This window comes from Nomascus leucogenys, chromosome 25 (assembly GCF_006542625.1).
Source record: "Nomascus leucogenys isolate Asia chromosome 25, Asia_NLE_v1, whole genome shotgun sequence".
Classification (NCBI taxonomy): Eukaryota; Metazoa; Chordata; class Mammalia; order Primates; family Hylobatidae; genus Nomascus; species Nomascus leucogenys.
Window position 1 is genome coordinate 19890669 of NC_044405.1, and position 144179 is coordinate 20034847.

The following is a 144179-nucleotide window of genomic DNA, read 5'->3' on the forward strand; positions in this document are numbered from 1 at the left end:
AAATAATCTCTTGATTACTTCTAACACCTAATACTATGTAAATGCTTTGTAAGTAGTTGCTATGCTACCTGGCATTTTTTATTTGTTTTATTTTTGTTGTTGTTTCACTAATTTTATTTAAGTTTTGGAATATTTTCAGTCCATGGTTGGTTGAATCCACAGATGCAGAAGCCTTAGACACAGAGGGCTGACCACACCTATGTATGCTGTTCTTAAAGTAGCAACATATTGGTTCTGAACATAGAAGGAATTAGTCATCTATTAGACTTTAAGGGAGTAAATATGGTCCAAGTTGATTTTTAAATTTAGCAAATGGTCATAGACATATCAGCATCTTACAGAAAATATTTATTGGAATGCTCACTCTCTCATTTGGGATACTGCTTTGCCTTCCTGTGTCTTAAGAATGTCATCAGAGCATTACACACTTGAAAAATGTTTTTAAAAGGATATGATAATTAAGACCTTCTCCCCAACTCCTGCCCATTATCCAAGATAGATGTTTTTTTCGTTTATCCTGATTTTAAAATAAAATACACTTTATTGAGGCATGCTTTACATGAAGCAAAATGTAACCTCTCTAAATATTATAAGTTTGATGAGTTTTCAACAGATGTATACAGCTGTTACCATGACTGTGTCTTTACCCAGGTTCCTGCATTGCTCAATCCAGATACAGAATGTCTCCATCACCCTGACAAGTTCCTTTGTGCTGCACCCTCTAGCCAATCATGTTTTAAGGAGAGTTTTAAAACAAAGGTTTTTGTTCTTTCTCACTGATGACCATAACCTGCCACAGGGTCTCTCTCTCTCTCTCTCTTTCACTGTTCTTGCACCAGCTGCCTGACAATTTGTGGGATTAAAGCTCTAAGCTGCTTACTGGCTCTTCTGACTAGGGAGAGGGAACAAGCCTCATTATTTTTCTATTCTTTTCAGTGACTGCTCACTCCTCTTCCTCCAAAATCCCAATCCATCCATCCATCCATCCATCCATCCATCCATCCATCCATCCATCCAACCATCCATCCATCTTTCCATCTATCCATCTATCTTTCTGTCTATCCAATCCACTTGCATGTTGAATGTCTACTATGAGCCACTGGCTACCAGGAATCCCACTTCCACCCAAATTATGTTTCAACAGGGAAGACAAACAATTTAACAATTACGATAAAAAAGAAAATATGCCATACAACGGAAAAGAAGGGGGCATGATGGGAGACCCAGTGGGAGTAGCTGGCAACGATTCTCAGGGGGAAGAGACATTCCTAATGAACACCTGCCAGGAGAAATATTAAAGAGTCAATCATTTCAGTAATGCTTATTGTGAAACCAATAATGCATGAAGTTTCTGGGTTCCCAGGCTGATGGGTTAGAAAGTCACTGCATCATGAATGTGTCCAGGACTCACACATTGTTTTGTAGGAGAGGGGTTCAGTAAAATGTGAAATGACCGACATTCAACAGGCAGAATTGTGCAGAATGCACACTTTGCCACTGATTGAAAGTGTTTCTTCAGTAGGTTTTGATAGAATATATTACTAATCTGATAAGAAACAGCTTAGGGCCATTCAAGAAAAGAAAATCAGCCCCTAGAAACGTGTTCTGTGGCTGGGCACAGAGGTAGCTGCTGGAATTTGAACAGGGTTGAGCAGGACCTCGTGGACCTCATTGTGGGGTTAGCAGGGCCGGGCTGGGACAATGAGATCATTTTCTAGGCAGAGAAAAAAGATAACAAGTTAAAAACACTGAAAATTCTGCGCTGCCAGAGTACAAATGTCGGCCAGGAGGGCCCTGACACTCTTGAAAGAGGGATTTGAGCAGTGGCCACTGCAACTACTTGGCACTCGTTCGCTGTGTAGAGGGTCACCAAGTCCCTCATCAGAATCCTGAAAGAAGGAGAAACAGTGGGCGCAGGCAGCGCACCTCAATCACTTGTGAATAATTTCCTTCTGTTTTTCATAAACATAGCTATGATTGAAATGACCTTTCATGAACAGCAGGGAAGGATTGTGGAAGAAAATGAGGTATGTGAGAAGCAAATCCATCTACCTGATTGCCATGTAACTTTCGGTGAGTCACGGAGTGAGAATTTCAGATGTGAATTAAGGATTGCCAAGAGTGGTGATATACTTGAAAAGTTTCCTCCATGTTCTGCTCCATGTTCTACTTTAGAATCAGGAGGCCAGAGAGGCAGGAGGGAAGAGTACTTGTTACTCATAGTGGACCTTCTTCCTGAATAATTTTTAGGGTAATTATGTATGCAGCTTCCACCTGAGCCACTGACCTTCGGGTGAATGTTACTGGATATGTACCTATGATACCCAGGCAAACTTACCGCGGGTTCTGCGGGCACTGTGAAGTGTGACAGACTTCGGCTGCGCGTTCACTTTTGATCATAACACGCCCACAGAGTGCTTTTAATCTCCTGCAATTTAACATATGAGAAAATCGATTTACTTTGTAGTGAGTTCTGCACATTTCACATAAAATTAAAGCTCTCTAAAAACCCAAATCTCCTGTGGGCAGTAATTCACACACAATATTCTGGAAATGTAAAATCCTAAATGCCTGCTGACTTCAAATCAATGTTTATAGCCTGCGTCTGAATAGCTCCGTGAATTGCTCGGCTCCCCTCCTTCTACTGCCCTTCGCTTTGATTTAGCCACTCATTTCCAGGGGCTGATTTTCTTTTTTTGCATGGCCCTAAGCTGTTTCCCATCAGATTAGTAACACATTCTATCAAGGCCTATTGAAGAAACACTTTCAATCAATGGCAAAGTGTGCATCCTGCATGACTCTGCCTGTTGAATGTCGGTTGTTTCACATTTTACTGAACCCCTCTCCTACAAAGCAATGCATGGGTCCTGGGCACATTCATGATTCAGTGACTTTCAGGTCCATCAGCCTGGGAACCAGAAACTTTGTGCATTATTGGTTTTACAATTTCAGCTGAGGCTGCCACAGAACAACTCAAAAGAAATAGGCTGTCCTGAGTGAGCCTTTTCCTTGACTTGTACTTTCTATTCTAAGGTCTATTGGCTTCACTGGCAGTGGGACCACTGGCTTTTTCCATCCTTTATTTAAGGGGACCTGCTGAGAGTCTCTATTTGGAAATATTTCCTGCCTGTCCTTAGGGGGGTCAATGCCTGAATCTGTCCAATAATCAGATTTGACCAACTTGGTTGAAGTGTGGATTTTCCAGCACGATTAAACTTTGAACATATATGGCTTGAAAATGTGCGAATACTCTTGGAAATGACAGGATCATGGTTCTCAAGAAAGGGAAAAAAAAGTAGCCTAATGCTAATGTTGATCAGGATTAATGTCATTTCCTAGATTTCAGCAAATAAACACTGGGTTACTTAGGCCTTTGTGGGCTTCCCAGGAAGGTCACCACCATTTGAAATGAGAGTTTCAGGGGAAAAGCTGCCAGAGATTAAACAGAAGGCTTATAGATGCATCTTCTGAAGATAACTTAGTATCTTCCATGGACATGTTTTCTAATAGAAAAGAAAGCTCTTCAAATGACCAAAACCATTGCTGTTTTGTGGAGGTGCTGGTGAACAGGGGTTTCATCATAGTAGCATCTACCTGTATAAACGAAATATTCGAAGTTCTGATTTCAGTTTTATCCACTTTCTTCTTTTGCAAGTGATGCATTCTTAGTGTGGTGGACCCTCCGTGAACCACAGCACAGAATTAGGAGTTTCTAAGCTTAAACTGACAAAATCCTCCTGAATTTAAAATGTTTAAAAAGGTTTAAAAGCCTTTTAAACTGCAGAATTTAGAAGGTTCACAGATTTATTCTAGAAATAAAATGACAACTTTTCTGTAAGGAGCATACTGTGCCCATTTATTATAGAATGCAGTTAAAAAAAATATTTTGAGGTTAGCCTCTCCAGTTTAAAAGCACTTAACGAGAAACACTTGGACAGCGATGCAATGGTCTCTCCCAAACCGGCTCCTTCTTACCAAGTACTGTAAACAGGGTTTGAGAATGCTCAATCAGTTTCTTGATATGAACAATCAAAGCATTTAATGCAAACATATTTGCTTCTCAAAGAATAAAACCATCTTCCAAGTTTCCAAAGCATGCATTGTTACTTGGCATTAGGTATTTCAAAATGGCAAACTTTGTTATGGTATTGTAAGGCCAAAATATAATACCTATTTACCAGACATACACATTACAACTAGAAAAAAATTACAAATGTTAACCTAGTATAACAATTCCATCAGGAATTAATGGGGAAAGGCACTGCATCCCTCTCATATCGCCACAGATCTACTATCCACTTGACATGCTTTGAATTCAAGTCCTGTTAGACATGGGAACAGCTTTTTCTACAACATACGATTCACAGGTAGGTTAATACATCTTAGTCTCCCACTGCCATACTTTTCACCCAAGTGTACAACAGGTATGAATATATGCTATCAGCTTTATTTACAAGTGTATCTTGATGTCTTAGTGGGGTAAAAGAACCAACTATCCCAACCAACAGTTTCCAAAAAAGTTTTTGGCTATGATTCATGTATAGAAACCACCACATAAAAGAAACAACAGAAACTGAGGTCCGACCCCAAACACCTAAACTAAAATTTCTCACCCACTAAAAGTTGGCAGTGAAACTGCTATTCTCTGAATTGTATAAGCTAAATTCTACAGAGGAATTTCAGATCAACTTCTTTTGCAAAAGCACAAGTTACACGTTGCACGGTTGAGGATGCCGAGTGAATGTATTCCAGGAAGAGTTCCGCAAGCGAGTGCTGTTGCAAAGAGTCGAGAATCCGAGAATCTGGGAAAGGTGATATGATACGTTTTCCAAACGCTTTCCGGGCTTCCCAAATGATGTAAAACAACAATGGTGTAACTTTATATACGAACAAAGGTTAGTCTCGAAAATCAGTAATATACATGCACACACATGAGAACATGAGGGAAGAAAGGAAACGCTACAATTTCCACATTGAATTGCTGCTGTTTTCACAACCTCTCTGCACTAGGCAGCTTCCTGTGGTACCTCTTCCTACCAATAGAGAGTGGCCCCTGCAGGCCGCTTAGAGACAGGAAGCTCTCTCCTGAGCTCACTGATCAACCTGCCCTTGGCATAGACAGAACCTACCAGAAAAGAACAAGTACAAAACACTATCATTATCGGTTTCCCAAATGTCCTTGTGCGATGACCACAAACTCAGTGATTGGCCCAAGTCATTCCTGGGTGCCATGAACAGTAACTGGTGTGCAGCATTAGAACAAGGGGACACGGCCTTGTTTCTCTTCTGAGCAACATGAACTGGGATTTCTGCCACACCGATCTCGGCTGCCACCTCCGAAGAAGTCGTGACCAGCCACCTCCACAGTAAAAGATTCCTCCCGTGAGTAGATTTGGAATGCGTCCTCGTCGTGTGCCAGTTCAGCTGAGGTGGATCGGCGTGTACTCTGGCCTCCTGGTCTGGATAATTTTTGGCTTGGGTCTCTTCATTCTTTCCATTTCCTCTTCTTCCTCCTTCTCTTGATCACTCTCACATACGTGGACCACCACGCTGGGAGTGGTGTCAGTCGCTGCGTGCAATTCATACTTTTCCCCTAAGGAGAGAAAATAATTGCAGGGTCACTCAGAGAAGTCCTTGGGAGACAAAAGGCAAACATCAAAGAGCATTCAGGGCTCTGCTGGGCCAGCTGCTCGTGTCCATCCGATTGGGCTGAGAGACACAGCCAGACATATTTTGGGTTTGTATTTCTTTGCTAGCTCATTCAGAAAAAGAGATATTTCCATTGTGCATGTCTCTGTTTTTAGTCAAACATTCTGGGAGTCCAGGCACATGAAAAGTATAGAAGGAATGCTTTTTTCTAGTTTTACTTCGCATGTCCACCAGACGTCTAAACTACCCAGAGAACTCCTTTTCTTTCAGCATTTCCTCAAGTGTGAATGTGGGAAACTTCAGTTCAGGAAAAAGATGGATGAAGAAATGCATTTGGAAACAGAACCCCGGGCCTCCCTCATGCAGCTCCTATTTGAGGGTCACAGTGCATGCCTGGGAAGGGCGCCACGGGAAGCCCCGCAGCAGACGCAGGGGTGGATGCACGGAGCCAGGTGCTCTGGAAACGTTTTTGACCTCGGCATCTTTTCCTTAGAACAACTTCTAATCCCCGGGACCAGGAGTGCCCCGCTGTTCTATGTCAGCCTGAGTTCTACCAGGCTGGCCAAGTTCAGGCCACTCTGGTCCAGCAAGGGTGGGGTGAGCTTTCTGCAACTGAAAAACCCAGCAGTGTAGAATGAAGGGGCTGGGGCCTCCCGCTGGGGTGCCGCTCTGGCCACAGGAAGAGTGTGCATCTCTGGTGCTCATGAACGCAGCTCTGAGCCTGGCTCCTTAGTACCCAGGGCTCATGGGCACTTTATTCTGCTTCCCTGTGCACCTCAGTTCCCTCCTCAGTAAAGGAGACGTTAAAGGTATTGACTTCATGGAGCAAACAGCATGAGTGAGTGCCCGAGGCAATGAGAACCCGGCTCACCACATGCTTGTCCAGCCCATGTCACCTAGAAAGATGTTTAAGAATGGAGGCTGCATTGTTATTGGTGCCATGCTGGGCAGGGATCTGAAATAGGGCAGGAGGTTTGCTTCAACCTGCTCCCCCCACAGGGCGTGGCCTCATGGCGAGTTTTCCTCTGGGGCTTTGTGCTGGGGATTTCTTTTCTTTTCTTTTCTTTTTCTTTCTTTCTTTCTTTTTTTTTTTCTTTTTTGAGACAGAGCCTCGCTCTCTTGCCCAGGCTGGAATGCAGTGACAAGATCTCGGCTCAGTGCAACCTCCGCCTCCCGGGTTCAAGTGATTCTCCTGCCTCAGCCTCCCAAGTAGCCGGGACTACAGGCGCATGCTGTCATACTCAGCTAATTTTTGTATTTTTAGTAGAGACGAGGTTTCACCATGTTGGCCAGGATGGTCTTGATCTCCTGACCTCGTGATCCGCCTGCCTCAGCCTTCCAAAGTGCTGGGATTACAGGCGTGAGCCGCCACACCCAGCCTGTGCTTGGGGTTTCTTTGCAGTTCGGGTAAGTGAGGAGGCACCTCACCAACCACTGTGTGCCCATCACATGACTGATTTCCATCAGGCAAGAGCAGCCCAGCAGAGCTTCCTACCTCCAGCCACACTGGTTACTCCTCTAAACCTGGAAGGTACTTTTACTTATAAGGAAGGTGGTGATCTTTTCTCTATCACACGTGGGACTGAAATGTTATTATAACTGCACTGAAAAAGGCAAAGGAGCTTCAGCTCTCAGAGAGAGAATTCAGGCATGGGAGGTCAGACGGATTGCTAGAAATGCTGGTTAAGAGTCCCTTACAAATCTACCTCTTTGCAAGTCTCTTATCTACCTACTAATCAGCGAAAATCCAGAAAGCTCAGGGTTTAGGACCATAATTTGCAAAATCTCCGCAATCCTGTTGATTGGAAAGCACAGGTGAAATATGAAATCTCACTCAAGCTCACTGTTAGGTGAACCAAGGACAAACTGATTTTATTACATCTATTTCCTAAAAAGCCTTCTCCAATAAGCCCTCGGTGAAGGAAGTGCTAGATTCTGGAGTATGCAGAATTTTTATTAACAGCATTTGCTTCTGGAACTGTTGACATCTCTTTGCAAGTGGATAACCTGTTTCCTCCCATCCCTAACCTAGGGGAAGACTCCACACCCTCAGCCATGCTCATGCCCCTGGGCCAGGAGCTGCTGTAGGGGGAGCACACACTTCCTCAAAATGGCCATTTCTGATCTTGACCTTCACGCCACAATTAGCAGTAAGTAATGTGACTCTTGCTTTATCCCACAGAGGGAATTTCCGTTTGGGCAATGTTTTCGGAAATGTAATCTGTTCAATATGAAACTGCTGATGGTCCAAGAAAACAAAACCCTCAACCCAAGGGAACATCAGATCGCTGGTCAAGGAGAAACAAGGAGCTGACGGTCTCAGCATTTACTCGACTTGCTCCATGGACAGAGCAGGACAAGGCTCAAACCTCTTCACCCGAAGACTCTCTCTCACACCTGCCTCCTCACCCAAACCCTAGAGGACAGGACAGGAACCACCAACATTTTATGGTTTTCAAAAAACCTGCATTGAACACTGACTGTGAGCCAGGCGCTGATTGAAGCGCCTTTCACTGGATGATCTCATCCACTGCTCACAATTCCACCAGTTAAGGCCCATATTTTGGACAAAGAGCCTGAGGAACCTACCCCCTCCCTGCAGTGCTCACACTTTTGTCCCTCCAGAAGACAGGAACTTCCTCTTTCTTTGGCAAGCTCTGTAGGGGACCAGCCCACGGGCCCTGGGGTAGGGCAGCCCGACTGTGGCCCTTCCCTCACCATGGCCTATGGTTCTCCTTCCCTTTTCCTTTAAGAAGGCCAGGTGAGAATCACAGGAAAGGGTGAATTTACCTTGATTAAAAATAACATTACTTAAAGTGGGGCATTGATTTTCCCTTTCCAAAGTCCAATCGCTCATCCCTATCCGGAGCAACAGAACCTGGGGCTGGGACTCAGGCCTCCCATGCAGGCTGTGCTCAGTGGACACAGGAACGGATTCCTGGGACACTGCAGGGGGTGGAGGGGCGTGATGCAGGGTCCCCACGATCAGCCGCAGTCTCTCTAACACTGCAGGTGGTGCCAAGAGGCAGGCATGCTCCCAGCACAAGGGACGGTGGTGCAGAAGAATACAGAGAAGCTCACAAAACACGCCGGCATGGGCTCACGAGAGCTACGGGGGTAGTGGGGTACTGCTTCCTGGTGCAGGGCAGCAGCTGTGTCTCCCCCTGCCTCCCTCCCACCCGAGGGCCCTGCTCACCTGGCCCCAGCTTGGAGATGGCATATAAGAGATCATAGTTTATGACTGGGGTCGCATCTTCCACTTGTTTCCACCCCACCGGCGGAGAGGCAGGAGGGGAGATCAGAAACTGCTTGTCTGGATTTGGCGGAGCCAGGTGTGAGCTTCCTATGTGTAAGGTCTGAGGAGAGAAAATAAGCACAGGTCAGTTGTTGCCAGGGAAGAACTGCAGTGAGGCAACAGCACCTAACGCCAGCTTCCGGAAGATGGGCGGGTCAATGTCCAGGCATCAGGACAGGTGTGATTCCAGGACCAACTGTAAGATGGTCGGTAACGCGGAGGGCAAAAGGATGTCTGAACTCTGGTTATGGCGCAGATAGGATGACAGCCCCCTCCCAGGGCTATGGGAGTCACAGGCACAGGGACTGCAAATAATTACGCTTGATCTAGATGGACAGAAAATCAGCAGAGGTGACTTTAGTATATATGGAAAATTAAAGTCACTGTCGTTGAGGTTAGGAGGGCTCTTGGAATCAATTTCTCCCCGCTCCCCACACCACAGAGGCATGCTCTGAAAGTCCAAAGCCTAGGCCACAGTTCTGAGAGGACACAGCTTCTCAGGGACAGGGAGCCAGGACTCCACTTGCCCCTAGGGTTCCCCACCCAGCAGCGGTCCTGCGCCTCCCTCCCCGGGACTCTGGATCAGATGCCAGAAAAAATAAAAAATAAAAAAAAAGCCACTTCCCAGGAGACTTTAAAAAATAACAATAAGGAACAATAACCTATGATCCTAGTTTGGTTTTAGAAATGCTGACCAGTGATGAAAGGGCTGTCCAGAGAGCTCTTACATCACAAGCTGCGCGGTGTAGGTTATCTCTGCACTTCCAGATTGCCCTCCTCAAGTTTTCACAACGAATATGCATTGTTTTACAAACAGAAAAGGTCAGAGGAGTACTAAGTAATTATTTGCATAAAATCTCATCCCGTGCAGAAAGGAGTGTACTCACAGAGGAAGGCCTGGGCACCCAAGGTCAAAGCTCAGCCTGTGCCTCCCAGGGCAGAAAGGCTGGGGGTGGGGCGGGGATCCCAAATGCTTTATTTATACTTGAAGGGCCCAGCAAGTTCGCTGTTCTCACTTTGGGGAAGAAAAGACACTTCGGCTCTCTGGCGTGGAGTCAGATGAGCTTCCTCCCACTGTGGGAGGCCTTCAGACAGGGTCCTCTCCCATCCCAGCAAGGTATGTGTGTGGGGGGGGTGGGGGCGGGTTGTGGGGGTGCTCAGAGCCTGAGGGGGACTTGCTTTACTGAGGAGCTGCATTCTAGAAGCTCCTTTCTTCTTCCCTGACAATCTGCCAGCCCCTAAGGACATCAAATGGAACTCTGGGAGCTGCCTTGAAGGTGGGTCACCTGTCCTAAGTTCCCCAGAGGAGGGTAGTGGGCAGGAGAAGAGGCAAGCCCAACCCCAGCTACCTCCGTCTCTGCCGTGGGTGCCCTGGGGCTGGGAACCCTGCCAAACGGAGGGTTTCTTAGCATCTGCGCCCAGCTTCGTTATCCCCTATTTTTCTTTCAAGCCGGACCTAGCAGTCCTGGGGTGATTTGCAGGCATCTTCTGCAAACTCCTCTTTCTCTGCTGAGTGCCCCCAGCACCACATGAACTGGGAACCACTCTGGTCTGCTCAGTCTAGAGTGGGTCGTTAGCTCCAACCCTCAAGCAAATTCATGGAAACCTGCTGTGCAAATCTTAGGGTGTTTGCGTAGCCACGCCCACCCCACTGCACCCTGCAAGCTCCCCAGTGAACAGGGAAGGCTTTCTTTCCCCCATCATTATCAACCCAGGAAGGTCAGGGGCGATGTCTGAGGTTGCTTTCAAATGCACCTTGATATCTTCTTAAAACAAGTGGGACGCTGAACATTCAGAGTAGGAATTTTGCCTTTCTCAAGATGAAGTCTTAGAGTTTCTGGTCAGCATATAACATAAGCAACGTATAAGCTGCTTTACAAAAGGGAAGGAGGGAGGAGGGAGAAGCATGCACAGCAATGAACCCAACTCACCTGAGCAAAATATAACTTCATTTCCTTTCCCAGAAACTCAGTCTTATGCAGCTGGAGCCTGGCATCTGCTGCGGAGAAGGGGTTGCTAAAGTTTATTCTGACTCGTTTGAAGCTCTTAAAATACTGAAAGGTGATATCCTTGTCATACGTCCTAAAGAGGGACTCAAATTTGGCCTGAAAAATAACAATAAAAATAAAAGGAGTTGAAATTTACCTGCATATGACCCTTGACTAGATGATGTCATTACTTTTTTTTTTGAGACAGAGTCTTGCTCTGTCACCCAGGCTGGAGTGCAGTGGCGCAGTTTTGGCTCACTGCAACCTCCGCCTCCCAGGTTCAAGTGATTCTCCTGCCTCAGCCTCCCGAGTAGCTGGGGTTACAGGTGCCTGCCAGCACACCTGGCTAATTTTTGTATTTTTAGTAGAGACGGGGTTTTGCCATGTTGGCCAGGCTGGTCTCAAACTCCTGTCCTCAGGTGATCCGCCCACCTCGGCCTCCCAAAGTGCTGGGATTACAGGCATGAGCCACCGTGCCTGGCTTCCTCAATACATTTTTTACTGAGGAAGTGGATCATCATTCCTTTCAAGAACTCCTAACTTCTTTCTTAGAGAAAAGCCTTTCCCCTCTTAGGGGACTATGGCCTTTAGTCCTAATGCAGGTGATTTTACAAGAAGGTAAGAAGGTATGATTTATTACATTCATCTAATCAGCAGAACAATTGCCAATACACAGACACTACTTATGGTAACAAACTTTTTTAAAAAGTAGAATGAGCATTTTCCAGGGAGGTACAGTTATGTAATTTGTTCTCCATGTTTCTCTGTCCTATGACCTTCCCCCGCTCACCCCCGCCCCCATATTTCTCTGTCCTATAGCCTTCCCCGGCTAGTCAACTCCAACCCCGCCATTCAGCTCAGGGCAATGTTGTATATATCAAATATTTCTTTAAGGCTTAAAAGCACTGCAGCTAATTTGAAAAAAAAAAAGAAATACTGACTTGAAAAATAACAAAGTTGATAGAAAGTTTTGCATTTCTTAAAATAAGTAGTTTTTAAAAATTTCCACGATCACTTTTATCTCAGTCTGTTACTTTCTAACTCTCTAAAATGATACTGGTTTAAAAATTAATGTTCTGCATATGGACCGTATTCTGCATCCTGGCTTTCATGTCTGTGCACACCTCGCTCTGGTGCCGTAGGGCTAGTGAGAATTAGGAGATGTCCTTGAGCTCTTAGAATGCAAAGCCCGAGGTGGGGGATTACAAGCTTAGGTTGCTCAGGGGACAGCCCCCTAGGCTGGGTCCTGGAGTGTGTATGTCGGTGGGGGCAGCTGGGGGCCACTGCAACTCCTCGGAGAGGGAGTTTAACTGGTGGACAGTCAAAGCTCCAAGGAAGACTGCATGGGCTTCTAGTCGTCAGGTCTTGTGAATCTTTTTACCAGGCAAAATCACTTAGGACAGTTTGTGGGAGCCCGTGTGAAAGGCAGAAGGGGCTGGCCAGGAAGAAGGGGATGGCGCAGGGTGTGGATGGTAGGCAGTGCGGGCAGAGCTCACTGAGGACCTTGGAGAACCTATGGAAGGCGCAGTGTCTCTGCAGTGGGAACGAGGATTCAGGATAAGAGAGGAGAGTGTCTTCGAGAACGTTCACTGCTAGCAAGCACGGGGAGGCACGGGTGGATGGTGCCTGCTTCACATGGGGCTGCGGGTAGGAGCAGGGTAGCCGGTCCCTGCCAGGCAGGTCGTTAAGGAGCAGTCGGAACAACCTACGACCTTGCTCTCCTTGCATTCTCCGGCTTTCCTTCCGTTTATGGACATTTGTGAGACTTTCCCATGAGGGATCCTGCAGAGGCACGTGCGAAGGAACGCGGAGCTGGCGGACGGTAGAGTTCATTTGGCTGCCTCTCACTCTTTTTCCCCACCTGTCTTGAGCACGGGCAAGTTTCTGGCAAAAGTGTGTCTTCGTACATTTGGAATTTTGTATGACCTCATCAATAGGCACTGTGACCCACTGTTTAGTTTTGAAGTTATGATTCAGAATTTGGGAAAGATGACTTTGAAGAATATTTTTAGAATACAGGTTCAGGGCTCAGGACCAGAACAAAAGAGAACTCACATTATCTTTAAAATCTAGATTACTATGATGCCATTCTCTTATAAAAGAATCTTATTTGTTCTAATAACTGATATCTAGTTATTATAGCTTTTGGATGGCATCTCTACTTCATTTAAAAAGCAGTGATTTTACTCGCATAAGGCTCATGTTAAGTGAACTCACTTTGTAGTACTTTAAAAACACAGAATGTGCTCTGCAATCTAGTCCAAACACTATGGTGCCAGCCCATAAGCATTACATACAATTATGGAGTTACATTTGATTTTTTTTTTTAAAAAGAAATCTTCGCATGTCCCAATATGGCTTTGGGTATAAAGCATATAACACCACCAAGCACAAATACCACCCCTCAAATAGAGCACACAGGATTCATTCCTATATGATATTATTAAAGCTCAATTAGATAGCCGGATAGCTGCTGATGAAAAAACTTACATTTTAATCAAATGAAGAAGAAAAGTGTAGTGATTAAAATGATTATATTAATCACCATCAAAGAGAGCTGCTGCCCAGGAGGCACACTGATCTCACACTTAATTTCTCCAGTTTTATTATTTGCTCTGGCTGCATTTTCTCTTGTTAGAGAAATGTGGGAGCTTGAGGCCAGGCCCTTGTAATTACTACAAACATACAAATATCTTTATAACATTTATTTCCTAAGACGAAATGAAATTACTCACAATGCTGGCTGTAAAAGTAAAACACTATTCACTGTCAGAAGAGGCCTCTTTCTGAAAAGTTCACTTACAACATACACAGAATGAAAAACATACGATGCCCCAACTCTCACCTTCCTAGTTAGTTGGTTCAGGGACCTGGATGTTGTCAAATATTGAGATCTTTAGAAATTCCTTCCTCAGTTAATTCCTCAGGCAACAGCTTTTGATTTTCAAGGCTCGAAAGACTTTGGATTTCTTTCAAAACCCCCAAACCCACAAGAGAGCCACACTCCCCCAAGTATTTCAGTTAATAGTCCCAATTAGCATAATGCTTTGAAAACTAAAGAAAATCACGTTATATTAGAAGCCTTACCCTGGTTTCACTTTCGCTGAAGATATCACTGTTTGCCACACAGGCAATCAGGGAGCTAAAACTGTAGTTAAAGTTTCTAAAATGCATCTTGCTTTCTTACAGTGAAAGCGCTAGAGACCCACGCAGTCAAGCCCCTAGTGAGATTCCTTTCCAAGAGGCTGTAGGTTCCTTCTTGAGCCGGTGCTTATAAAGCAGTAAGGGCCAGCCCCCACTCCCTGGGAAAAAAAAAAAAAAAGTGCAGCTTCCACAGCATCCTGTTTGGACAGCAAATTCCTGAGTCAAGTCCTGCATGCTTGCAGGCAGACAGGGACAAAGTGTAAGTTTCTACTGGAAAGAGGTGACGTCAACACCTTAGTCATTTTCCCTATGCTAATTAACTTTGCTTGGGGAGAATGGAAAAAACAGCTGAGGTTTGCTTCGCAGCTGCTTTATCAACCCCTCTTGCAGCATAGTTTCCACTGGTAGTAATTCCATTCAGCTACTCAGACAACACGCTTCTCGGCCGAATGGGACGACCCTTCTTAAGATGGAAAATGTTACAAAAGAAAAAGGATGAAGGTCTGTGGCAATAAACAGCAATTAGACTGTAAGGAAATTTCAAGGCTTTGGGAAACCTGGAAACCAAAGTCCGGGTGACATACTTGATCCCTGGAACTTCCTGAAAACCTCAATCAAAGTTTCACTTTGGGGTATTAGACAAAACATTTTGAAATCTGTCTTGGTCAATAAAAATTTTAAAGGACAAAAAGAGGAATCATTTTGAAATGTAGTTAAAATTTTTTTTTCCCAATGACATTTTATTGGATGAATGTCCCAATTTCTACTTGTATCCCACAGTGGAATGGAGCAAAGAGAACCTAAAACAATCCTAGTATTTTCATTTGAAAACTTCATTATTATAATTTGAGAACTAGGAATATGCAACACTTTGATCATTTTCAAAGCACTACTGAATTCAGGCAAAGGATACAAAAACACTAGCCTTTGAAACTGAGCAATCTAGCCTTTGAAACTGAGCAAAGAAGCATTAACCCATTTATGCCAGAGGTTGCAATTTTTTGAATTTTTGCCATCAGACCTTGGCGATGACCTTGAGCAGTAGGATATAAATAACTCCCACATGCTTAGCGTTCCAATAATGGAACACTAGGCATAAATGGGTTAAGAGGTCCTGCTTAAAGACTCATAAACTAAATGTTAAAAAACAAAGGAAAGGAAGAAGAAATGGAAAGAATGTACACTATAATTGAAAGGGAAGATGCAGGGAAGATGCCTGGTTTGGAGAAGTGCACTGGGATGCAAGACTGACTCTAGTTCTTTCAAAAGGTTGCAACTCTTGAACCTTCTAAGTATTTTACCAGTTTAGATCCCTATGGCTGCCTGGGTCCTATGTTCTTCTCACTCTCTCCAATTTTATTATCACCTAAAAGCACTCAAGTCATTTAAGCACTCTCTGATTTAGGGGCACACAGGGACAGCTCTCAAGCTTCCAGAAGTTAAATGGAATCCTGCCATTCACATTTAAAAATTAACTTCAAAGAATCATTAAAGTCAGCCAATAATTTAAAATACATGCAAGAGGAAGAAACAAAGCAGGGCATTTAGCCTTCCAAAAAAGGAAAAGCAAAGTCCTCTTGGATGAGTGAGTGTTGCTTAATTTCAACGCACTGTGCCTTGCTGCCAACTGTAGAGTTTATGTAAGAAACCAGTTACGGTGTTTGCTTTGCCAAATTATCCATAACTCCTAACCTGAAAAGATATAAATGCATGTATTCCAAAAAAGTGTAGAATACTGAACAATGCAACATGCGTCAAACACCAAGGGGAAGTGGTCATCCTGGATGATGCTTCAAGAGGGAATGTGTATGCCTGCAGTGCTGCATTTTCAGTACAGGGAACCTTTGTCTGTCCAGCGGGCAAATGAAGATTGTGGTGGTGGGCAGGAGAGGCTAAGGGGAAACAGAGGGGGGGGCAGCAGACACAGTCCTGCATTCCACTTTTCCAGAGGGGCTTGGAACTTCTCTGATGTTCCCTCCCCCTCTCCAACTCTTTCTCTCCCCCTTTTCTCTTCTCCTGGCATGCACCTGGGCAAATTCCATTAAAAGGTGATCAGAAGAGACAGAAGAGGCTAGTTTAGACACAACAGGCTAATTTCACTGTCTTCTTCTCTCTTTTAAAATCATGACACAAAGTTCCAGCTCAATTTTGTGGGCAAATCTCAAACATCTCTGTTCATCTGAAACAACAGTATGGGCTCACCCGAATTTACAATTTTGATTTCGTTATATGGATGGAAAAAAAAAAAAAGAACAGTGAGGTATTTGAAGATTGTTCAACTGTCTTTGCTCATAGAAATGATAAATCTTTCACTAGATTGCCCCAAAACATGTAATTCTGTATCTGCCTTTGAATTGGTCAGTTCTATCTATCTGAATTGAATTTAGTAAACTTGAGCACTTCCATTTTTAGATCAGGAGTAAGAGCCGGTCAAAATGGTGGCTGCCATTTTGTAGGGAGACTGGAATGCATGTTCTCTGGCAAAAAAATCACTGGTTCCCAAATTGTACTAGAGCCCTGGACTGGGGGAGGGCACTTAGGATCTGCCACCTTGGTTTTCCTTGGCTAAAATGTGAGAGGTATGGAGCAGATCTGAGTTTCCAAAGTGTGTCTTGCTGAGTAGCAGGAATCCTTAGTGATACTTGGACACTCTGGTTGGCCAACAGGGCAAAGCACAGGGTTTCCTGGAACACCTGTCCCTGTACCCATAGGGTAAGACTGCCTTATGCTCATGTCAATGCCTCCTCATCTGCTCATCTGACAATTCTTGCTAAGAAAGTCTGTCTTTGACTGCATGTCTATTATACGTGAACTTGCATTTCTAAAGGTCCTATGCAAATGAATTTACTTTATAAATAGTGAATCTCCCCACTGAGAATAAAAATGGATCCAAAGCAAGTATTTAAAAAGTTGACTTTTCTACTTGTATATTCCTTGTGGTTTTGGAGGCAAGTATATTCCTGATTCTTGCTTGCTGGTTGGATGTGAGTGATCTGAAGAAAGCAGTGCCCACAGCAAGACCTCTGATATGGTTTGGCTGTGTCCCCACCAAAATCTCAACTTGAATTGTATCTCCCAGAATTCCCACATATTGTGGGAGGGACCCAGGGGGAGGTAATTGAATCATGGGGGGCCAGTCTTTCCTGTGCTATTCTCGTGATAGTGAATAAGTCTCACGAGATCTGATGGGTTTATCAGGGGTTTTCACTTTTGCTTTCTCATCATTTTCCCTTGCTGCCGCCATGTAAGAAGTGCCTTTCACCTCCCGCCGTGATTCTGAGGCCTCCTCAGCCATGTGGAACTATAAGTCCAATTAAGCCTCTTTTTCTTCCCAGTCTTGGGTATGTCTTTATCAGCAGTGCGAAAACGGACTAATATAGTCTCATTAGAGCTCTTGAGAAGCATTCTAAAATCTGCACTCAACATGATAAAACTGAACCCAGAAGTTAAAGTAAATGAATGTTTTAGTCAACTCAGAGCTTTAGATGTTTTGCATTTCTTCCACGCACACCATGAAAATCATAAATGAGTCTTTTTAACCTGCATTTGCCTCCTCTGGCTCCAAACAGTTTCCATTAGGAAGTTTCTATTTTTGGTGAGGAAAAATTAAGGTTTATGATGGATTCCATCATTCCCATTACAGCATTCTGAAAGCATCATTAGGATGACTTCAGCACATCCATTATGAACTCTAAGGAGTTGACAACTGCACCAAGAATGTGCCCCCTGTGAAGCTGTCTACAACGTGAACTGACCAAAGACAGACACTGAGTTTTGACTTCCAACACTGAGCAAAAAATGGGGCAACTTGCAAAGGCTCTCTTGTGAATGAAAATGACAAGTTACATTTTATTTCAGTTTTTTGCTTCTAAGATAGTGAAATACTGTTTCTTTTTTTTTTTTTTTTGAGACAGTTTTGCTTTTGTCGCCCAGGCCGGAGTGCAGTGGCGTGATCTCGGCTCACTGCAACCTCTGCCTGCTGGATTCAAGCAATTCTCCTGCCTCACCCTCCCAAGTAGTTGGGATTACAGGCGCCTGCTACCACGCCCAGCTAACTTTTGTATTTTTAGTAGAGATGGGGTTTCACCATGTTGGTCAGGCTGGTCTCAAACTCCTGACCTCGTGATCCACCCGCCTTGGCCTCCCAAAGTGGTAAAGTAGTTTTACTGTTACTTCATATGTGTAACCGTTCCCTATAGAATGTGGAGCATTGTTCCGCAGCCTAAGTTACTATACAAAAACAAAACAAAACGAAACAGAAACCCCACAAGGGTTTGCTCTCTTCCTCGTCTTTATCACTTTGTGGTCGTTACTAACTAAGGAGACGGTTCTTATTCTCAACTTGTAAGAAGGATTAATATCAAATTCAGAGTTGTGGAGAGGATTGATCTAGTGATGGAGGCAAAGTGCCGAGCACAATGCCTGAAACACAGGTGGCGGCTAAAGCACGTCAGTTGCCTTTCTATTTCTCATTTCATCGATAAAGATATTGAGGTTCAGAGTGGCCCACACTATGTTTAGGAGAGCCAGAACTCACTCTGGGCTTTTCATTGCAGATTCCACGCTTGTTCCAAGGAACTATGCACGCCTTAGGCCAGTGCCCTGTGGTACTGTAGCTCATTTCCCCATCTCTCTGGATGGTCCAGGGCACCTTGGATGTCCTCCTATGTGCCCTGCAGGTCCACAGAAAGTCCTGTAGGTTCTCTATCCCATCCTTCACCTTGCATAGTGCTGCAGGCAGGCAGCCCTCAGCAACTGTAATATCTTCCCAACTGGCCTCGCTTGGCCAGTGTCTTACCGCCCCAACATAATGTGCAAGTCTGACACATAAAAATCCCTGATGCTGACCAAGCTCGGTCATGTTCCTCTCCTGCTGTATAAACTTCAGTGATAAGCACCGTTCCTGCTGTAGCCCAGGCAGACTGTTCAAGGTCGTCTTGTGTCTTTCTTGTCACATATCCTGCCAGTGCTGCTCTCACCTTTATGTTCCTCTAAGACAAATGGCTTATGTGCCTCAAAACACACTCCCCTCTTCTCTTCCCCGAGTCTCTGCTCGTGCTCTCCCTCTCCCTGGATTATTCCTCCTTTCTCCCTTTTCCTTTCCTTCCTATTTTAAGATTGAGCACAGGCATGTTGTTCTCCAGGAAGCCAACCATGACCCCCCGTGTTAAAAAAAATATTATTCAATGATGCCTGCTGAAGCCCGACAAGGCAGACTTTATTCAGAACCACCACGATGGGTACAGGGACCACCACAACCAGGTCTTGCAGTGGGGCCTGGGGGCAGGGGTAGATTGAGCTTAACTCCGAATACAGCATGGCCAAGGAGCAGTGTCAGGGTCAGTGGTGGAAAATTACTAAGAGGAGGCATCGGGGTAAAGAGGACTTTGGCTAAGCTGACATAATAGGATTCTTGCTGAAGACAGGCCCGGGTGATCAGACATCACCTGGGGGATGGTAGCAGATGAAGAACCCAGTCAGATATTAAGGGGGGGGGGCTCCTGTTAAACTGACTTTGCGGGGTTCTTTGCTAAAACTGAGTTTTATAAGGAAGTCCACAGGTGAGCCTAGGAAAAGGTTAAAAAACCTGACCCAAGTTTGGCCAAGCAAAAAATTTTTGTCACCCCAAACCCACTCACATACCCTTGTCCAAGGTTTGTTCAGCACTCTCCAAACTTCCTATGTCTGTCCCTAGCACCGTGCTCACTTCAGTAGGTGACCACCTATGTGATGACACCCTGGTTCTAAACTGTGAACCTCCTGATGGCTTGAGCCACATCTTATTCCACTTGATAGTCCTGGTGCTAGTACAAAATAGTCTCTCAAAAATGCCAGCTAAAGAAACAAACTGATGTCTTTCTTCCTGTCACTGTCACCCACTGGTTCTATTTTGATCACATAGAACTAAAAACTAGTTCCTCTCTGACACAAGAGTCATTCATACATTTGACAACAGATGTCATCTCATTCACATATTCATTCATTTGAGCAGCAAATACTGAATAGCATTTTACATGACAGGTATGATTGCAGACACTCCAGAAAAGAATAGATAAATGAAGTGTAAACCCTGACACTAAGATGAGTAGAACTTTGGATAGTTTTCCTAGATCTTATCTTCTCCATTGTAAATTCCAACCCCCCACTGCCCACCTTATCGGTCTCATTTAAACAAATATTTTTAAAATTTGATAATACAGTCATATGACAAAAAACAAAATCAACTTTTTTTTTTTTTTTTTTGAGACGGAGTCTTGCTTTGTTGCCGAGGCATGATCTTGGCTCACTGCAAGCTCCGCCTCCCGGGTTCACGCCATTCTCCTGCCTCAGCCTCCCGAATAGCTGGGATTACAGGCGCCTGCCACCACGCCCAGCTAATTTTTTGTATTTTTAGTAGAGATGGCGTTTCACCGTGTTAGCCTGGATGGTCTCGATCTCTTGACCTCATGATCCGCCCGGCTTGGCCTTCCAAAGTGCTGGGATTACAGGCGTGAGCCACCGCACCCGGCCCCAAATGTACTTAAATAGGATGCACTGAGAAAGCTATTCCTACCTCTGTCCCTGTCCACTCCATTCTCACTCTGCCTGTTAGGTGTAACCTCATTTTTTAAAACTCATTTTTATTATTTTGGTTTTTTTTAAATCAAATAAAAGCAATTAATTTCCCCCACTTTAAGTAAATAAAAGGTAACATGCTATATTTAAACCAAACAAACTTTCAATGACTTCCCTTTGCTCCTGAAGTTGAACCTGAGCCTTCTGGTTCATATGCATTCACACATCCCTCCATTTATTCATTCATTTGTCTAAACACTGTTCTAGGTACTAGGAATTCCAATATGAACAAAACAGACAAAACTCCCTGCCCTCTTGGAGCTTACATTCCAGATGGGGAAAAAAGACACAAAACAAGATAGATAGGTACAATCCACAGTATGTTTAGACAGCCTTCAGTGTGGGCAACAGAGAAGCGTGGAGGGGCAGAAAAGCTGGAAAAGTGGTGAAAGCGAGCCCGGTCAGGGAAGGCATCCTTGAGAAGGGAACATGTGAGTGCATGAAGACCTGAAGCAAGTAGGGGAGTGAACCGTGGGATGCTGGGGAACAGCATTCTGGCCCAGGGAACAGCAGGTGTGGAGGCCCTGAGGCAGGAGAATCTGGCACGCTGCAAGCCCAGCAAGGAGGCTCAGGGTGGCTGCAGAGGAGGGTCATGGAGAAAGTGGTTGGGAATGAGGACAAGAGAGACCTTTAGTCATTGGAAGGACCCTGGCTTGTATTCTACAGAAGTGGGAGCCATAAGGGGGCTTGAGCGAAGGTTAGCATGGTCTGTTATGACATGATTTCTATATTACAGAAGTACTCTGGTGTCTGCGTTCAGAATACAGTGAAGGGGCAAGGGGGAAGCAAGGTGCCCATGAAGAGGCAGCTGGGGCAGGCAGGGCAGTGGGACCTTCTTCTCCAACCATGTGTCCACACCTCCTCCAGGGACCCCCTCTGCAGTACCCACTTTCTAAAGCTCCTCAGCCAGCTCCTCCCTGTCTCATTCCTGCGTGTTGAACACTTATTCATCCTTTAAAGCCCATCATTAAGTCCAATTCCTCCAGGAGCTCCCCCATCCCCCGACTAAGTGTTCTTTCCCTCTTTTAACCTGGTGACTCCCACCTCCTGCTGTCACCATAGTCTGCTTGGCATCATAGTCATGTTGGGACTTGGCAATCTTCATACTACAATAAAAGCTTCATGAGGACAATGCGGCTTGTTCTGCAGCTCCCCAGAGATGTAGATAAAAGCCTGTGCAAGTCAATGACACCAAAATTCAGAGAACTGCACCAGTGGGGGCTCATCTGATGCAAGCCAAGAGCCAGAATTCACCAGGGCATCAAAAGGCCATGGCTGCTGGTGTGACAGACTGAAAGGCAGCCTTTGTCTGTGGTTTGAGCAAAGGCCAGGCCATTCATTGTGGTCACAGGAGGTGGTGTAGGGTTGTGACGACATTTCTCACAGGCCTCAGGGGAAGCGCTGTGCTTGAGGGCCACATGTGTGCTCTGTGGGCGTCACATTCCCGGATGTGCTTCCTATGTCCTTGCTATGGGGGGCCTAGCAGGATGCCAGGCACTGGCCCGCACCATCACATGGAGACTGGGAGGCCTGACTACATGGATACTGCAGAGGGCCAGGATTCTTATTATGGGTACACCGCAGAGGTCTCCAGCACCAACCCCATGACAAGAGGAAGAGCAGAGTCAACTGGATGCATGTCCACCTTAAGGACCTGTCTTTAGGGCATGTTTCATAAAGTATCCAGCATATAGGAGAATTTGTATAGAATTTACAAATAAAATGCTTTACTGGCAGATGTACTAAAAATCTTTTACCAAGGAGGTTCATAATCCAAAACATTTGGAGACCATGTGTTTAAGCAATAGTGTGATTAAATTCCCAGTTTTCTTTAGGCTTTTTTATGACAAGCAAGTGTAAGAAAGAGAACAGAAGAACATTCTTCTTGATATCGTTAAAGGAATTTCTATTTTTGTTCATTTTTAGGAAAATCAGGAAATGGGCTCAGGAGTGTATTTCTCTTAGTATTGCTTTCTTACTGGTAAAATTTGCTTGGCTACAGGGAAGTGATATAAAGCAAAACACATAACCTTTTTTTTTTTGATGGGCTTTGAAGGCATTAACCAGAATGCCCTGGAGAAAATACGGGAGGTGCTGGTTCTCCAACTACAGAGAATGACAACTAAGAATTCTAAATCTGAAATAATGAAATTGTTTAAAAAAAACACTGAAGTTTAATGAGTATTAATCTTCTGTAAGAAAACACAATAACTGATATTAAACTTCAGCCAGGCACAGTTCTGATACTTTGAAAAAAAATAAGAAACCCTGAAGTATCTTTTGATACTTTGCCTGAATTACTACAAGAGAGTTTACAAATATGTATTTCTGGGATAACACAGAACTTTTATTCCTTAGATAAAAAATCTGAGTGGCTGATTTATGCCAGTGACCAAAATGATGGCTGCAATTATGCCTGCTCTATATTCATGTTGTTAAAGGTGAAAATGCTAAAGACTTTTTTTTAGCAGAATGGTGATCATGATCGTTAACACTAACAGTAGAAATAAAAAAAATCCAAGTACAAAGAAAAAAAAGAATAAGGAAGAGAAGAAAAAAAGAAAATAATTGGGGAAAAAACAGGGAGGAGGAGTGTGTACAAATGTACATCTTAAGACTGAGGTCACAGTTCACACTAGATTTCAACTTGTTTGTTAAATTCCATGTGCACTCAGAATTCCATTAACTCTTATTCCGTATTGCCTCAATCTTTCCTTAATATGTAAAGGTTAACCACCCCACTGTAACTTCTTGGAAACGCACTGCTTGCAATGTTTAAGATGAAAAAATAGCCATAGGCAAATCAAAACTCTACTTAATGACTTGGAGACCAGCAGATGAGGATTAGGGGAGGTAACATTTATTTGGAGATTACTGGGGCCAAAGCCACCCTAATTAATTACTCTTTATTTGCTCTCTCTTTCCAGAGCCACCTTGCTTTAATTACTGACTTCAATTTCTGCTTTGATGCCATTCCCAGTCAGGGGCACAGTACTGCAGCAGCAAAAACCTGGGGAAGAACAGTCGCCCAGGAGTGGCCTGGCTGTGGTCCACTCAGGCCCACGGATCACCAGTGTCTGGTTAGCCCTCATCCCTGCGCTAAGCAGCTTTCACAACCCCACAGCTGGTTCATTCTCAACAAGTCAGGCCTTCATACGCAAAGTAGGAATTCTACTTTCTAGGGTTAATGCTGCCTGGAAAACCTTTTACTTCCGCTGCAGGATTCCATACTCTCCTTGGAAGAAGTGACACAACGGCTTCCTGGTAGAGCAGAGGCCGGGTCTCGTTCGAGGAGATTCTCCCAGGGAGGCTGGCGCAGTGCGGGGTTCCAGGCACACACCACGCCGGCACCTGGTGAATGGCTGGCTGAATGTCAGTGCAGGAGTAAAGGTGAGAGGATCATGGAGGAAAGGGGGAAAAAATGAGCAAGATCAACATCTGCAACTCTTCAATGAAGACAGAAAACCCAGTTCTGAATGGCTTCGCTAAATATCGTTCGTATCCACACCCAGTTTCAAAACTCAAGAGGCAGGTCAGAAATGGTTTTCTGTTGTTGGTTTGTTTGTTTTTTTCACCAAGTGCTGGGAGAAAAGTGAGTTATGTGCTCTTACCTGCTATTTCCATTACCATACATACACACACCCTGTTTCCATGTCTGTAGTTGAGAAGTCCCAGGAGGGCACTACAAATGCTTTCTTTCTACACTTGGACTGCATTCTTTGCTGATGACTGAAAAGCCTGATAACAAGTCACACGAGGAAGCATGTCCTGTCATCTTCATGAGGGTCACCAATGATTCAAAAGATACTTAAGGAACAGTAAACTACACACGAAGAACAAGCAAGACCCCACCGCAACCTGGACATTATCTCTGTCCACCCAAAGAGAGAACAACTGTGCCAGCCTGGTTCATCAGGAAAATCTAGGTGTTCCCGTTAAGTGACTAAAATGTGGGCACACGTCTTTGCACTGAGTATCTGATTCCTAAGAGCTGTTCCCTTTCCATCAGGCTTAGAATGGCCCAGTTAGTTTTCTCCTGGTGAACTGTAGCCCATTAACATTGACGGAAAATTAGTTGTTAATATTTAAAAATTGGGAGGTGTCACACAGAAATAGAACTTCTGACCTCTTTTTGGTGGTGGTGGCGGGGGGAGATGTGGCGACCCTGGGCCCAGAGCTCCATTTCACTGTGGCCGAGCAGATGCCCCTTGTTGGGGAACCCATGGTCTCCAAATACCCCAGGCCCCATCGCTGTCTGTGGTCTACTCGCCCCTCCACCGATGATGGCTGCTGGCTGACCAGCCCCCAGGGCATTTCAATTTGTGGCTTAATTTGGTAATTCATCAAAAACAGATTAGTCACCTGCTAGGGCCAGCCATGGTGCGAGGTGCCAGGCATACAGGCAGAGAAGTTTACCCAGCTCTGGGGCTCAAGCTGTTCTATGCCTAACAATTTACACCAAATTAAACATGTAGAGGGCATGGCCCTCACTCCCACATGGCAAGTCTGTGTGTGTGTGTGTGTGTGTGTGTGTGTGTACCTATTTTTTCATCTGGCCCATTTATGGGCATATCGCAGTCCCATGGGTGACTCCCTGGGCATCTGTGAAATGTTGTCTCCCACCCCTGAAATTATGCTGTAAATGCCAGGGAATGGTGGTGACATGGTTATAGCGATGATCTTGATTCTGCTCAAACATAAACCACAGTTGGTTTCTTTAGCAATTCTTAAGAAATGATTGGGCCATATCAGAGGAAGACAGAGGAAGAATCTGAACTGTAATTCTCTTACAGATTTCTACAGAATTAGCTCATGATTCATGGAGGCAAAAAAAGTTTTGTCAGGACTGGCATTAGAAGACACAGAAAAACAATTTGAAAGGAGCCTGAGGTCCAGGTGTTTTCAGAGTGTGGTCTTTAAGATAGTTTCTTAAAAGATCATTCTGAGAAGACAGCATTTTAAACTGCTCTTGTACAGATCTATGGTACATTTTATTTCTTATGTTGAAAATGATGGGAAGATTGTGCCTGTTTCATCCATTTAAGAAACCCTCCCTGTTGGTCCAAGCCACCGTGGGCTCTTCCATCCTGAGGGAGGACACAGTGGCTCTACTGTCCTCTGTAGAGGTGAAATTATGTGGCACATACTGTGATCAACCACAGCTACCTGCCATCTCCCCAGCCAATTCCCCACCCACTCCCCGTCATGGTTACTGGCCGCTTCCAGACTCTAAGAGGTTCTTGCGCAGGGGAGGTTATTAGGATGAGTGGTGGGGAGGGGAAAGGAAACTGGGCAGAGAGAGAGTGAAGCTACCAAGTGGTCCTAGTGGAAGCCTAGCCGACTCTACGGGGAGCTTTGGGGATGAGACGATTCTTGTTGGAGCAGGAGGACCAGGCCTTGATACTCCCATGTTGGCCAGTTTTGAGAAGGGGCTACCCTGAGAAGGGGGTGGAATTTGGGCAAGGTGGCTTTGCTCTGCCCCAACGGGGCTGACTGTCAAGGGAGGCTGGGAGACAAATTCTGTTTTTCTGAAGTGACCTGGGGTGTGTCACTGTGACCAGTGCACCAACCAGCTAACCGACCAACCCATGAGGCCCAAGCTCAAGGAATTAGAAGGCTCCAGACTTGCACCCTAACTTAATCATCTGAAATCTCAGAAATGTGACAGCCTTTAAACTGAACACCACAAAAATGCTGCTTATTCCACTCCAAATCATTAGCTCATCATCCATGTAAGGAGCTTCAAGAGGAATATCGGTAAGATTAGCAGTAAACTCAAACAATTTAAACTTTCAGTATAAACCGCATCAACTCAAGTCCTGAATACTGACACAACAATTTCACTCCTAGGAATTTATTCTAAAGAAATCCTCATGGCTGTGGGCAAACATTTAGATGCAAATATGTTCCTGCAAGGCAAATAAAATATGCAAAAATATAGTTTTATGTAAATAAAATACATCAAGATCCGTGATCAGATAATATACATGCTAAATTCATTCAGTAGACTATAGAGCCACTCACAGTAAGGAGGTGAAAACTAATGACATAAAAAGATGTTCAAGACTTGCTGTTAAGAAAAAAAAACAGGTTACAAAGCCATGTTTATTGTTCTCATTTTGGTGAAAAGAAAGAATATGCGTGATAGTATTAGAAGACTCCTGTGTTTTTCTTCTTGATTATTTGGATTTGGGTTATTTAGATTCTAGCATGAATTTCCACAATGAACACTTATTACTTTTATAATAACAAAAAAGCTTCTCCTTTCCCCTGCCCTCACTAGATGCTATATATCAATGGTCAAGGTAACCGTGGTTAACAGACACACTATGTAAGGGTAAAGGTTAGTTGGAGAGAAAATTGACTTCCCCTGTTTTTGTATAGTGGTTTGGTATCATGGCCTTTAATTTGTTTGCACTGTATCTGTTATGCACAATCTCTAAACCTGCTCTTTTTAACCCATTAACATTTTGGAGTGCTAGTTATTGAAAGAATCCTATTTCATACCTAGAAACAGGGATTTCACCAGAAAATACTGATTTTGTCTTTCTTTGATTACCTCTCCTGCCTGCCATCTTTATCTGGTGAAATTCTCATTTAATCAGTATTGTTGGCCGAGCCATTCTCACTGGAGTCAGGGCTGTCTGAGTGCCAGGGGACACGCATCTGAATTGTTTCTTGTCACTGCCATGTCCCTACATCTATTTCTTGCTCGCCTGCATTATTTTCCCCATTCTTCTTGCAGTCCCAGAATCACATCCAAGCCCCTTTTCTTTCTCCCTGGATGGCCCCTTCCTCTGAATCTTCTTTCTAACAAGACTGGAATGTTACGTAATAAACTTCTCCCCATTACAGCATTAATGATGACAGTTGTTTAATATACAAGGCCTTCCCAGAGAATTTGTATTTAATCAGCAAATTCTGGAGATCAGTCTGCATCTCAAAGGAATGCATTGCTAAGGGGAAAATTCCAGGCAGTAAGTCAGTTACAGGGGAAAATTCTCTGCACAGGTGGGCTTTTCCGGAGCTGGGTGCTGCCTACATATTGTTCAAGCACCTACACTGAGCAGATTCTTACATGGACTGACTGGGATTAAGAGCAGACTTCCAAGAAATCGCTCATGTCTCCATTCATTCAACCACCATTTGTTAACGATCTGCCACGTGACTTCTCAAACTCCTTGGCTGGGTAAAATTACCCCTAGTTCTTAGTATTTACCACACTTTAATTGATTTCCTTCACTGAACTAAGGGTAGACCAAGCCAGAGACCCTGGAACCCTTAAAACCCTTCATAAATGTTTGTTGAACAAATGCATTCTGCCAAGTAACTGACTCTTCCTTAGAGATATAAAGACGAGGAAGGTATGGTTATTCCTTCAAAAAGCTCACAGTGGGCCAGGTGTGGTGGCTCATGCATGTAATCCCAGCACTTTGGGAGGCTGAGGCGGGCGGATCATGAGGTCAGGAGTTCGAGACCAGCCTGACCAACATAGTGAAACCCTGTCTCTACTAAAAATACAAAAATTAGCCAGGCGGGGTGGCACGCACCTGTAATCCCAGCTACTTGGGAGGCTGAGGTAGAAGAACCGCTTGAACCTGGGAGGTGGAAGTTGCAGTGAGCCGAGATCGCACCACTGTATTCCAGCCTGGGTGACAGAGCGAGACTCTGCCTCAAAAAGAACAAAAAGCTCACAGTGAAATCAATCAAGAAATACTAAGCCATGACCAGGTGCTCAGTAGTCTACTAGGGCCTCTAAAAGCCTCAGTTTCTGTCCCTACAGGGGCTTAAGATGGAAGCTTGAGTGACAAGACTGCAGCTCCAGTGATAATATAAATGATCTCTCTTGTGTGTCACAGATGCTCAGAGCTCAGGATACTAGAAGTGGAGTGTAGCAATCAGAAAAGTCTAGCCAGGTATACAAGAATCCCATCTCAACCTCCAATTAGTCCAGTTACAAAAAGTCCTACCAATGAAGGACTTGAGAATAGGGTTAGGCTTTAAATAAGTGGGAAAAAGATATACCTCTGCATTTCCTCATTACTACCCAAAAAGAAAAGGTATAAGGAAGGCTTTCCCCAATCAACCTACACAAGAATCTGCTCAGTGTAGGTGCTTATACTAGTTAGTTAACGTTCTACTATCATCCACTGTCATGTGGCATCAAATAAGCAGGTGCTTTTATTAAAGGACATATATACTTTATTCATTTTGAACAAATTTGATGGCTTGTATTTTTTTGCATGGCACTGGTTAAGTGCTAATATCTGTTAACGGATGTCCTGTATTTCTTAGGAAATCCTACCTTTGCATATTTTATTTAAAAAATAAATGCTATTTGGGGGCGGGAGCGATGGCTCACGCCTGTAATCCCAGCACTTTGGGAGGCTGAGGTAGGTGGATCACAAGGTCAGGAAATAGAGACCATCCTGGCTAACATGGTGAAACACCATCTCTACTAAAAACACAAAAAACTAGCCAGGCGTGGTGGCGGGTGCCTGTAATCCCAGCTACTCGGGAGGCTGAGGTAGGAGAATGGCATGAACCCAGGAAGTGGAGCTTGTAGTGGGCTGAGATCGCGCCACTGCACTCCAGCCTGGGTGACAGAGTGAGACTCCATCTCAAAAAAATAAAATAAAATAAATAAATACAAATTTTTTTAATGCTATTCATGCAACACATTTTTAAAATTTTGGTAAGGACATCAAAATAAATATATTAGACAAAATCTTATGTTTCTGCATACACCCAAATTTGGGCTTGGAAAGTGCCTATAAACAGAGGTGAGGTGGGGAGGATGCCACGTGTGGTGTGGTGGGATGTCACAGGTAGCTATGATAAAGACAATTCTGGAAGAACAAATTCTCTGAAGATGGCTGCAACACTGTCTCCTACTCCACGTGCTCTCCTACAGCTTTGCCATTCCTGTTGGGAGAAGCAATGTATGTCCCCTGCCCTTGAATGTGGAGGACCTTTGTGAGTGCCTCAAGTGACACTATATGGTGGAAAAGACACCAAGTTTAGGTCATAAAAAGCCATGCCCTTCTGCCTTGTTCTCTCGGGGCACTTCCTCTTGGAACCCAGTTGCCCACCATGCTGTCAGGAAGCCCAAGCAGCCCATGAAGAGGCCCATACAGAGAGGAACTGAGGCTGCTGGCCCAGAGCTCTGGCTGAGCTCCTCACTGGCAGCTGGTATTTTTGCAAGCTATGTAAGTGTGACACCTTGAAAGTGGACCCTCCAGTCACCAGCCAAGGAAACCCAGAGGATGATGCATGGAGGAGAGAAGAATCATCTCTGTGCATACTGCAGATTCACAAGCAAAACAGATGACTATTGTTATTTACAGCCATTACGTTTTGGGTGGCTTGTTGTGCAGCAATAGTAACTGGAACAACATTTCTGCAATGGGCAGAAGTGGCAAGGATTGTAACTCATTAGACTCAGAAGGCGAGGTCACCTGAGTAAGCAGGGTCCTTAGTGGAACAGTGGGTGTAAGAGGAAGGAGAGATGGGTGGGTGTGGGACTTCTTGCCATCTACATATGTAGGGTCTGCCTTTTACCTGCACATCTGTGAGAGGTGTACAACAGAGGTGTAGAAGTATGGACTCTGGAGCCAGGCCACCTGGGTCTGAACCTGGTGTTCCATTTCTTAGCTGTGTGACCTTGGGCAAGGTTCTCAAGTCCCATGTGCTTCAGGTTCTTCATCTGTAAAGAGGATAATCACAGGACCTACCTCATGTGGTGGTGGTGGCACAAATTGATCTAATGCCTACACTGAGGCTTGGTGCATAGGAAGTTTCTATGAAAGTGTTCACTGTTATGATCCACATAGGTGTGGGCCTCAGACTGTGAGCTGGGCTGAATGACAGCCTCTCCTTAGTCCCTGGAGCTTGTAAATATGTTGCCATACATGGAAGAAGGGACTCTGCAGGTGTGACTAAGCTAAGGATCTTGAGACTAGGAGATGATGGATTACCAGGGTGGGCCCAGTGTAATCAAAGTGTCTTTATAAGCAGGATATGGCAGGGTTGGAGTCAGAGATGGAGATAGGATGATGGAAGCAGAGATTCGAGTGATATGGGGCCATGAGCCAAGGAATGTGGGAGCCTTTGGAACCCAGGAAAAGGCAAGGAAATGGATTTTGCCCTAGAAGAAATGCAGCCAGGCTGACCCTGATTTTAGCCCATTGAGACTGATTTTGGAGTTCGATCTCCAGAACTGTACAGTCATAAATCTGTGCTGTTTTCAGCCACTAAAATTGTTTGGTAATCTGTTACATCAGCAACAGGAAGCAAATACAAATTTAAGACTGGACAAAGGTAGCTTTATAGAACATCCAGCAGCTAGAATGTTCAAAAGAAGTTGGGCTTTGGAATCAATAAACTGCTGTCTCTCTATTTCTTCTTCTCCTGACTTAGGCTTCAAGGGATGACATTTTATTTTTGATCCTAGCACGTGAAGTGGCCAAAGCTCAGGCTTGGGTGGGCCTGGGCAGGAACCCTGGCTGCAGTCCTTACTTGCTGGGGGTCCTCAGTTAACTGGTGGTGCTGGCCAGGATGACCACAATGGCACTGACAGCCAGAGTCAATTGCCTTGCTAGCCATTCAGAGTGGTCAGTGCCCATGAGGTACCAGTTACTATGTACTATGAATATTACCTCTAGACTGAATCCTATGAACTTCAGTTTCCTCATTTGCAATTTGGGAACAATCTAAGTCAAAGGTTGTTGTAGAATGTGCATAGGTAGGTGCTTTTCAGACTGTGGTTCCCACAGCAGCAGTAGCTGCCTTACTTGGCAACTTGCCAGAATTCTTGCCCTACCTATTGTGGTAGGCAGAATTCTCAAATGGCCCCGGTGGACAAGCTTTTCATGATCCCGGGACTCTGACTATGATGGATTCTGTTTCCACGGTTAGGTTATATCACCCTGGGAGATTATGTGGGGTGATCACTTAAAAGGGACCGAGCTCTTTCTGAAGTCAGAGAAAGGATGGGAGAGACATTCTCTGTTGCTGATTCTGAAGATGGAGGGGGCCATGTGGCAAGGACTGAGAGTGGCCTCAAGGAGCTAGAGTGGCCATGGGGATCAGAATGTGCTTAGAAGCAGATTCTCCCCAAGAGTCTCTAGATAGGAACACAGCCCAGGAGAGAACCTGTTCCAGCCTTGTTAACCTTGAGGACCTACAGACCTGTCAGCTAAGAAACGGGCATTGTAAGCCACTAGATTTGTAGTAATTTGTCACACAACAATAGAAAACTAATATATATATACTGAATCAGAAACTCTGCTGGTTTTTGTTTGTTTGAGACAGGGTCTCACTGTGTCACCCAGGCTGGTCTCAATGAGCCTTTGCTGAATCTCTTCCTTGTCAGAGGAGCCCGCTAGTCCCCAAGATAGAAAGTAAAGGAGACCCAGCCCTGCTGTCAGAAAGCACCCACCTCAGGTTGGAGTAAAAGTCACACACGGGACGAGGCTATAAGTCTCAGCAAACAGCAGTGCGAGGGACGCATGTAGAGGAGGGGTGGTGAGGGCACCTTGTGGGCAGGAGAGCCTTTTAAAGGCTGTATGATGTGAACTCCAAGATCTATCCTTGAAGGCCAGGGAGTGGTTGAATAGATGGAGTCCTCTGATTTGTGACTTCACATCTGCAAAGCCTGTGTCATTTACTCCTCACCATCAGTGGAGTGACAGCCGCTGGGACCATGTCTCCTGAGTCCCGTGCCTGCCATCACAGTGCGGGCTGGACCAGCCTTCTTAGTGGGATATGTTCCCCACAGAAAGTAAACCAAGAGGCAAAAGCAAAGCAAAGCTACGAAAGTAGGCTTAGTGTCCCCGCCCCTTGTTTCAGTGTCACCTCAAGTTTGCTTCTTGCTCTCAGAGGGAGATCACAGCATTGCACAACGGGCAGTGTCGACTGTTTGCTGGCACTTGTCATCCACCCTTCCAAAACTTGGGCAGAGGACAATCTGAACACCAGTGTGACAGTTTCAACAAAAGGCTTTGCTAGTACAGTGCCTGAGTGTGGGTGCCCACTGAAAACTAATTTCAGCCTTGACTAAGAAAGGCATCTCAGAAATGAGGAAGTGTATTTTGGGCTCCTGTGGTTTCTGATGAAAAATGCTGCAATGTGGGGCATGGGTGAAAGGGAAACACTGAGAAAATAGATGTGAACCCCAGTATGCTTCCTTGAAGAAGTAGGGGGCTGGCCAGGCCAGGCACAAAGATCCTTTGTGTTCCCCGAGCCTGTGACTTCTCCTGGTGTTTCTCAGCAGTTACACTAACGACATTGTGGAGGAAACAGCTTCTCCTTGCATGGCCTTGCCCCTTGGACTCTAGACTGTTTAGCCTCCCTGCTGGTCAGTCCCCTCTCCCCACAAATGCCAGCAGCTTTCCCCCAGTCCTTTCTGCAACCCCAAAGTCTCCCAAGGATTTTCAAATGCCCTTGGGAGGATAGCGGTACCACCCATGGAGAATAATAACCCTAGGCCCTAAAATTAAACAGGGTGCTCTAACATTCGAAGAATAGCCCCAGCACACCAAATGCATTCATTTAATTTCTTGTTCAACAGAAAAGAATGACCTCTTTTAATACAGAGCTCCTTTGAAACGTGTCATTTCAAACGAGTCCTAAGAAGATCCTGATATTTGTCTGTATCTTAACCGGATTTCTGTGGGTTGAAAAACACTCATAGAAATGTTGAAGGACGTCAGTCAATCTTTAATAAGACGAGATTCCTCAGAGATACAACATGCTGTTTGACCGTCTGAAGGATGCTAAAAGAAAGTGATTTACTGAAATAAAATAGATAACAAACATTTCAGTGACTTAGAAAATGGCAAGAAATCACATCAGGCAAGTTTGTATTTTTGCATTAAAAAATCCCCACCTAACAACACTCTCTTCCCTACATTTCTTCCCAGCAGGCCAAGAACTTACTAAACTCTGGCTCTAGAAGAAAATAACATTAAAATGCTGACTTTACAGTATAAAGGTATATAGTCTAGCATTTGTTGGCAGTTTTTTATTAGTTTTTTTTTTTTTTTTTAGAAATGTAAAACTATTTTCTTTGTTTCAAATGAATAGGCTCTAACTTAAAATAATTTAATGTGTAATTAAATTGTCTGAAAAACCCCAACAATGCCATTAACACATTAACAGGTGCACAACTCCCCTCTATTTTAGGAGCTGCTGCAAAGAAGACAGCACGAACATGAACAAGACAAAAAATCACTGCCGCTTAAAAGCAACACTGTCCTAGCAGTTTAAAGACAGACACTGCATGCTCACATACTAACAATAATTATGAGTCTCCAACTCAGAGGGTAGAAGTCAGAAGACGCAAACATCCACTGTACCAGGAACTGAAGAATAGGAGGAAGCAGGTTTAGAATAGCAATGGGTTTTTCCCTGAGATGTACATTTTACAAGAAGCATTCAATTCCATTTTAGATATGGAAAAAGAGCATGTTTTTCCCACTAAAAGGGGGAAACAGGAAAAGTATAAGTAGCTTGACCCATTATTACGTCCTACCTGGAAAAAAGTTTTTTTAAGTGGAGAAAATGATGAGTCATGAGTGCATGACTTATTAAAAATGACTTTCTGGGTAACAGAGACCAGAGAATACCTACATGAATAAATCTCTCCCCCAAACCTAGTTTGGGGCCCACACTTTTGCAAGGTCTACAGTGAGCAAGATAGTAAATTCTGTGGTTGGCGTTTTCTTTGGAACACAAAGGGCCGCAAACAAACTCCGACTCAGCCGCAGCCACTACCCCTGCCAAAACGGAGTAGCTGAGGATTCAGCGAAGGCTTCGGGCTCCCGTCACCCCGGTGCCACAGAAGCCTGAGCCCAGGAGCTGGGACTGTCCCACATGCCAAGAGAACAGGGCATATCCAGGAGTCCAGGCCCATCACGGCAGCCAGGTTTTTACCTAGGTCTACTGCTCTTTCCACATCACGGCTTCCCCTCACCTTTCTCCCCCTCCCTCACCTGCTCGCTGCCATGCATGGGAATGCACCCCAGGAAACACATAGTTTTGAAAAACATCATCCCAAGAGAAAAAGGCTGTCATGAAGAGGCCAGGCAAAGGACCTCAATTAAGTACTTTGTCCAATGCTAATGGATTGAATTCTGTTCCCCTAAAATTCACATGTTGCAGTGCTAACACCCAGTGCAATGGTGCCATGGTTTGAATGTGTCCCCCAAAAGTTTATGGGTTAGAAACTTAATTGCCATTTTAACAGTGTTGAGAGGTAGGGCCTTGACAAGGTGAGGAGGCCATGAGGGCAGAGCCCTGACAAAGGGATTTATGCCATTGTTGCAGGAGTGGGTTAGTTATCGTGGGAGTGGGCTCCTGATAAAAAGGATGAGTTTGGCTCCATGTCCTCTCCCTGTCTCCTGTGCTTGCTTCAGCTTCTGCCTTCTGCCACGCGATGACCTTCACCAGATGCTGGCACTATCCTCTTGGACTTTCCAGCTTCCAGAACCGCAAGCCAAATAAATCTCTTTTCTTTATAAGTTACCCAGCCTGTGGTGTTCTGTTATAGCAACAGAAAATGGACGAAGACATGGTATTTGGAGGTGAGGCCTTTAGGAGGTAATTAGGGTTAGGTGAAGTCAGGTGAGTAGAGTCCTTTTTGCAAGAAGGTGACAGTCTGCAAGCCAGGAAGAGAGCCCTCACCAGGAACCAACCATGCTGGCAGCCTAACCTCAGACTTTCCAACATCCAGAACTGTGAGAAATAAATTTCTATTGTTTAAGGCACCTAGAATAGGGCATTTTGTTATAGCAGCCCGAGCAGATGAAGACACCTACCATCACTCAGCTTTGGAACCAGGATTCTGAACCAAAGTCTATAGATCCTATGCTCTTAACAACTGCATTTTACTTCTCTTTGAGAAGAACTGAATTCAGACAATCAATGTAATTTCACATTGACTTTCATTACAGTGGACTTTTTGCTTTCAAAGTTACGTATGAAATTTGTTTTGCATGGCTAGATATGTGCTGGATGATTAAGAATTTTATAATTAGCATATCAATAATCAAATCAGTTTTTCTAATAAAATGACGTCTGATTTCTGCAAAAGCTCTTCAGTGTCCTCTCAAACTGAGAAAGCTGGAAAGTAGAGTTTTCAAAAGAGTAAAAATAATAATAAAAAAAAGTTAAGGCAGTACCGCTGAGAATTTAAATTCTCTGCTATGTCGAAATTTTTGAAATATAAAACTTTTAAAAACAGTTTTATTGAGGTATACCTTACATCCCATTTTAGCACTTGTAAAATCTTTGTCTTTAACTGTATTGTGATAGAATTGATATCTTGCTTAACATAAGAAATATTATTTTAATTGAAAACATTATTCATGATAATTTAAAAAGCTGCTATTAACTTCTACATCTGTCAGTAAATCTACTATAGTTCAAAATATGCTGGCAAAGGAATCTTCAATTCTCTTGGTGCCATCTAAATAAAACTGTATTTCTTCTAAGTTCTATTGTAAACGAAGCAAAGGACTATGCTAGAATACACAGCCATTAGAGAAAAATGCCTACTTTTCCTCTTTCCTTGTGTGCTTGTTTCTTGTTTTGTGTAGGTTTGATGATTTTGCCACATGGCATGGTCAGCAAACAGCTCATTGTGGTCCAACACCCAGGATAGGGACTATGAGACTGTTTGCCAGGTGCTAGGTGGTGCCCAATCATCTCACGCTTGAAGCTCTTCATCAGTCTTCTGTTGCTCAGGCTCTTCACTGTCTCCATCCCATATGATGGGATGTCTCTGGCCAGGGACTAAGGCGCCATGAGTATGTGTGCTTTGTTTGGGTGTTGGTGTGCTGACTCATGCTCTCAGTGGCCCTCGAAGGCACCAGGTGAAAGAAGAGGGTCAGACAACCACTAGCCACGGCTGTGGCAGCCTCGGTTCAAAAATGTAAAATCTGCCATGCAGGCAGTTTCAAAGACTTAACCTCTATGCCTTTGTATAATTATTATTTTCACTTCTTTTATAGCAACGTTCATTTTCTAACCTGAAGGTGGTTCAGGCGATGTTCTAATCTGCTTTTGAGTTGGAAAATGCATCTACCAGATGATTCACGGTGGCTGCCGAGGTGGTGAATACCGAGGATCCCAAAATGAAAAATTAAGGAGGGAAACTTAGAAAATTAGTACTCTCTCACAGCCAGAGTGGTGCTGGTGACCCTCCAGTCCAGGCTAAAACAGGACAGCAAAATATTTGCCTTGTTTTTAATATATGTTAAGCAAAACAAGGTTTAACTCTATCCGTGGCATCTATAGCAGCTGTCTCCAAGAAGAAGGACAATGATGGGGACCAGGAGGAGGTCAGTAGCCTCAATGGCTGATGTTCTGAAATATTTCTGAGTGGAGCTAAGGGAGAAGTGGTTTGCCAACATTATCAGTTTATTCATTTGCCCATCCATCATCCATCCATCCATCCATTCATCCATCCATCCATCCATCCATCCATCCATCCATCCTTCCATCCATCCATCCGTCTGTCCGTCCGTCCACTGAACACCTACAGGCACTGACCATGCCAGCTACTAGAACCCAGAGATGACCATCCCACCCAGACGGACTCCAGGAGGTACTGAACACAGACCCAGGTGAAGTTCTGAGGCCCACCTTGCTCCTTCCCCGAGATGTGCCTGCTGGTGGTGGCAGTGACAGGGAGGCACATCAATGGTGAGGTGGAGTATGTAAGAATGGAAGCACCGCCAAGACTCCTGAGTGGCAGAGGCCCATTCTATTATCTGCAGGGCACCCTCGTTGTATTTCTAAAGAAGTTTTCTCACAGAGCAAAACCATCTGATACCCTAAAATATCATTTAGAGAATTATGTTATTATTGTCCCAATTCTTACTTCCCCGATAAAACAGCAGATCTGTCATCTCCCAACGAAGATGAAGACAGAACTATTCTCAAAAAGAAATGGAAGAACCATGAAATAATCTCCATTTGAGAAACAGTTTTGCAAATTCAAAGTGGCTTCTGTGAACTCTGTTTAGGCTGAAATGAACTCCTCCCAAAAATTCATGTGTTGAGTCCTAACCGCCCTGGTACCTCACAATGTGACTGTATTTGGAGGTAGGGCCTTTAAATGGGTGACTAAGTTAAATTGAGAACATTAAGGAGGAGCCCAATCCAATCTGCCGGGTGTCATTATAAGAAGAGGAGATTTGGACACCAGACAGAGAAAAGACTATGTGAGGACAGAGAGAGAGCATGTCATCTATGAGCCAAGGAGCAAGGCCTCTGACGGAAATAGCCCTGCCATCACCTTGATCTTGGACTTCCAGCCTCCAGGATTATGAGACACCACATTTCTGTTGTTTAAGCCACCCAGTCTGTAGTATTCATCATGGCAGCCCAAGCAGACTAATACCACTTCCAACTTAAGAGCATGTAACAATATAAAATATGCCCATCTTGAACTACCACCTTCATCCTTACAGGTCTCTACAGTTGGCTTTAATATTCTCAAGGAAAAGCATCTGAAAGAAAATGGATGAGACAGGAATATAATGAATGTAACTTCAGTCCCCCATACTAAGGCATGCCCCGCTACCTTCAGATCCATCCAATGGAGTGGGCAGAGCTTTATCATATAGCTGATAGAATCTGTATCCTGCCATCAACTAATACCAAGCTGTAAGTAACTCATTCACATATGCACAACTCAATGCACATAACTCAATGATGTTGATAAAGTCAGACAAGGAATTCTACGACAACGATTAAACTCACCTTTTCAAATGCCACATTTTGGTAATCATCTGGAATGGGGCTCTTGTTTTGAAAACTGGGAAGACCCAAGGAAAATAGTAGAAAGGCTTTTAAAGGCACCCATGACACTAAGAGAAAACATTAAATGGGTGCATACCCATTCTAAAAATAGTAACTATTTTTAACCTTATGTCCTGAACACTCTTCCTTTTTGGATGGTGTGTATGAAGGTCTGTGGCTGGCTTCTAAACTGGAAAAGTCACAGATATTTACCCTTGCAGAAAATATCTATAATCATTTCTTCCTTGGAAAAAATAATGAGAAACCCTGAATCATATTTCCTAAAATTTTAAAATAGTGATGTTGATTTGCTGGTTTATTTGAAAATTCCATGGTAATAAAGTAATCAATTAAAGATTTAACCTACTTTTACTGGGACAATTGAGGCAAAACAGGAGAAGGCAGAAGGCAGCTCTCTCACTGGTTCAACAATTCTTCGGCTAGTCCAAAACACATGTTCTGGTGATTGGTGATTCTGAAATACAGCTGCTGAAGTTTCCACGCTGGGACACTTCCCCTAGTGAACATTCTTTTTTGATTCTTTAAGTCGATCTTAAAGAAATCTGAAGCCTCCCAAACCTTTGTTCATTGGACTTGCAGCATTTTTCCCTTGCCACTAATGTCAAAATCCCTTCTTATCCCACTAAACTTTCTGAACTCTTCCTGCATGTTGGAGGATGAAGACAAGTGGGCTGTGTAAAAGAAAAATCTTAGAATGAAGACTTAGGAATAGGGATCATGGGTCCCAGGGGAAGACTTAGATGACCAACAGTTCTAACCACCTTCTTTGCTAAGAAAGTGTCCAGTCAATGGAGAAAGGAAGGCATTATTAGCTCTTGATGAGGCTTTGGCAGAGTTTGGGACAGATGGCTGTGTGCTCAGAGGATCAAGTGAAGTTTAAGACACAAGGTGGGAAGGCCAGTAGGACTCATGTGATGTCCCTATCAGGATTCCTCTCCATCCTAGGGTGTTCCTCAGTCCTGCCGGGGGGCTGGTGTTTATATGATGTAGAGAGGTTTGAGGTCTCGGATACAGAAGGGCTGGCTCTGCATTACTAGCATTAGAGGCATGATACCCTTTAGGGTTTGGCTTTTTGTTGAACTCTACAGATGTTGTTCGGTATGTAGTGTCCAAGAACAGTGGCATCACCTGTGAGCTTGCTAGAAACGCAGAATCTAGAGCCCCACTTGAGATCTACTCAAGGAGAATTTTCATTTTAACAAGATCCGAAGTGACTCCCATGCATAGTAAGGTCTGGGAGGCACTGGTCTAAGGTAGAGGGGGAGGAAGAACATGCCAATTTTTACCATCTGATTGCTAAGTGATACTATGTGATGTTAAGTTGGGTTAACTTCCAGACCAACAATTCTCCATAGGAACCCTGCCAGGTTACCACAAATGGCAAACAGGGCAGAGAAACCGGGCAAACCTGGTTTACGAGATTTTTTCCAGAGAAAATGTTTACCAGGTTGCCGAGGGCATCAGAATCAACGGGAATGACATCAATGTTCAATAGTAGTGCAGCCACTCACATGCAGACCCCATTCCTAACCGAATTATTCCATTACATGTGCCTATTAAAAAAAAACAAACCAATCATGCACACATAGACACATACCAAGCGGTCATTACTGAATGCCTATGCATGAATGTATCAATCATAAAAGACAGTGAGGAGGCTGACTTGATTATATTTTAACTGACTTACATGACCAATAAAGCAATAAACTTATTTCCCTCCATGGGCAATTTTAGTGGTTGAGTATATTTTTAGCATTTCCCTCTGGAGATATAGCTTTATGAACTTCACATGACCCAAACTTTTAATCCACCCCATTTGCACAAGTTTTTCTTTTTCTCTTTAATAGGATGATGGAAGACTGGAACATAACTGCCTAATTCTGAATTTCAGACTCTCTTTCTAAACACAGCACAACACAGGGAGAAGCAACTACCTTCTAGACCATAAATGGCAGAGATCTAGAAGCGGCCAGACAAGGGGTATGAGAAAAAGTATTACAAACAAAAGAAACAGACAGATGCCACATTTTTGTAGCAGCAACTCTGCAGAAGCCAACTGCTTCTCAAACCTGACCCAACAGCCACAATGGACTTTAAGATGAATGATCCCTTCCCAGCGGAGCTCACAGTTGGGGTGGAGATCCATTCCAGCTGGGACGAGCAAGCAACTACTGAAAGGGCTTTGGTGCTTTTGCTCCATTGGTGCTTTTCAGCTTTATTTCAAAAATTATAATAATAAAAAAAAAGACTCCAGGTGTCTGGATCAGTATGCCACATGATTTATAGCACATAAAATCATGGAAAGTCATGCCACTTCCTGATAGCACACAGCTCACGCTGGCCACTGAAACCTTTTTTCTGACTAATTCATTCCATACCGTAGTTTTCCATGGCTGATTCATAACCATATCCTACTTTTCTCATTTCCTGAAATGATTCTGATGAAGCTTATTCCACATAAAAAGTGGAACGATATATAAAACCCAGACACCTAGGTACAATTTAAAAATCTTAATTCTAATCCCAAATCAACATTTGGCCATACATTCCTAAGATGAACCACTGTTTCTGGATTCTAAAGGACACTGTATATTCCAGTAGGCGAGCCTGTAGCACAGTGCTGGGCTCATGATCAAAACGTACTGAGTTCATTCCAGAGTCAGCTCTACTTGTGACGAAACAAATAACCTATAAAGTGAAATCTTTTCAGACCAAAGAGAGGTCTGAAATCGAGAAGAAACATGATTAGGATGCAAAGGGGATAAGAAGCAGCAACTATACCCTGGCTCTGTAAGATGGCATGTCATTATACCTTATTCAAAGGGACGCTTCAATATTTAATCAGTGATTTTTTACATTATTACCTAAAGGAACGGAAGTACTTTCAGTTGCCTCAATTTGCTGGCATTTTAAGGAAGATAAATGCTTTAGAATTACTTATGATTAAGACAAAAATCTCAGAAACAATGCACTATTCGAATCTTTGGCTAGAGCGCTCGGGAGGAGAGTAAACAAGATAACTCTACTGGTTGCTTCTCATATTCATCTTTCTTTGAGACAGAATTCTTTTTATTTTCCTAGTTAGTAATCAAGTATGTGTTTCTATGGAAAAAATGTAAACACATTTTGAATTATGCCATCGCTTTCACCTTGAAATCATTATTTTATTAAGAATCACTCAGTATTTCTAACTACCTACTAGTAAGTCATTTTTAGAAATCTTTCTTTCAAAGTGAATTCTGTATTGGGTGCTGAAAGTGTGGTGCTGAAACCTCAGAGCTGCTGATACATCTGGAGGCTGGGGTAAACACTGGCTGCTGAAACCACTAGGTGAGAGGTGGATCGGGAATTGCGGAAGCTGGGCCAGACTGACCACACCTGAAGCCAGAGACGGTGCTTTTAACATCACAAAAGGAGACAATCAGTGATCACATGCCTCTTGGTGTACAGCAATAGTCAGTACAGGATATGTCGTGTGAAGTAGTCTTGTCCAAACAAAAACAAAACAAAAACAAAAAACTCTGATTTTTCAGCAAGCTCCCAGGCCTCTGAGTTTAGATAAATAGATGTATATTAATTAGTCCGTTTTCATGATGCTGATAAAGACATACCTGAGACTGGGCAATTTACAAAAGAAAGAGGTTTAATGGACTCACAGTTCCACATAACTGGGAAAGCATCACAACCATGGTGGAAGGCAAGGAGGAGCAAGTCACATCTTACATGGATGGCAGCAGGCAAAAAGAGTTTGTGCAGGGAAACTCCCGTTTTTAAAACCATCAGATTTCGTGAGCCTTATTCACTATCATGAGAACAGCATGGGAAAGACCTGCCCCCATGATTCAATTATCTCCCACTGGGTCCCTCCCACAACACGTGGGAATTATGGGAGCTACAAGAAGAGATTTGAGTAGGGACTCAGAGTGAAATCATATCAGAGGGAATGCAGAGATGTGCTAAACAGTGCTAACAGTGCAATTGCTGTTTCCAGACTGTGGGACAGCCTGAGACAGATGAAAACAGTTTCATTGAGGACCTATGACAAAGGATGGAGAACCCAGATGAAAAGAGACAGATGAGACAGATCACTGAAATGCAATGAGTGCCTCTTATTTGGGTTCTAATGCAAACACGCTAATTATAAAAAGATATTCATGAGCCAATTAGGGACATTTGAATACAGAAAGGATATTTGGTGATATTAAGAAAGTACATTTACTCTATTTTTGTTAAGTGTCCTTATCTCTTAGAGATACATACAAATGAAATGATATGATGCCTGGGATATGTTTAAAATGACCCCATGATTGGCAGGGTGGCTCATGTCTGTAATTTCAGCACTTCGGGAGGCCAAGGCAGGAAGACTGCTTGAGCCCAGGAGGTCAGTATTGTAGTGAGCTCTGGTTGTGCCACTACACTCCAGCCTGGTGACAGAGCAAGGTTGTGTCTCAAAAAAAAAAAAAAAAAAAAAAAAAGAATAATAAAATTACTCCATGGTGTGAAGGGTGGGAAGGAGGATTCCATGTACTGATAATTGTTGAGGCTGGGTGAGGAGCTGAGTATAGGGAGTTCATTAGAATATCTTCCATGCTTTTGTATACACTTGACAACCTCCATAATAAAAAGGTATTTTTAAAAAAATAAAAGGCAGGCAGGGAACCATGGCTCACACCTGTAATCCCAGCACTTTGGGAGGCGGAGGCGGGTGGATCACAAGGTCCAGGAGATCAAGACCATCCTGGCCAACACGATGAAACCCCATCTCTATGAAAAATAAGAAAAATTAGCCGGGCATGGTGGCGGGTGCCTGTAGTCTCAGCTACTCAGGAGGCTGAGGCAGGAGAATGGCATGAACCTGGGAGGCGGAACTTGCAGTGAGCCGAGATCACGCCACTGCACTCCAGCCTGGGTGACAGAGCGAGACTCCATCTCAAAAAATAAATAAATAAATAAATAAATAAATAAATAATAAAAGGCAAAAAAAAAAAAAAAGAAGAGTAAAGACTTGAGGCTAGGTGAGGTGGTACATGCCTGTAATCCCAGCACTTTGGGAGGCTGAGGCAGGAGGATAGCTTGAGCTCAGGAGTTTTGGACCAGCCTGAGCAACATGGTGAGAAACTCAATCTCTACAAAAAATAGAAAAATTAGCCAGACATGGTGGTGTGCGCCTCTAGTCCCAGTTACTTGGGAGGCTAAAGTAGGAGAATCGCTTGAGCCCAGGAGGTTGAGGCTGCAGTGAGCTGAGATTGTGCCACTGCACTCCAGCCTGGGTGACAGACTGAGACCTTGTCTCAAAAAAAGAAAATAATAATAATAATAATAGGTTTAAAATAAGGTCAGCACTACCCATACTAATTCTAAAGGGATGTGGCATAAGATGGCTTTCATAATAAAATGTACAATTTATACAAGTTGAAAATATGTAATTTAATTTTTAATGATTTTTCAAGTGAGGTCTCTGATACTCTGACGATACTAAAAATATACAACAGAACTCTCTTGGAAATAGTTTATTTTTGCAATCATTGTAATACAGTCAGTAGCAAAAATATTTAGAACACTTTTCAAAAGGCTAAAAAAGTATGACAGAACGTTTCAGTGCACCATTCAGGTGAAGACCAAGTATTATTGAAGTTTTTGTTTCTTCCAATGTAACAGAAGAATACTGAGCCCAGTGGTGTGACATCAATCACATTACTTATGAGGTTGCAGGGCCATGCTGAGAAGGGTGCTTTCACTGCACTCCTGATGAAAATATGGGGACACATTTATGGTCCTTTAAAAGCTGTAAAAAGGCTGGGCATGGTGGCTGACACCTGCAATCCCAACACTTGGGAGGCTGAGGCAGGCGGATCACCTGAGGTCAGGAGTTCGAGACCAGCCTGGCCAACATGGTAAAACCCCATCTCTGCTAAAAATACAAAAATTAGCTGGGTATGGTGGTACATGCCTGTAATCCCAGCTACTAGGGAGGGTGAGGCAGGAGAATTGCTTGAACCCGGGAGGCGGAGGTTGCAGTGAGCCGAGATCGTGCCACTGCACTCCAGCCTGGGTGACACAGCGAGACTCTGTTTCAAAAAATAAAACAAAATAAAATTAAATTAAATTTTAAAAAGCTGTGAAGACCACACCAGAGCCCCTGGTAAAGGTAATGTCCATTCGGTTAGATAAGCCACATGGACACCTCACACTTGGATGGCTCACTCCAGCCACCTATGTCAGAAACACTAACTCATAATTCCCACAACGCCCCACTGAGGTGTGGCAGTGGCAGCCCACATACTTCTGTTCCATCTATGGAAGGCTGATGCAGGTCACGTGATTGCTCAAGTCGGGGAATGAGTCAAAGGGAAGGCTAGAAAGACAGCCCAACCCAACACCCTGAGATCCCAGCAGGCACCTTTAACTATCACAGTGTGCCTTTGCCAAGCCTGAGGAAGATGCTAAAATGAGTGACAGATTCAGCTATATTAGCGAGTAACACGTGATGGCTTTTTAAAATTTGAGATAATTTTTTAAAATAGTAAACACCAACACAACTTTCTCATTTAACATACTTGAAAGATGAGAGAGGTGGTGGCCATCTTTCACAAAAAAAGATGATGTTCATAGATTTAACAGCCACTAGTGATGAAGATGGCGATGATGAAGATGGTGAGAAATAGCAGTGATCTGAAATTGACTGCTGGTCACCTATCAGGTATGGATGTAAGCAGTCAACACTCACTCTCCCATGTAACCCTCAAGCCACTCTAGGAGACAGGTACTATCTCTTTTTTATAGGTGAGGAACTAAGGCTACATGTTGTGCTTAATTCTCTTGGATGTCTGACCTGGAATCAGAATTTGAGGTAAAGTGACAATGAAATTTTACCCGGCCTAACACAAATTCTTAAAATAGTGAAGAATAATCCATCAAGCCTGTGATGAACTATGTTGACAAGTTCAAGCTGTTGAGGAGGTGCTTATGCGTTACTGATAGAAAAGGATAATGCTTTTTATGCTGCCGACCATTCACAAGACATTTGGCTATTCCATAAAAGAGATTCTAATAGGTGAAAGAACTCTGAGGGAGAAGACTGCTTCAGGTTCCCGTCATCAAACCACTGTGCAGTTGGGGTGCCCTGTTACCCGGTGCAGGAGCCCTGCACCAACAATCTGACAAAGAACTCCATGAGACAGATGAGACAGTCAGAGATGGAAAGGTTTGCCAGGCCAGGACTTCCTCTAGGAAAGCAGGCCTCAGGTTCAGACCTGTTTAAGCTGACACCCGACTCCACCTCCACCATGACTGAGACTCGAGATGACTGATGAGCTGGAAGGAACAAGAAAGGCATTGCTAAGAATCACCAGGAAAGGAAATGATCAAGAAGAAAACGTTCATCGTCGTTTAAGAAGGCAGGGTTGGACTGTCCATTTTAGACACTGATTCCTCAAATGGTTAAACATCACATTTCTAACAACCAAGAGGCTATATACCCTTCAGCTCTACAGAAAATCTGACCATCTCAAACAACTTAACATATTTCCTAAAGATTTTGAAATGTAGAGTTTTACTCTGTTTTTTCAAGGAACCACGGCATCTTCAAAAGGACACTGGTTCTAGGAGTCTGAAGTCCTGGTTTCTAGCTCTCGCTTTTCCAGTAACAAACTGAGTTGCACTGGGGAGAACATTTCATCTTCCGGATCTCAGCCCTGTCTGTCGCAAAATCAACGGTAAAGGCTCCCTGGGCTCCGATGTTTCAATGGAATTCAGGGAATCCAAAACGATGTGACTGGAAAGAACACAATCATGGATAATCTCATTCAGCTTATATAAGTGAACAAAGTGTGGGAAAGCAAGGCAGAGATATTAGCACTCAAGTGTATTAATATCTATGCTAATGGAATACTATAAAAACATTCCATCTAAATGCTAAAAATAGGTTTCCAATTAATCATAATTTAACAAAATATAAATTGCTGTCAGTCTAGCTACATGAAATTCCCACTAGGGCCACTGGAAATTGTGAGAATGCAAAGATGGATGGATGTAGTCCACTTATTCCAGGAATAGTTGGAAAATTTGGAACAAGGCCAGGATAAGGGAAAAAATAAAACAAAACTTGCCTGACAAATTAAGTAGTGTTGGGAAGTTTAATACAATCTGTGACTGATTCACAGCACAGGATTCTTTCTGTAAGAAGAGCCCTGTTTGTTCTGGGCAGTGGCTTATATGTTCAAGAATGAGTTCAGATGAGTGCAACTTCAAGTAGAGCTCCACGATGAATCCAATTATGTAGGCGGCCACCAAAGCACTTCTTTAACTTTCGTAGGCAAGGAAGAAGATAAAGAACTCATTTGTAAGGTACACAAATGCCCTGCTGGTAATGGTCTAATAAGCCTAACGATTTAAATGCCATGCTCTGAAATAACCCTTTGTTTCAGTGGATTGAGTCAGCCAAAGTATCCAGAACTGGGTCCCACAGAGGGTCCTGATGTTCTTTGGAACACAGCTCACATTTTCCAGTTTATTATGCAGGTTCTGACTGATAATAATTCTGTTACAGTCAACCTACGCTTTGCAGTTTACAAGGTCATTTCACATGTATTAACTCATTCAAGTTTCTCTAAAACCTGGAGAGGATATAGGGAAGGTGTTACTACCCTTACCTTTCAAGAAAGGAGGCTTGGTGAATTGAGACTACTTGCCTAAGTTCAGGCAGCTCACAATCGCCAGCATCAACATTCACATTCCTGCCCTGTGACTCTGTGGTCTGGGATGGCTGTACCCAAATATTTCTTCCTGAAGGTCTTTGAGTTAGTCCTGAAAAAGGCATGGTTCAGGTACACTGACATGCCTTCAAGTTTCCACGGTAAGTCAGTGGACGTTACTTAACAAGAGCAATGGTGAGCTCATGCAGGTCTCAGGCTCTGAACTGAGAAAATGTTCAGACCACTAAAAAACCTTTCTCCCCCTGCAATTTTGTCTTTTAATCTAAGAAGTCAGGTTCTTGGCATTTCTGACCACTCTAACACAAATCCAGAATTTGCCTAAGCGAGCAAAAGAGGATGCACAAATCATGACTGTAACAAGCCTGGTTTAGTCTGAAGGGGTTGCCGGTACAGTCACATTCTGGGATAGATGCAGGTAGCCCATGAAAGTCCCAGGGAAAGAGGTCCACACTGGGAGGGGCTCAAAGCTTTGGAAAGGCAGCTAATTTTAAAGTTCCTTCTGTGAACTGCTCCACATAAGCACAGCAACCTAGACTTCCCTAAGAATTTGAAAGCAGGATCTTCCTTTATCATTTTTCCATCTTTTACGCTTAGAACAAAGAAGTAACAAAGAATAAGAATAAAAATGAAGGAGAAAGAACAGAGGCAAACAACAGTGCCCATACTGATACTTATTTTAAGACTGTTATTTTTGTGGGACATCCATTTCCTGGAAAACTTTACAAAAGAGGATTGTTGTAAAGTTCTAAATGATGAAAACAGGGCTTTATAATGGAAACTATTTCTCAATTCTTTAATAATTTTAATACTTAATAATTTAGAATGCACAAGAAGAAAATTTGGTTGAAGTGATGACATAAAGAAAATCATGTGTGAAAAATTGGAAATATTGACATGATTTCACAAAGACATCAGAAGAATGATACATTTGTTTAGGAAGTACAGTAAGAGCCTGGGGGAAGCTAAATGGAAAATTAGTGGTCAAATAAAGAAACAAAAGAGAGCAATGTCCAGTAAGGCCATTCTGACTATACTCTTACAAACTGATATGATTTGGCTCTGTGTCCCCACCCAAATCTCACCATGAATTGTAATCTCCATAATCCCCACATGTCAAGCGTAGGAGGACCAGGTGGAGGTAACTGGACCATGGGGGTGGTTTCCCTCATCCTGTTCTCGTGATAATGAGTGAGTTTCAGGAGATCCGATGATTTTATAAGTGCCTATCCTTTCCCCTGCTTGCACTCACTCCATCCTGCCACCCTGTGAAGAAGGTTGCCTGCTTCTCCTTTGCCTTCCTCCATGATTGTAAGTTTCCTGAGGCCTCCCCAGCAATGCAGAACTGTGAGCCAATTAAACCTCTTTCCTTTATAAATTACCCTCTCTAGGGTAGTTCTTTATAGCAGCATGAGAACGGACTAATTCACAAACTAGTGCTGTGTTGACATCATGATCAGAGTAAATACAGGATAAAAGTTCCCAAGCTATGCAACTTTCTCCAGCAGGAGAAACTTTTTTTTGGGCAAGTGGTTACTTTAAAACTTTATTTTTAGTACAAGGGAAAATGATCCCAAAAGTGTATTTATAAGCTATGTTTTTACTATTTTTGATGTCGGGAACTGTGATTCACCTATAATATCCAACTTATTTTAAATATTATTCTAATGCTCTCTACCTAAACAAAAATACATTTGAAATAGTGAAATCTTTCTCCAAGAATTAAAAATATTGGAGCCAGTTTTGCTTGGCTGGTTTGAATACTTGAAAGCAGAACTACAAGAACTAGCACTTTCTGGAAAGTGTTGACCTCTTTCTGGATAATTTTATAAAGAAGTTAGCTAACTCAGTAAACTGTTTATGAAAAAAAAAGAGAAGCTAAACATGAATCCATACACAGTGTCAATGCCTGTAAGACCTGAATTTTAACTCAAGAATATTCCGTCAATATCGGCCTCGCGTTCAGGGCCACAGTGGTCCCACAGTTGAGGACAGCTGGAGCATGCTGGGCTGCTCCTGCCCACTGCAATTTTCTATAGGCACACAGGATTCAGGGATTTGGTTCCTTACAAGGCTCCAGATCCTATCCCTTCTCATTCGGAGACTACCCAGAAAATCTCTGGTCATTTATCACTGCAGTGCACTAGTGCCACACTCAATTACATTTCCTTCCATGTGACTGCATTAACTAGAGTGGGGCACTCCCAGATCTGCCCCATACTTTCTGTGAGGTCATACTGAACAAGCACTTCAAGAAAATCTGACTGAATGCTCTGCGGATTCCATTATGAAGGCATATAAAACAATCATCTTGCTCCATTTCCCTCAGGGACAATTTCTTAAGGCTATGTTTTGGCTAAAAATCAATAAAGACTTCATGGAGCACCGATTTACTCTGCAGTGACATCTTTTGGTACATTCTTATGCTCGTGGAAAATCAAACACTCTATATTCCATGACTTCCCTGAATATTCTGCTCCATTTGGTCATCACTGATTAGAAGATGCCTACCATGTGCCAGGCATTCCCAGGAAAGCATTTTTCCATGGTGGCATATGAAGAAAGCCAGGTGACAAATGCTGTGGGCAAGGGGAGCATGCACAGAGGGTCCCCGAGAAGTGACGTGGGAGAGCAGAGGCGACGTGGGTGGTGTCACCTCAGTCCCTCTTCCCAAGGTGCTCTCACTCACCTGAAACTTATCCTAGACTTTGAAAGTCTAGAATACTTTCAAAAGGACACTTTTACATCAACTCAGGCAAATGCAAAAGTTAAACTCTCCGTTGTCACCGGTGGTATCAGGGCTCTGGGCCACCCAGGATCAAATCCCAGATTCGCTCAGCCCTTGCCACCTTTGGTAAGTTATTTGATCTCCATGTACTTTAGTTTTCTCATCCATAAAATATAATAATAATACCATGGTACCTAGCTTGTGCAGTGGTGATGAGTATTCAATGAGATAGGTGTAAAATGCTCATGGTGCCCAGTGATATTATAATAACACACAGTAGGATAGTCTTATCTACGATAATCAGAGATCCTAGTCATGTTGCATCCATGGCAACCTGCTGCCACCAGCACGCCATTAGCATACCTTATTTAGTAAGTTGGCTATTTTGTTTCTCTTCATTTCCACCTTTGTTTGACACACAGAAGAGGGACTCTTCCATAAAGTAACCTTTTAACTTCCCCTTACCTCCACACCCACACCATTGCCATCAGTATTGATTGTGGTGTCAGCTGTTTTCAGGGTAAAGGAACATGGGGAGGCAAAGACCCCACCTTGGAAGAACGAACATCTAAAGCAGAAAGCCAGTTCTCTCACTTTAGCCACCAGAAACCTGAGAATACACAGTAAAATTTAGCATAAAACTCAACTTGGGGCCAATCTGACAGAATATTTTTAAGTTAAAATTTAGGGTTTACTGATGTGGACACTGAAAAGTAATCCATCCTTTCTGGAAAACCATTTGACAAAATGCAACCATATTTATAAAGGGTCCATAGTCTTGAGAGTTGGTAATTCCATTTGGGGAAATTAATTCCTACATTAAAAAAGATAAGTTGTATAAAGCTGTTTAAGTCTGCTGTTTATGACAGAAAAAACATGTGGGGAAATGAAGAAACAGCTACCGTTCACTCAGCGGAGTGCTGGTTTACCAGCACCAAGGGCAGGGAAGCATGAAAAGGCTTCCAGAACTGCATGGAACTTAGCATGGCTGAAGCCCATGGAGTAGGGCAGTGTATTAGTCCATTCTCACACTGCTATAAAGAACTGCCTGATGGCCAGGCACGGTGGCTCATGTCTGTAATCCCAGCACTTTGGGAGGCTGAGGCAGGTGGATCACTTGAGGTCAGGAGTTCCAGACCAGCCTGGCCAACACGGTGAAACCCATCTCTACTAAAAATACCAAAATAAATAAATAAATAAAAAGCCAGGCATGGTGGCAGGTGCCTGTAATCACAGCTACTCAGGAGGCTGAGGCTGAAGAATCACTTGAACTAGGGAGGCGGAGGTTGCAGTGAGCCGAGATAGTGCCACTGCACTCTAGCGTGGGCGACAGTGAGACTCTGTCCCAAAAAAGACAAAAAGAACTACCCCATACTGGGTAGTTTATAAAGGAAGAGGTTTAATCAACTCACAGTTCCGCATGGCTGGGGAGGCCTCAGGAACCTTACAATCATGGTGGAAGGCACCCTTCACAGGGTGGCAGGAGAGAGAATGAGTGCCAGCAGGGGAAATGCCAGACACTTTATAAAACCATCAGATCTCAGGAGACTCACTATCACAAGAACAGGATGGGGGAAACTGTCCCCACGATCCGACCACCTCCACCTGGTCCCCACCCTTGACATGTGGGGATTATGGGGATTACAATTCAAGATGAGATTTTAGGTGGGGACACAGAAAACCATATCAGGTAGGGGGGGATCACAGGGCAAGAAATGAATAAGAAATGAAGCTGGAGAGGCAGGCAGGGGCCAGATCTGTTTGTGGAGGAACCCAGACACTGTCCCATAAGAACTGTGAGACCGCCAGAAGGAAGGAATGCAGCCAGGCTGCGATTTGGGGGAAGACTGCCCTGGGCCGCCCAGAGCCTGATGTGAAAGGAGACTGCGGAAAGAGGAGAACAGGGAGGCAGGGACAGACAGGCAGGGTAGCAAGGAGGGCCAGGCCAGTGAATAAGAGTGGAACAGCAACACAGCGGAGAGTCACAACCACATGAAATGTGGGTTGTGATCACTGGAAAAAATTTAAAGTAAAGCTGAAGTAATGTAAGTTGGATACAATATTCATTAATTCTTCTTCTATAAAGTTTATAAAAACCTCATAATTATAAATACACATATTTATATTTTAAAATCCTGGGCTTGACCTCTGCTTGTCATCTAGGATAGTGCTACCCAAAATGTGATCGGTGGGCAGGGGCCAACATGTCATGAGGGAAAACCAGAAAAAGAGAATTAGCCTTTAAAACCTTTACATTTATCAGAAAACTTGTATGACTGTTGGAACTAATAAGAAAAAGCTGACCAGGTGTGGTGGCTCACACCAAGGCAGGAGGATTGCTTGGGCCCAGGAGTTTAATACCAGCCTAGGCAACAAGTGAGACCGCATCTCTACCTAAAATTAAACAAACAAACAAAACTAGTCAGGCATGGTGGTGTGCACATGTGCCCAGCTACTGGGGAAGATTGCTTGAGCCCAGGAAGTCAAAGTCTGCAAGTGAGCCCTGATGGTGTCACTGAAATCTAGCCTGGGTAACAGAGTGAGGCCTTGTCCCAAAAAGAAAAGAAAAAGCTAAGGCTTGTATTCTATGTCTCTTTTTGTTCCACTTCATTCTTCTAGTAATTCACTTTTATCATATTATGTTTATCCGTTGGCAAGAGGTTGGAAATTTAAACAAAAACCAGGTTTCCCCGGTAGATAGTTTGAGAAGTGCTAACTAAAGACATCACATTCCTGCTGGGCTCTCAGGGCTTGGTGGTGCACAGAGGGCAGCCTGCTCCAGCTCACACTCTGTGGCAATGTCTCCTACTCTATCCTGTGCCCTGAAATGGGGGCTACTGCTCCACTGACACGCTGGTTGGGAAGGTGAGGGCGCTGCAGCTGAAACAGCTGTATTGCACAGGAATACAGCCATAACTGAGGAAGATGCTTCTTTAATGACCACTTATATGAGTGTGTGTGTATATGTATTGAACAAACTGTTCAACAGATGGGAAAACATTGCCTACACAAGAAATGGTGCCACTAAATAGCCCCAGAACCCCTTCCTGACCAACACATTCATTTTTTGTCATTTTAAAAGGCAGTATTAGATGAATTCAATGAGCCTCCTTCTATGTGTACTCGGCAAAATGTGTGGCTTACATATAATAAATACTAGCACAAAGAGCTGGTATACCTTGTGATATAATACACTTCACAGTGTCTCTTCCTCAGTGACCACGTAAACACATTTGCCTGAAGCTCTGCAAGGGCGGAGCTCACACCTGGGTTTTGCTCCCCAATGTGTGTGTGTTCGTGTGAACCATCTACCAGGTGTCGGGGGCTGGAGACTACGTTCACGCAGGAACACTTTCCATCACCCGCTGAACCTGCCACCTCTCTGGAATGTACTACACAACACTACAGCAGAAGTGGAGATACTTCTGGCCTAAGGGAAAGGGGCACTATTTCAGAGCTGCATAAAGATGAAATGGGCTGTCTAGGGACAGAGGAAGCTGCCTTTTCCTGTGAGTAGGTAGAGGCCGGGCAACCATGTGGCACGTGGCCGGGCAGTCCAGCCCCAGAGTGGAGTGCTTCTGGGCAAATGACTCCCAGAGTCTTCTCCTAATCCAGGGCCTCCAAATTCTGTGTGAACCCCAGATCCACTCAATAGTCCAGGACTTGGGTCTGCTGCAGGTTGCCCTTCCTGAACAAATGCCCACTAACATTCCATGAGTCCACATGGCTGAAAGTTACACTTCATGGCAACAAACTGTAAATAAAATATGTTCCATTTTCCTTCCTTGAAAACAAATGTGGTCACAGTGACCTGGAAGGCCACATTCAAATTTAGGATTCTCAGCTCCCTGGAGTCCCTCACCGGAATGGACAAAGAATGGAGAGTGGGACCAGGCCTTACCTGAAGACCCAGGCCTTACCTGAAAAAAGGGGCAGAGGAGGGGTCAGAAGCACACCAAGCAAACTCACTTCACTGTTCCTGACCTGACGGTTTTTGTGTTGGTCCCTGCTGTGTTGTTCTCAGGGAATACCTGAGACTGTGTAATTTATAAAGAAAAGTGGTTTACTTAGCTCATGGTTCTGCAGGCTGTACAAGCACGCACAAGCTCTGCTCAGCTTCTGGTGTGGCCTCAGGAAGCTTCTACTCATGGTGGAAGGTGAATGGGGAGCAGGCGTGTCACATGGCAAGAGAAAGAGTGAGAGAGGAGGAGGTGCCAGGCTTCTTTAACCAACCAGCTCTCCTGTGAACTCACAGAGTAAGAACTCAACTCACTACTGCAAGAACAGCACCCAGCCATTCATGAGGGATCTACCCCCATGACCCAAACATCTCCCACCAGGCCTCCCTCCAATACTGGGGATCACATTTCAACATGACATTTGGAGGGGACAAACATCCAAACTATACCAGCTTTAAACTAACAAACCTGATCAATGGTACTGCTTCGCCTCCCACCTCCCCACCCCCCAAATCCTGTTGTGGTTCTATGTAAAATTTCAAACTTTGGTGTAGACGCAAACAAAATGCTTCAAAGTAAGAAAGGTACAGGTAATTTCCACTAAAAAGAAACCTCCGAGGCTGGGCGCGGTAGCTCATGCCTGTAATCCCAGCACTTTGGGAGGCCAAGGCGGGAGGATCAGGAGGTCAGGAGAATCGAGACCATCCAGGCTAACATGGTGAAACCCTGTCTCTACTAAAAATACAAAAAATTAGCCGAGCGTGGGGGGCACATGCTTGTAGTCCCCGCTACTCGGGAGACTCTGGAATGTACTACACAACACTACAGCAGAAGTGGAAATATTTCTGGCCTAAGGGAAAGGGGCAGGAGAATTGCTTGAACCCAGGAGCCAGAGGTTGCACTGAGCCAAGATCAAGCCACTGCACCCCAGCCTGGAAGACAGAGCGAGACTCTATCTTAAAAAAAAAAAGAAACCCCTGAATACTTCTAAAGTGGAGAACACAAGCTCTAAGAGGCATCTTTCTGTTAGAAAAAAAATAATTCACCACTCATGCTAATCTGAAATCTCAAATTCAGAACTTCAGTCTAGTTACTGACTGGGAAAGTGCCAAGGTTCCACCTACACCTAAGAAGTCCCTAGCAGCATGGGCTCCACTGGAATTTCCCACTTGTCGCTGCTGCTGACGCAAGGAAATCGCAACATAAGAGGAAAATGGGGTTGGAGCCACGAGGCTCGCTTTTGCCACTTATCTTCCAGAGTTCATTCTGCTACGTGGACAGAAGATAACTGGAGTGAAATAGATATTTCCCTATGTTCCTCCTGCATTTGGTTGGTCAATGTCAAAGTAAGGACCAAATTCCATCTGATAGCTAAGTGCACAGAAGGGGCTCGGCTCTGGGAGCAGTGAGGGTGTTGGCGGATCTGTATGGCAATGCTCTTCAGGCAGCTTCCACCAGGATGTGAGCCTCCTGCTCGGGACCTCTGCCCCAGCTTTCATAGCATGCCATGGTCCCTTTAGAAGGAAGCCTGAAGTGCACATTGAAAGCTGACCTCTGCTTCATTCAGCACTGCAGCTGCCTGGGGCCACTTCCACTGACCTCATCAGCCCCTACAATCAGAATTCAGCCTTGAAATCTAGACACCTTTTTTGTGCTCATGTTAGAAAAAGGAACTAAAAGTGCTCTACCTTTGATGCAAATCTCACCCCTGCCTCCCACAAATCCATCACAGGACCTTGCTATATATAATTAGATGAGCCAGCAGAGCTTGACCTCAAATGTTTTTTTAACTTCTCAGTTAACTTTGAGAATTTGGTTTTCCAACTTCACAATGAAGTGAGCTTGCAACTTTGAGTCTGGAAAGTGTGTCTGTTGGCGAGATGGCAGCGATGCCTGGAGTCACGGTGTGTTTGTGCCACCTTAGTTCCCTGTGTTTACAGCAGAATGAGCTCTTAGAGGGCTCTCCTTACATCCACTGGAGGAATTCCATGCTAATCATACATGAAGGGGGTCTTTAAGAGGAAAGGAGCCTTGCTTCTCTGAGGAACCACACTCCTGAATGGCTGGGGCAGAACCAGCACGGCAGGGTGTACTTGGGCCTGCTTTCCAGTAGCTCTGAGAAGGCCCAGAGCTATTCCAAGGCTGATTTCGTTTCGTCCCTTTTTTCTTCAATGTCTTCCTTTCTGCAAGATCTTTCTTAGTGTATTAGTCTGTTTTCACGTTGCTGATAAAAATATACCCAAGACTGGGAAGAAAAAGAAGTTTAATTGGACTGACAGTTCCACATGGCTGGGGAGGCCTCAGAGTCATGGTGAGGGACAAAAGGCGCTTTTTACATGGCAGTGGCAAAGGAAAATGAGGAAGAAACAAAAGCAAAACCCCTGATAAACCCATCAGATCTCGTGAGACTTATTCACTACCACGAGAAAAGCTTGGGGGATACCACCCCCATGATTCAAATTATCTCCCACCAGGTCCCTCCCACAACACGTGGGAATTATGGGAGTACAATTCAACAGGAGATTTGGGTGGGGACAAAGAGCCAAACCATATCACTTAGTGTGTAAATTTTAGAGTAGCCTCTGAGAAGTATTATTTAGTCACACTATAGGTTGCATAGGTTTCTGTGGGCTTGAGAATACAGCATTGTCTCTGCGGAAAACACCTTCCAGCACTAAACAGCAAGTGCAGAGAGAGAATATTTTTGGACTAAAGCTTATTTTTGAAGTTGGAAGAATTGCTGTGTAGGAATCACCATAAATCCTGAAAGACTGGGCCTCAAATAAGAGCCTTTTTCCTTTATCTCAAAATAATTTAATACAAATACTAACAAATGCACCTTTCTTCTGTGGTGATGTTTTATGTGTTACCATATCCTAGATTAGAAACCCACTTACGACAGCATCTATGAGCTCAGACAGAAAGGCAGGGCCTGTCCTTCCTCCACCTGCCCACCCCGGAGTCACTGCCAGAGGCTAAGGTGGAGAAATCACTGTGGCGGAGCTTTCAGGATGGAGTGCATGATGGGATACAGGGGAGGAACAACTGGAGAGAAAAGGAAGGAAAAGGAAGGAAAAAGCGACTCACAATTTAAGTGCATCCTGTGTGCCAGCAACTGTGCTAGGTGTTTATATATATCATCTTAAATTTGTTATCTTGGCTCTAAGGTAGGTGTTATTTACATTTTACAGATGAGGAAATAATCTCATGTCATAATCTCAAATAATAAAGAATTCAAGACTTTGCCCAAGGACACTGATTAATTCCTTCCTGGATCTAGTCTTTGAATGCAGAGACCACAGGGCTCAGGACAAGATCCACTCAAGGGGCTTCGGGTGGGGTTTGGTAGAGGCAAAGGGGTTGGAGGAAGGGGGGTGAAGGTAGTGGTGGGCCTGCCCATGGCTTCTCCTGGAAGCTGGTGGCACAGCCCAACTACAGACTAAAGTTGAAGGACAGACGGGAGGGCCCAGGCCCAAGCCCCCTGGGGTAGCTGAAAGACCCTAAGTCCCTATATAAATTGAGTGTTCAATAAGTGTAGTAATTGTAGAGATTTTTTTTAAAAAACCATCCAGTCTAGAAAATTCTAGACAGTGAAAAAAGGCCTTTCCTTTCTAAAGATGTAGAGGTTAAAAAACAGTTATAGGTAAAATATGATCTGGAGAAAATAAGAGAACTAGACAAGGAAGGGAATAATAATTAAGCAAAAAGAAAGAAGGAGCTTTTTAAGCACAAGGATTCTCAAAAAGACTAGAGTGATTCGCTTCTGCATATAGCTTTCGTTACTTACCAGTGGTGTAAGAGGTCTGGTAAGTACGGAAAAAACATCCTAAGAACAGGATGTAAATGACAACCTCTTAGGCAATGTGAGTTAAGATTATAAAGCAGCATGACTGACGTCTTGAATTAGTGGTCTACCACTGAAACACTTGGAGCATGTTTTCCACATATCCATGCTGAGTGGCTCAAAACTCTTTTTGCCTTCATCTAGAACACTTTTTTCTGATGATACACCTCTGTCTTGTGATGATAGTGGACTCTTTTTTTTTGGAACACTCGAAACCAAAATATGATACATGAAGTGCACAATCAACCCAGTAACACTACGATAAACCAAAAATAGAATGTGACCAGAATCCACATCTAATTTTCTCGAGTGAACTTGCTCCAAATACAATTTAAAAGAGCTACAAACTGCTTTTAGCACAGTGCTAGAATATCCTTTTTTTATAGAAATTTATATGACTTAGTATAAAATATATTTAAAAAAAATTTTTTTCCCCAATCATAGACTCAAGCAAGTTGCAAACTTTAACAAAAACTCACAAAAATTAATCATGATGAAGAAGAGTAAAAAGGATCTGTTCTTAGAGGGGAGTTCCTTCATAAATAAATGAAACATGTGGACGGGCGTGGTGGCTCACCCCTGTAATCCCAGCACTTTGGGAGGCTGAGGCAGGCAGATCACCTGAAGTCGGGAGTTCGAGACCAGCCTGACCAACATGGAGAAACCTCATCTCTACTAAAAATACAAAATTAGCCGGGCGTGGTGGTGCATGCCTATAATCCCAGCTACTTGAGAGGCTGAGGCAGGAGAATCACTTGAACCTGGGAGGTGGAGGTTGTGGTGAGCCAAGATCGCGCCATTGCACTCCAGCCTGGGCAACAAGAGCGAAACTCCATCTCCAAAAATAAATAAATACATAAATAAAATAAATGGAACATGTTTAAATTTGTCACATTATTTAGTTTTCTGACATAGTTGCAAAATTATCCTGAAAAAAAAGTTACCACTTAGAATCAATTAAATACATTTTACAAAATTTAAATTTGTATCTACCTCTTAAACAGAAGTATTGTGTTAAAATATTAATGTATTTTTAATTAAAGAGAGCAAATTTCCCTAACAGTGTCAATTTGTTTTAGATTAGAACTATACAGAGAATACAGATAAAATTTTTTTGAGACAGAGTCTCACTCTGTTGCCCCAGCTGGAGTGCAGTGGTACAAACATGGCTCACTGTAGTGTTACTTCCCAGGCTCAGGTGATCCTCCCACCTCAGCCTCCTGAGTAGCTGGAACTACAGGTGTGTGCCACCATGCCTGGCTAATTTTTTGTGAATATGGGGTTTCACCATGTTGCTCAGGCTGGTCTCAAACTCCTGGGATCAAGCAACCCTCTCGCCTCGGCCTCCCAAAATGCTGGGATTACAGGTATGAGCCACGGTGCCTGCCAGATAAACATTTTTAATGATATTAAAACCATTTAGACAATTTACTTATTATTGTAAATTACAACAAACTGCTTTTACTTGCATGCCTATCAAAGACCTAATTTAATCACCACTAGTGTAATTGGCTGACCAAGAAACTGTGGAAAATGATCATCCTATTTCAAGAAGAGCTCTCTTTTATCATTAAGGAGACACAGTACCCAGTTGTTCCAAAGATGGTAGGATGGAAAATCCGCAGAATTCATCTTCACCTTCTCTGAAGGGAACACAGAAAACCGGTGGGACCAGAACACAAACAGTTAACCCACTATGGTCCAGAGATTTTGCAAGAGCTCAAGGTAAAAAGGCCTCAAATTAAAAATGCCAGGAGATGGCTCCCTCTGCCCAGTGAGGACTAGGATGTCTGAGGGCTGAACTCACCCACATGCCTTTTGGGTCCTGGACCCACTGCTTCTCCAGTGGCAGGGAGAAGATCACAGAATACTGGAGACTCATGTAGCTCTGACACCATTGCCCTCTTTCTGGCTCAGTTCCATTAACTATAAAATAAGGGACAACCTGGGGCTGGTGGAGATGGCACAGGGGGTGACTAGGAGCTAATCAGGGGGCCCCAGGGTGGACCCCTACCTCATGAGGGGCTGCTCCACTTTGCTGTTTTATGTGTTGGAGTTCAGTGAAAGAATTCACTTATAAAGATCTGACATTCAGAACAACAACAACAAAATAAAATGAAACTGTTTCAAAACCACTGAGTTTAACCATGTCTAAGGTTTCTTCCAGTCTCAACATTCTAAAGTCCACAAAAAAGGGCGAATTTGCCTGTATTAGTCCATTCTCAAACTGCTATAAAGAACTACCTGAGACTGGGTAATTTATGAAGAAAAGAGGTTTAATGGACTCACAGTTCCACAGGCTGTACAGGAAGCATGGCTGGGAAGGCCTCAGGAAACATATAATCATGGCAGAAGGGCAAAAGGGAAGCAAGCATGTCTTCACATGACGGCAGGAGAAAGATAGTGAAAGGGGAGATGCTACACACTCTTAAACAACCAGATCTCATAAGAACTCATTATCATAAGAATAGCAAGGGGGGAATCCACCCCCATGATCCAGTCACCTCCCACCAGGCCCAACACGGGATTACAATTCAACATGAGATTTGGATGGGGACACAGAGCCAAACCATATCCTTGGCTTATCTGGACTCTCCTCCTAGATCTAAGCAAATGTCAGCTAAAAATTCTGCATGCAAGATGAAATTATTCTCTTGGGTGAGATGTTGGTTTTACAACAGTGATCAAAGGATACTTTTTGAAAATTGACTTGATGTAAATGGATAGATTTTTAGCAGGACCATTCTGGGACCAAAAGTTCTCAACATCCTTTTTTTTCTCAGTTCTTCTTGGGACACATTTTGGCATGGTAATGGTGAATGGGGCAAGGAGACACAGACAGACTAAGTCACAAACATGGAAAAAGGATTATTTAGCTAATCTTTTGTATTATTTAGCTAAGATTTTGTATTTTGTACCATCACTGATGGAAATATTTTGCCTTCGCTGAGTTCCCTCATCAATGTCCTGTTACCATGCTTGCCTTGCCAAATTTCAACACTGTTCCTGCTCATAGGTTCCAATAATTGAACATTACAAAACCAGGCCAACTGGTCCCACTACAAATGTATCCTATATAAGTTCAGATAGGTCTTCAAGGCTCTGGGTCAAACTGCCAGTCACCACTTGTTTCCTCTGTACATGTTTCACACCTTCTTATGACCCCAAGTCTTCAGTCTAGGTAGGTGACCTCAACTTCCACTTTATAAAACTAGCAAGGCCAAGTGACTCGAGTTCACTGCTCCCCTGTGTGCTACAACATGTTCCTGCATCTGGATTCTTTCTTGGCCCTTTCTCTGGTATGTCAATAAGGAGCATTCCTCTTCCTCCCGCAGATAATGCCATCTTTTGTTCCCACAATTCTGCTTCCTCCTGCCTCCTCCAAGGCCTTGCTTCATTTTATAATCGTGCCTACTTGTAATTTTTGTTGCTGCTGTTACAATATACATTGCTTTTCTAATTAGAAAACCGTCAAAATTATCTGTGTCATGAAAACATATAAAGGAGGAAAATATAAGACATACAGAGTTCCAATTTAGGAGGCCCAGCATTACTAGGAGGCCCAGAAAGAACAGAAATCAAAGGGAAGAGCTTAAGGAATGCTACAAAAATCCTCAGGTTCTAAAGAAGATGAATTTTCCAATGGAAGAGACTCACCAAATGAAGCCTACTATGAATACAGACCCATGTGAAGGCACATCCACAAAGCATTTCAGAAGATCCAAGACAAAGAAGGATGTTTCAAGAGAGACAAAAAATCAGTCATTTGCAAGGGAGTGGAAGTTGGACTGACATCGGTCTTTGCATCAGCTAAATTGGACACTATAAGCCAATGAGCTTTCTTAGAAGTTCTGAGAAACAATGTCCACTGGAGAAGTCTACCTGCAGATAAGCTATCAATCAAGTGTGAGGGTGAGATACTACGTATATTTTCAAGAAATCAGACAACTGACTTTTCATTCTCTTTTCTAGGGGAGAAAATATAAATGTAGTCCAGCAAAATGATGGCATAAACCATAAAGGAGAAAGACATGAGATTTAGGATGCACTAGACCCAACTTAGGGACAGAGTAAAGAAAAGCCCCCAGGAGGTAGCTCAGCCTCAGGTCCTGGGAAAAGCCAGTCTAGAATGGGAAATGTGAATAAAAGAATGTTTGCCATAATTGAGAAGATACAAGAACTTGAGGCTCTGATAAAGCACACAATGCATCAAAAAAAGATAATAGAAACTCTAAGAAAAATAAAAATGCTATTCAAGAAAGTCAGATCCAAATACGAAGTAAAACGTGACATGAAATGATTTTCAGCAGTTGTTTGAGTGTAAACACGGAGTGTCTGTCTGCTTCCGTGGCTGAGCACGTTCTCCTCGGGTGCCTCCCGCGTCAGAAGCTAGACCTACTCAGAAGAAACGTAATCCTCACCAGCTGCTTAGCTGGCATCAAAGAACATTTTTATAGCTGTATTAGCATAAAGTGTACTGACAACTTTTCAGGTTTTAGAGTCAAATAATGAATAAAACATGGACAATGGTTACGGCATCAAGTGTTAACCACCTAAATGTCAATGCATGGCCAATGGAGGCAGAACTGCACGGGCAGATGGGAATCAAGAAGAAAGGAGAGGAGACTCACAACTGCAAAATGTGAGGGCATCTACTAAAACTAGTTCATTTACATTAAATGTTTTCGAACAGCACCCGTGGGTCACTCTCTACCAAATCTGGTCCTGGGGTTTCTCAGAGGATGTGGTCAGGAGCCTCTCTCTGTACTGCTACCTGGCTCTTCTTCACGATCCGAGCCTGCACAGCATGCACCACAGGGCTCCATGGGAGCACAAACACAGTTCACCTTCTCCCCATCTGGAGCAGCTATGCTCATTTGCTAGTAGCAGCATTTCCCGCTTCCCTGCTTTCCTCCTTCTCTTCCTCCTTCCCTCTTGCCTCTCCTACTTATTGAGCTTCTAGCGTATGCCAAGCACTATGGCTGAGATGGTCTTATTCTCAAGGCGAGCCCACTGAAAGGAGGTCAAACCTAGAGCCCAGAGAATTGACGACTGGGGGTGAGAAAGAAGCTTATGCAAAGTTAAAGTGTTTTTTATTTCATTTAGATGTATATTTTTAGAGACAAGGTCTCACTCTGTCACCCAGGTTGGAGTGCAGCGTTACGATCACGGCTCACTGCAGCCTCAACCTCCCGGGCCCAAGCAATCTGCCCACCTCAGCCTCCCAAGCAACTGGGGTTACAGGTGTGTGCCACCGTGCTGGGTGAAAGTGTTTTTCAAAAGGCATTTAACATAGGAAGATTGGTGACTGGACTTCCTAAGCGCAGTTCCATTAACAGCAAGGACACGTGCAAAATGAGCTCCTGTAGCTGAACCTCAGAAGAGACGAGACAGCGGTGTGTTAAGGGACCACTAGTGACCCCAAGAGGTGTCATTTAATCCTCAGGACAGCTCTGAGGTAGGCATTATTTTAAAAATGAGGAAATAAACTCAAAGAATTTGGACAGGCCCATCTCAGGCCTGTCTAGCACTAGAGTCTAGGTTCCTTCCACCACACTGCATGGGATCCTTAACTCTGAGTGAGCCAGGGTCCTGTGGAATTCTCCAAAACTGCTGTGCCATATATATGGTGGCTGGAGGAGGAGAAATGCAGGATAGTTTATGGAAAATTTTCCTTCATACCCAAGAGCTCAACAATGTAGTTTACCTTAGATGATCCCTATGGTATCACCCAGTGACAACATTCTCTGATTCCATAATTGTTCAACAAGTTCTTCCTTCTGTTTCCCAATAAAAGCACAGGGTTTTGCACTATCTTTGTCAGATAAGTGCAATAAACAAGTCACAGAGCTCTGCAGGTTCGTACCTGCACCACTCCTCTTTGGAGGTTGTGTCCTCTACCTGAGCTGTTCCTTCTGGCAATAAGAGTTGGGGCCCCTCCAAGGGCAGGGATCTGGACAGCTTCCAGAGGAACCCAGGACAAGGGAAAAAGAGCCCCAGGGACACTGTCCAACTCGGACACAAACCCAAGTGTGGGGTGGGTGGCTGTGACACGTTCCAGGCTTGACGGTATTTTTCCCTTTACTTTAAATCAGTCTTTGATTGTCTTGTGTGCACACAGGAAGAATGATGAATATTAAAAACAAAACGCAAATCAGCCAGCAAGTAGTCTTCAGAAGAAATAAGTCACAGCAGGTTGAAAACAATGTACTAGCACTGGAGAAGTCTGAACATTTTTGTCAATGTCTGTGAATGTTTCAAAGTTTAAACTGGATGGGGTTTACTGAGACTCTAATCACTGCTCAGCAAGAAATCTATGATAATCACATCAATATTATAACACAAACAAGCAGGTGGAAGAAGATCCAAAGATAGCTAATGGATAATACTTTCTCTTTGGTTCAATTATAGGACTTGGTTTCTAAAGGAGTTGCTAACTCATTCATTCACTCATCAAACATGTATTGATCACATATAACATGGCAATGACTGTGCTAGGAGCTGGCAATACTAAAATTGTTTCTTCATTCCAGAACATCAGAGATTAGTTGGGAACAGAGTCACCCTCTACTGAGAAAAGGCCATCAGAAGGCCAGCAGGGGTCAGCTCCATGGAGAAGGGGTCTGGGGCATCCCAGGCGGAGGCAACTGCAGTTTCCATCCTACGGCGCCCTGTGTCCTGGGAACCTCAGGTAGTTGAGCACTACTGCACTGATGAGCTGAGTGAGGGAGAAGCAACAGCTGAAACACAACAGGGTCCAAATGAAAGGCCTTATTCACAAAGTAAGGATTTTGAACTTTATCTTATGAACAACAGACAAGTCCTGAAGAGTATCTAGAAGCAGGATAGTGAGATGATGACATACATAGGTCTTCAGAAAAATCACTCGGGCCAGTCATGGTGGCACATGCATATAATCCCAGCACTTTGAGAGGTGGAGGTGGGTGGATCCTTCGAGCCCAGGAGTTCGAGATCAGCCTGGGCAACATGGTGAAAACCTGTCTCTACAAAAAAATACAAAAATTGGCCAGGCATGGTGGTGTGTGCCTGTAGTCTCAGCTACTCGGGAGGCTGAGGTGGGAGGATCACTTGAGTCCAGGTGGCAGAGGCTGCAGTGAGCTGTGATCATGCCACTGCATTCCAGCCTGAGTGACAGAGCCAGACCCTGTCTCAAAAACAAACAAACAAACAAACAAACAAAGAAAAGATCACTCAGGGAGCACTAGAGGGCCACTGAGGGGTGTCGGAGGGGAATAAGAACACCAGGTAGGAGCTGCTGCGTACTCCAGGCAGGAGTGTTACATGAAAGTGACTGAACCAAGGCAGTTATCCTGAGCACGGGAAAGTGGAAGCAGGCTGAAACATCACTGCTTAGGTGTGAAATCTATAAAACCTTTGGCTAATATGTAGGAGTGAGACGGAAGGTACCAACAATATCTCCCCAGTTTCTAGCACAAACAGTGGAGTGGATGGGAGAGGACAAAAGAGGGGCAGCAAGTCCAGGAACAGATGAAAGCTCAGCTTCAGACACAGTGTGAAAAGTCTGCGGCACGACCGTGCGGACGGCCTGCTGGAAAGTCAGACAGCCAGGTCTGAAGCCCTGCAGAGGGGTGTGGACTGTCAGCCTACACTCTACTAGAAGTATGGGGACCAATAAGATGAGGAAACCGAGGGCACCAAGGTCACACAGTCCAGAGGACAACCAGCATGAAGTTCACATGCAAAAACACGAAAGAGCAAGATGTGTGTTAGGGAATGTAAGATCTTATATTCTCCTTGACCCTCGTATCTCTGAGTGCTTACCTTATGATTCTTCTCCCCTCACCTGCAAATATATAGCTTGAGTAGCAGATGAGGCAGGACATCATAACACCCTCCATATTAAATGAGTTCCATGAATAGACAGGATCTAGAAAATAAACCCATCTGCTTGATGCAGAACTAAGAATATTAGATTGAGAAACTTGAGGTCTCCTGCTGTAAGCAGCCATCAGCCAGCATCAGCCAGACCCCCCTAGGAATCTGCATCAGAACAAACTACCTATTCTTATCATCTCTCCACTGGGCCTGGTCATCTGTGAGCAGGGTTCCCAGGCAGCTGATTGTCACAGGGCGGCAGATCAGAACAGACAGACTAGTTCTAGACCAGGGTCAATTCCTGGTGTCTGCTTTGGTCTTGGTGGCCCGACTCTGGGCCCTGGGGGGATGGACCTGCCCAGGGAGGAAGAGAGGCTTTGTAGACGGCCCTTTGCTAAGGGCTGTGGAATAATCTCCTGAACTTTGTGGGTCCTCTAAGACATCCGCCCTGGCAAGAGTGCCTTTCCAAGAGTGCAGGGCATGTTACCAAGTGTTACCAGAAGTGGTCTTGGTTGCTCTAAATACAGTGCCCAACAGAGTGGTTGCTCCTGGCCACTCGGTTGGACTGTGGTCACACTCATGCCTGGGAAGAGCGTAGCTGGGTTTCCCATCCCGACTCCAACAGTGACAGATTTGTGTGACTCCAGGCAAGGTCATCTACCCTTTGGGCCTCTGGTTCCTCACCTGAATAACAACACATACAACAAACAGACAAACAAAAACAAGCCAACAAAAAAAAGGACCTGCATCCAGTGATTCTCAAATGTGGGGTTCCTCAAAGGTTTTTAGGCCAGTTGTTTAGGAGCTGCTTGGAAGAGTTGTTAAAAATGCAATGTTATGGCCGGGAGCGATGGCTCATGCCTGTAATCCCAGCACTTTGGGAGACTGAGGTGGGCAGATCACTTGAGCTCAGGAGTTTGAGACCAGCCTGGGCAACATGGCAAAACCTCGTTTCTACCAAAAATACAAAAAATTAGCCAGGTATGGTGGTGCATGCCAGTAGTCCCAGCTGCTTGGGAGGCTGGAGGCTGGGGTGAGAAGATCACTTGGGCCTGGTAGGCAGAGGCTGCAGTGAGGTGAGATTGCACCACTGCACTCCAGCCTGGGTGACAGAGTGAGAGTCCTACCCCCCAAAAATGCAATGTTAAAGATAAAGGGTCCAGATATTTGACCCCAGGCCTTGGGTAGCACCAGGGCATCTGAATTTTTAATAAGCTCTATAGATGATTCTGATAAACAGCTAGATTTGGGACCCACTGGACTATGATTACTAAGCTGCCTTCCATCTCTAACAATGTATGACTCAATGCATGTATGTGACAAATGTTCATGACCAATTCAATAACCAGGTCCCAAAACCTAACCTAGTACAGTTGCATCACTCGGACATTACTTATGCTTGCTAATGAATCACTCTTAGGCTTTATAGAAAATAGAGTAAAATGAATTATTCAAGAGTCCCAAAATAGACCCCAGTCTCCCATTTCCTTCAAATATATTTTCTAAAACTGAAACACAGTGCCAGCCACAACCCAGTCCTCAGAAGAGGAAAGTGACAGGTTGGCAGGTCCAGAGCCATGAGCCAGGCCACTGGTTTGCAGTTGTGACCTTGAGCAGAAGAATATTTTTTTCTTTAAAATTGCCTTTCCACTCTGTAAAACAGAAATAACCACTGCTAACCTATCTCTTAGGGCTGCTGAGAATCCACAGGGAAACTGCTATCCGTCTGATTCTCCCACTAACACCCAGTGTCAGAGAACAGAGGGGAAAGTGTCACAGTGCATTACTTTCAGACCCACCGTGTCTGCACAAATATGTCAACGGTTCAAAACAAAAAAGAGCCCAACCAATGATCCCCAGTGAGAATGGAGGAGGCCCTGTTTGATTTACTTTCCTGGGAAGTCAAGCCCAGCTTTACAGCATCAGGAACCATCTTATCTACCCCCGGGTATGCTAGAGACAGAGGCCGGCCTGCACAGCCTGGTCAGCAGTTGCAACTTTCTTTAGCTAAACCTGCTGACATTCAGGCCTGATAACAGGCAGGGTCAGCGCAAATGGAAAGAATGACAGGGTGTCCTTCCACCTTCCTGAGGCCCTGGCTGATATGGAAACCGGCTGGCACGGGTGGCCATGGAAAGTATGAATCCAGGCTTGCCCAGGGTTGAATGAGTGAGGAATGATCAGATCAGGCCTGTGTTAAAATATCACCGCAGCTCACTTGCCCGGCTATTATCCAGTCACGTCCTCCGGGTTTCAGGAATGAGATGCTGCAACCCGAAGCAGCTGGAGACAGTGTTTGCAAAAGCAGGCCAGGCGGGCTCCTTGGAGCTGAAGCTGGGCGGAGAGATGGGTGTTGTGACTGCCTGCACAGACAGACACCTGTGAAGGGCTGACCTGGCTCCCGGATGCCTTCTCTACAGTTCCTCACCTTTGTGCACAGCTCACCATGATCTCCGCCCCACTCTACAGATGAAGGAATCCTTCCTAGAGAGGTCAAGTGTCTGGCTGGTGCTTGCACGAAGAAGGGACCCAAATCCAGGACCCCGTGATTTCCCTCCTGGCCTTGCAAACTTTCTAGCACCTGGCTGTCTCGTGCACCTACGTATGCACATGCATGCTGTAAATCAAGGCAAAGCACAGGCAGGCAGGCAACACAGGGGAGGTCTATGGAAAAGGAGGGCTAAGAAGGAAGAAGAGAGTTTTAGGCCAAAAGCTCAAAAATGTTCTTTAGACAAGCACTAGGAGAACCACCCAGAAGTCACGAGTCGGGAGTTCTAAGTCCTTGTGGAGATGGACCCACCGTTGTCTCAGAGATGCCTTAGTCTCTACAGGAAAAACCACTGAAAACGCCTTCTAGACCAGAAAGTCTAAATAACTAAAATGTTTTCACTTCTATAATAACTATTTTTTTAAGGTCTTAGTATGGAAAGATCCCTATTCCAACATCCCAACCAAATCAAGACGCTGTTTCTAGGGTCCAAACTGCCTCTGCTCAGGCAGTTCTCGGACTGGGTAGAGAAAGGAAGACTACAAGTTAAGGATTATTCAAAAACAAAACAAAATGAGTATCTCAGAGAGTTGAAAAATGAATTGCTGTTGCCCCCGAAGACGCTTTCAGTCTAAGGAAGTATTATTCATGCCCCTCTGCCCTCATACCTGAAAAGCCCCCTCAAATCAAAGAGGAGGAATAAGAGGAAGAAGAAAGAGGAGGAGGAAACAGAATAAATCCCCTGCCTGCTCTCACGTCCTCAACTTCCCTTTCTCCATTTGGTAACCTCTGGTTATGGCAGTCAAGCAAGCCTAAAAGAAAAGCAGCCATCATTCCCAGGGTCAATGCCAGTGTATATGAGGAAAAAAATCACTAGAAATGTAAAGCCTCCATGGCCTACAGGCCCTAAAAATATTACACACTATCAGGGCACTTTGCATGAAAGTTTCAATACCGTTATTCATGAAAAAAATCTTTGAGAAAAACGCAGCCCAGGAAGTGGCTGGCCTACATGTGGACCAAGAGGCAGGCTGAGAAGAGTGTCTCCCACGGGCTCTATAGCACTCTTGCAAAGCAACTGCCTCTCCATTTAGGTCGCAGAATTGGGGACTAGCCTTGTTAGTGACCTCCCAACTCTAACTTTGCTATCAAAATGCCAACAGGGCCGATCTCTTTCAAGCCAGATGAGTCATCTACCCTTGTGGGTAGCTTCTCAACTCATCATCCCAGGCAAGGTGTATTCTGGGCACGAGGTAGGGAAAGATGCAAGTTTCTCCCGGGGGTTGCTTTGGACCTAAAGAGGGGTCTATGCTCATTACCAAAGGCAGTCTGCCCAGCATAGCCTTTGACACCACGGACTCACTTGAGCCACAGAATGTCATTTATCAATTTAATACATATTCATGAGGCAAGTGCTATTCTTAGGTACTAAGAACTTCTAAGCTCCTAAGGTACTGGGCACTTAGTGGGAAATGAGACAAAAGGCTTCGTGAAGCTGACGTTCTAGCAAACACAGACGACAGGCAATTATATACCCTGATGTTGGGGAGTGACCAGTGCTATGCAGACACTTTGAGGACAGATGGTCTGGGGTGGGAGGGACGGTGCACTGGCTTAGCTAGGGGCTCAGGAACACGTCTCTGAGGAAAGAGCATCTGGGCAGTGACCTGGGAGGAGTGAGGGAGTAAGCCGTGTGGCTATCTGGGGGAAGAACCCCTCCGGGAATTCCAGGCTTTGAGGAAGGGACCACTCTTGGCACATGGGAGCAGTAGCAGCAAGGCCAGAGTAGCCCAGCTGTGGTATTGCAGACACGAGGAGGAGCTGAGTCTGGAGAGGACAGAGCGGGCCACGTCCTCACATGCCCAGGCAAGCATCTGGAGCCCGCGCTAAATGTGCTGGGAGGACTCGGAGCAAGAGAGTGGCCAGGTTTGATTTACATTTTCAAAACACCACTGGCTGCTCCGTGGAGAGGCAGAGCTCCAGGGTGACAAGAGGGAAGCGAGAATGGGGAGGCTTCCACGATAACGCAGGTAGGGGAGGACACTGGTTTAGACAGGGGTGACAGAGGGAGGGTGAAAAGCCGGGGAGGCCAGAACATCATCTGAAGAGGCAACCAGGACTGGCTGCTGGGTTGGCTGTGCGGTGTGGAGATGGAGGCTGGTGCCATTCTAAAGAGTGTCAGAGAGAGAGAGAGAGAGAGCCTCTTGCTGGTTGTTTCAGCAACAACAGTGTTGGCTAATAAATTCCTGCAGATACTCCAAATATAACTGAGAGATCTCAACTGACTCTAACAGCATTCATGTCCTTCACTCCCCACAAGTTTATGTGTTGAAGCCCTAACCACCAGTACCGTAGAACTGGCCTACACAGTTGGAGATAGGGCCTTTTTTTTTTTGAGACAGTTTCACTCTTGTCGCCCAGGCTAGAGTGCAGTGGTGCGATCTCAGCTCACTGCAACCACTGCCTCCTGAGTTCAGCGATTCTCCTTCCTCAACCTCCCAAGTAGCTGGGATTACAGGTAGGTGCCATCACACCCGGCTAATTTTGTAGTTTTAGTAGAGACGGGGTTTCACCATGTTGGTCAGGCTGGTCTCAAACTCCTGGCCTCAGGTGATCCACCCACCTCAGCTGGAGATAGGGCCTTTAAAGAGGCAATTAAGTTAAAATGAGGTCATTGGGGTGGGGCCCCAATCCAATCTGATTGGTGTCTTTGTAAGAGGAGAGAATGTGGACACACAAAGGGACACCAGGCATGTACGTGCACAGAGGGAAGACCATGTGAGGACACAGGGAGAAGGCGGCCGTCTACAAGCCAAGGAGAGAGGCCCCAGGAGGAGCCAAAGCTGCCGGCACCTTGATCTTGGACTTCCAGCCTCCAGAACTGTGAGAGAAAAAAGGTCTGTTGTTTAAGCCCCCAATCTGTGGTATTATGTTAGGGCTGCCCTAGCACACTGATAGAGATAGCCTCCATTTTGCTTTGAATCGCTATGAGTTGACAAAGTTAGCCACAAGTTAGAGAGACCCCATGACCATATCAGCCACTGCAGAGACCTGAAGGCTGACCACTGAAGAAACTACACCCTTCTATATCACACACACACACACACACACACACACACACACAATTTATTACACACACACACATATTTGTTATTGATTATAATCTTAAAGTCTAACTATGAGCTTCTGTTTACTCCCAATTACCTTGGAACAACTTTTCTTTGAGCCTCCTCCTGAAGGAAATAAGGGAATGGTTGTTCCTGCTCCTACTTGGATTCCTGAAGATAGGACTGGCCAAGGACAGCCTGGAACAATCACAGCCTGCTGCTGCCATCGTGTAACAATTTGCCTGTATTCTAGATGCAGAAAAATCTCACAGCTTATTTTAAGTAATCTCTATTAATATCCGTCCCTGGCCCTCAAAAGATATTAAGAATCCAAAGAGAAATCAGAAACTCAATTGTGCTAGAAATAGCCAAACTGTCTCATTCAGAATGCATTCACCAAACAACTTCGAAGCAAAATGATGATGAAAAATAAGCCTTCCAACACCAGAGTATTTCTCTTTTTGAATGTTTCTACCACATCTAAGAAAACGGATGTCACCATGGTTAAAAAAAAAAAAGAAATTGTACCTTGCAAAAATAAAACTTCATAATGATAGTTATAATAAACTAAAAATGGTGTAGTTTATTATAAAAATAATCTATAAATCATTCTTGTTTAAAACAATTTTTCTTTTTTTCTAGGAGAATTAGTAACAGAATTTCAAAAAAGTTGAATAATTTCTAAAGATTATCTAAGATTTCAACTTCACTCTTCTAATGTGTTTAAGGTAATAATCACTTACTTTGGTGATTATTTATAACATTAACAGCTCTAAGAGGTCTTCAAGGGCCATTCTGCTATACAAAAAAGAACCACATTTACAAGCATTCCTAGAATAATGCATTAGCTACAGAAGTAGCACATGCTAAGATATCAGTTCTAATTTTAAATTCATATTAGACCTTAATAAAATAAGACAAGGATGCATTTTGTAATATCTAGAATAACCACTAAAAGAATGGTAATGTCTAACAGACAAGTTAGTAGATGGGGAAAATGAAACAATTTTTAAAAATACATAATTCAGGCCAGGTGCAGTGGCTCACGCCTGTAATCCCAGCACTTTGGGAGGCCGAGGTGGGCGGATCACAAGGTCAGGAGATCAAGACCATCCTGGCTAACACAGTGAAACCCCATCTCCACTAAAAATACAAAAAATTACCCAGGCGTGGTGGTGGGCACCTGTAGTCCCAGCTACTTGGGAGGCTGAGGCAGGAGAATGGCATGAACCCAGGAGGCGGAGCTTGCAGTGAGCCGAGATCATGCCACTGCACTCCAGCCTGGGTGACACAGTGAGACTCCATGTCAAAAAAAAAAACAAACATAATTCGAAAGAAGATAAGAAAGAAAAGGAATATAGAACAAGTAGAACAAACAGAAAACAAACAGTAAGATGACAGGAAATAGAAGAATGGAAAAATGTGCTATAAAAATACTAACCAAACAAGAGCTGGCACATCATGCAAAATAGACTTTAAGACAAGAAGCATTACTAGCAAAAAAGATGGACATTTAATAATAAAAAAGGGTCAATTTGCCAGGCTGATACAACAATCCTAAATCTGTATAGATCCAATAATATAGCCTCACATCTATATGAAGGAAAAGCTAGCAGGACAAAAAGGAGAAATCAGCAAATCCAAATCATGGTGGGAAATTTTAACACACTTCTCTAAGCAACTGATAAGAGTAGACGAAATTCAGTAAGGCCTTAGATGACATAAACAATACGAATAACAAACTTAACCCAACTGCCTATATATGTTGTTGTTACATGACTGCATCTATATATGTTGTTGTTAAGAAGGCATATTTTTTTCAAGTGCACATGAAACACTTATCAAAACCGACTTACTGTTGAGCTACAAAGCAAGTCTGAAAAAATGTCAAAGGACGGAGAGTCTTTTCTGATCACATAACGGAATTACTCTAGGAATCAATAACACTTAAAAAAAACCCCAAATGTTTATAAACAAAGTGATACATTTCTAAACAATCTACAGATAAATGAAGAAATTACACTGGAAATCAGAAAATATCCTGAATTGAAAAATAATAAGGATATGGCATATCAAAACTTGTAAGATGCAGCAAAAGCCATACTTAGAGGTAAATTTCTAGTCTTATGTGAATATATGGGATAAGAAGACTAAAAATTAATGATTTACATATTGATCTTAAAAAGCAAGAAAACAGAACAAGAGATTAAAGAAAGTAGAAGGAGAAAAGGACAGGTGCGGTGGCTCACACCTGTAATCCCAGCACTTTGGGAGGCCGAGATGGGTGGATCACTTAAGGTCAGGAGTTCATGACCAGCCTGGCCAACATGGCGAAACCCTGTCTCTACTAAAAATACAAAAAATTAGCCAGGCATGGTGGCAGGCTCCTGTAATCCAAGCTACTCGGGAGGCTGAGGCAGGAGAATTGCTTGAACCCGGCAGGCAGAGGTTGCAGTGAGTCGAGATCGCACCACTGCACTCCAGCCTGAGCATCAAGAGCGAAATTCCATTTAAAAAAAAATAAAAAAATAAAAAGTAGAAGGAAAAAAAGTGGAAAACACTGAAACAGAAAACAAAAAAATAGAAATTAAGTCAAATGTTGACTTTTCAAAATATTAATACATTTAATAAACCTCTGACAGGACTGATGAAGAAAAGAGCACAAATTGTCACTATCAGGATTGAAAAAGGAGACATAACTACAGGTCCTACAGATATTAGAAAGCCTATATAAATATTATGCCAACATATTTAAGATTTTAAGTAAAATGGACTACTTCCTAGAAAAATACAACTTACGAAAATGACAGAAGAGAAAATCAATTGGTTCTATATCTACTATAAAACTGAATATCTAATTAAAAACATTCTCAAAAGAAAACTCTACACCCAGATATCTTTATCAGTGAAATCTCCCAAACACTTAAGAAATAATATGAGTCCTACATCAACTCTTCAATACAGGAAACAAAAGGAAGGGCCCTTTCTACTTATTTTATGCTTTTAGCATAACCTTGATCCTGAAACCTGAGGAAAATATTATAAAAAAGTGATCAGCCTATATCTTTCCTGAACATAAATATAAAATTACAAAATGAAAATAATAGTAAAACAAAGCCAGAGTCATAAAAAAGAATATTGTACTATAACCAAGGAAAAGTGAATATATATATGTTAAAATACATGTAGGAGATTGTTATTGCAGCATTATTATAATACTCCCAACTGGAAAAGTCAAATGGAAATGTGATATATTCATACCACAGAATAGAAACAACAATAAAAGTGAACTACTATGACATGTATAATGGTTAATTTTATGTGTGAACTTGGCTGGGCCATGGTGCCCAGATACCACATATGTGGACAAACATTATTCTGGATGTTTCTGTGAAGGTGTTTTGAGATGAGATTAACATTTAGATTAGTGAATTCTGAGTAAAGTATATTGGCGGGGAGCTCATCCAATCAGTTAAAGGCCTTAACAGAACAAAAAGACTAGCCTACCCCAAGCAGGAAGGAATCTGCAGCAGAAATCCTTTACACTTGAACTGTAACATCAGTTCATCCCTGGGTCTCCAGCCTGTCAACCCACCCTGGAGATTCTGGACTTGCCAGTCACTATAATTGTATGAGCCAATTTCTTAAAACAAACTTTTCCCTATATACATATACATCCTATTGGTTCTGTTTCTCTAGAGAACCCTGTAGTCAATAAGCATTTCATAAACATAATGTTGAACAAAAGAAACAAGACACAAATGATGAAAAACATGCTTCCACTTATATAAAGTTCCAGACAAGCAAAACTCCTCTATGGTGATGGAGGTCAGCACGGTGGGTAACTTGGTGGGCCGTGGTGGTGACTGGTAATGGCTGGGGACGGACATGAAGGATGCTTCCAGGTGTGCTGGCATTGTTCTATTTCTTGGCCTGATATGGGTGTGTTTATTTTGTAAAATTTCAGCAAGGTTTTACTTTGTGTATTTTTCTGTATGTATGTTATACTTCAATTAGAAAAGTATAGCTTTTTATTGATTATACCTCACACCTATTAGGATGGCTAGTATCAAAAACAGAAAATAACAAGAGTTGGCAAGGATGTGGAGAAATCAGAACTGTTGTGCACTATTGATGAGAATGTAAAATGGTGTAGCCACTGTGCAGAACAGAATGGCAGCTCCTCAAAAAATTGAAAATAGAATTACCATATGATCCAGCAATTCCACCTCTGTGTATGTATCTAAAAGAACTGAAAGTAGGGTCCTGACGAGATATGCTCAATCATATTAACAGCAGCATCCTTCAAAATAGCCAAGATGGCAGCAACTCCAGTGTCCATCAATAGGAAAATGAATAAACAAAATGTAGTCTATCCATACAGTGGAATATTATTCAACCTTAAAAAGGAAGGAAATTTTGACACATGTACAATAGAGATGAACCTTCAGGACATTATGCTAAGTGAGGTAAGCCAGTAATGAAAAAACAAATACTTAGAAACCTAGAGTAGTCAAATTCATAGACACAGAAAGTGGAATGGTGGTTGCCAGGGGCTGAGGGAAGAGAAAATGGGGAGTTGATGTTTGGTGGATACAGAGTTTCAGTTGTACAAGATGAAAAGTGTTCTAGAGATGTGCTATACAACAATATGAATATATTTAATATTTAATACCTCTGAACTGTACATGTAAAGATGGTAAATTTTAAGTTATATGCATTTTACCACAATTTTTAAAAGTTTAGTAAAGAAAAAAATCAAAGCATAATAAAGATTGTATTCATACTTTGGATCATACAAAGGATCAAGAAGAACATATTTAATTGTAGACCTATTAAATGGGGTCTCTCACTGCTTTTCATTAGGCTTCAGTCGTGAAAGAGCTTTGTGGATAGCAAAGTGCTAAAACTGTAAGGCTTTTTAAACTCTGATCTTACTACTATCTTTACAGGATTGGTAATTAAAGTTTTAAGAAGGAGATATAGGTAAAGGATGCTAATTTTCCTGGAAAAGGACATGATCATTGAAAAAATAAGAGAAGACTTAGAGCAGTTCAGAAGATGTGGTGGTTAATTGTGTGTGTCAAATTGGCCCCGGTGTGTGTAGACTGAGCATTATCTCTGGAAGTGCCTGTGCGGGTGTTTCTGGATGAGATCAGCATTGGTGGACTCTACAAGGTAGACTGCCCTTCCCAATGTAGGTGGACATCATCTAACCTGTTGGGGGCCTGAATAGAACAAAAGGCAGAGGAAAGGGGAGTCTGCCCCCTTTTCCTGCCTGCCTGCCTGAGCTGGGACAGCTCATCTCATCTTCTCCCACCCTCAGGCTGGGATTTATACCATAAGCTGCCCTGGTTCTCAGGCCTTTGGATTAGCCAGTCTCAAGTCTCCAGCCTGCAGATGGCAGATTGTGGGACTTCTCAGCCTCCATAATTATGTAAGCCACATCCTCATGATAAATTTCTCTATATATCTATATACACATCTATCGCTGTATCTATCCTATTGGTTCTGTTTCCCTGGAGAACCCTGATTGATACAGAAGACCAGTGAATATTCTTCAATACCCATTTCCCTTTTATCATTACCTTCTGTTCACACTGGCTTCCTGTGTTAACACACCACAGTCTGTCTGCCAGAGGCCCTTGTGCCAACCATTCCCTCTGCCTGGACCTTGCCAGAGAGGTTCAGACCACCCCCTTCCGAGCTGAGTTTAAAAATCATACCCTCAGAGAGGCCCTCCAGGGCCCCATCAGCACCTCCCATTATTGTTTACCACAGCCCCCATGTGCTTAATTCCAGCAGTAATCACAATCTAACAAACTAAAAAAATAGTATCTGTCTCTCCCATGAAAATGTGCTCTCACTTCATGAGAGCAAAGATATTGCTTTGTTTTTCCCTGGGTCCAGGTACATTGCTAGAACAATTCAATAAATATTTGTTGAATGAACAAATGAATACATAAATGAATATATAATGAGCACACCTCACAGGATACTAACTTTAGTACTCTCATCTAGAAGGTAATAAGAACTGGAGACCTACAGGCAAAAAAAGCTGTCCTGAATTTCCTTTCTACACTGCATCTCCTGAAGTGAGTGTTTTCTCCACATTATCCTGACATATATTTTTTCATGTTAACAAACCTCCTCCCATCCCAGCACCTGCTCAGCACCTAGTGCCCTTACCAGGTCTGACATCCCAGGATGCTGTGCTGTTTTTACATAGCATTTCCCCCTGCTGGGGCCAGGGACTAAGAAAGGCTGATCTGTCAGATCCTTGATGGCCCCTGAGCACAGGGCTTCAGGATGAGATTACAAGAGGACTAGGAGACATGCTTCCTATAGGTGAGAAGCTTGGAATCTCATGGATACATACAACTATGTCATAGTTGAAATATTAAGTTTATCTACAGAATTAGAGCTGTATACTGGAGTGATCTGAATACTTGATTTGGATGGTCTGGAAATCCTGGGACACAGCAATATTTTATGTCTTCATCTGGGACGTCCTAAGAAGGGTTTGCTTATGGAATAAAAGCCCTTATGATCCGTGCACAGCGAGGCCTCTGTAGTGTTCTGAAGAAGAAACCTGACAGGACAAACAAAAATTATTTTCCTCGTGGAGGGCATGGAATCAAGACAGGTCCCCGATCCAGTCCTCACTCCCTGAACACTGCCCAGCTTATGCTAAATACGTATTTATGCACCTACTATACACCAGGCACAGTTCTAGGAGCTGATAATGTAGCCGTGAACAAAATGAAACCCCTGCCCACATGCTGTCCACATTCTGATAGGAAAAGATGGACAATCTGTAATCAGTACAACACAGTGTGCCCTGTGGACATAAGGGAGGGGCATAGAGAAAAAAATTAAGTAGTCTGAGGACAGAAGAGCAGGGGATGGGGTCAGGTAGCCAGGGACAGTTTCCTGCAAAGTGAGGAGCCAAGACCTAACCAAGGTGAGCCATGGCTTTCTGGGTGAAAACTATTCCAGGAGAAGGCAAGCGTGGGCCCTGGAGGGGAACACGATGTATTCAAAGAACAGCATGGCGGCAGACGGGAAGGGCCCAACCAGCCACGCTAGGGACACCTTCTATCCTGTGGGACATGAGAAACCCTGGAGGATCAGAATAAAGTGGAGGAAAATTAAAGCTGAGCTTTGAGTGCAACTATTTCAAGACTAAATAGAGCTCACATTAAGTCTCTTAAACTGCCACTGGGTTCTAATTCGATGATTAAATTTATCTAGATAAAGGACTCAGATTCTCACATGGTGGATCCATATGTTGTGCTGATACCTAAATGTCCATTATTTTACACAGGTCCAGGGAACATGGCCATCATCTTGCTGTACCAATTCTCCCTGCCCCACCCAAATTACAATGTAGGTGGTCACGTAGCAAACTACAACATGACTGGGATTTCAGCTCTAAAAAGCGCCATCAAGATGTGTTCACCAACTTGACTGTGGCAGTCATTTCTCGGTATCCACCTTGCAGATCGCATGCACACCTTAAATACACGCAGTTCAATTTGTCAGTCGTGCCTTAAGAAAGCTGGGGGGAAAGGTGCCACCAAATGAAATAAAGAAGCGTTCCGCTCCCTTGCACCATGCCAGCATTTCGGATCTGTCTTATCAAAACTCCCTGTGTTTGGGCTTAGACGAAAGAAAAATGATGGGGAGCCAGAAAACCTGAGAAAACAACGCAAGCGCACTCCAGTGTCTGAACTTCCATTCTGGAAAGGAACGGGCAGCGCTCAGCCTCGCAGCCCACCTGGGCACCGGGCATCAAGGCCACCCTCTGCCCTGGTCTGCGTGCAATGCCATGCTGGGCTCAGACACACTCCTGTAACAGCGCAGCTCTCATGAGTCCCTGATGATGGCGTCCGCCACACGCCCACACCCTTTTGGCACTGTCCTCTGATTGACTGGGCTAAAAAAAGCTTCGATAAACCCCAAGGATCAGGGCTGGGCTGCTGTTCTTCTGAACATAAACACTGGTCAGGAGGTGATTACAGTTCAAGCAGAAGGGAGCAAAGTCCCATTTTCCCAGTGCTAGGATTAGATGGCAAAGTAATATCATGGGCAATTTTTACCCTCACACATCCACACAAATCCCTGACCTCCCCCTTCCCTGGGGCCCCCTTCCTGGAGCCATCTACGTGCCTGCCTTTACTCTACGCCGGGACTCCAGTCTATAAGAGGATAACCATTTATGAATAAACCCATGTTGATTTACGTTCCCCTCAAACGTGAACAGAACCCAGTCATCTGTTTCTTGTGTTTTCCGATTCCAAGAAAAAACATTCCTTGGCTGAGGCTGTCTTGTTTCTGGCCAGATTTTCCTATATGATGTCTATGTTCTCTCGTGATTAATTCAGAGATATCAATCTACAACTACAGGAAAACCTCAATGGCTTTACTTAATTGGAGCACCAGGAGGACGTGGTAAAGGACCACAGTGCTGGTTCTTCTAAGTGCATGTGGGAACTGAAGGAAAGAGCATGGGGAACTAGACTCTGGGTACCCATGAGGGCTTCAGTACAGAAGACCCGTGAGGACAGTGGTTATGTGCCAATGCAGTGCAGTATCAAAAATTACTATTTGCCTGCTTTTGCTCTGACATGAGTTAAATCCTTCTTATCTAGATTACAATAAAATTTGACCCCGAGTTTATATAGACTAGGATCTTTTATGATGTTCCCAATCTTGCTTTAGTTATGGAGAAGCTCATTATAAAATAGTCTTACAGGAAAAACCTGATCACAGAGGGGAACACTATAGTGAAGCACCAATACTTTTCATCAAAAATGTTCAAGTATTGGCAATTTCATGTGTTTCAACATAATACCAACTAGCCCTCACCCAACCACAGGTTACAGAGTGCCTGGAGCTGCTGGAATAGGCACAACTGTTCTCACCATATGCAAGGCTCATCCTCTTCCAACCCTCTCAATACATCATTACCAATTATCAAATCATTACATCTTTATGAAAAAGACTTGGCTTATATGACACAGGCAGAAGTGCCACCCTTTCACAACATGATGAAGGGATGCCAAATAAGGCTAGCACACTTGCCACCTTTTGCATTTACTGGAGGAGCTCTTATGCATGGACCCACTTGGCCTGTCTCTTAGTCACAGGAGGGGGCATGGGGCAGCCTGGCTCGGAACACCTGTGCCTGCTGATAGCAGATGTGCCAGCCTGCCAGCGACTGAGAAGTTGGATCTCAAGGCGTTGAGAGGTCGGGCCGAGGCTCTGGCTGCTGGGCCACCTGATGCGTGGGGAAAGGATATGCATGGTTTCCAGAATAGGAAAAAGGTTTAGGAAATAAACAAGTGGAAAAATATCTGGAAAATGGAACCAGGTACAGTCCCTGCCCTCAAAGAGCAGGTGCTCAGTCTAAAGAAGTGGTCTAAAGAAGTGCCTGGGTGCCCACTGCTCCAGACAGACTTAGAAATTCTATAATATGTGTAAGAAAAAAATCGTTAGTTTCCACTTGTTTTTTATTCTGGGGCTGGAGGCGTGGGGCATGGATTCTTACCCTCTTGTTTAGCAGTATAGGCAAGTAATTATTTTCAGAGTTGTTGCAAAACAGAAAAGGGACAAAAATGTTACATGATGATGGATTATATTAGAGGAGTTCCTGTAGTGACCCTTGAGTTAGAAAGCAGATCTGCGTAAAATAAACAGTCTGAGAGCTCAATGGGCAAAGGACATGAATGGTCAATTCACAGGAGGAAACAGAACCAGTAAACAAGCACATGGAAAGATGTAATAATCTGTAGTCAGGGATATAGCTGAAAAAAATGAGGATGTTTCATAATAGAAGGGTGGGCCGGGCGCAGTGGCTCATGCCTATAATCCCAGCACTTTGGGAGGCCGAGGTGGGTGGATCACGAGGTCAAGAGAGTGAGACCATCCTGGCCAACATGGTGAAACCACATCTCTACTAAAAATACAAGCATTAGCTGGGAGCGGTAGCACGTGCCTGTAGTCCCAGTTACTCCAGAGGTTGAGACAGGACAATCGCTTGAACCCAGGAGGCAGAGGTTGCAGTGAGCCAAGATCGCGCCACTGCACTCCAGCCTGGCAACAGAGGGAGACTCCATCTCAAAACAACAACAACAACAACAACAGCAACAACAACACAATGAAGGGTGGCAGGGTACCCCTTTAGGGGAGCCTCAGGCCCCTGTCAGTTACTTGCATTTGACAGGCGTAATGTGAGGAGCACTGAATAAGGCACAGTCCAGGTACTCAGAAATGACAATGACCAATGGGCCAGGTGCACAGCAGAGATCAGTGTTAGGAGTCAGACCTGCAGGTGTTGCATCGGAATCCCAAGCAGGCACTGGCCCCCCTACAAACTCGCCAGGCCTCCCTGTCTTCACTGTAAAATGGAATCGTAACAAGTGCATACCTCACAGGGATCCTGGGTGGCAAACGAAATGGGGGACCAGGGTGGACAGGCAGGGCGAGTAGTGGTTAAGAATGCTAACTCTGGAATAAGATGGCCTGGGTTCAAACCTTGCCCCCTCCTCCAACTTAGCTGTGCAACATGGGCAAGTTACTTCACTTCCAGATGCCTCAGTGACTCCATCCATAAAATGGGGACAGTCATAGTATCTGCTTCACAGGGTTTATGTGAGGATGAAATGCATTCACACTTCTAGGCAGTGCCATACTTACAGCAGTGCCTGAAACAGGACAAACACTATGGAAAACAGTGCCTGACACAGAACAAATGCACTAAGAGCATTTCCTTACACACACACCCGGAAACCACTTACTCTAGTGACTGGCACAGAGTGGGTGTGGCATAAATGGTGGGAGAAATTCATCATAGCCTTTTCCCATCTGGGGGTGTGCTGAGATGCTGGAAAAGAGGGTCATCAAAAAAGGAGGAAAAATCCCTTAGCTCTTAAGCCCTAAGAAAGTGCTTCACAGCTTTTCCTTGACCATGAAAAATACAGGAGCAACACCCGCAGAAAGAACAGAATCCTAGTAATTTTGTGTTCTGAATCAAGCTGAGTTTGACCTTTGAGCAAATTACTGGCTCTCTGCTAAGACTGTACAGACCCATCTATTCATCATAGACTTCACTGTCTGGGAATGAGCCCCGGAGCCCAGGCTCTGCAGGTTGTTGCTGTTACGTAAGCCAGCGCAGGAGCCGTGCTGAGAAAAGGAAACTGCGCAATCTGCTCGGGTTCCCAGGAGGGCCAGGGTCCTTGCCCCACCTGAGGAGCTGACTTCTTAACTGGCAGCAGATTCAGACATGCACACTGCCTTCGCCGGCCACTGGAAGGGCACTGCTCCCAACACCCACTCACACGCCGCCTGGACGGCTCTGATGGGGGCCACCAGGCAGGCTGGACAGGCTGCCTCAAGGAGCTGGGGACATGTGGTGTCAGACGAGCTGACCACCCCCGGCAGGGGCGGGACATACGTAGGGTCCAGCTGTGAAAAGGGGAGTCTGGGGGTCCCCCACACAGTCCATCTATGCAGATGCAGGCCATGATCCCCAGATAAGGCTGCCTCAAGGATTCTCCCCGAGGAGCAGAGGGGGCCCTGCCTGGAGGTCACCTGCCCTTGGAGCAGGTAGAGAAGACATCTTAGTGTGGATCAGTGCTGACATCTGTGGAGGGTGGACTCTGAGCACTTTCTGTCTGTGGACTCATGTCCCCATCCCCGGAGCGCTGTGAGGTGGCTATTACGAGCCCCATCCTATAAGTGGGCAAACTGAGGCACCCATGGCCATGCTACCAGGGAGCAGCAGTGCCGGGAAGAAGCTCAAGTGCCCGGCCTTCTTAACCTCTAAGCTCCAACAGGTGACCTCCAGTATGAGCAGAGGCCTTCCTGCCCTCCAGAAAAAGCCGAGAGTCTCTGTAGTGCAGTTCCCTCCTGCTTCTTTTGAATGAACGATTGGGAGGGAAGGCTGAGGAGACCCACAGGGGCCCAGGGACTGATGCAGGGAACCCCTTCACTGGGGAAAGAAAGAGTTGGCTAAAGTAGAAAAAACTCAAAAGTGCAAGCAAGGCTGTGCCTCCTCCATGACCGAGAGAGCCTCCTTGCCTGCTGGAGCCTCGGCTGAGGGCCTTCTCGAAGGCTCTGCTTTCTGTATTCTCTCCACTCCCTGACCACGGCAGGCTGGGTTCTCGTAAGGTTTAGAGCAGTCTCAGGGACAGGAGCAACTCCCGCTGCCATGTAGAAGATGCAGAAAGTCTTCTGTTAGAAGGACTGGAAAATACATTCGAACCAGGACGGGCATTTCCCGATGATGCTGGAACACCAACACAGTGCCTCGGGGTGCTTTCCACCTCGACAAAGGGCCGAGGACTTTGCCTCCCGGCCTTTATCTTGCGAGAACCTTTGCACTGTGGAGTGAAGGAGCTCGGCTGAAAACTCAACAACTGCACTGCCCTTGGCTGGACCCACACTAGGGAAGGTGTCTGCGAGGCTCGGGCCTGCTTGCTGTGCTGTGTGTTGGTCTGCACACACTGGGACTTCGGCGATAACTTACAGAAGGGAAATGGGAGGGGAGGAGTAAAGTAGGGGTTGGACAGTGACACCAGCTTGAGACAGAGAGTAAGAATCCTGGGCTCCCAGTTTCAGTTTCGTCATGAACTTGCTGTGTGATGTGGGCCCAATCTCAGCATCTCTGCGCACAGTGAGTGGCCACCAGGGCCTTTCTAGCATTCATATCTTACCTTTCCATGAATGAGCGAGGAACCCGTGCAGCCCAGTTCTGCAGCTACCAGCCACGTGGGGCTATTTCAATGAAAATTAGCAAAAGTAAACACTCCTCGGTAGTCCTAGCTACATTTTAAGTGCTCAATAACGTGACAATTTAAATGAAAATTAATTAAAATGAAAAATGGAAAGTTCAGTTCCTCAGTCATATCCACCACATTTCAAGCACTCAGTGGCCACAAGTGGCCAGTGGTTACTGCAGTGGACAGTGCGGATACAGGACATTCCCACCACCCTAGGGAGTTCTCCACGGGGCAGCATCGAGACTGTGCAGATGGAGATGTGGCTCACAGAACGTTCGGGAAGCTGCTTCTTTAAAGAAGAATTGTGTGTCAGCTTGGAGCCTATATAAAAGTAATGAAAGAAAGCTAGATGTGTCTGTTGGGGTAACTAGGTCTGTAACAGGGAAAGTCATCGAGATACCTGAAGGTGAGATAAAACACAAGATTGCCACACCCAAGCTATGGTCAGTGGTGAAAGACTAGCGTGTTCCCGTAAGATGAGAATACCCATCTGCTGCCTCTATAATTTAATGTTGAAATACAATTTGAAGTATTATAAACAAGATGGAAAAATCATGGTTATTTGCAGGTGATACGATTTTATACCTAGAAAATGCAGAAGAATCAACTATTAGAAATAGTCAAAGGCTTTAAGTACAGGTGGTTGGTTACAAAATTAATATACGGAAACAATAATCTTCTCTATATAGAGGTAAAAATAAGTGTAATTTAAAAATCCCATTTTTAAATAATTTCTTAAATTTACATAAAAATGTTCATATTGAAGAATCTAAAACATAAATACAAACTAAAGAAATAGATAGGGTCTATATAAACACAACTTCCACCCTGTACTGAGTAGAGAAAAGATGGCTTACATAAGTAGAATAACACCACAGGAACCTAAGATGTAAAGATGTCAACTCTCCCTAAGTAACTATAAACCCAAAGCAATCTCACTCAAAATATCAACGGGTTTGGATGTTCCATTTTCATTTTCATTCTTGTAAGGGAGTAGAGGACAGTTTGAAAGTAACAGTATACTTCTAGAGTTCCCAAAGAAGCAGCAGCAAATGATACTAGCCAGGAAAACAAACACTGAAAAAAAAAGAATAGGAGAATTCACTGTATTAATTTGAAATCAGGCTAAAATGTAAGATCACAGTCATGAAAACAGTATGAAACGGGCTTAGAAATGAACAAAAAGATCAAGAGAAGAATCCTGATAGAAGAGCATATTTGATCATTTAGGTGGTATTTCAAATCTTCAAAGAAAGAGCACTGCTTAGTAAACAATATTGGAACACCCCACAGGTAACATGCAAACGAGAAAACCAGAAATCGAACTCACTCCTCATACCAGAGTGTCCAGTGAATTAAAAGCAAACATCAACAACAAAAATGTACAAGTTCTAGAAGAAAACCTGCTCCTACACATCTTGGCCTAGGTATGAAACAACCTCAGGAGAAAGGAAGGCAAAATTTCTCCATCTGAACTACAAATAAAAATGATACAAATTTCTATGGAGTAAAAACACTATAAAATCAAATGGCAAACTGGAGAAAATATCTGTAATATATGCAGTAAGGTACTAATTTCCTTAGTAAGCAAATAACTTACATATTAACTACAGACGATAAACTCACCAGAAAAGTAGGGCAAGATATACACAATCAGTTTATAGAGGAAAAAAAGCAACAACTGACTAATAAGCATATCGGAGGGTCAGCTTTGTTCCTAATTAAGGAAAAGCAAATTCAAACAAGAAGATACTGTTTTACATCTATCAGAGATCCTGGCAATGATTCAAAATGATTTCTAATCCCCAGTACTGGCGAGAATGTGGGCAGAAGGGAACTCATGAGATGCTGGGGGTAACACATCAATATAAACAGTTCGCAGAGCAAACTGACAGTATCTACTAAAACGTAAAATAACCATACCTTCTGGCTCAGAAATTCCACTTCTAGCAATGTATCTTACAAATATATTTACATAAGGAAACAAAGAATGCTGTTTGCAACATTATTTATAATAGGTTGAGTTGTGTTATGTTCTAATCATGAATCATCAGGTAGTCATCAAAAGAAGTGCATTACATTAGCTGGGTGTGGTGGCAGGTGGCTGTAATCGCAGTTGCTCAGGAGGCTGAGGCAGGAGAATCGTTTGAACCCGGGAGGTGGAGGTTACAGTGAGCCGAGATCACGCCACTGCACTCCAGCCTGGGTGACAGAGTGAGACTGTTTCAGAAAAAAGAAATACATTGAGTCTACTGACAAGATATCCACAACATGTAAAAAAGCCAAGTAGCAAAATACAGTATGCAATCTAATACTATGTAATGTAAACATGCAGATGGTACCTATTTAAGTGTATTTATCTTTCTAAACACACCACGTATGTTTATACATGTGTGAAAGGGTACACATACACTCAACAGAGGTTATCCCTAAAGAAGGGTTGAGAGAAGATGGGATATCAACTATTACTTTGATAGTTAATTACGCCTCTGTGATTTGAGGTGTAATTAACAAAGTGATAGTTGGTCATAAAAAAATCATCTAACGAATGTGACAATCTATAGTTGGTGCTTACTATCAGCAAATGGTACTTACTATGAGTCGTGCTCTTCATGCATTTCTCCCCAGTGCCATTAAATAGCCTCATAGGCAGTATGAGCAAGAGGTGTAGACCTATTGCAACTGGTGGGTAACTTTTTGCTTAAGTCAGCTTGTAATGGCTGTGTTGTGTTCTCTGGCTAGAAGGGTAGATAAGGGATAAGTTACCCTGAACCTAAAGCATGACAACTGGCCCCAACAACCACGAGTCCAGATCACTCTATGCTAAAGCCCCTCACTCCAATCTTCAGTCCCCTGGTACCTCCCTATGACACAGGTGGCTCACAGAACCATCACTGGGGACAGACTGCTGGGTGGCATGCTGCTGCAGGGCTGAGAATTGCGCGCGTTTTTAAAGGTTAGTTCATTTAATTAAAAGCACAGCAGGGTGCTGCTTACTTTCACTAAGAAAGGTCATCTTCCCCAGCATATTCTAATGGAAACCAGGGCAGCATTCGGAGATAGGAACCATCACAAGTTGATTTTGCCCTCTTAAGGTAAGATACAGCAAAGAATGACCAGCCACCACCTAGCAGGGTGCTGAGGCTGGCTGGTGCAGTAGGTGGAGATTTAGCAGATGACAATGTATTTCTGAAAAGGTCTGTTTTTCCTCTAAAAGGCATTCTAGGAACCAGGAGAGAGAAGGGAGAAAGGAGGGGAAGGGGAAGATCAGGAGAGAGGGAGAGAAAGGAAAGGAGGCGAGGAGACAAGAGAAAAACCTCATCACCAAGCATTAGCATTTATTTCTCAATTACAATATTTTTATTTTAAATTGTGCTAAGAAGCCTAGGATTTCTTTCTTCAATAATAATGATTTTTATGCTTTATAGTTCATGAGGCTTTCATATTCATTATGTTGAGATTTATTTTCTAAAAAGGGTTTAGAGTCTTAAGTTGTTTGCAACTTTGTAGCAAAGCTCATTTCACATTAAAACATCCTTTTAGCAAAGTCTCAACATACTATAGTGATATTAATACAGGTTTTTCTACGCATTTATAAGTGTTAATAAGCCATGCTAGTCTGCTGGCATAGCATATATGGTGCTGCGGTATTCTGAATATTCAGTATCTAAATCCGTTCATTTCATACACACATGCACATGTGTTCACAAACACACATGCATGCAGGAGCACACCACTGCAAAATTTTTAAGCCGCAGGACGCCCTGGCCTGAAAAAATGCACACAGCTTCTGAAAGTGCCTAAGTTACTCATGCGAAAATAAAGCTTACTATTTTATGGACTTAACAATATTTTCATGTTCATGATAGTGTTTTACTTCCACTGATACACAAATATTTATTAAGTGCCTACTATGTGGCAGGCAGTGTCCCAGGAACAGGTTAAGCAGCTGCAAGAAATGTAGACACTGTAATTTCTGCATTTTAATAAAATTGCTAACTCATACTAAATATTTACTATGAGCCTGATATTATTGTAAGCCCTCTATTTGTATTATGTCCTTTCATCCTCACAACACAATCCCAGGAGGTAGGGGCTTTTATAATCCCACTTGATAAACCAGGAGACCTAAGACCTAAGTGCAGAGAGGTTAAGTTACTTGCCCAAGGTCACACAGCTGGTTGCTGGCAGAACTGGGATTTGAATCCAGACCAACCCTCCTTACTCCTGTACACTGATGTAGTTTAACAAGAGCAACTCTAAACTGAGGTGGGTGTCCATCCATAAAGAAGGTGAATGCTAGGCTGGGCGCGGTGGCTCACACCTGTAATCCCAGCACTTTGGGAGGCCAAGGTGGGCGGATCACGAGGTCAGGAGATCGAGATCATCTTGGCTAACACGGTGAAACCCCATCTCTACTAAAAATACAAAAAATTAGCCGGGTGTGGTGGCGGGCGCCTGTAGTCCCAGCTACTTTGGAGGCTGAGGCAGGAGAATGGTGTGAACCCGGGCGGCAGAGCTTGCAGTGAGCCGAGATCGCACCACTGCACCCCAGCCTGGGCAACAAAGTGAGACTCCGTCTCTAAAAAAAAAAAAATGAAGGTGAATGCTGTCCACATTCAGCATTCAGAGATAACAGTGATCACATGTGTAGGTATAGACACCTTCACACTCACTGCACTCTCAGCTGAGCCATGAAAATTACTAAGATTAATAAGCAGCAACAAAACCTGCACCTAAAGAAAAGAAATGCACAGAAAAATAAGCAAAAATTAAACAGTGACCTAATATAAAACCAGTAACAACATATTCGTTAACATTAAAACAAGATCCTTCATAAGGACTGAATAAATATTTTCTGAGTATCTCCTGTCCTCGATACGATCACAAACGTTACCATGCTACATGCAATTCTCACAGCATCCTAGTAAGCCACCATCTAGACCTATTTACAGACACAAAGCTGAAGATGCTCAGAATCTCAGGCACAGCCCTGAAGGTGGCCAGCTAGGTCCACTTCATTCCAAGCCACAAATGCAACACAGAATGCTCTATGCTGCCTCTGCATAACCACCCCTTTCACTAAATGCAGGAAGTCACCCCACAACCAACAAGCTCTCTACCCCCACCCCATTTCACCCTGTGTCTAGTTTGAAAGATACATCTTGAATTTAGCTATTCTAGAGATACCAATAAAAATGAACCCTGAATTACTTTCCAAACACCTGCAGGTGTTTCCAGGCAGTTCATGAACTGTAACACAGTGAATTTTTCTGAAGGGTGGTCTGTTTTGAGGGGCTGCACAGCAGTTTCACTGATTGCGGACCAGGCCACCTGAGGTCCACAGGTTGGGATGCATGTGAGGGAAGCTGTACAAATTCCCCAGAATCGTGACTCCAGCCCAGAACACTGTCACTACTTGACCAGAGTGGTGATAATTCTGGAATCATCTGGGTGACCTGCCTACCAGCAAAAGCTTTTCCTTCTTAATCTACTGAGTAACCTAATATCTGAAGCCCGCTCAGAAAATTCCCATTATCTCTGAAATAAAATGTTTTCATCTGAGTTCTCTCTCTGTATTTCTTTATGCTGATATTTTCATATTTCATATTCTTTTCATAATAATGCTGATAATTTCAGTCATCTTCAGGAGGAGGGTCATTCCTTTCAAAAGTCTCCCCTTCAAGTGAGCGCGTTCCCCTATTTGCATTCTAAACAAAGGGGGCAGCATCTCCCAGCAGCAGGGAATAGGTCCACTCAGGAAGCGGCTTTCTCACCTGCACGGTTTCTGCTGGAGGGAGAGGGGTGTCTCTCCACTTGAAAGGTTCAATTACACACTTATCTTTATAATAATAGCTTCTCTGCAGCACAAGGCATGACTTCTCCCTTCTGAAAGTGCACTTTGCCTTTGATGCCTGCAGTAAAGGGTAAGTCAACCAGCAAGCTCCACCGCAGAACACACATGAAGTTACTGCCCCCCAGCGGCGACCGTTGGTCTTTGAACAGCATTGGACTAGCCCCCGGTGTGCAAAGCTCTCCGACCCCTCCACAAGCTGGAGACTGCTCTCTGGCAGCCCCCTACCTGGGAGCTGGGGACAGCCTTCCCTGGCAATGTTACCGGGTACCCCGTTCCAGCTGGCCTGGAATCCCGAAGTCCTCCCGGTTTGTATGCTCCGGGTTCTTTTGGATGGCGCTGGGAAACGGGAGAACATTATTCGTTGGAGAATTAAGTGGGCAGAGTAAAACCAACAGGCTGCAAGAAAAAAAGACCTGCTTTTGAGTTTTGCCAATATCTATTGAGCACCCTTGAGGACATTTTGTCACCCTCTCAGCACGAATTTCTCACTGAAGAGATGAAAGGCACAGCCTTGGAAGAACCTTCTGGTCCCAGGACTTCGAGAACCCCAGAGTCGGATATCCAGTTACCCCGGGATTCCACAGTGCTTATTATTTTTATAAAGGGTGAAGAAGTCTCCTTCATCTATGAAATGGGTAAATAATAGTATATATCTTAGAAGGTTGTAAGAAGGATTCAAAGAGATGATGTACCTAAAATATCTGGCACAAGTGGTAAGTGCTAAGTAAATAGGGGACCTATAATTGATTCTAAGTATAATTGATTGTAAGTGCTAAGTGAATAGGGGACCTATAATTATAATTTATCACTTAAGCTTCAGAGTGGGAGAGGGTGCGACTAATGATTTTACTTGGATGACAGGCATAAGCAAGGATGGACAAAGTGGGATGAGACATGTCACCTTATCAATAATTGCTATCATGACATTTGGAAAAGTCTTTAATGTTGGCAGATGTTTTGAGAAACATTTTACTCAAGTGATCTGTCATTGTGAGGCTACTTTTGGCAAATCTTCAAGCAGTAACTGGACAGAATCTGTCTTGGGGTCACTTTTTTTTTTTCTTTTTGAGACACAGCTCACTTTGTTGCCCAGACTGAAGTGCAGTGGCACAACCTTGGCTCACTGCAACCTCCGCCTCCCGGGTTCAAGCGATTCTCCTGCCTCAGCCTCCCAAGTACCTAGGATTATAGGCGCCCACCACTACGCCCAGCTAATTTTTGTATTTTTTTAACAGAGACGGGGTTTTGCCATGTTGGCCAGGCTGGTCTTGAACTCCTGACCTCAGGTGATCTGCCTGCCTCAGCCTCCCTAAGTGCTGGAATTACAGGGATAAGCCACAGCATCCGGCCATCTTGGGGTCATTTAAATCATCCCTGACACAGGGGTCATCTCAAATCAGTACGGTATATGTTTCCAAGACCAATTAAAGACACAAAGTTTAAGTGACTGAAATGTACCTCCTCTCTAGCCACATGCTGGACAAAACAGGGTACGGGTGGAAGCCAGAGAAGCTGTTGGAAGAGAACTAGAGTCACACTGAGGAAATGCTCTTTTGGAGCAGATTCCTACTTGCAAAAGTGTGATTTACCTTATAAGGGTGCGGGGAATGAGAGGCAAGTGGGCTGTGAGTTCCATGAAGGGAGAGGTGGTGTTTGTCATTCGCCAAGATCGGTCTAGGGCTGTGCCCTCCTTACAGTGGGGAAGTGGGCTGCCAGCCTGGGGCCCCACAGCTGGTTTTGCAACCAGCACAGTGCTCAGAACATAGATGGCACCCAAAAGGTATTTGTTGAATAAATGAATGAATGAATGCAATGATGGAGCCAGGATTCAACTCTGGGTCTGCCTGGTGCCAGTGTCCAGGCACTGCCTTCCACCTGAGCACCAGGGTGCCACCTGCCTGGCACGCCATCGGCATGCATAAACATCCAATACATATATGTGATAGTTAATATTAAGTGTCAACTTGATTGGATTGAAGGATGCAAAGTATTGTTCCTGAATGTGTCTGTGAGGGTGTTGCCAAAGGAGATTAACATTTGAGTCAGTGGACTGGGAAAGGCAGACCCACCCTCTATCTGTGTGGGCACCATCTAATCAGCTGCCAGAATAAAAGCAGGCAGAAGAATGTGAAAAGACTAGACTGGCTTAGCCTCTCAGCCTACATCTTTCTCCTGTGGTGGATGCTTCCTGCTCTCAAACATTAGACTCCTGGTTCTTCAGCTTTGGGACTCAGACTGGCTTCCTTGCTCCTCAGCTTGTAGACAGCCTATTGTCGGACCTCACCTTGGGATTGTGTGAGTCAATACTCCTTAATAAACTCCCTTTTAACTCCCCTTTATATATATCGATCTATCCTATTAGTTCTGTCCCTCTAGAGAACCCTAATATAATATAAATACATGACTGAAAGAATGAAGAGTCATAACTCGTGTGAATCTCCGTTTCCCATAGGTAAAAATACTCTCTTCACAGAGCTGTCCTAGGATTGAAATGAGATGTGAAAGATATATGAAAAATTCACTCGCATTAATGCCATGCTTTAAGATGATGAGCAGCAACCGGGTGGAGTGGCTCACACCTGTAATCCCAGCACTTTGGGAGGCTGACGCAGGTAGATCACAAGGTCAGGAGTTCGAGACCAACCTGGCCAACATGGTGAAACCCCGTCTCTACTAAAAATACAAAAATTAGCCGGGCGTGGTGGCAGGTGCCTGTAATCCCAGCTACTCAGGAGGCCGAGGCAGGACAATCACTTGAACCCGGAAGGCAGAGGTTGCAGTGAGCCGAGATCGTGCCATTGTACTCCAGCCTGAGCAACAGAGCAAGACTCGGTCTCAAAAAAAAATTAAAAAAAAGATGATGAGCAGCACAGGCTTTAGAGTTAGCTGAAACTGGGTTTGAGTCTAGGGATCAACAGTTCCTTACCTATGTGACCTCAGACAGGCTACTTGGCCTCAGATTCCTCTTCTGTAGAATGGGGATGATAACAGTACCTATGCCATAGGGTTCTTGTAAAGATAAAATGACATGTATTGTGGAGTCCTGATAAGTAAACAACAATGAGAAAGGGGCCCCAGATGGGAGAGAACAATGAACAGTAATTCTGAGAAATGGCTAATCACAAACAACCCCCCGGGCACAGTGACCTTTTTCAGCACATAGCCCCCTCCAGCACAACCCTATAAAACTTCCTTCCAGCCTCTGCGGCTCGGCAGACAGCCCCTTCTCTGCTGTGCTGCCTGTTGCACCCTTGCAACATATTTTTATACTTTCTCTAATAAATCTGGCTTTCTTTACCTGCAACTGTCTTGGTAAATTCCTTTACTGCCTGTGACACTGGCCCCAGCTAGGTGCACCCGTGACATGTATTACATAAATAGGGTACTTAATATATAAAATAAAGCACTTCATATTAATGAATAGAAACTATTTTATTATCTTTAAAATAAAGCACAAAGATTAACAAAAATTAAAGGTGATTATTACGGACTAAATGCTTGCATCCCCCAAGTCCAAATGCGGAAGCCCTAATCCCCAGTGTGGCTTTATTTGGAGATGAGGCCTCTAAGGAAGTAATTAGGCTAAAGGAGGTCAGAAGGGTGGGGCCCTAATATAATAGGATTAGTGCTCTTATAAGAAGAGACACCAGAGAGCTTGCTCCTCTCTCCATACGCTGAGGAAAGACCATGTATGGGCACAGGGAGAAGGGGGCCATCTGTAGCCCAGAGGAGAGGCCTCACCAGAAACGGACCACGCTGGGACCTCGACCTCAGACTTGCAGCCTCCAGAACTGTGGGAAATACATTTCTGTTGCTCAAGCCTCCTAGTCTGTGTTTTTTGTTATGGCAGCCTGAGAAGATTAATAATACAGTGATAAAATAAGACATGCTGTTGTTATGTTGAGGAACTTTCTGAATTAAATAACATTTTTGTCTCTTAATCGTGAATTCAGGCCAACCTCAAATACTTCTTTCTTTGACATTAATTATGATTGCACATGGGAATTTCATACGGCACCTGCTGAAATTAGTAACAAAAGGAAAAGTACTAGACCTTTCCAAGTTATAAAAGGTTCAGCTTCCCGAGTTCCTTGTTCAGAAATATGGTGGATGACTGCTCTTGATACTTAGAAACTTAGTAACCTAGCTATAGTCCTCTCAATGAATTGTTCCATGTTAAACTGTAGCAGCTAAAACTGTATTCTTTATGGAGCTGAAGCTAAAAAGAAAAAAATCAGATTAGAAAAAAATCCTCTTTTTTTCCTCCAAATACGTCTTTTTAATAATGTCAGGGATCCGTTTGGATTTGCTCCCCCCCCTTTTTTTGTTTTTTTTGAGACAGAGTCTTGCTCTGTATCCCAGGCTGGAGTGCAGTGGCGTGATCTCAGCTCACTGCAACCTCTGCCTCCAGGGTTTAAGTGATGAAATCTTAATATGCATTTCTAAACACGGATTGCTCCACAGAAGTCAAAAAAGTTTACAAAGAAAAAAGTGTGCTAATGAATATCTATCTGTGGTAGGCAGCCTATAGCAGGGGTCGACAACCTGCGGACCACAGACCAGTGCCAGTCCATGGCCTGTTAGGAAGCAGGCCGCACAGCAGGAGTAAGCAGTGGGTGAGCCAGCAAAGCTTCATCTGTATTTACAGCCGCTGCTCATCACGCACATTACTGCCTGAGCTCTAGCAGCAGCAAAGTCCCATAGAAGCATGACCCCTATTGTGAACTGTGCATACGAGGGATCTGGGTTGCCCACTCCTTATGAGAATCTAATGCCTGATGATCTGTCACTGTCTCCCATCACCCCCAGATGGGACCATCTAATTGCAGGAAAACAAGCTTAGGGCTTCTACTAATTCTACATTATGGTGAGTTGTATAATTATTTTATTATATAATAATAGAACTAAAGTACACAGTAAATGTAATGCACTTGAATTATCCTGAAACTAGCTCCCTGCCCCCAGTCTGTGGAAAAACTGTCTTCCATGAAACTGGTCCCTGGTGCCAAAAATGTTGGGCACCACTGGCCTACAGGATGGCCCCCAGGTATCCCCACATCCTGGTATTCACACCCTTTTGTAATTCCCTCTCCCTGAGTGAGATTTGCACTTACCGACTCGCTTCTCAGGAATAGAATACAGCGAAAGTGATGGGATATCACTGAGATTAGGCTACAAAAAGATGGTGGATCCCATTCCATCTGGCTTGCTCTGAGGGAAGGCTGCTGCCATGCTGCAAGCTACCCTATGGAGAGGGTGCAGCAGCCCCCACACAAGTGAGCCTGGCAGTAGATACCACTCCTTCAGTTCAGCCTTCGGATGAAACCACAGCTGATATTTTATTGCAGCCTTGGGAGAGACTCTGAGGCAGGGGCACCAGGCTAAGCCATCCCTGAATTTCTGACCCACAGACACTGTGACATAATTAACATTTACTATTTAAGCCACTAAGTATTGAGTTCGTTTGTTATACGGCAGTAGGTAACTAATACACAAACCTGTATTCTATATACAGAGACCCAATCACTCTGACAGGCATTTTATGTGTATCATAAAATGTAAGTACTATCAACAGCCCTATTTACAGGCAGGGAAACCAAGGCATTGGTAGGATAAATAGCTTCCCAGAGTCACACTGCATAAGTGGGAAAGGCATGCTTAAGACCCATAGCCTTAACCAGTATGCTTCCCAGCCTCCTCATGTGGACTTCACTGGGGAATGTGAGCATATTAAACCCAATTAAATCTTCAGAGGTGAAAATAAATAAAACAACCCTACCCCAGCTATATCAAGTATAGTAAAGAATTTCTACGATGACTGAAATTTACACAACATGAAGCCAACCCTTTCCCCAACGTCAAAGTTTGAGTTAAGGTAATTAATATTCTCCTGATGTTACACTTTGAAAATGTTTCTGTTTTTCCCAAGAAGAGACATTTTTACTTTCTACTGCCATGGTATAGCCTCCTAATGCTCAGAGATCGTGGCAGAGTGATCGGCTGCGTCTCATCAGCATTCTCATGCTTTGATGGTGACTAGTATTTACAAAGGAAAAAATTGTCCCTCACAGCTGAACTGTATGTGAAATGACTGGCACTTCCTCAGCATCCTTGAGATGAGTCCTAATGATTCTGCGTAGACCATGTACACCCAGGGTCTACCCATCCCACACATGCTGATGTGTGCACAGTCACTGTTACTGTACCAGGAGTGATACGTTCTCAGACCTGTGCAAACAGGCCCCTCGGTGATATGTATGAAAATGAGTGGATCACATTTTTTTAAAAGAAGAGAAACAAAGAGACAAACAATATAGCCTGAAATATAAACATTAGAACCAACAGCCCCTGCCTTAGCTATTCTGCTCTAGCACAAAGCCTATTTTTTGTTCCTTTATGTAATTGTCCTGAGGCTGGAAAAGCCTGAAGTTGCAGGCAGTAACATTTAAAGCTACTGCTACAGAAGAAAAAATGCTGTAAGTAATGAAGGCGACAGCAGATTGAGCTGAGAGGGGAACCAAGCACTTGTTAGGGGGTGGAGTGGTGAGGAGGATTTAAAGCAGCTCTGGATGTGAAAAACATCTGATTTTAGAGTCAGAAATCCTAAAATTAGAGAAATAGTGGATAACTGAAAATAAACTTTGCACATATGTAACATGTAGCTTTCAAAAATGTAAAACATTCTGAATCTTCCCAAATAAATTAAACTCCATACCATATTGGAGATAAGATCATTTAAGGGGAAATTTTATTCATAATTTAAATCTGAGAAACCGCATGCCTCACCCTCACACTAGGGTGAAAAGTGAAAATGGCCTAAAACTGCCTGGATTTTCCAGTGCAATAGAACCCAACTGTTACTCTCCTGCTAGGATGTCACATTTTACAATATGCTACAACAGACTGCCTTGGAAGAGGAACAGGCAGAAACGCAGCCAAGTATATACAGCCTCAGGAGTGGAAACTATGTACATCAGCAGGGCCACCTTAGGTCCTCAAAACACCGCAATCATCAAATCGCTTTCGAGTGATGTCCTGCGACCAGAAAACAAGTTTTTGGAGGCCAAGTGCGTGATCTGCCGTTTGGGTGGAGAGTGAGCAGCACCCATTAAGGCGAAGGGAGGTAACCTAAGGTTAAGCCAAATGCCCCATCTCCTGGTCTGCGGGCGCCAGTAACCCTGCCTGCAGGCCACAGGGTCAAACAACACTCAGAGAAGGAAGCCTGCGGACCAAGGGCCTGGCTCCCAGTTCAGGAAATCAAGGCACAGAAAGGGTAAGTCAACTAGCTAGAAGTGGAGCTTCATCAAATTTTCAGTGATCTTTTCAAGATATAACGATGCCTCTGGTCAGGCCAAATCCGGACTTCAGACAATGGTTCGCAACCTCAACTAATAATTAGAATCACCTGGGGAGCTTTCCAGGCGATTCCCAGCCCCGGAGATTGGAATGGGTTTGGAGTGGCCTGGAAATGGGAATTTTTCAAAGCTCCCTAGAGACTCTGACGTGCAGCTAAGGTTGGGAGCACTGCTCAAAGGTCTCTATTCACATGAGGAATGGAAGGATGTCACTTCTACTCCTTTCATGCTGATCTGAATATTTTGTTATTAAAAGAAAGTCATGACAGCACTACCTCTATCACAAATCTTAGGTGAGTTTTTTTGTTTTTTTTTTTAGGTAAGTTTACTCAAGAGAAAAGAGTAAATTTTTCTATGCTTTTCTGACTTAGCCTCCAGGCAAAGCTCTATGAATCAAATATACATTCATATTTCGGACAACTGAAAAAAGGGTATTTGTTTCCATTACTATACGGAACTATATTCACTGCTTGGAAGTGAACAGAATATTATCTGAGAACTCTTAAATTCCTGGTCAGCTTGATGACGACTGAACAAACTCTTTTTCCAGGGAACCAACTAACCATTTTCAGCAATTCAAAGCACATGTAATTACTGGTTCAAAGCATTTTGAATTGCTTTGCTTTTCTAAATAGAAAAGAAAAAAAGACTCAAAAAAGAGTACTAGAATGGAATATGTTCATCAAATATTTGCACAAACAGAAAACAATCATATTTTAAGAAAAGTTTTCATTCATCTGTAACAGTGTGGATCTCTCTAATACATTTAATTAACAAACTCATTATATAGTATTTACAATATTGATACTGAGCCAGCCAACGAAAACAAATCTTACATATTAGGCCAGGCAATTATAGTTACAAAACAGCTTCTGACATAAATTTTCAAATGAATTGTAGTTCAGGTTAATTTGTTTTCTTTCTTTTAAGACTAAGCTTACAGAATCATGTGACTATATGTAAAGAAGTTTGATCCAGTCTTTTTTCCTCACACCATCACTCTCCAGATCCAACAGACTGGCTAAGGAGGGGACGGCCAGACCCCCAGGGACTTTTGTCAGTATTGCAGTTAATGATCTGTTTACACAAGGGGAGATACCACCAACCTAAAGTAGATTTACATTTACATTACATCGTCCAAAGGTGACACCCCAGTCTTAACAGTAAGGCTGCTGCACTGAAACCTCAGAAACTACATATTCCCTCCTAGAAGGATGGTTTCAGCTAAATGAGAAATGGTCCACTTGCTGGAAGGCTTACCAAGGACCTGCTGTGACTTTAGCTCTTGGGTTGCCCACTGCAAAGAGCTATTTGCCTTTGGAGACTGGGACTCCCTTAGCCCAGCTGGTTTTTGCATTTTCACTGATTGCTGTACATCTTACAGGACCCTAGAATTGGACACTAGTGCACAACCCTCCCTCATCCCCATTCTGAAGCTCCAGATTCTCCAAATGGAGAGAAGAGGCTCAGATGGAGGCTCTGCCCCTTCCTCCATCTCCAATACCACCATGCTAGTCCCATTCCCTTCCTATCTCCCCTGGATGATGGCAACAGCCTCCTACCAGGTCTCCTTGCTTCCTCTCTAGCCCACCCAGTTTCCCTCCTGAAAGCCATTCTCCACCAAGATGTGCAGTTAGAATCACACCTGAATCCTTACCATGGCCCCAGGGGGATGTTTTCTGGCTGCTTATCCAACCTCAGCCACCACTCGCCTCTGTGTCTCTCATGCAACCCTTCATGTCCTTTAAATACATGGAGTTCACCCTGCACTGGAGCTTCTGCATCTGCTAGTCCCTCTGCCGGGATGCCGGCCACACAAACACCTCCCCAGGGAGCTTCTTCCTGTCAGCCTGGTCCAGGCTGTGCAGAGGCCTCCCTGGGCCACTCCATCTAAAGTGGCTCCCTACCAACTCCTCTGTGTCAGTCCCCTTTATCCACACTGTCCCCAGAGCCATTATCTACCCTTCTGTGGGCCCTGAAAGGATGACCCAACCTATGAAATCCACTGCTGGGGCTCCCTTGCCTCCTGGCTGTCCTTTGAGTTCTGCCAATGAAATCAGAAGCCTGAGAATTTCTTCCCTGCCTGCACCCTGCCTTAGCATCTTAACTCCACACCTTCAAGTCTACAGCTCCTGGCAGGCAGGTCCTCCCCCAGGTTTCCAGCCACGTGACTTCTCCCCCAGCTCCAGCTTCCAGCTGTTGCTCATGGCTGCAGGCCTGGACATCCCTTGTTAGTTCCCTCAGGCCTGCCCCAATTCACCAGCTCTTCAACAAAACCTTCTGAACCCTCACAGCGTTAGGACCTGATCACTCTAACCAAGCCCCCTCCCCTTGCTCTCTATCCACCTGTTTCAGTCTCTTCATTGCATTTATCACTATCCGAAATTATCTTGTTCACTTACCTTTTTGCTATTGTCTATCTCCCCCTCAGCCACTGGATCCTAAGCTCCATGAAAGCAGGGAGCTTGAAATGTTCCCCGCTTTATCCTCTGGGCCTAAACCAGTGGCTGGAACACAGTAAGCACTCAATAGACAGCAAAGCCTGAATGAACCAATGCTACACTGTCTCTGCTCAAAATATCACCGTATCAGTAAGACCTTCCCTGATCATCTTATGGAAAATAGCAATCTCCCCTCCTCTCCCAGATCTCCACTCCCTCCTCCTGCCCTCCAAGTCTTACTTTTTCCTATAGCATCATTACTTTCTGATACATTTGATATTTCTTTATTGCTTGTTTCCCTTCCAAAAAATGTCAGCCCTGGAGGCAGAAATGCTATTTTATTTACTGATGTAGCCTCAGAGCCTAGGACAGTACCTATCCCTTAGCAAAGTCTCAATAAATATTTGTTAAAACGAATAGCTAGCGAAGTGGGCAAACTTTCATATAACACAATTTCAGGATTGTATCCAACACTGGAAAAAATTGTCTCCAACACTGCAAGTAAGTGCCGTCTTACGTGACTTGACCTTGTTCTAGCAGAAACACAGCCTAGAACTCCTAAGGAAAAGGTCTGAAATGCTGGCTAGCGCTTAGTTTATATGGAGAGGAAAAGGTTTCAGAGTAAGATCAATCAGTAAGACCCTGAGTTCCTGATGATTGCTGCTCTAGAAAGCATGCCTGGAAGCTAACCTAAGCGCATGGCCATTGTAATTCCTTTCAGAAAGTGAGTGAACATATAAATTATAAATAAATGACACTTACGCACACCATTCTGTTTCACAGTGGTGTTGTATTGGCAGCAGCCTTCAGCTATAGTTCATTGACAGCATTTGTGGACCCACAGCCAAGCGCTGAAAGCACTGCTTTTTTTGACAGCTGCTCTCCTAATGGGGCATCTCTCAAAGACCGGTTTCATTCTGCGACGCCCACGTTGTCCACATTTTATTCTGCACAATAACTGCAGATTTGAAATAAATTCCTCCTCCCCGCCACCATTATTGATTACTCATACCTGCCCCTCACCCTCCAAAGTGTCTAAATTGTGTAGATTTTGTGGGGGGGGGGGAGGTGGGGGAGGGAGTCGACTCTCCATGTACTGGGTGTCCCCGATGGCGGCAAGCCACACCTTCACACAAGGGGGCAAGGTTCTTGACTAAATATCCTAAAGGTCTGAAAAACGGTCCCCTTTCCCCCAACACAATTCCACCAAAACTGGCCAGCCGCGGGCTAATGAGCAACCACGGATCCTCACCCAAACATTGGCTTTTCTTCCAACAGTGCAGATTGGGAATGCAGGGACGTCGTCCTATTTATGAACACTGAGTCACGTCGCCGCTCAACGTCTGTTTCCTCCTCCCTAGGAATGAGGTGACCCCCTCCTCCAGCGAGTAAATGCGGGGCGATGGCGAGAGCGCAGGGGGCGGCGGCGCTGGTCCGCCTTGGGGAGCGAATTCACCCCCCTGGTCGCACCAGCCTGGGCGCACACCGAGGCCGGGGCGAGACTGTGTGACCCTGCGGTGAGCTCCGCGCGACCCGGGGGTGCTAGGGGACCGGGACCCTCGGGGCGCCGCCCCCACGCCCCGGCCCTGAGGGGTCCGCGGCCGGGCGGCCCGGGGAGCGTCGCTGCCTCCCCGCCCCGCGCGCGGCCGGGACTGGGCGCTGCGACCCGCGCCGCCTCCTCAGGCAACAAGTGTCCGCCCTCCGCCCCGACGGCCCGCCCGGCGCGGCCCTCACCCGGCACAGGCCGTCCACGAACACGCGCGGGTCCAGGTGGCAGGCGATGGTGGCGCTGGGCAGGTCCTGCAGGTCCACCTCCTCCATCTCGCAGTCAATGAAGCTCCAGTCGCCGCCGCCCTCGTCCGCCTCGGCCGCCCCCGAGAGGGGCGCGAAGGGCCGCAGCGTCACCCCGGGCCGCGCTCGCGCCTCGGCCGCCTCCGCCGCCGCCCCGAGCCGGGGCCCGGCCACGCCGTCCTCCATCCCCGCGCCCGCGCGCCCCTGTGCGCCCCAGAGGGCTGCGCCGGGCTTGCGCGCCGGAGCCTCACGCGCTCCCGTCCGCTCCCGGCCGGCGGCTCCGCGGTTAACCCCCTCGGGATCGCGCGGCGGCAGGCGGCGGGCTGTCGCCAGACTCCCAGCGACACGGGCTCCCAGCGCCGGCCCCGCCCGTCACCGTTCCGCGCAGGAGGGGCAGAAACCCGGCGTGGCGCCCGCCCGCCCGCCCAGCGCCTAGGGCCGGCCACCGGCCGATCCAACGGTGGCCCCTTTAAGGCCGGCGCCGGTTGGGTTATTGTACCCCGCCCTTCCAGGAGACGGGGCCAATAAAGGAACGGAATTCTCTTCACGTGACCCTCCTTCTGCCGCCCGAAGCCCGAAGCCTCAGAGCGGCCATGTTGGTTAGGGGCAAAGTCCTCGGCGCCAGTTCCGCTTTTCTGACAGCTGGTGCCAGCTGAAGGGCGCCGGGCAGAGTCCTCGTCTCTTGGGCCCTTGGGGTGATAACTGGGGAGGCAACGTTTTTGTGGTTCCCATGCGGGGACGTTTTGAAGCACGGGGCCCACTTTTGGGAATTTAAGCGAGACATAGTCTCCCTGTGGCTCTGTGGCCACTGGCAAGTGATTAGATGCTTACCGTATATTATCAGATATAGTTGCAATAAAGACTGAACTAGACCATGATAACAATGCCTTACTTTTCTATTTCAGCGTATTAGTCACTCTACCATTGTGAAAATTTATGTAATTAGAAGTAATTTTTCTGAATTACCACTATATGCTATGTACAATAGGACATAACGAAAGAATTAAGAGATCACCCCTTTGGGGAATAGCGGAAAAATAGAGGACCTCAAGTGAGCAGACATGTCTCTTCCTGAAAAATAGAATTCTTTTTGTGGACAGTATGATACAGTGAGAACTTGGCTCTGAATTTCAGCTTTGCTTTTTAACTACTTCGACAAATAAGCTGAATCTCAGTTTCCTCATCTGAAAAAATGAGGAAATATTACTAAGAATTCAGTAAGTGCTTAACAAATGGTAGCTGTTTATGCCCTGGGTTTTTTGGAGGTTGTGAAATTAGAGTTATATTTTTTCTTAGAGTAGGCTTACTCTCTAATTAGGAAGTGTTAGTAATTATAACAAAAAGTATATCTAACAGCTGAGATTTATTCAGAACTTGCCATGTGCACGGTTCTATGATTACTATTATCATAGTCTTAGGGCAGTTTGTGTCCTCAAGGAGCTAAACCCAAGAGGAGTAATAATACCCATGCAGAGATAACTCATAAAATAGAATATGATGTGAGGATGTGAAGAAATTGGAACCACCATACTGTGAAAGGGAAATATTGGGCCCCCAAAATCACTAAGGAAAACTAAAGCTGGAAGTTGCTTAGGGCCAATCTGCCTCCCATTCCATTCAAAGTCACCCCTCTGCTCACCGAGACAGACGCATTTCACCGAGACAGATTTGCCTCCTTTAGAAAGACTAATCAGAAACTCAAAGAATGTAACCGTTTATCTATCTATCACCTATCTGTGACCTGGAAGCTCCTTCCCGCCTCCTGCCTTTGCAGTAGCCTTCCTGCCTTTGCTTCAAGTTGTCCCGCCTCTCCAGACCAAACCAATGTACTGCTTACATATATTGATTGATGCCTCATGTCTCCCTAACATGTATAAAACCAAGCTGTGCCTTGATCACCTTGGGTACATATCCTCAGGACTTCCTGAGGCCTGTCATGGGCGTGCCCTCAACCTTGGCAAAATAAACTTTCTAAATTAATTGAGACCTGTCTCAAATTTTCAAGGTTCACAATATATTGCTGATGGGCACGTAAAATGGCACAGCCACTTTGGAAAACAATTTGGCAATTCCTCAAAAAGTTCTATGTAGAGTGACCATATGACCCAGCAATTCCTCTGCTAGGTATATACTTAAAAGAAATGAAAACGGCCGGGAGCCGTGGCTCACACCTGTAATCCCAACACTTTGGGAAGCCGAGGCAGGCAGATCACCTGAGGTTGGGAGTTCCAGACCAGCCTGACCAACATGGAGAAACCCTGTCTCTACTAAAAATACAAAATTAACTGGGCGTGGTGGCACATGCCTGTAATCCCAGCTACTTGGGAGGCTGAGGCAGGAGAATCTTTTGAACCCGTGAGGCAGAGGTTGCAGTGAGCTGAGATCGCGCCACTGCACTCCAGCCTGGGCAACAAAAGCAAAAATTCTGTCTAAAAAAAGAAAGAAAAGAAAAGAAAAGAAAGAAAGAAAGAAAGAAAGAAAGAAAGAAAGAAAGAAGAAAGAGAGAAAGAGAGAAAGAAAGAAAGAGAAATGAAAACCTATGCCCACACAATAATCTGTACACAAAAGTTCATAGCATCATTATTCAGAATAGCTAAAAAGTGGAAACAGCCCAAATGTTCACCAATTGAAGAATGGACAAACCAGGAGTATATCCATACAATGGAATATTTTCCAGCCATAAAAAGGAATGAAATGCTGATAACATGCCACAACATGGAGGGATCTTGAAAACAACATTATGCTAAGTGGAAGAAGGCAGTCACAAAAGGCCACATGTTATTCCATTTATATGAAATGTTCAGAATAGGCAAATCCACAGAGACAGAAGATAGTTTAGTGGGTGCCAGTGTTTGTGAAAGGGGAAAATGGGGAATGACTGGTAAAGGGTACAAGGTTTCTTTTGGGAGTGAGGAAAATGTTCCAAAGTCAATTGTGGTGATGTTTGCACAAATTTTTGAATATACTAAAAATCACTGAATTGTACCTTAAAGGATGAATTTCATGACATGCAAATTATATTTCAGTAAGGCTAGTATTTTAAAAGACCACAAGACGTTGGATGAAATGCAGCAGAATGGATGACACTGCAGAGCTGAAAACTCTCGGTAAACTCGGCCAGGCATTGTGAAAAGGGTAACAAAAGGATGAGGCACTGGTTTTGTAAAAACAACACCCAGTCAACCTGTTGCTGGGTGGGTCCGTGTTTTCATCCTTAGGACAGTATGCTCTTTCATTGCTGGCTTACCATAAGCCGCTTACAGCATGCAAAGTGGGCCTGTTGGACAAAGTGTTCAAGGGGAAGGAAAGCACCAACAAAACAGAAAGCCAAAATGCAAGCAGAGCAAACCCTCACAGCTGGCTCCCTGATGTGTTAAGACAGGAGCAAGCAGGAACAACCTCAGGCGAGTGGTAAGGACAGTTACCTGTAACTGACTCCAGAATGCAGCTGGTCATTACTCAGATACAGACCACACCAAACATTTCCCTCCACATCTGTGGATCCCCACCTGTCTCCTCTCCTTCCCCATCGGCACTCCCCCAGGAAGCTAAGTGAAGAGGGTGACTTTTCTTAGTTCTCCAACCAGATCAATTACTTGTCTATATGACTCCGACAATAATAATACTAGTCTCTTCTGTGCAGCTCTTAAATCGTTAATGGGTGTACACGTAAACTAGCTCACAGCATCTTAACAAACTGGCGTTATTACTGCAGATTCTTAGAACTGAGGCTCAAAGAGATAGATGACCTTCGCACAAGAAAATAAGCAGAGAGCCCGGTGCAGTGGCTCATGCCTGTAATCCCAGCACTTTGGGAGGCCGAGGCAGGTGGATCACCTGAGGTCAGGAGTTTGAGACCAGCCTGGCCAACATGGCGAAACCCCATCTCTAGTAAAAATACAAAAATTAGCTGGGCATGGTGGCCCATGCCTGTAATCCCAGCTACTCGGGAGGCTGAGACAGGGGAATCACTTGAACCTGGGAGGTAGAGGTTGCAGTGAGCCGAGATCGAGCCAGTGCACTCCAGCCTGGGTGACAGAGCGAGACTCCGTCTCAAAAATAAATAAATAAAATAAAAATAAACAATAGCCTCTTCCAAGGAAGAGAAAAAAGCGAATCTATAAGCTATCAACAGCACAGGCAGAAATGAAATAAAACATGCTCTTTCAACACAATTGCAGACATCTCCAAGGGTGAAATCAACTATATCTAGGGGTAATATCTTAAGATGCTGTGCTGCCATAAAACATGTACAAATTCCTCACTAGTTCTTTGGAAATTGTTAGCCGGGCCTCTTTACCAGCTGTGGCAACAGGACGTAAGATCCATCTCTGCTTCCCCCTTCGGCTTCTAAGTAGAGAGCCTTCCTTTTTCATTGGCTCAAAGGAGCTGATTTGATCCAGCTTTTCAGAAGGGGAAGGAACCAAAATAGGTAAAAAAAAAATCTCAGTGATTCTTTTTTTTTTCAAATGGAGGAAGGACACACATTTTAATTAATATATCCTACCACCTCCCAATCATTTCCTCTCCTTACATTTCCTTCATGTTAGCCATTGCAATTACCCAATATAAAAGACGCTCAGAAAGCCATGTTTGGTTATTTTTGTTCTTAGCACCTGTCTCTTACATCAATTGCAGCCCAGTTATGCAAACGTGCCCATGCGTGGATAAATGAGCCTATTCATTTGCCAGGTGGGAAAGTTTTAATGTAGATACTTTTAGTTGCATCCTGTTTTATTCTGGAAATTAAAGGATGCTGTGTTCAGTAGTCACTTGCCAAGTGTTTATTAAATAAATCAAAGGCATTTCGGCACATTCTGAGAAATTATAGACATTTTAAAAATTCTTTTAAGGTGGAGGGCAAATTGCTGACTTTCTGAGTGTTTGCTTTCACAACGAATGAACAGTACCAAAGACTGCTTCAATGAATAAACCCCTTAAATAATTCATTCAGAAGGCTCTATTTTGTTACCACCTATAAAATGAATAAAAATGTTATGCTATTTTATTATTATTGTTTTGTTTATTTTAGCAATAGGAACTTTTTTCCCTACTCAAAGTTCATTCTTAAAACCCATTCTTAAAATTTTCTGTTATTTTTGATGGTATTATGATGCTTTTTAATTTAGAAAGATAGTTATAAATTTGATTTGAGGGGAAATAGTAGATTTTGGTGACTTTGTCTTTCTTAGTGTGGAAAGGAACTTCACTGACTTTGACATTTGTCTAAGTTCTCTTTGAAGCGTGCTGGCACTCGTGTGACTTTTATGTTGAGTTAGGCACCTTCTGCTTGCCAGTAACCACAACCTCTGAAGCCAGTTTAAAGAGGACATTATTTAAATTAAGGATGTAAGGCAAGTCTGGAAGCCTAAGGTGAGAATACCACCTCGGGAAGGGCCTTGAAGAGGGGCCTTGATGCTGCCCAGAAGCGGGCTGTCTTCTTGGGCCCTGCTGAGGCCGTCGGAGGTGGGGGATGGACACATAAGCAAATGGGCCTCCACTTCTGAAAGTCAGCAGCCCCAGCATCTCCAGGGAGCGCTTATTGTTCAAAAGGTCTTCCTTTGTTTCAAGCTAAAAGCACCGCTCCTGCAGGAGTATTGCACACTCTCCGGAAGCCAGATAGACCTGGCCTTCATTCCAGCTCTGTCCTTTATTATCTCTTTGGCCTTGGAGAAGCCACTTGACCTCTCTGAGGTCCTGTGTGTAAAAAGGTGATATAAATAGCTTCCTTTCAGAGGTGTTGCAGAGGCCAGACACATCCTCAGCTAATGCCTGCCACGGAGGAGGGGCTCAGAATGGAAGGACCTCAAATTCTCTTGGTCCCAGGTTTTCATTTTAAGATCTCCTTCTCTTCTATGTCACAGCCTCTTAACACAAAATAATAAGTAAATAGATTTTCCCTTCTGGCCAGCTTCTCAGGAGTGAATACCAGGGCAGAATCTGGATCCAGGACCAGTTAGCTGTTTTGCTTGTTATGAGTTCTTTGGATTTCAAGACAGATGGTACATTAACGACTCATCCCACCCCATCCCTGCCCTATTGACAGGTTTCCCTGGCTTCCCTTGGAAGCCACCTGTGTATGCTGGGCCAGCCTGTCCTGAGATCCGCCTGATGTCACTGACATAATCCCAACAGGACAGATTTCCTTTAAGGCAGGGATGTCCAGTCTTTTGGCTAGCCTGGGCTACACTGGAAGAACTGTCTTGGGCCACATACAAAATACACTAACACTAATGATAGCCGATGAGCTAAAAAAAATTACAAAAAAAAAATCTCATTAAGAAAGTTTACGAATTTGTGTTGGGCTACATTCAAAGCTGCCCTGGGCTGCATGCAGCCTGCAGGCTGTGGGGTGGATGAACTTGCTTTAAGGGGTTGGGGTAGGGCATCCTTGGTACTTCTCCCAGTGTCCTCCCTCAGGGTTGGGTTTTAACTGCTGTGATGTGTTCCTTCCTTGATTCTACCCTATACTGTAGAAGTCATATCTTATTTACTAGTGATGTTGAATAGTGCCTGGTGTGTTGAATAATGATGCCTTCATGCTTGTATACTCACCCAGAGCAAGGCTAAAATGACAACACTGAGCAAGCCTTGTCCTGGCCTGACTCAGCCTGACTTTGGCTCAGGGGACTCCTACACTCATTGGGATGCTGTTAAAGTTTGACTGTGTCCCCACCCAAATCTCGTCTTGAATTGTAGCTCCCATAATTCCCACGTGTTGTGGGAGGGACCCAGTGGGAGACAATTGAATTATGGGGATGGTTTCCCCCATACTGTTCTCATGGTAGTGAATAAGTCTCATGAGATCTGATGGTTTTATAAAGAGAAGCCCTTTTTGCTTGGCTCTCATTCTCTCTTTTCCAGCTGCCATGTAAGATGTGCCTTTGCTCTTCCTTTATCTTCCATCATGATTGTGATGGCTCCCAGCCATGTAGAACTGTGAGTCCATTAAACCTCAGTAAACCTCTTTCCTTTGTAAATTACCCAGTCTTAGGTATGTCTTGATCAGCAGCATGAAAGCAGACTAATACAAATGCTATGTGCAGAGCGTTATCTAGATGCTGGAGCTATGACAGTCCACAGAACAGACAAGGTCCCTGACTTCATGAAGTGTACTTCCTAGTGGTGGTAGTGGAGGGAAGGAGAGAGATGGACAATAAATAAAATAAGTAAATACAACATTTAGATGTTGATGATGTGCATGGTGAAGTACAAAAGAACAAAAAATAAAGCAAAGAAAAGGAATTGGAAATAGGGGGGAGGGAGGATTTCCGCTCTAGCAACCAGGGAAGACTGAAGAAGGGGGAGAATGCCATGGCTACTTCTGGAAAAGAGCACTCCAGGCAGAAGAGAAGGTGCAAAGTCCTGGGGGCAGCAGCTGCTCATCTTGTTGAAGCAACAGTGCAAAGGTTGTGATAGGTTTCTTCTGAGGCTGGGTGAGTGATCAAGGGGGTGAGTAGTGTGAAGATCAGAAAAGTGATAGGGTCAGATCATATAGAACTTTGTAGGGCACAGAAAGGAGTTTGGGTTTCATCCTCATTGAGACAGGGAGCCGGTGAAGGCTTGAGCAGAAAGTAGCTAACCTGATCTTTCTTACGACTACTGGGAGGACTCACTTGGGAGCTGTGTGCACAGAACACTATGTGGGGACAAGTGTGGAAATCAGAGACCTCTCAGGAGGCTGTTGCCATCATCCCGGTGGGAAGAGGTGGGAACTTGGGTCTGGATGGAAGACCTGAAGTGGTAAGAAAATGGTAAGATTCTTTCTATATTTTGAAGGCTCAGACAACAGGATTTCCTTAGGGTATTAGTTCCCTATGGATGCGATAATAAATTACCACAAACTTAGTGGCTAAAACAATACAAATGTATGGTTCTGGGGAGCATAAGTCTAAAATGGGGAAATGGGGTCAGCAGAACTGTGTTCCTTCTGTGGGCTCTGAGGAGAATCGCCTTTTTTTTTTTCTTTCTGAGACAGAGTCTTGCTCTGTTGCCCAGTATGGAATACAGTGGCGTGATCTCTGCTCACTACAAGCTCCGCCTCCCAGATTCAAGTGATTCTTCTGCTTTAGCCTCCCAAGTATCTGGAATTACAGGTGCACACCACCATGCCCAGCTAATTTTTTCTTTGTATTTTTAGTAGAGACGGGGTTTTGCCATGTTGGCCAGGCTGGTCTTGAACTCCTGACTTCAGGTGATCCGCCTGCCTCAGCCTCCCAAAATGCTGGGATTACAGGTGTGAGCCACTGTGCCCAGCTTATCTGCCATATTTAGAGAAAATGAGGCATCAAGACTGACTCCAAGGCTACAGGAAGGAGCTGCCTCTAACCTGGTTAAGGTTAGGGAACAGCTATCCTTAGCTCAATTTGGAGCAATTCAGGATTAAGAGACCCTTTAGAGGTGACAGTGGGGGCACAGGGCTCTAGATGGCATCTAAAGCCACTGGGCCACTGAGGTCCCCTAGGGAGTGAGAGTAGCTGTTGACAAGAGAGTCTGGGGTCTGGACCAGGGGCACGGTGACACCCAGACATCAGCCAGCAGTGGTGCCTGGGAAGGGGGGTCAGAGAGGCTCAAGAGCCGCCAGGCAGGTGGGGTATTCTGGAAGCCAAGGCCAGAAAGGGCTTCCCGGAGGAGGGAACCAGCGCTGCTGAAAGTCAGCTTGAGAAGAGCCCTCTGTGACTAGCGCTGATGAGAGGTCAGCTTTGTGGGGACAGGGAACTGAGTTTGGATTTCCAAGTTTGGCAGTCCTTTTTGACCTTGGCAAGAGAAATTTTGGAGAATTACTGAGAAATAAAAGCCCAATTGGGAGCAGAAAAATGGAAGATAATGAGTGTAAGCAACTCTCTCGAGAAGTTGTGCTGTGAGGGGAACTGAGAAGTGAAATAGTACATGGAAGAGGAAGTGGGGGAGTGAGGGGAGGGTTTTGTTTGGTTGAAGATGGGAGAAGCCACCCCAGGCCTGTCTGCAGGTGGAGATGATCCAGGAGAGAGGAAAGCTTGATGACCGGGGCTGGGAGGAGGAGGGAATTTCTGCAGCCATCTCTATGCGAAAGAGAGGGCACCTGGTACATGAACAGAGAGGCGAGGCGGGCCCCAGGTGGCAAAGCAAATCTGTCCATCGACACTGAAGGAAAGCAGCATGCACCACGGATACCCTGGGCATCAGTGCATGGGGCAATGCGATATTGGGGCAGGGCTGGTCAAAGCCGCCTGTGTTCACCTCCATCTTCTCAGTAAAAGAGGAGGCTGAGTGTGAGGATGAGGAAGGTGGCACTGAGTGTTGAAGGCAAGAGAAGAAAATGTGAAGTGATCTTCTAGGAATGTGGGAGAACAAATGGACTAGAAAAATATAGGAGGATTATATATGCACACCAATGTCATATGAGTATCAATGTATCAGTATCAATGACATATGAGTATCAAATATGTATACAACATGCAAATATATGTGTACATATTAATGTTTACATACAATTACAACATACACTATACATTAGTAGATATAAGCAAATATATTTATATGTCTTATGTTTAATATGACACATGCTGCAACATAATTATAATCTATAGTATCTAATATATACTCGATGGTATGTGAATATATGTTCATACATCATACATCAATATAGCAATACAGGCAGATAATATATGTTACAATGTATTATTAAATTATGTATATTATATGATGTACAATAAAAACACAAGTTTTTATGACTTATCTGTCTACCCCACTCTATCCAAAATATATGTAATTCATGTTATAAAACATAAAGAGAAATAGGAATTTTTAAAGTATAAGAAAAGAGAAATAAACACAAATATAAATGTGTCTTGAGCTCTCATCCTCATTTCCTCTAGAGTGGAATCTTGATGAAGGGAAGCTCTTTATTTTCACTACGACTCTGCCCCGCCTAGAATGTCCTGGGCCTAGAGAGGGCCTTCAATAAATATTTATTAAATGAATTAATGAAAAATGTATTTTATACTTGAACTTAACCAAAAGACTGAGAAACGATGAAAAATAGATCTTATTTATTGAGAATCAAAAATATTTTGTTTTCTTAAAAATCTCCTGTTATTCTCAATGACTTACTAACAGTGTCTTAGTGAGCGTAATGTTATTAAACATGCCTCACCCTTTTCGGAAATCGTGGGGAACCATGAGTGGCATGGAGCGCTGTGCTTACTAAATCAGAATATCCATTTTTCAATCCCATCCACCAAATCTAGAAGGGATTATTATTATCACCACTGAGAAATTTCCATGCTCCGTGACATCAATGAGTTCTTTTTTCACATTAATTGGAAGTTGTTCGTTTTTGCGTCTCACAAATGGGTTTTAAAACTCAGAGAACCCCTTGGAAGCTTTTAGACAGCTGATAAAATTGTGTTTCCTAGTTGAAAGTGCAAGATATGAGAGCTTTTATAGATGTCACACATCGTTTTTTGGCAATAAAATCACTTAATGATGGAAACCTTTCCAAACTCCTGTTTTCAAGATATTCTTACTGTAGCGCAAGTTTCTGGCAGACAGTAGTTACTTTCTCACTCATTGTTAACTGGCACCTTGAGCTTGAAGGGCCAGGTCAAGCTGGTTTATTTATTTATGTTAAATCACCGCCAGGGCGCGAACCTTGTAACCTGGCTGGCAGTTGCTCATGCGCAGAGGGGAGGTGTACTAGCTCTGCTCCTTTCTTGCCATTCATCTCTGCTTATGTCCTTAGAAATAGCCTCATACCTTAAGTTCTAGGGTACACGTGCACAACGTACAATAATAATAACAATAAATAAATAAATAAGTAAATAAATAGAATCCCGAAAAAAAAAAAGAAACAGCTTCATATCATTTCTTAGCAGGCATCCTTGCCAGACACTTGCCTGTTTGTGTGAGGACTGGCTCAGTTAAAGACTAGATAATATAAACCACACATTCTCTTAATGAAAATTTGGGATCTGCAATAACAGCACAATTCTGGAAGCAGAGAATATGTGTGGAGCCATGTCAGCCCACACCACCTGGCACCCCAGGTGCCCATCAGGGGGCCTAGTGCACCCCTCTGATGCCTGTCTGGCTTCTGCAGCAAGAGCAAGCACCAGGGTCAACCCACATAATAAAGCAGCAGAGGAATACTTTTCTTTTTTAGAAAAAAGAAAAACCTAATATAAACAGAAGCCCTAATATTTTTCACTCATCCCAGTGAGTGGAGGTCATCACCTTCCACCACGGAGACCTTGACCTATCAGGTGGATGAGCGGGGAATGATGGGCAAAACTCCACCAAAGAGAGCTGCTTCCTCCCAGACTGTCTCACTCTAACTCCTGGACTGTGACTTCAGGCTGAGGGGCTTTACCTAGGTCAGAAACACAGGCTAATTTCCCAAGAACACATCAAATGCAACAGGTCAAAATGAAAGCCATCTTTCCCATCCAGTCTGCTCGCTCTGCTCTGTCCTGATTTGTACCCACAAGCTGCTTAGTAAACAGGGAAGAAACCCAGGAGCCCTGAAAACTGCTCCCTTTGTCTTATCCCTGACTCCCCCACAACTGACCTGCTCGCCCACTCCACACAGCCAGTCGCCAAGTCCTGTCCACTTTCCCTGCTGAATCATCGTGCCACATCAGCTGAGTTTACCCCTCTCCTAGAGTCCCACTCCTGGTCTCTCAGCTCAGAACCATTTCTTTCTCTGCATCATTTCTTACGTGGATCACCTAAGCTGCTTTGAGACGGAATCCTTGCTTGAGGGCAGAGCTGATGACTTTGGAGCCTTCTTCATCCCATGGTTGAATTGATTACCAGAAACTTTCCCAAGGACTAGGTGTCCAAACAAAGATCATTTAATTCTCTAACAGATGAAGGCTTCGGTCCCCTATAAGATGCAGTCCACCATATGATGCCCTCTTAATTACTTTTATGACACGCAGCAATCATACTTCTTTAGAACACTTCACATTCTTCTCCACTAAACTGTGAGCACAGGAACTGTGGTGGTCTCCTTGTACACAGCATGATGCCAGGCATACAGTAGACATTTGATACTTGTGGTATCGAATGTGTGTGTCATTTGAGAACAGGCATCTTCTTACAATTTTTTTTTTTTTTTTTAAAGAGATGGGGCCTCCCTCTCTTTCCCAGGCTGGAGTACAGTGGTGCAATCATGGCTCACTGCAGCCTCGAACTTCTGAGCTCTAGCAATCCTTCTGCCTCAGCCTCCCAAAATGCTGGGATTACAGGCGTGAGCCACCATGCCCGGCCACCTTCTTATATGTGCACCCCCAACCTCAAGCACTTGACGGCTGACTGCTGAAGGAATGAATGGATGAATGAAGGCATAAATGGATGATTGCCAACACCCCTCAAATAAACAGAAGAGCAGGTTTTATAAGGCTGCTTCTCAGAGTTTCCACAAATTCCAGGTCAGGGAACATTAACCCAAGTCCTGTTTGTTATATGAAAGCAGTTCTGAGGGAGCCGACAGTGCCATCCTCCATCTGGCTTAATTCAGGAATAAATTTACTCTACAATAACGGTTGGACTGTATACATTTCAGACAACCTTCCACAAGTATGGAGGTTGCCATTGAGATGTGCATCTGTCCTCCACCTTAGGGAGCACTAAAGAGACCCTAAAAGTTGGTCTCTTTGCTTTACATTCTAATCACTTTCCTCAAATTCACATTGATTTTTCCAGTGCTTGTATAGCTTTTTGTGGAGCAAGCTTTTTTTTTTTTTTTTTTGAGACAGAGTCTCACTCTGTCCCCCAGGCTGGAGTGCAGTGGTGCAGTCTCGGCTCACTGCAACCTTCACCTCCCGGGTTCAAGCAGTTCTCATGCCTCAGCCTCTCTAGTAGCTGGGACTACATACAAGTTTGAGCCACCACGCTTGGCTAATTTTTGGATTTTCTTTTCTTTTTTTTTTTTTTGAGACAGAGTCTCACTCTGTCGTCAGGCTGGAGTGCTGTGGCATGATCTCGGCTCAGTGCAACCTCTGACTCCCTGGTTCAAGCCATTCTCCAGCCTCAGCCTCCCAAGTAGCTGGGATTACAGGCACGCACCACCATGCCCAGCTAATTTGTGTATTTTTAGTAGAGATGGGATTTCACCATGTTGGCCAGGATGGTCTTGATCTGCCAACCTCGTGATCTGCCCTCCTCGGCCTCCCAAAGTGCTAGGATTACAGGCATGAGCCACTGCGCTCAGCCATTTTTGGATTTTTTTACTAGACACAGGGTTTTGCCACGTTGCCCAGGCTTAAACCCCTGTCCTCAAGTGATCTGCTCGCCTTGGCCTCCCAATGTGCTAGGATTATAGGCTTGCAGGATTACCTGGCCTGCAAGTATATTTTTGAAACCACCTTATTGAGGTACAACTGAGATACACTAAACATATTAAAACTGTACAATGTGATAAGTTTAGAGAGAGTGAGCATATCCTTCCTCATGCAAGTATCTTCCTGCTTCTGTGTAATTCCTCCCATACCCACCTCCACTCCCGCTGTACCCCAATCTGTTTCCTGTCACTATTGATAAGTTGAGCAAGTATATATTTAATCTTTAAGAGCTTCCTCGCTTTCTGTTCTGTTTTCATAAATTTCCTGCTTTTTAAATTATTGCTTTATTATCTTATATCTCTCTGGAGTTTTAATTTGATTAAAATATTTTTTGTTCCACGGAGTTATTCTCTGCAGCCTCCAAAACAGTTTTACTAGTTTATTTGTCTGATCTTTCTCATTTAGCTTGCATTCTTCTTGCATGTCTGGGGAGCCTTTATTTATCTAAGGACACTAGGTAGCTAACATGCATTTCCTTTGCTATTGAATAAGATGTTTCCTCAAGGTGAGTGGCAGCTCTAAGCAAGGAAGGATGGAGTAAAGCGCCTGTCTGGCTGTAGTCAGGGAGACAGTGAGTCAACTGTCAGCCTGTGGACCCCCAAAATGCTAATGAAGGCATATCTGAGACAGGGTAATTTATAAAGGAAAGAGGTTTAATGGACTCACAATTCCACATGGCTGGGGAGGCCTCACAATCATGGTGGAAAGCAAAGGAGGAGCAAAGTCACGTCTTACATGGTGGCAGGCAAGAGGGCTTCACTTGGGATGCAGCATTGACAAGGAATGTCGTAGCTTCTGGCAGACGTTTGTTCCATTCATTGGAAGAGCCATCTGGGATTTTGCTTGATTCTGTATGCTGTATATATACATGTATATGTGTGTATGTGTTTGTATATGTATGTGTTTATATGTATATTATGTGCACATGTGCATGTGTGCATATCTGCAGCATGCATGCTTGTATATGTGTAGTATGTGTATCTAGGTATATATTGTATGTGTGCATGCATGTAATGTGTGTTTATATGTATAGCGTGTGTATATGTATGTCAATAAATGTATGCCTCTCTGTACATAGTGTGTATGTATACATAAATATGTGTATGCAAATTTGAATGTGTATATAGGCATATATGTATGAGAACATGTGTATGTGCATGTGTATATGTGCATGTGTATGCACACATGTGTGCATTTGTGTTAACACATGTGCATCAATTGGTACACCTGTACAGGCTGTTTCTATACAGAAGCTTCAAGTACTCCCCATTTCAACCTTAATCCTCTGCTTATCTTGACCCTGGGGACTCTCCTGTGTTCTCTCAACTACATTCCATCTGTGAGGAGACACTCACCCACCCTTCAAAGCTGTATTAGGTGTTTGGATTTCTTATTTTTGGTAAGTTGGACTGAGGGGAGGTTTGAATCTTCATGGATGCTATGCCCTGAGGGCCTCCTGTCTCTCAACCACAAATACTCCTGGAGGCTCATTTGGGTGTTTCCAAGTGACCTGTGAGACCAAGGCCCCGTCCCCCCTGTATTAGTCTGTTCTCACGCTGCTAATAAAGACATATCTGAGACAGGGTAATTTATAAAGGAAAGAAGTTTAATGGACTCACAGTTCCACATGGCTGGGGAGACCTCACGATCATGGTGGAAGGCAAAGAAGGAGCAAAATCACATCTTACATGGTGGCAAGCAAGAGAAAGCATGTGCGGGGAACTCCCCTTTATAAAACCATCAGATCTCATGAGACTTATTCATTATCACAAGAACAGTATGAGGGAAACTGCCCTCATGATTCAACTGTCTCCCACCGGGTCCCTCCTGTGACACGTGGGGATTATTACAATTCAAGATGAGATTTGGCTGGGGACCCAGAGCCAAACCATATCACCCCCTCCTACAATGTGGAAGCACCACTGCCATTTTATTTTATAAACATAAATGTTTTTCCTTCTACTACCACCATGCACTTCTTTTTTATTAGCTGTGGCCAGAAGACAGTTGGAGTTGTAGGTTATTTTCTACTCTAAATGTAGACTCTTTATGCAGCAAGTTGGAGGCAGATCCATTTCCTTGCTGATACCCTGGCCTCCCTTATTACAATGGAAGGGCCCTTTGCAGGACTCCTGTGGCCACCTCACTTTTATGTCAGGAACAATCAAGTTTCCTTAGAAAACAGCTAGAGCCCCAATGTTGCAGATGATGTTTTGATGAAAATGTTCAAAGCATTCTTTTCCTTTAGCCAACTTCCTTGATAAAACTTTCCCAGTAAACTTAGTCTTAACATATGATCCAGCAATTGCATCCCTTGGTATTTACCCAAATGAGTTGAAACTTATGTCTGCACAAAAAATGTTTATAGCAGTTTTGTTCATAATTACTAAAATGTAGAAGCAACCAAGATGTCCTTCAATAGGTGAATTGATAAACAAACGGTGTTGTACCATGCCATGAAATATTTTTTCATGATAAAAAGAAATGAGCTATCTGGCTATGAAAAGGCAAGAAGGAATCTTAAATATATGCTGCTAAGTGAAATAGGCCAAGATGAAAAGGCTACACAGTGTATAATGTCAACTGCATGACATGATGGAAAAGGCAAAATAATGGAGACAGTAACAAAATCAATAACCATTGATCCAGGAGTTAGGGGGAGGGAGGAAGAGGTGAATAGGTGGGGCACAGTGAATTTTTAGGTCAACAAAACTATTCTGTACAATACCAAAATGGTGGACACATGTCATTACACATTTGCCAAAACTCATAGAATGTACAGTACTAAGTGTGAACCCTAATGTGATCTATGGACTTGAGTCAATAATAATGTGTCTCTATAGGCTTATCAATTATAACAAATGTTCCTTAGTAACGCAAGATGTTGACAATAGGGAAACTGTGTGGGAGTGGAAGGGGGCACCTGGAAAGTCGATATATTTTCCATTCAATGTTTTGAAAACCTAAAACTTCTTTAAAAACGATCTATTTTAAAGACACATGCACACGTATGTTTATTGCGGCACTATTCACAATAGCAAAGACTTGGAACCAACCCAAATGTCCAACAACGATAGACTGGATTAAGAAAATGTGGCATATATACACCATGGAATACTATGCAGCCATAAAAATGATGAGTTCGTGTCCTTTGTAGGGACATGGATGAAACTGGAAACCATCATTCTCAGTAAACTATCCCAAGGACAAAAAACCAAACACTGCATGTTCTCACTCATAGGTGGGAATTGAACAATGAGAACACATGGACACAGGAAGGGGAACATCACACTCCGGGGACTGTTGTGGGGTGGGGGGAGGGGGGAGGGACAGCATTAGGAGATATACCTAATGCTAAATGACGAGTTAATGGGTGCAGCACACCAACATGGCACATGTATACATACGTAACAAACCTGCACATTGTGCACATGTACCCTAAAACTTAAAGTATAATAAAATAAAATAAGAAAATGTAAAAAAAAATTTATTAGTTTTTTTTAAAAAATTGTCGAGTAATATGCCCACAAAGCACCTGATTTAAAGTGGGAAAATAAACCTGCCAGAACAAACTGGTTTGCAAATTGCACCTCTTCAAGATAATATAGAGGGCATGTATTAAAAGAATGATTTCAATTTTAGAGTAGTGAATTGTGAGGGTTTTTCTCCCCTTAAATGTGCAGAGAATAAAATGCATTTGTCTTTTGGGGCCACTCCAAGCAAATTGCAAGATGAGGGAGAGGAAGCTGTGGAAACACTACCACCTCGTGGTAGAAGACAGACTTTCAAAAACGTGGCCTAAGGCTTTGCACAATTCGTTTTCCAATAACATTGGGGACGTGCTCACAACCCTTTATAAAAGCTGGGAGAAAGAAGAAATAGAGGAAGGAGAGAGAGGTAAATGGCTGCCCAAGTGGTTAGGAACTTAACATTTTCCATCAGGCCAATCAACCTAGGGAGAATAATCATATCTGGAGAGTTCAGAGGCTGCTACACAGACAAAAGACAAAAAAGGCACCGCAGGACCTGCTTGCTATAAAACGCCCCTGCCCCATAGTACTGCCCACACGTACTGGATGTGAATTCCCACAGTAAGCAATAGGCAAAAAAATGCAGGGTACCCTCATGCAATGAGTGCCTACAGGGTGCCTGTTCTGGGCCAGGTGCCCCTGTAGGCATTGGGGATAAATATTATATCCAAAAGACCGTCCCCATCATCTGGAAATAAGGGCAGCTTTCACGCCCTCCATCCTGAGTGCAGAAAGATGTATCCCTTTGATCATGAAAGGTGTGTGGGAGGAAGACGTTGGAAGGCAACTCCGGAGCTAGGGAGGGCTCCTGTCTAAGAGGGTGTGTTTAAAGGGATATCTCCACCCAGGGTGGGAAGACCCACTGGGCAAGAAGCAGGGAGGTGATGGAAAGTTAGCCATGGCCTGCCTTTGCTTCAGGTCAGAGGGGAGTGGGGGTGCTGAGGGCGACACAGCAGACTCACCAGCCTCTGGTGAAGTACTTTAGCTGGTTAATGAGTGGCTGATTCTAAGTCACTTTGCCTCAGCCAAGGAGAATTCCTATGATGAAGGGAATCCAGGCGGCATCAGCCTCCACTGCCCCTTTGTCACCGCTGAGCTGTGCACACCTAGACGGCCCTATGATCACTTTCCCAGAGCTGCGCTAATACAGTATCACAACTGGGTGGCTTGGAAGAATGGAAACTGACCTTTTCATGGTTCTGGAGGCTGGAGTCTGAAGCCCAGGTGTCAGAGGGGTCATACTCCCTGAATATGAAAGCTCGAAGGAAGGAGCCCTCCTTGCCTCTTCCAGCTTTGGTGGCTCCTGGTGTTCCTTGGCTTGTGGCTGCATCCCTCCAACCTCTGTCTCCATCTTCACATTTGATTGGCATGTTATGTCACATCAGGAGAACACAGCAGTTCAGTGTCGGCATTTCTGTCCCTTTGGTGTATCTATGAATTTGAGGTCTTTCAAGCTGAGGGGAATGTCTGTTGAGCTCTTTCTGCCCCAATACGGGGCCAGCTTGGAAACCTGCATGCCTGTTGACAGCTATGCTAATATATTGTTGGTAACCCGAATGGACTCCTACGAAACAGAAAACAGCAGGTGATGTCATTTGCTCATAAATATTGAATGCCTCTGCTCAGGAGGATGGGGACTGAAGTTCCATCCAAGCAGCTCCTCAATGCTCATAACAAATCTGAACTTGCTCTCTCCACTGGACTATGAGCAGGTTCTCTGCATTTGAACAGGTGGACAGTGATTATGCTGCCTCTGGGGGCTCCCACCCTGAGAAATGTTCATCATAGCCTGATCTTGAAGGGAATCGATAATCGGTGTCCAGCTGAAACTGGGTTGTGTCCATTAAAGCTGTGGACTCCAAGCAAATGCCTAAAAGACCTCTCATTGACAGTGAAATAAGACAATGAAAATGCCTTATGAAATTCTGAGGCTGTTGAAAGTTTATATCTGGACAATTTCACCAGAGAGCTCCGTGCCACAAATGGAACCAACTGCTTTGAGGGGTATTAACGTGGATGTGCAGCATCAGCTCCAAAATGACAGTCCCAGAGATGCCCTAGGTGTTGAGTTGTGGGATCAAGGGGAGAGCTGTGACAGAGAAGTCAAAGGAAGAGGGAACCGAGCAAATCCCCAAATGTGATGCTCCCCTGCCACGTAGGTCATCTGCACACTGATGGCAGGACGTGGAGCCATGAGCTGTGTCACCTGTTGCATCTCCTTCCTCCTCTCACACTGCTGTCCCACTTTGCTGATCCATTTTTCTCCATAACATTTATCATTTCACACAGTAGATTTGTAATTATAATATTGTAAAATATTCCATTTTTGTGCCTGTATTTGTTTACTATTGCTGCCGTAACAAATCATTATAAATGTAATGGCTTAAAACAATGCACGATTTTTATTTATTTTTTTTTTTACAATTCTAGAATTCAAAGTTCCCAATGGGTCTCACTGGGTTTCACTAAAATGAAGATGTTGGCAAGGCTGTGTTCTGTTTCAGAGGCAGAATCAATTTTTTTTGTCTTTTCCAGCTTCTGGAAGCTGCCTGCACCCTTTGGCTTGAGGCTGTCCTCTATCTTCAAAGCCAGCCATCCCATCATCCCAACGTCTGCTTTCATCGCTTCATCTTTTTTGTTTTTGTTTTTGGAGACAGAGTCTCGCTCTGTTGCCCAGGGTGGAGAGCAGTGGCATGATCTTGGCTCACTGCAACTTCCGCCTCCTGGCTTCAAGTGATTCTCATGCCTCAGCCCCCCGAATAGCTGGGATTACAGGTGCCCGCCGCCACACCTGGCTAATTTTTGTATTTTCAGTAGAGACGGGATTTTACCATGTTGGCCAGGCTGGTCTCGAACTCCTGACCTCAGGTGATCTGCCCGCCTCGGCCTCCCAAAGTGCTGGGATTACAGGAGTGAGCCACCGCGCCCGGCCCACTTCATCTCTTTCTCTGACCCTGAAAACTCTTCTGCCTTCTTTTGTCATCTTTTAAGGACACTTAAGATGACATTGGCCCTTCGTAGACAATCCAGGATCATCTCTTTATTTGAAAGTCAGCTGATCAGCAGCGTTAATTTCATCTGCAAACTTCATTCCTCTTTACCATGTAACATTCACAGATTCCAGGAAATTAGGGCATGGACATCTTTCAGGGGGGTATGAAGAAAAACCTCAAACCATTTTTCCTTAGCCCTCGCATCACAACAACAATAAACACAGAAGACTTCTGTGGCTGGCTGGACATGATGGCTCACGCCTGTAATCCCAGCATTTTGGGAGGCCGAAGTGGGCGGATCACTTGAGGTCAGGAGTTGAAGACCAGCCTGGCTAACATGGTGAAACCCCATCTTTACTAAAAATACAAAAATTAGCCAGACCTGGTGGTGGGCCCGTGTAATCTCAGCTACTTGGGAAGCTGAGGCACAAGAATCCCTTGAACCTGGGAGGCAGAGGTTGCAGCGCGATTGCGCCACTGCATTCCAGTCTGGGCTACAAAGCGAGACTTTGTCTCAAAAAAAAAGACTTCTGTGACCAAATGTGTGGGTATTATGGGGATTACTTCCCACACACCAGCAAGCAATCAGTCCTGCATTTTGCAGCGGACACCAGCTGGGTGTCCTCCAATTCAATTTAATTCTGACATTATCTACCTGGGGACAGCCTCAGAAACCACAGGCCCAGGGCTCAGTCCCACAAGACTGGCCCCTCCTCCCACCTGCCCCAAGTCCAGGTCTCAGGAACTTCTCACCAACTGGTTTCCAGTTGGGGTTTCCAACACCGCCTTCAGTTTTGATTAATTTGCTAGAGAGGCTCACGGAACACAGGGAAACACTTACCGATGTTCACTGGTTTATTACAAGGGATATTTTAAAAGATACAGAGAAACAGCCAGAGGAAGAGATTCATAGGATGAGGTCTGGAAGGGTCCTGAACACAGGAGCTTCTGTCCCCATGGAGTGGGGGGCCCACCGCTCTCCCAGCACCTGGATGAGTTTCTGTTCACCTTCCTGTCCACCTCCATGTGCTCAGCTCTCTGGAAGCCACTGGACCCTGTCCTTTGGGCCTTTTATGGAGACTTCATTGGATAGGAATGACCAAAGCATGGACAACCACATATAAATGTGACTGAAGGTCGGGGGCAGTGGCTCATGCCTATAATCCCAGCACTCTGGGATGCCGAGGTGGGTGGATCACGAAGTCAAGAGATCGAGACCATCCTGGCCAACATGGTGAAACCCCATCTCTACTAAAAATACAAAGATTAGCTGGGCATGGTGGTATGCACCTGTAGTCCCAGCTACTCGGGAGGCTGAGGCAGGAGAATCAGTTAGACCCGGGAGGTGGAGGTTGTAGTGAGTTGAGATAGTGCCACTGCACTCCAGCCTGGCCAAAGAGTGAGACTCAAGGAAGGAAGGAAGGAAGGAAGGAAGGAAGGAAGGAAGGAAGGAAGATGGGTGACTGGACAAAAAGAGTGTGATCTAAGCCCAGCAAGGCCTCAGACTCTTCTTGGCCTCTCCATGCAGTATTCCTTCCTCCAGGTTATGGGGCAGGACCCTCTCTGGAATAAGAGTTTTATGACCCACAATTAAGAGAGGTGAAAGGAGAGCAGGAGAAAGTCAGAGAGATTCTGTTCACTCTAACAAGAGCTATGGGAGTTACGAGCCAGAAACCATGGACAAAAACCAGTATCTCATAATATCATAGGGGGCCGTTATTCTGCCCACCACAGCCTCCTTCCTCAAATGTAGGCTTCGTGAAGACAGGAATTTTTGTTTCTATTCTTAATAAAAATACAAATATGATGATGCCACTTCCCTACTTGTCCTCCTTCTCTAAATCCATATAGAGTCAAACATCGTTAGCAGCAGGTATTTGCCGAGGTTCCCTCAGAATAGCCCTGAAGTTAAGGGTTTGGGTGCAAATGATGCCATCCTGAGAAATACAGGGAGGAGAGTAGGGAAGTAAGACAGGACACAGCAAGGAGCCATGGACCGCCATTGCTCCATGGTGGCACAACATGGTGGATCCCTCTTGTGGGGGAGTGTGGAACACCCTCAGAGCTGCCCACCCAAAGGGTAAGGAGGCAGGGGTGTGTGCGTCCTCCCACTCCCATTGAGGACTGTTGCTGGTGTCATTAATTATGCAGCACTTCCAGCCTGTCCCCCAGGGAAGCTGAAACAGCCTTCAGGGGAATCCAAGGTACCTGCAGCAGGACCTCCAAGGCTTGTGAGTGCAGAGGGGATTCAGGGATTCTGTGGGGCACCCACAGCATCTCTGCATGCAGCTCACAGTGCCCATGAGATCTGAACATGCATTTATCTTGTGTAAGATACGGCTATTTCCCTTGTAGTTGGTGCAAAAGTCATTGTGGTTCTTACCATTAAAGGTAATGGCAAAAACCTTTTTTTTTTTCTTTTTTGACAAAATCTCGCTGGTCGCCCAGGCTGGACTGCAACCTCCGCCTCTCACATTCAAGTGATTCTCCTGCCTTAGCCTCCGGAGTAGCTGGGATTCCAGGCATGCGCTACCATGCTTGGCTAATTTTTTATATTTTTAGTAGAGATGGGGTTTCACCATGTTGGCTAGGCTGGTCCCGAACTCCTGACCTCAAGAGATCCACCCGCCTTGGCCTCTCAAAGTGCTGGGATTGCAGGCATGAGCCACCGTGCCCGGCCAGCAAAAACCTTTTAATATTTAAAAACATTAAAGTTTTTACCTTTAATGGTAAAAACTGCAATTACTTTTGCACCAAACTAATATTTCCCAGTTTTTGAACTGAAAATCCTGTCTCCTTGAAATACTCCCCTGAGTCCGGGCAAACTAGAATGGTTGTTCACCCTGTCTGGTACTGACTCTTGCAGTAGACAAAGATGAGATGATTTACAAGGTGCCATTCAAAGTTTGCAACTCTGCCAGCAGCACTGGGGGCTGGCTTGTCTACACTGTTTCAGGGTGTATAGATTGATGGTAACATCTGCTTTAACCAGTTACACAGCCTCATCTGCCTCTAAAACACCCCTCTGCAGAGTTGCAAAAGCTCCCTTTCGATCAAGATAATGTGCACACATTTGGTGGGTCATTCTGAAGACCGAGTTCATGCTGTGCAAATGAGAAAGGACAGTGAGGGTTTGTGCCTAAGTTTTCTAGCCTCTCTTAGGTTGCCTCCATTCTCTTTTCCTGACGTGCTGTATCCCTCACCTTTATTAAAGCTGTAGACGAGTGCACCTGTGGCATGCCTTTGAGTCCTTCCAATGATTCCATCCTAGAAGGATCTGCTCTAGCCTGATCACTCACCCCTTCCTTTGCAAATTCCTCAAACATTCTAGATATAGTGCATTTCTAGCTCTATTGACTTGCTTGTGTTTGGAATCATGCCAGGATCTCTCCTCCCTCTGAAACTTGGCATTACCCTTAGATTCCCAAATGTCTTGTTTGGCCCCTTAAGTCTTATAATGGTGCCGCTCTTCTGTGCTCTCAAAGCTCTTGGTGCTTGTCCCCCACTAGCACTTACCAGCCTGTGCTGGACTTGCCTGCTTTCTGGCCTGAACCCTCCGGTACTGTCTTAAGCTGCTTGGGGTGCCATAACAAAGTGCCACCGACTGGTGGCTTCAACAACAGAAATGTATTTTCCCACAGCTCTGGAGACAGAAATTCTGAGATCATGGGACCAGCGTGGTTCTGTTCCTGGTGAGGACTCTCTTTCTGGCTTGCAGACAGCTGCCTTCTTGAGGTATCCTCCCAGTGCAGTTCCAATGTGTGTGTGTGCAGAGAAAGAGAGCTCTGGCGTCTGCTTCTCTTCTTATACAGTCACCAATCGTATCAATTTAGGATCTCACCCCATGACCCTGTTTAGCTTTACCTCCTAAAACTGTAGCTCTAAATATAGTCACATTGGAGGTTAGGGCTTCAGCATATGAATTTGGGAAAGGGGACACAATTCAGCCCATAGCATAGATTGTAAGCTCCCTGAGGGCAGGGACTGTGCCTCATTCATCATTGAACTGTTGGTGCAATAATTTACAATAAACATTTGCTGAGTAAATGAATGAATAAACTGATGAGGATGTCAGAGTCTGGCTGCACTCTTCAGGGCACCCCTCTGAGGTGAGTGAGACCTCATGCATTGACTGCAACCTTCTTCTGCTTTTTCCTCTCTACAGAGCCCAGCTCCATGTCAATAAACCAACTTCTAGTGTTCAGGAACTCAAATTCTCCATCACTTTCGATTCTTCCTTCTTGCTTGAACTTCATATCCAATCAGTTCCACTGCCCTGCCAATTCTTGCTTTGAAAGTAGTTTTTCCTCTGAGTCACTTCCATGGAAAGTGTTCATGATTCAGGTCCGTGTAAAGTGGTTAGTGCAAGTGCCTCAGATGCTGGCAGTGACAATGCATCCTGGGAGGTCTACACTGGTAAAATCGTCACCTAACAGGAGGATGGGTTGTCTGTAGAAGTCTCTAAGATGGGTCGGTTCCTTTGAGGCTGGAAATTTAAAAAAAAATAAAATAAAATAAAAAATTTTCCTGTATTAGGTGACTTGTCCCAGAGGCAGCAACAGGCACAGCCCAGACCCAGGAAAAGTCCTAATAATGTTATGTGCTCTGAAGACTCTCCCAGCACTCCCTCAACATAGAAAAAAAAATTTCCTTTGTTTTATAGAATGAGTTTATAGGTTCCTCTTCCCTGTAACTAGTGACTTCAAGTATTCTCTTTTCTCTAAGAAGTACAACAAAGGTCATAAGAAGCCTGAGTAGGCCTGAACTACAGCTGCCTGGGCACCATAGTAAAGGTTATAGGATAAGCACGTGCCCAGGCAAAACTAGATAACGGACATCTGGGTTGCTTGGCAACGGTCATGTGCAATCCTGTCTTTGTCCTGCCTCAGTATCCCTGCTTTCACGCCACTGTAAGCTTACCTCAAGCTAGCCCACCCCCTTTTGTAAAGTGTGTATAAAAGTCAGGTGCTGTCTTTGTTTTGGGCCCAGTCTTTTGGACGTTGAGTCAGCTGGGCCTGAGTATACTCAATAAAAATTCTCCTGTTTCAACCTGAGGTCTCGCTCGTCCTCCTGAATCCTGCACCACCTTCTCCAGATTAATGTAAGCTTGGGTCTTAGGAAGTCTCAGGGGACCTACTGAATTTAGGAGAAATCTGTGGCTTAGGCAATATTTAGAACAGCTGAGGCCGGGCACGGCGGCTCACGCCTGTAATCCCAGCACTTTGGGAGGCCGAGGCGGGCGGATCACGAGGTCAGGAGATCGAGACCATCCTGGCTAACACGGTGAAACCCCGTCTCTACTAAAAAATACAAAAAATTAGCCAGGTGAGGTGGCGGGCACCTGTAGTCCCAGCTATGCGGGAGGCTGAGGCAGGAGAATGGCGTGAACCCCGGGGGGCGGAGCCTGCAGTGAGCCAAGATCGCGCCACTGCACTCCAGCCTGGGTGAAAGAGCGAAACTCTGTCTCAAAAAAAAAAAAAAAGAACAGCTGAACAAAGATCATGGGAACAGCATGGAGTCTAGAATTTTTTAAAATGTGAGAAGGTCAGAAAGTGTTGGACACAGCATCTCAGCACCCAGGGCCATTGAGGCTGGCACTGTGTTTTCTGACTTCTCTCATAATTGATGATAAATGCCTCTTTGTACCCCCAGTCCATGTTTTCCAAGAAACTCACTGATTATGAATTAACTTCCCAGATACCTGGGTGGCAGAAAAGCAGTGCCTTGGGCGGTAGCCTAGAGTGCCCTGGGATCTGTTACAAAAGTCCATTGCTCAGATCATTAGTAGAGAGGAAAAGGCACCTTGAAGGGCTTGCGAGCACGTGCAGGGCTCACAGCAAAGCATGGTCCCCACCCACAAGGCAAGGCTTCAGGATGTGAACCCAGACTCATCAGTCACCCACCTGCTGCTCAGTCATGTGTGATGCCTTTGGGGCAGGCTTCCTTCCCTTAATTTGCAGATTCAAGTCCCCACCTGCCTTTGATCATGTTGCGATTCCTCACAACGTCCAAAGGTCTCAAATCTTTAGCTTGAATGGGCTCACTTCAAAGACCTACAGAACTGAGCTTCGTATTAAAGCCACCGAATCAAAAGTTTTTGTATCTCAGTTGCAAGACCTGTGAAGCAGAGGTGGTCACTAGAGCCACAGCATGCTGGTGGAACACCAGCCCTGGGACTCTCTCTGTTCTCTCTCCCTCACTTCTCACTTTCTTTAGCCGTGGCTGGCTGGCAGTGCATGCGACTTCTGGTCCCTAGGGAACCAAGAAGGAGTGCTCAAACCTACAGCCTCCTGGGTTGTTTCCCAGCTAGGAGAGAGCACCAGCAGCAAGTCCTGCCTGGCTCTGGGTGCTGGGTGCCGCCATCACATGTGCCATGGGTGATGGGTGTGGTTGGCTGTGAATGGAAATGCACGTGGTGGAATGATCCCAAGACTCAGCCCTATAGCAGAGACCAGTCTGCACACCTCCTGGCCATGGTGTGGCTGAAGGATAGGGAGACAACCACAGTGACCACAGGAATGACTATTACGCCTGGGAATTTATGCAGATATCAGTGAGAGCGTTGGACGTCTCTCTAGATGCACGTTAGAGGGTTCAGGCCTATCTTAGTTTATTTTTGAGACTGGGTCCAGTTATGTTGCCCAGGCTGGTCTTGAACTTTTGGGCTCAAGAGATCCTCAGCCTCCTGAGCTGGGATTACATGTGTGCACCACCGCATCTGGCTGGGTTTTTTGTTACAAAAATTGTAACAAAAGAATTGTACCTATGTTCATTTATTTTACCTTCCAAGTCCTTTTCCCATTACCATTTATGATCTTGTAAAATGCCCCCTAGTGAACAAGCCTGGCTGCTAATTTACACCCTTTCCTCTGAAGAGCCCCCCTGTGGTAGAAGAGTATTAATGACACTTGCAAGGAAGCATGACGTTGCCATGATATGCATAGCTGGATGTTGCCTTTGGCGGTCAGAACCTAGAGATGATGCTCAGAGTAGACTGCCACTGAGGGACTCAGGGATCCACGAACAGCCTAGGAAAGAAGAAGCCATCAGGAAACTCTAGAATTCTGCTCAGAGAGACCATCCCTGCTGTTTTTCTCTGGACTCGTTAGAGACCAGAGCTACGGAGGTCTCTCATCCCCCTGCGTGTCTCAGCACAACGTGCGCTTGTGTGCGTACCCCATCTCACCCCTTTTTTACTCTTCTCTCTCTCTTCCTTTTTTCACTTGAAACTGTCCCATGGAAACCATTCCATAGTAATATAGGGAACAATATCTCCATTGCGTGCATACGCCCTAATTTACTCAACCAGTTTCTAACCTAACCAGTTCCCTACTGATGGACATTTGGTTTGTTTCCTGCCTTTTGCTAATAAAAACAGCATTTCAGTGAATAGCTTGTGCATATACCTCCTTTGCATTTTTTGCCAGTGTAGTTTAGAGAAAGGTTCCTAGGAGTGGGATTGCTGGGTCAAAGAGCAAATGCTTACACAATTTTGCTGGATAACGTCAAGCCCCCCTGTATAGTATGATACCACCCAATTCATGGTTTTCATTATATGTTTCTTTCTCTTATGCTGTTAAACCAGAAACTTTATGCTTAACTTATTGGCACAATATTCCATTAAGAGAAAAATTATATGGACAGACTAAGATTTTAGTTCCCATTACAGGTTTTATTCAATGTGTCTGTGAAATGAAGTTTTTATGAGTTTATGAAAACAAGCCACTTTAGCTACTAAGTTACCTCTTACAAAGGGGCCCTAATGCCATAATTCCAGTGTTCGCAGCTGGCTATTTCAGCATCGTTAAAACTATTGCACTTTGAAATTATTTCAATGAAAAACTTTGTGCTGTCCCCAGGGGGAAGAATCCTGGTACTGAAGTGTCCTCTGATGGCATTGCATGTTCCTCAAATCCTAGAGAAAAGGAAAACTCCCTCCTGGACAGGGCATTGAATTTCCCCCAGCATAAAGTCCTCGTTTTGCTAATGAATCCCACTTTGCTCCCAAATCTAGGACTCAGGGTTCTGTTTGCCTTACATCACCTCCAAAGGAAGCCGGCCGGCACCAAGGGCCAGCCCCTGGAAACTTGGGAACTGTTTGATTCCGCTTATCTGAGCACCGAAGCAGCATGCCAGCCTGCCTGATACAGTCAGGTGTGTCATGAATTCCAAGGCTGACCCACCAAATCAGGGAGCTTGGGTCCCATGATCTAGGGCTTTTGCCAGCAAGTCAAGGCCTTAAATTCCTGGAGGCTGATCGCCTGCCAAAAACCCCTTCACAGGTGAATGCGTCCTGAAAAGGGGGCTTATATACCTTGGATATATGATCTGTCCTCCTAACAAGCCACAGCAGCACTTAGAAAGGCTTGTGAAGGGGATGATGCCACTGGAAGAAAACAGGAACTTGGACCTCGCAGAACCTATGGATACCAAGAAGGGATCAGGTGACTGATTTTTTCAAAAGCTTCCTGGTGGAATAAATGCATTTCACAGGTAAGCCCTAGAACAAAACAAGGCTCACTGAATCGAGTTCATTGTTGGCTTCAGTAAAGTCTAAAGGGAAGGCTGGGCCTTTTTAAAGAAATGGGGTCTACATCAGCTGTGTAAATTTTACAAGAAGCATGTGAAACATGCATGAAGTACAGTGTAGGAGGTATATGAATCAGCCAGAATGGAGTTTTAATAAAGATGCTGCAGATTCATTAAGAAGAGAGGTCATTAGAAAAACCCAGAGTTGGCTGCGCGGTGGCTCATGCCCGTAATCCCAGCACTTTGGGAGGCTGAGGGGGGCAGATCATGAGGTCAGGAGATCAAGACCATTCTGGCCAACATGGTGAAACTCTGTCTCTACTAAAAATACAAAAATTAGTTGGGTGTGGTGGCGCACACCTGCAATCCCAGCTACCCGGGAGGCTGAAGCAGGAGAATCATTTGAACCCAGAAGGCAGAGGTTGCAGTGAGCCAAGATGGCATCACTGCACTTCATCCTGATGACAGAGAGACTCTGTCTCAAAAAAAAAAAAAAAGAAAAAAAAAACCCAGAGTTTACAAATAAAGGCCAGAAGGGATTGACGTTTGGGAATCTGAATTGCTAATCTCCTTAAAAAAACATTTTTTCTTTCTTTATTATTACTACTATTTTAAGACAGACTCTCTCACTCTGTCACCCAGGCTGGAGTTCAGTGGTGTGATCTCAACTCACTGCAAACTCCACCTCCTGGGTTCAAGTGATTCTCCTGCCTCAGTCTCCTGAGTAGCTGGGATTACAGGCGAGTGCCACCATGCCTCACTAATTTTTGTATTTTTAGTAGAGACAGGGTTTCGCCATGTTGGCCAGGCTGGTCTTGAACTCCTGACCTCAGGTGATCCGCCTGTCTTGGCCTCCCAAAGTGCAAGGATTACAGGTGTGAGCCACTTCGCCCGGCTAAAAATAATATTATTTTTGCATTGGTAATCAGTGCACAGGAATCAAAAGTCAAAAACACTCTACAAAGGTATTCACAGAGTTGAATCATTCCCACCCTCACACTTTCCCCTACATAACCATTTAGATCAATTTCTTGTTTACTCTTTCAGTGTTTCTTTAAGTAAATATAAGCAGTTCTTTTCTGTTATTTTCCCAGCATTGAGCCGCCAACCAGCCCCGGCCAGTGGTCCCTGTAGCCTTTCTGGGAATGTGGGAAAGGAAAGAAGAGAATGCCTTGAGCAACACTGGCTGGTTGCGTGGTACCAGTAGTACTCCCCCACATGCTGTGCCAACCAAAAATGTCTCCAGACATTGGCACATTGCCCCTGGTTGAGAATTGCTGGTGGAAAAAAATCACAGCCCCGCAGTTGGTCAGGCCCTTTTCAGACAACAGCCCCCACTCCATTACTCTTTGATGTTGAGCTCAGCACAATTTTCAGGTCCTGGACTCCCAAGGTTGGAGCCTCCACTTTTCAGGAGGCTGTTGCATTAGATTTCAGGAAGCGGTTGCATTAGATTTCAGGAAGCGGTTGCATTAGATTTCAGGAAGTGGTTGCATTAGATTTGTAGAGAGTGGTGGCCAAGGCATCATCCAGGCCACCTTCATCCACTGGGACTGCTACTGCATCCTCCTAACTCATCTCCTGCATGTTCTACATGCATAGCAGTCCATACCACCCCACAGTGGACAGCCCCTTGGGGTGCCTTAATGCTCTTTGGATAAAGCCCAGACTTTCTGATGGGGCTTGTGGGGCCCTTCAAAGTGCAGTCCTTGGCTGGGTGTGTAGCTTATGCCTATAATCCCAATAGCTTGGGAGGCTGAGGTGGGAGGATCGTTTGAGGCCAGGAGTTCAAGACCAGCTTGGGCAACATAGTGAGACCCAATTTCTACAAAAAATAGAAAATAAAAAAGTTAGCCAAGAGTGGTGGCTTGTGCCTCCAGTCTCAGCTACTCGGGAGGCTAAGGCAGGAAGATTGCTTGAACCCAGGAATGCAAGACTTTAGTGAGCCATGATTGCACCACTGCACCTCCAACCTGGGCAAGAGAGTGAGACCCTGTCTCTAAAAATGAAAGAAATTAAAAAGGTAAGAACCAAGTGCAGTCCTTGCCTGCCTCTCCAGGCCTCTCAGTTGCCTGCTGTCCCTGTTCACACTTGGCTCCATCCTCACTGAGACGACTTTTTTCCCTGGCATACTCCTTGCTCTGGGTTTTTCCCATGACCTTTTCTTGCCTGGAATGCCATCTCTCACCTTTTTCCTGGCCAGCAAAACCTCTATTCATCCTTCAGGTGTACCTCAGAGCTGACCAACCCTCCCCACATCTACCTGGCCTGGCCCCGGATCACAGTTGGGCACTCCTCCTAAATACTCCTAGATATGCAGAACATTTACTTCCTCATGTTGTCATTTCTTGTCTAATTGTCTGAAGCCCCCCAGGAATGTGGCTGCACAAGGACATAGTCTAGATGGCCTTGTGACCCCTGTGTCCCTGGCCCCAGCACAGTGGCTGGCAACCAGCAGGTCCCAGTGCATGACTGCTAAATGCATGCACACATGGCACAATGCTTGCAACCAGGCACATGCTTCCCCAGCCTTAGGAAGGGCTACGTTCTTGGGGTTAGGTTCACAGACGCTGGAGACAGGCTGTCTGGGTACACTGTGCACTGTGGGGCTCTACCGCTTCCCAACGGTGTGCCCTTGGGCAAATTGCTTACCCTCTCTATCCCACATCTTTACATGGCTAACATTTACATCAAGGATTATATTAATCATATGAGCTAACGTATGTTACGTGTTTATAGCAGTGCTTGGCATATTGTTCTAGCTTCAAAACTCTCCATAGAACTTATACTCAGTAACAGGATAAGAGTTTTGATTTCAGGAGGAATGGTAGGTGATCGGATGATGAAGGGAGGGAGACAGGGCAGATTGGGAGTTCCTCATGTGTAAAAGGAAACCAGTAGATAAAAATTTCTGTGAATAGTGTGTCTTGTGACATTAGCTTGCCCCCCAAAGTATAAAACTAACTGAGAAAAGTATTTCTTTTTTTTTGAGACGGACTCTCGCTTTTTCGCCCAGGCTGGACTGCAGTGGCACTATCTCGGCTCACTGCAAGCTCCGCCTCCCGGGTTCATGCCATTCTCCTGCCTCAGCCTCCCTAGTAGCTGGGACTACAGCCGCCCGCCACCACGCCCAGCTAATTTTTTGTATTTTTAGTAGAGACAGGGTTTCACTGTGTTAGCCAGGATGGTCTCGATCTCCTAACCTTGTGATCCACCCGCCTCGGCCTCCCAAAGTGCTGGGATTACAGGCGTGAGCCTCTCACAGAAATTCTTATCTACTGACTTTGCCAAAAGAATACTTTAGCAAATTCTTTTAATTATTAGCAAGGGCTCAGTCAGTTCACATAAAGGAACATAAAGGAAATACCAAATAAATAGACTTGTGAAGGTCACTATGAAGTCACTTAAGAGACTTGCACACTGTTAACCTGGCCTCCAACACTAGATTAGCTATTTAAATACCAGGGAGGGTTAAACAGAGGTGACAAATTCAGAGGTGGGTGACAAGAAATGAAAGTGTTGATACTTAAGTAACTTTTAATAATTATACAGTTCTTCTGCCATGTATTACAAGGAATCATGAAGCAGGTAAACTCTGAGATTACAAGAAAACGTTAAGGGCTTATAAACAGTGTAAGGGTTTGTTGCTTTTGTTGATTTTCCAGAAGGAATGGCCTCATTTCCGTAGAAATCTGCTCTTTCTCTAGCAGGTATCTGCTCCTTTCAGAAGAGCCCTTGGGATTATAATGTATCTGTAACATTTAGATCATAGGATACACTTATAGCTGAGTAAAGTTTCTCCTTTCCTGGAATTCTCCTCAAACAGTTGCACTCACTTACCTGCAAGCGACCCCAAACCTGCTTCTTAATCTGGCTGACTTTCTTCAGTTACTTGGTAAGGTACATTTCAGTTAAAAGAAGAGTGTCACTGCAGAATAGGTTGTACTAGGAGGCAGGAATTTCAAAACCTGCTAGTCAGTAGATCCTGAAGCATGTACACATCATCTTGCAAGTCAGTAAGAACATTACATGGAACTGACACACATGACAATCATGGTGAAATGGGTGCTTTTTGGGTTAAATGGCCTGATTTAAATCCCTGTCCTATCTTGTAATAACTATATGATCTTGATTCAGTTTTTCATCTGGAACAGTGAGGGTTATAAAAGGAACATTGTCATTGTGAGTTGTTTTACTGATACATATTTTTACATATTTACGCAGTACATGTGATATTTTGTTACATGCATAGAATGTGTAATGATCAAATCAGGGTATTTAAGGTATCCATTACCTAAAGTGTTTATCATTTCCATGTGTCGGGACTAGTTCAGGTCCTCTCTCTTCGCTATTTTGAAATAGACAATATATTGTTGTTAACTATAGTCACCCTACTCTGCTATCACACATTAGAGTTTACTCCTTCTATCTAACTGTATGTTTGTACCCATTAGCCTACTTCTCTTCATCATCCTACCCGCCCACACTCTCTTTGCAGCCTCTGGTATCTATCATTCTACTCTCTACCTCCATGAGACCAACCATTTTAGCTCCCACATGGGAGTGAGAACATACAACATTTTGACCTTAACATAAGGACCTTCATAGTGACCTTCGGTTCCATTCATGTTGCTGCAAATGACATAATTTCATTCTTTTTATAGCCACATAATATTCCATTGTGTGTATATATATACACCACACTTGCCTTATCCATTCCTCTGTTGATGGACACTTAGGTTGATTCCATATCTTGGCTACTGTAAATAGTGCCACCATAAACATGGGGGTGCAGGTATCCCTTTGTTATACTGATTTCTTTTCCTTTGGATAAATAACCAGTTAGTGAGATTGCTGGATCATATAGTAGTTCTATTGTTAGTTTTTTGGTAAATCTCCATTCTGTTTTCCATAGTGGCTGTACTAATTTACATTCTCACCAACAGTGCCCTTTTCACTGCATCTTTATCAGCATCTGATTTTTTTGTCTTTTTAGTTATAGCCATTATTTTAACTGGAGTAAGATGGTATCTCATTGTCATTTTGATATGCATTTTCCTGATGATTAATGACGTTGAGCATTTTTTCATATACCTGTTGGTCATTTGTATGTCTTCTTTTGAGAAATGTCTATTCATGTCCTTTGCCCACTATTCTTTATTGTATTATTTGGTTTTATACTGTTGAGTTGTTTGAGTTCCCTGTATATTCTGGATATTAGTCCCTTATCAAATGATAGTTTATATTTTCTCTGATTTGACACAATGTCTTTTCACCCTGTTGATTATTCCCCTTGCTCTACAGAAACGTTTTAGTTTAATATAGCCCGTTTGTCTTTGGTTTTGTTGTTTGTGCTTTTGAGTTCTTAGCCAGTTTAAATCCAATGTTTCTTAGCTAATTTTCTGTCTAGATGATCTGTATAATGCTGGGAGTGGGGTGTTGAAGTCTGCAACTATTACTGTACTGAAGTCTATCTCTCCCTTTAGATCTCATAATATTTGCTTTATATGTGTGGGTTTTCTGGTGTTAGTACATATATGTTTATAATTGGTATATCCTCTTGCTGAATTTATCCCTTTATCATTATATAACAACCTTCTTCATCTCTTTTTATGTTTTTGACTTAAAGTGTGTTTTATCTGATATAAGTATAGCTATTCCTGCTTGATTTTGGTTTCTGTTTGCATGGAATATCTTTTTCCATCACATTACTTTCATTCTGTTTGTGTTTTTACAGGTGAGATGAGTTTCTTGTAGGTGACATATAGTTGGCTTGTGTTTGTTTTTTATTTATTCAGCCAGTCTATATCTTTTAAGTGGAAAGTTAATCCACTTTCATTTAATATTATTATTGATATGGGAAGGCTTATTGCTGTCACTTTATTAATTGATTTCTGGTTGTCTTGTATATACTTTGTTCCTTTATTTATTTCTTATTATTCATCATTGTGGTTTGGTGGTGTTCTGTAGGGGTAACATTTGAGTCCTTTTTCTTCCCACTTGTGTGTCCGCTGTACCAGTGGGTTCTATACTTTCATGTGTTTTCATGATGGTAGACATTATCTTTTCATTTCCAGATATAGGGCTCCCTGAAGCATTTCTTATGGGACCAGTCTAGTGGTGATTAATTCCCTCAGCTTTTGCTTGTCTGGGAAAGACTTCATTTCTCCTTCATTTATGAAGGATAACTTTGCTGGGAATAGTATCCTTAGCTGGCAAATTGGGTAGTTTGTTTGTTATCAGCACTTGGAATATAGCATCTCATTCGCTCCTGGCCCGTAAGGTTTGCTGACAAATACACTGCTAGTCTAAGGGGAATTCCCTCATAAGTAACTTTACACATTTTTCTTGATGATTTTAGAATTCTATCTTTGTCTTTGCCTTTTGACAGTTTGATGATAATGTGCTATGAAGACCTTTTTGAATTGTATCTATTTGGGAATCTCTGAGCTTTCTGTATCTGGATGTCTAAGCCTCTTGAATTTTTCAGCTATAATTTCATTAAATAAATTTTCTGTCCCTTTCATTGTCTCATTACATTCTGGGACACCAAAAATTTTAATATTTCATCACTTTATGGTGTCCCATATGTCACATAGGCTTTGTTTATTCTTTCTTATTCTTTTCTTTATTTTTGTCTGACTGGGTTATTTAGAAACACCTGTTTTCAAGTTCTAAAATTCTTCCTGTTCGATCTAGTCTATTCTTGAAGTTTTGATTGTATTTTATATTTCATTCAGTAAATTCTTCAGTTCCAGAATTTCTGTTTGGTTCTTTTTCATGATATCTATCTCTTTGGCAAATTTCTTACTCGTATCCTGAATTGTTTTTTCTCATTTCCTTGCATTGTTTTTCTGTGTTCTCCTGTATCTTACTGAGCTTCTTTAATATCATTATTTTGAACTCTTCCTCTGGGATTTCATATATTTCTTTTTCACTGGAATCTGTCACTGGAGTATTAATGTCTTCCTCTGGAGTTACCATATTTTCTTGTTTTTTCATGTTTCTTATGTTCTTACATTGATATCTGCACATCTGGTGTAATGGTTGTTTCTTTCAATTTTTTGAACTTGTTATAATGGGAGAGGACTTTTTTTTGCTAAAGATCTATCTGTGGTATTGGTTGAGTAGCACACAGCACTTTGGCTTTGATTCTTGGTGTATGCAGTAGTATACTCTCCATATGATTTCTTCAGTTGTAAACAGAATCCATGCCGTCTTTGATTTCCTCAGTGGCTTAGACTGTGGTGTTAGTAAAGCCTATGGTGAAGTGTTTTGCTGGGGACAGGAACATCAGATGAGCCAGTCCTTGGGTACCAGTGCATTGATGACAGCAGTGGACTGAGCATGCTTGTCCTTGAGCCTCAGGGCAGGGTACACTAGCACTGGTGTTAGCAGGTCCAGGTGAACCAATTCTTGAGCCTCTAGGAGGCTTGTTTGGGTGGCAGAAATGGCAGTAGTAGGCCAGGTAGGTGGACAGATCCTCAGGTTCTTGAGCAGTGGGCATGGTGTGGGCAGTGGCAGTAGCAGTGGTGGGACAATCATCTGGCTCTCACATGGTCCGTGCTGGTGTTGGTAATGGCTGGGACAGGCTGGACAAGCCAGTCCCCAGGCTTGCAGGTGGCATGTGCGTGTGAGTGCCACCTGTAGTGGTGGCAGCAGGTTGGGTCAGCCCATCCTCAGAACCCCAGGAGGAGTGCTCAGGTGCCAATGATGGGGCAGGGCAATCTCCAGAGGCAGGGTGCTCCCCAGGTCCCCAGGCAGCATGCTCAGACACTGGGGAGGGAGGATGGAGCTGGGCTGCATATAAGCACTGGCTGTGTTAGGCAGAGATGAAGTGATTTCCAGGGCCCTGGAGAAATACTCAGGTTAAGTTGGCAGGAGCTGCACTGCAGCCCTGCTGCGGAGGAGGGCAGGGTTGCTTTCAGTGGCAGCATCTTTAAACAGGTGGCTGGGGAGCATGCTCTTCAGCCCTAGGTGAAACTGCATAGCCTTTTTGCAGGGCACTTGTAAGGGCATAGCAGCCCTGCTTCTGGGGGTGGCAGGATCATTGCCAATGGCCCGTTCTTTGGCTCTAGTGGCAGCAGCCAGCAGTGGCACCTGGCTATGAGAAGGGGATGTTATTGGGGCTCCAGGGATGTGGAGATGCAGGGGCTGTTGGGACCCAGGGCAGGATGCACTCTGGTGGAGGGTAGACTCTCAAAATAGCACCTTGCTGTAGCTGTTTAAGACTCAGGGGGTGTGTAGTACCCAGTGTGAGCTCCCTCTCTGGAGCAATGCTGTGCCAGTGCATGGTCTTTGGTTAGCTGCTCATGCAAATCTCAGAGCCAGTATGGATTGAGGGACTTTCTCATGGGTAGGATTGCAGGATTCTGCAGTGGAAATGTTGGCTGCTGGGGGTCACTCACTTACCCTTTCCCTGCATTGGGGAGCCTCTCCAAGATGCTAGCCAATCAAAACTGAGCTGTCTGCCTTACTTCTCTCTTCCTCCTTGCCTTAGATGTTTCCTGTCACTTCTCTGTTGAATTCCAGCATTCTCTGTTAGGTGATCTATTTAAAATATGATTATCTACTTGCTATTTTGGTCCTAGTTTGTGGAGGGAGTGAGTACCAGATGCCTCTCATGAGCCATCTTGAAGCTCCTCTTCTGTAGTTTTTAATTGGATATAACATATGTATCAAACTTAGCACAGTGTTTGTTATTGCTAACATTATGACCCCATTATTAGTATTGTCCCAGAGAACAGAGTCATCACATCTTGACAGGAGTGTACAATAAGAGCTGGAAGAGTCATGGAGAACTAGGGAGAACACTTTGTCCAACTTAGCCAGTGACAGTCCCAGAAATCATGCCTGTTGTCTCAACAGTGTGATTATAAGAGCGCCCCCGTCACTCCAAAAATACTCTAGCTTGGACGATGAATTATATAATCACTTTACCATGAACTCATCTAGTTAGTAAGAATTTTTTGTTTTATGTTCCACGTGATCTTGCACTGTTCTCAAAACAAACTAGATTTTGAACAAACATATGTCCAACTATTGAAAAAATAAAGGAAGAGGAGAAAGAAGAGAAAGACGAGATTCCTCCATGATTTTATTACTGACCACTCGCCAAAAGCCCTTCTACAAAAGTATACTATGATCTGAAAGGGAAAGACATAGGAGTATCCTAGGTCTCAGATATAATATGGCTTCCTAGTCAGCCCCAAGGCAAGTGTGGAAGAGTATGTAACCCTTGAATCAGGCTGGCTTCTGGACTCCCGGAGACTGCAGTTTGAACCTCTGATTCTCATATTACTTTCACTTCTGATGCCAGAGCAAAAGTAATGATCCTACTGGAGATAGAAACAATATTAAAATTTAAGACAGGAATTCCATTTTAAACCATTCACCTCTATCTGTAAGATATTTGCTTAGCATTGTGGTGTTTTTCTAAAACTGCCCAATCCTCTGTATTTCTCTCTACAAGTTTTTAAAATTTGAGGTCTCATTAACTATTTTAAAGCTCAAGCTTATAATTTCCACCCTCCGCTCCTCCAGAACACTGAAATTTATGATGAAGGATGTTGACCTGATGAAACAGATCTGTGGTCATGGGTTTGAGAAGTGGCTTTCAACAGGGGGTGATTTTGCCCTCCATGGATCATCTGGTAATGTCTGGGCACACTTTTTGGTTTCCATGATTGGAGGATGCTACTGGCATCTGGTAGGTAGAGGCCAGGTAAGTTGTGAAACATCCTACAATCCAAGACAGCCCCCCAACAAAGAATCGACCAACCAAAATTGTTAATCGTTGTGTTAGAGGAAGGTCAGCCTCCCTCCAGCCCCCTTATTATAGTGTATTCCATGGAAAAAGCTTTAATCCAGTGTATTGACTCTACCAGAAACTTTGAAGCTGTAGATAAGGGAATATAGTTTATGTGAATAGGACCTATCATCCCTACAACATCTTCCTACGATTACCAGTGAATCCTGATGAGAGACCCCTTGGGATGATGGAGAGATTATGAAATTTGCATCTAGAAATCTGGGTTTAAATCCTAGTTATGCTGCCTACCAGCTGTGTTATTTTGGGCAAGCTACTTGTTGGTTATAAGCCTACTGCATTGGGTTCTTCTGAGCATTGAAACATATAAGATGTGAAAGTGGTTTACCAGCCATGAAATTTCTGCACAATTTCCAAGTAAAATTATGAATTTGCCTGAAGGTGATGGCTGATCCTATTGTTTTTCACTGCCAGATACTGAAATTGACCTCATCCTTCTATAATACAAGACATTAATATGAAATATTTATCCTTTGATTGACTTTTGTCAAAAAGCCAACATCCACGGCCCTGAGCACCTACTGACATATAACAGTTTAGATAATTCAATTTCCTAAACTTCAATGTCTTACAGGAAACACTAGGGAAAAAAACAGATAAATAAGGCTAAAGAGAAAGGATGTCACTAGAGCGTGTCTTGTTCCCATATATCCAGAAAACATCCCTCATCTGCCAGGAGATAGGTAAGTTGTGAATGGCCAAGAGATGTGCAATCTGGCCATTGTGATACTTTACAATCTTTTGTTTTTACCATTCTACCTGTGACTACAGATCCATGAAAAAGACGTGTAGCATATCTCAAAATTAAGTCAGCATCTCTATATGATGTAGCCATAAAATTGTGATCTAGAAAGACAATTTCTATACTATTCACGGAATTGAGAAGAGCTATCCATCCATTATCCACCCATCCATCTACCTAGCCACCCAACCATTCATCCATCATCCATTCATTCATCATCCATCCATCATCTATCCACATGTTCACCCATCCATCCATCCATCCATCCATCCACCCATACATCCATTTATCATTTCATGAACTTTTTCTGAGGACCTTCCTTGTGACACAGACTCAGCTGGGCTTGGAGAAATAATCATAACAATCCAAGGTTCCTACCCTATTGTGTAACTCTGCAGGATGGAAAAAGCTGACTAAACTGTTGAGTTTCTGGTAGTTTCATGCTGGTGTCTCATGCCATGCTTCATCAATAGTTTAAATTACAGATTTATTTTGAAGTTCCCTGACTACACCCTATAAGCCCAAATATGTCAAGACCACACTTTGTAAAATTATTTTTACTACTCATAATTTGAACTATATTTCTTAAAAACTTGGAATTGAGTGTTTGAAAATGTATCTGTGTGGCACACATAAAATGAAATCATTTAGCTTATGATTTTATTGTAGAGTATCCTACTAACATTTGAGGTTTTCTTTTTAATTTGGTTGAGTTCAATCCAGGTGGACCAGAAAGAGATAAGGGCTAAGAAGGGTGGTCTGCCAGTAGGGAGAGACTTGGCTTTGCTGCATATTCCAACTGGAGACATATGTGTTTGACTCCACGAGTTCTGTGCTTTTGAATAATCCGTTTCACTTGATGGGGTACCACTCTGGATGCAGACCTTGGATCAGTTGGTCTTGGGGTTCTTTTATCACTTGAATTCTGTATTCTATGACCTAACATCTCACATATTTAGAAGTCACTAATGAGAGCAGAATAAAGCCCAGAATCAAAGAGCGAGCAAAAAAGATGTCCCAAAGCAAAAACTATGTAATAGAGTTTCCCTTTGAAATGAAAGTGTGAATGTTTTCTTCAAAGATGAACAACCTGGACTCTCATTCGGAGGCTATAACTTTATTCTAAATTCATTCTAACCTGTTATCTGGTTTCTTAATCCAGAATACATTAGAAACAGCGAGATAGAGGAGCTGAAACAGTTGTCTTCGTAAAAACAAAGTGCTTAAATGGAAAGCAAAAATAATACTCGAAGTCTTAAGTTTTAGTTATCAATAAGGTTTATTTTCTCATTTCAAATGAACAAAAAAATGACTTATTGATTGAAAGAAAGAAAAAAGGAAGTGAGGAAGAAAAAGAGAGAGGGAAAGAGGGAGGGAAGGAAAGAAAAAGCCTGATGTGCTTGGCACGTAGTCGATAACAATGAAGGAAAATTTCAAAAGCAAATTGATGATTGTGCATGTTGGGGACAAACAACGTAGATATTTGGTTTATTTTATTATATTAATAAATTGGCATCATATTATTGGGACAAAACCCCAAAATGTGAATACTTCAAGTAGAATAACTTAATTTAAATAAACTATATGTAACTATTCATTATATAATTATCAATCTTGCAAAAAAAAATTATATATCAATTAGAAATTTACACTGGGTGTGGTGGCTTACACCTCTAATCCCAGCACTTTGGGAGGCCAAGGTGGGTGGATCACTTGAGGTCAGGAGTTCGAGACCAGCCTGGCCAACATGGTGAAATCCCGTCCCTACTAAAAATACAAAAATTAGCCAGGCATAGTGGTGCACACCTGTAATCCCGGCTACTTGGGAGGCTGAAGCAGGAGAATCACTTGAACCTGGGAGGTGAAGTTTGCAGTGAGCCGAGATCATGCCATTGCACTCCAGCCTGGCAACAGAGTGAAATTCCACCTCAGAAAGAAAGAAAGAAAGAAAGAAAGAAAGAAAGAAAGAAAGAAAGAAAGAAAGAAAGAAAGAAAAAAGGAAGGAAAGAAACTTACATAGCACATTTCTTCTCTTCATATTCCCTTTACTGCAGTTTAAATTAGGATTTTAATTATTTTTCATTTCTCTGTTTCAAGCATTATTGCCAAAAACAAGATTTAAGTTTTTTTTTTCCTTTAAAGTTGGTTTCTAGGGGAATGGCAGGAAGCTGAATCCTTGTTAACGGAGTCCAACAGAAGAAAAGGCAATGAATAGATGCAAAGACGGGAGAAAGCGAACCAGAGGGAGCAGCTGTGCATCCAAGTGCTGGGATTGTTCCCAGATCCCTTGTCCCCAGAGATAGCATTTGAACTTTCACCCTTCACCTGCCAACCAGATGTGGTCTGCCAGACAAGCACATGCCATCCATACAGCAAATCCTCAGTAAATATATTGCATTCTCTTAGAGTATTAAATCTTGAAAGACTTCAAAGATCATTCCGTCTAGCTCCCTCTTGTAAATAAAGTGTCTTGCATTTTACCTATATAAAGAGGGCTCTTTACACATCAGATCTTATTTTAAGTGATTTAACACTCTTCACAACCCTGGCAGGTAGTTGTTGTCCTGGAGTGGGGACAGGGGTTGCCACAGAGTGAAATGACAGAAGTTGAACTGGATTAAGTTACAAACGAATTGTGAAAAACTGACTCTTTAATACAACATTTTCTAAAATGTTTCCCACGAGGGCAGCTTGATCACTTTCGGGCCTTGAGTAAAATAACAATCATAGTAATAATTCCTTATAGTCATGAAGTAAGACTTTGCGCTCCACTTCCACGTAGGACTGTATTTTGGGAAGCCACCTGCCTCTCTGTGCCACGGCACCATCCAGCAGGCTCACCCCTGCCCCTGCCAGCCTACCAAACACTGGGGCTAAATTTTGTTCTTTTGAATAGGCCTCAAAGTGCAGTGGTGCGATTCAGCTCACTGCAACCTCCGCCTCCCAGGTTCAAGCAATTCTCCTGCCTCAGCCTCCTGAGTACCTGGGATTACAGGTGCACACCACCACGCCCGACTAATTTTTGTATTTTTAGTAGAGACGGGGTTTCCTCATGTTGGCCAGGCTGGTCTCAAACTCCTGACCTCAAGTGATCTTCCCACCTCGGACTCCCAAAGTGCTGGGATTACAGGCATGAGTCACCGTGCCTGATCCCTCATGGGACTTTATTGTCTACACACCAGCTAAAGGAAGGAGTTGGATTCACTTCTGTCAATGGTGGTCCAAGCTTCAGCTCTGGCCTGGTCCACCTTCATCTCTGGCCCGGTCCACCTTCATCTCTGGCCCGGACCACCTTCATCTGTGGCCTGGACCACTGCAATGGCATCTTAGCTCTTCTCCCTGTTCCATGCTTGTTTCTAGGGCCTGTTCTCAACCCAGCAACCTGAGCTATCGTAATAATAGGATGGATAATGGATAATGTCCCTGCTCTGCTGAAATCCTCCAATGGCTTCAATTTACACTTAGAACCAAATCTGAAAATCTCCCAGGGCTCTGAAAGTCTCCATAACTGGGCATCATCTCCCTCCCCTCTCTGACCTCTGACTCCTGCCTCATTTTTCCCCATCACTGTGCTGCACTCGATCTGAACCAGCTCCTGCCTGGAGTGCTCTACCCGTCTCTGCAGAACTCACGTTATGATTTCACCCAGCTCCCTTGCTAAGGTCACCTCCTCAAGGCTGCCCTCCCTGATGTACTATGTGAAGCACTCCCCTCGCTCTCCATCCTCTCATCCTGCTCAAGGTTCTATTTGTTGACTGTCTCCCTCACAAGACAGGAAGCTCCAGGAT

General features: G+C 44.1%; 1 protein-coding gene across 4 annotated transcripts; it reads right to left on the reverse strand.

Annotated features, from left to right (window-relative positions):
- Positions 1 to 3828: 3828 nt before the first annotated feature.
- RCAN1 (regulator of calcineurin 1) lies at positions 3829 to 101822 on the reverse strand. Of its 4 annotated transcripts, none has more exons than XM_003263898.4 (4): positions 101387 to 101822; positions 10876 to 11049; positions 8846 to 9005; positions 3829 to 5593 (listed from the first exon to the last, which is right to left on the reverse strand). In XM_003263898.4, exons 1-4 carry the CDS (start codon positions 101627 to 101629, stop codon positions 5421 to 5423), a joined length of 750 nt encoding a protein of 249 aa, XP_003263946.2. In that variant the 5' UTR covers positions 101630 to 101822; the 3' UTR covers positions 3829 to 5420. The 4 variants fall into 4 exon arrangements, with proteins under 4 accessions (XP_003263946.2, XP_003263950.1, XP_003263945.1 ...); XM_003263902.3 differs by lacking the exon at positions 101387 to 101822 and adding an exon at positions 100905 to 101322; XM_003263897.3 differs by lacking the exon at positions 101387 to 101822 and adding an exon at positions 14020 to 14372.
- Positions 101823 to 144179: the final 42357 nt, after the last annotated feature.

What these genes read in the sequence shown, in the direction of transcription:
- RCAN1 (XM_030806048.1), bottom strand. Translation starts at nt 12,765, where the DNA reads ATGAACTCTACCGTCCGCCAGCTCCGCGTTCCTTCGCACGTGCCTCTG. An exon ending in CCTTCCATAGGTTCTCCAAG is followed by an intron (nt 11,050 to 12,435) that starts GTCCTCAGTGAG and finishes GTTATTTTTCAG; the next exon opens with GCCAAATTTGAGTCCCTCTT. An exon ending in CATCTCCAAGCTGGGGCCAG is followed by an intron (nt 5,594 to 8,845) that starts GTGAGCAGGGCC and finishes TTCTCTCCTTAG; the next exon opens with GGGAAAAGTATGAATTGCAC.